This window comes from Bufo gargarizans, chromosome 3 (genome assembly GCF_014858855.1).
Source record: "Bufo gargarizans isolate SCDJY-AF-19 chromosome 3, ASM1485885v1, whole genome shotgun sequence".
Taxonomy (NCBI): Eukaryota; Metazoa; Chordata; class Amphibia; order Anura; family Bufonidae; genus Bufo; species Bufo gargarizans.
The window spans coordinates 442,830,176-442,974,354 of NC_058082.1; the positions used below are offsets into that span (position 1 = coordinate 442,830,176).

General features: G+C 43.1%; 1 protein-coding gene across 1 annotated transcript; it reads right to left on the reverse strand.

Annotated features, from left to right (window-relative positions):
- Window positions 1–30,722: 30,722 nt before the first annotated feature.
- CTTNBP2NL (CTTNBP2 N-terminal like) lies at window positions 30,723–99,441 on the reverse strand. The gene is made up of 5 exons (XM_044283502.1): window positions 99,285–99,441; window positions 72,493–72,600; window positions 45,868–46,101; window positions 42,828–42,935; window positions 30,723–42,285 (listed from the first exon to the last, which is right to left on the reverse strand). Exons 2-5 carry the CDS (start codon window positions 72,589–72,591, stop codon window positions 40,825–40,827), a joined length of 1,902 nt encoding a protein of 633 aa, XP_044139437.1. The 5' UTR covers window positions 72,592–72,600; window positions 99,285–99,441; the 3' UTR covers window positions 30,723–40,824.
- Between the last annotated feature and the right edge of the window lie 44,738 nt (window positions 99,442–144,179).

Consider the following 144,179-nt stretch of genomic DNA (forward strand, 5'->3'; position numbering starts at 1 on the left):
TCCTGCTTTTGCTGAGCACCAGAGGATGTCTATGGAGAAGGGCATAGAGGAAGCAGGTAAGAGCCTAGTGTGGGAACAAGACTGACACAACCATGGAGGTGTCAACAGGACCTGAGCCTTGTTGCTGTGCTGCTGTCTCACCACAAATAACATTCCCCTAGTGGTCTTTGAAAGACATGTCTTTTTCCAGCAGTAACAACTGCTTCAGGTGTTCATAGTGGTAAGCACCTTGCTGCATAATGAACACTGCAAGGCGCGACTCATGTTCCCGTCACATGACAGTACAAGTCAGGGATTGCTTTTTCATTTTTACCTTTATTTTCAGCTCTATTTCCTTTTTTCTCTCCTCCACATACAGACAGGCACACACTTCCAATTTTGTCTCATTTCATCCACTTCTCTCTTCTTTTCCCTTCTTATATTCTCTGCCCCTTTATACAATGCTCTTCTCTATATATTGCTTGCACTACTCATGTAGTTCTACCTTTGCGTCCCTAGAGGACACTAGCACTTCTTTAATTTAAGCTAACTATAGACGTAGCAGTTCACTCTATTCAATGTAGTGACTTCATGGCGCATGACTCAAACACTCCTCACAGAGCTAGTGGTAGCCAAGCTTGGCTTAGGTCTAGTACATTTTGATCCTGTGCCCAGAGCATCAGTGGCATCACTAGTTCTCAAGCTTACCATAATAGAAGAAGATCTGGCCCTGGCAGTATTTTTGGTAGGTTCTGGCCATATGTTGCCTCTGCTATTTTTTGCTGCCACTGACACCACCCTCCTCCTCTGATGTTACCTCCTCCTCAGCGGTCCAGCTACTAGGTCCTGTTCAACACACAATCATCATCATCCTCTCCCTCCCCACTACTTTTATCAGACTGTGATATGTCATTGTGTGCTTATTGTCCCACAGACTCCCTGCTCCAAATTTACTTCGACTGCCACTGTTGCTACCACTGCCCTTACAGCCACCACCACCGTGGCTATGAGTGCCACTACTACCACCAACACAACTGTGCATGGGGTCCCCCGCCTCAACTTCCTCATAGCTATCCAGATGCTGACTACTCTCATACAAGTCAACAAGGAGACTATCTTGAGTATCTTCCATAGTACATGGGGTTTTGTTGCCTCTTCTTAGAAAAAAAAGAGGGTGCCCCACTAGGGGAGGCAGTGAACACAGGATGCAGCTTAAAGGCTTTTCTGAGGTTGCAAGGAGGAGCCAAAGGAGGAATGATGTGACCCCTGGTGCCTTAGAGGTAATATAGAAATCATCCAGCTCTGCCTGAGCCATCTAGTCTACAATCTCATTCTCTTTGTTTTCAATAGTGATATGATGCCGATTGGAAGCATGAGAGAACTGGCCGGATGGTTGGTTCTGCTACTGCTGCTGCTGATGTTCTGACAAGGCATGGGTCTTTTATTTTGCACTGTTGCATTTTTCAGGTACAAGCAAAATTGCAAGAATTTTTTCTATAATTAAAAGACAGAGGCGCAAATAAATGTTCCTCCCCTTCTAGAAGCTCAGTGCACACTGGTACTGACAATATACTTTGGTGATAATGCAAATTTTACAGTAAATGTGTTTGAACTACATGGTCTGATTCAGTAATGCATTCACTAACACAGGAACAATGCAATGCTTGTGGTAAAATGTCTTTGAACTATGCGTTTGGAACTTTGCGATCTAATGGAGTAATGCTTTCACTAACTCAGCTATAACAATGAAATGTTTTCTGTACGATGTCTTTAAACTATGCATTTATCAACATGGGTATAACAATGCATGTTTTCAGTAAAATGTCTTTGAATTATGTGTTCAATAACACGGGTATAAAAATAGCATCATTGCAGTATAGCTTTTGCTGTAACTACCCATTACCTTGCAACAATATGCAACACATTTAATACCACAGGTATAATAATGGTGTTATTGCCATAAAATGCTTTTTCTCTAACAATGTTATCTTGCAGTAATATGCAACATTTTTAATAACACGGGTATAATCATGGCGTTATTGCTGTAAAATGCTTTTGAACTGAACATCATCTTGCAGTTATATGAAACTTGTTTAATAACATGGGTATTAACTACTGAAATGTTTTTTTTAGCAGAAGGCTGCTGGGGTACTGGCAATAAGTCTATTAAGCTGCCTGTCCATATACAGAAAGAAATTGTTTATTTTTCTTGCAGGCGGTTTTGTAATACAGAACTAGCTCCTAGCATGCCTATTAAACACACGCTTGGGTGATCAGTTCCTCACTCCCTCAAAGTTTTCCCTACAGCATTCTCTAATCAAATTCCCTAAAATCTACCCAATTCTATCTCCCTATAGTTCCCTTAGTAAAGCTAGATTATTGCCTATGTCTGCAATTGCTTTTTGTCAGTGCCACAGCACATTTTACCAGACCAGAAGCTGAAGACAGAATGTCGATTCTTCTTTCTCTGTGGAAAGATCTGCCTACCTAGTGTCCACTGATTGGCTGATCAGGCTGTCTTTCAGCCTCTGAGTCAATCAGGGAAAGCCATCCCTCTCAGTGTCATGCGATTCTTCATCCTCTTCCTCCTTCATGTTTTTTTCACCAATATACAAAGTAAAGCGCCGCTGAGAGCTGGTTTTATATGATTCACTCAAAACTAATAGCAAAATCTTCAGATTAGTTTGGCTGACAAGTTATTGTGAAATTGATCACAAATTCAATTTATTTACAATCGATTTGCTCATCTCTAATCTATATCAATCAAAGCCAAATGTGACCCATCCATTTTCGGTTTCAATTGGTGTTGTCAGGTAGCATGGTAATAGCAGCCCATCAATCTTGGATTATGTAAATCTTTAACTCAAGATAGATAGAATGGATACAGAGTAAATGTAAGAAAGCCCCATCTTTCCTTATTCTTGTATTACAGGAGTTGCCTAGTTTCAGGTATTTTGAAGTAATGCCAAAAGATCAATTACTTCCTTCAAAATCAGTAGGCAGTCCATTAATACATACCGCTTCTTTTCTTAGAGAGGAACTTAGTATTAAGAGCCAGGTTTCCCCACCAATAAAAGGTAAATGGGTACATAGAGTATGTATATTACCAGTAACACAGTAGTGGTCTTGACTTCATGTTGGGTTATCACGATAGGTCTGACTTCTCAAAGGCAAATTTAGCCAAACATTTCCACTGCAAATATAGTATTACAAGCCAACCACTGAAACCAATGACTAGAACCACTTGTCACTAGTTGTTCTCGCTGTGGCTCATGCAAGAGAACCCTCCTCTATGGCATTTATACGCTCCTTCCAATCTGTTAGGGGTCACAGAAAATATTATAGCGGTCTTAAACAATCTAATGTTGGTAGTATAACACTGTGGACAGATTTCCAAAATGTACAGGCTCAATATAAATAATGATGATTCTTTTTGCAGTATACAATTCATGTTTCTATAATCAAATAGACTATAACGGCAATTTTTTTTTTATTATCTAGTGCATTTAATAACCAGATTGAGCTCTCTCTGTGGTTAGAAAGAAGTTTGCCTTCTCTCTATGGGTAAAAAGAACAAATGGTCCATGTCTGCCATCAGTCTCTCTTGTTCTAGGCGGTCTCCCTGTGAAGGTTATCAGTGCTGACACAGGGAGGTCCCTCAATGAGAAGAAGAGACAGTCACTCTGTGTGTGTTTTCTCATGCTAAGCCTGTTGTATGAAGACTTTTCACAACAACACTTTGGGTTTACATACTTCACAGGCCAAATGTGTTTACTGCAAAGGGAAGACATTAAATTCCGAGTGTCATCGTCACTCTGTTCAAACAAACATCAGTGCTTGGCACTTACAGGGCCTTTTGACGGGAAAGTTTTTTCTTCATTTTTATGTATTAAGCAAATTCCACGTCTAGAAACCAACTTGTGAGCAATCTTAACCCATTTGATGCCGTAAACACGATTCACTTCTGTACACGTGTCTTGTGAGAATGTACACGCTCCATGTACATCTGGCAGAATTTTGACTATTACTCATTGTGGTTAGTCAACCTAAAAATGTTGTGCTTAATCCAGAATTCCTGAATGTTAAACAAATCTTAGAGTTGTCTAGAACTCTTTCTACATCACTGAAATCACTAGCATTTTCCACAAATGTGTATTTACAACTATATATGATGTGCACTTGGAGAAGGTTGGTTTGTTCTTGGAAGGACATAATTTTTTTTAGGCTTTTAGAATAAATGATAATATATTTTTTTATTAAGTGTCCAAGTTCATTTGCTGAGGGCCTTCACTTGCACTCATTAGCACACACTTAATTAAATCATAATCTCTTTATTTTTCTCCCACAGCTTGACCACCGTAAGAGATCCTCTTATCTGCAACCATCCCAAACGCAACACCCAATCACTCACCCCTCACACACTGCAAGGTGACAAATGTAAGCTCTTGTGGCAATCTTATGTTATTTCTCTTAAATCATTACTTCCCATAGCTAGTTTACTAGTCCCAGACTAAACAATCAGAAGATGATGGTTTGTAATCAATCTAACCCAAAAAGATGGAAGAGACTTGGCTGACATTGACAGATTTGCTGTTAGAGACAATGGTTTAACTCTGGGATAAGCCTGTAACATTCTGTCAATACTTTCCCAATCAGTCTGATAATAAGAATGTAAAACTTTGCTGATTCTCAAGCAGCCTCTTCTGATATCTGGAATCTTGGTTTGCTCTTAAATTACATGATTGTTAAATGTCAAAGAACAGGAGAAGTGGTTCAGTTACCATAAGGGACAAAAGGAGATGAGACAACCAATGTCTGCTATAGACATTAAGACACTTACTGACAACTATGATCGGGAATTATCCATGTTATGGAAAAGATACGACATGCAGTGCAAAAAACTTTATTGATTCTGTAGTTCACATCATTGCAGTGTTTAGTCTCTGTATTTGACCTACACAATGTCTGAACTAGAGCCCCAGGTGCTCTTCATACCCCTATGTTTATTTTCCTTGAATCAAGCTAAGATCCCTGCATCATGTAATATACAATGATGACTACCATTGTGCAGGATACTAAGACAGCATTGATGATGGGGCTTGGAAATTGTTAAGATTTCCATATAAGGAGGACTAAGCCACATTGTTTCCAAATGACATTTTTATCATTTCGTCAGGAAGTTAGTAAAGGGATTATAGTTTCATCTGGAATACACCTGTGCTATAATAGGCATGGCTCCGCAGATATACCACCATGGTATCTAGTTCAAAGCCCCTCTCATCCCTTTGTTCCTGAATAAATTTTATGAGCGTCTTGTGTGTGGCCCGTTCATTTAGCTGCAACATCTTTGAAATATATTCACACCATGACAGAAATGGATTGAAAACCTGTAACAGATTTGCCCTGTTTATCCGTTTGTGACATGAGGGTGAAATATAGAGTTTTCCATGAACTACAGCCTAACATGTCTTCATGTGGATAGAAACAATATAGAAGACAAATATATATCTACTTTACGGGGTGTTTATTCATGTGAATGTTGGTCAAACAAATCCAATGGCTCAATCCTTTTTTTTCCCCCCAACATCTGCCATCAGGAGACCACCATACACATTAGATTGTTGGCTGGACCCTCCAAAATGGTTCAATTGATATTCATCAAATGTGTATAACTACCTTTAGACTTGTATCTGTGCTCTTCCAGCATCCTGCTCACAATGCAGAATAATCGATCATGTATGACAGACGTAATATAGGCAGGACAAGTTTATTCCATGAAAAGTAAATAGGATATTTCAAATGAAGTATCATTGGAATATACAGGTGAAACTCGAAAAATTTGAATATCGTTCATTTATTTTAGTACTGCAACTTAAAAGGTGAAACTAACATATGAGATAGACTCATTACATGCAAAGTGAGATATTTCAAGCCTTTATTTGTTATAATTTGGATGATTATGGCTTCTAGTTTATGAAACCCCAAAGTCACAATTTTGAGGTACCCTTTGCTCAGGGGATATGGATTAATTAGCTGACTAGAGTGTGACACTGAGCCTAGAACATTGAACCTTTTCACAAATTTTTTTATTTTAAGCTGCATTAATGCAATTCCTTTTAATTTGCATTACTGAAATAAATGGACTTTTACACGAAATTCAAATTTTTCGCGTTTCACCTGTACATGCGATAAAAATGTTGTTCTTTTAATGTACATTACATTTTCTTCTCTGGTAGTGCCCCTTGCTGTTTCTCCTATGGCTAAAATTCTGGTCCACCTTCTTCTGCATTCAGTGGTGGACCTACATGTACGGTAGCTTCCCTGCCCCCTTCCCACTGTCAGTGCCAGCGTAGGGCTCTCCTAGTGAACCAGCCCTGAAACCTTTCCTTCATTCATCACTGCTTCTAAATTCAAAGATATATAGCTAAAGTTCTCTCTAGAGAGCAGAGAAAGTTGGAGGGCATTACATCTATAATGCCAATTATTAGTGGAATCACTGGCAGTGTGTGTCTACCATTTTCTGATGGTTAAATGTGGCAAGCTGCTGCCACCTACAGAAAAGTGAAGAGAGGGGTAAGTAAAGAGGCTGAAAAGAGTGAAAATTACAATGAAACTGCAATTATATATTTTAAGGGGTTCTCTTGGAAACAACCCACTTTCCTACCCCCAATAAAATACTCAAAATAAATGTGTATTATGAATAAACTCCTAAATGCCCTTAATTATTTATAATAGCCAAACAATGGAGAGATTAAAATGGCCACTGTCAGATTCCTGAACATGAAATCCGTCCTGATCACGGCCTGCGTGAAAATGCAGAGCACAGAGCAGGAGCTCTATGTATACTCTGTTCTTTGCCTGCATCAGCACTGTGAGGCACGATATGTGCATATCACCGCGATATAATATAGGAATGAAAAGCAGATACACTGCTGTGAGATAGGTCCATCATTAGAAATCACCTCAGCCTGTAAGTACGGTGAGCTCTGTTCTCTGAGGCACACAGATAAGCGCTTATCTCAGTTGTGATCCTGCTTCACAGTGCCGATACAGGCAGAGAACAGAGCAATGCTTAACATGGCTATATACATTAGTCTAAAGTTGATCAAATGGATCATTTTAACCCAAACGAACCTACCTTTGTCAGTTGAAATTTAACAATGAATGATAGATTTTGCCGACCGATGACAGACCATTATCATTTGAAAAGAAGTTGTCCATGATTAATATTTCCATCTGATAGTCTGACAAAGGATCTTTCGTCCAAACAAAGATGGTTTGTGAACGAAAGATCTTTCTTTGAAAAACCTTACCTACAAAAATCTTTTATCCATCTCCTGGTTTCACTGAACATGTATGGGCAGTTTGAACAACTGTAACAGCCAATATGGACTGAAAAGTGTGTGGCCGTGTCTGCGAAATGAACGTTCACCAGATATTGTTGAACTGCTGTTCAACCATCAACCAACTTCTATGTGATGTCAATGGCTACCTTCAGATAGGGCTCCTGCTCTGTATTCTGACACAGGATCAGGGCAGATTCCATGTTCAGGAATCTGAGAGCAGCCATTCTAATTGCTCCACTGATTGCCCTCTAGACAAACCAATTCATTAGAAACATTATAAACAAAAAAAAATGTCCTTTTAAAAACTAGTCCGATCTGTCTAATTCTAGTGTTAGGACAAAATGCAGGGCACCACAGAAATCTGGTTAGATCCTCCTTCTCCAGGCGTAAGGACATTACCTACCTACTACCCACTAGACACCAAAAATTTTATCAACTCCACATACACCATACCTGTCGTCAATTGCAGACAAAGGTAAAATGGATGATTATATAAATAATTATCTTTATTTGGCATCCCCTGGACTTCATCGTCTCGATCATGCATTCATAACACCCTCTGCTGCACAGTGGTGCCATCAACTTTTTCTGCAAGATATTAGAGGATCCAGCATACAAAGTATGTTGTACACGTTGTACACATTTCGCATGAGATCCCTGTGTTCAGATTGGCATGCAAAGTGTCTGATAATTTGCTGTATATTATGTGTGACATTTACTGGGATCACAATATTAATTTTAAAAAAAATCATTTCCCCAGCAATCTACATACATTCCAATGCTTGTCTCAGTCTCAGCAATCAAGTGCCATCTTTCAGTACTACAATGGTTGTCTCCTCCAAATGTCCTCAGTCCAGATCACCTGCTAAGAAAGTATTTTAGGTTATTGCTTCAGGGAAAAACACCCAAAAAAAACTTCTTAATAAGTAAAGACACATTTTCCCAAAAGACATACCACTATGCTCTTAATTTGACAGTAGATGCAAGCAATGAAACCAACTTAAATGTAATACCTATTTCTAGAAGAGCAAGTCAGTGTTTGTTCTTTGATTTAGTTGGTCAACACTGGCCTCTAGTGGTAATTTTAGGGTAATGATATTTAGAACCAACATTTTTAGTAAGTTAAACAACGTAACAATGTAAAAGAAAACTAAAGGAATGCACAATATAAAGGATCCATAAAGAAGACTGAATAATAACTATGAAATATAAATTCCTATGTTCTGTTTTGTGGATCTTATAGCCTCTTCTCTAATGTTAGACATATTTACTATGGATATACTACAGGGGTTGTTACTTGTTTCATTACTAAGACTGCTCCCCTAAACAAAAGGAGGTACAAGCTTCGATATTAAATCAGTTTGTGGACCAGAAACTGAATATCAAAAAATTGGATTATATAGTATGAAGTAAATATCTTTAAGGTTCAAAATGTAAAGTAAGACAATGGAACGTTGCATATATAATTTTCCAAAAATCTGCTTGCCTGAGTTAGTGGTTTCTATATTGGAATTCTACTATATTTTCTTTTGAATATAGTAATCTCGATCGAACACCGTAGTGCACGGGTGCTCGACCGAGCACCCGAGTATAATGGAAGTCAATGGGAGAACCCGAGCATTAAACCAGGTACCCCCTGCTCTGAAGAGGGGAGAGTGTCTAGTTCATAGGAAAATGTCGGAAATTCATGGAAACACCACCAAAATGGTTTTGGAACAGCATGGGGGATGTCTGGATGCATCTTGTACTCGCAGGTTGCTGCTGGGAACGATGTTGTCTGAATAGTACGCCCAGACTGACAATAATACGCACAAAACCGAAGAAAAAAGATTTTAGATTTAAAATTGCTAGGAAACATTCTTCCCTGTATATTTACTTGTATATGAAGTGCAAGTGCTGCCAAAAATTACAAGGAAGAGGCACTCCGATACAACCTGTATATCACATAAAGGAGGGCCTCATTCACATTGTGGTACAATTGTTCATGTAGTGGGATTCCTACACTCATAAAGCCTATGCACTAAGTGAAAGGGGTGCCAAAAATTACAAGGAACCGGCACTCCAATACACCCTTTGTTACACATAAAACATGGGCGAGGGCCTGCTGCCGCTTTGGTCACTCTAGATAACCTGGGAACGCGCACACGTCCCCGTGATCAACTTTCAATGTTATTTTAAGCCCAAACCATGTAGACCATGGGTAACGAGGCAATTATGGTTCGATTTCGGAGAGGGAGCTTGAGAAACAGCTACGGCTACCACATCCAAACAAGGCAGCATGCACGCAAATAACCTATTAGGTATAATTAGGTGAGGGCCTGCAGGTGAGCTGACCCTGTAAAAGATTTTAGGTGCGGGCATACAGGTGAGCTGACCCTATAAAAGATTTTAGGTGCGGGCCTGCAGGTGAGCTGACCCTGTAAAAGATTTAAGGTGCGGGCCTGCTGGCGAGCTGACTCGGTAAAAGATTGTAGATTAAGGCCTGCTGGTGAGCTGACCCTGTAAAAAATTATATGCGAAGGCCTACTGGTGAGCTGACCCTGTAATAAATTATATGCGAAGGCCTGCTGGTGAGCTGACCCTGTAAAAGATTTTAGTTGCGGGCCTGCTGGTGAGCTGACCCATTAAAACATTATATGCAAGGGCCTTCAGGTGAGCTGACCCTGTAAAAGATTTGAGGTGCGGGCCTGCTGGTCAGCTGACCCAGTAAAAGATTTTAGTTGCGGGCCTGCTGGTGAGCTGACCCATTAAAACATTATATGCGAGGGCCTTTAGGTGAGCTGACCCTGTAAATGATTTGAGGTGTGGGCCTGCTGGTGAGCTGACCCTGTAAATGATTTGAGGTGTAGGCCTGCTGGTGAGCTGACCCTGTAAAAGATTTTAGGTGCGGGCCTGCTGGTGAGCTGACCCAGTAAAAGATTGTAGGTGAAGGCCTGCTGGTGAGCTGACCTTCTAAAAAATTATATGTGAGAGTCTGCAGCTGAGCTAACCCTCTAAAAAATTATATGCAAGGGCCTGCAGGTGAGCTGACCCTGTAAAACATTATATGCAAAGAGCATATATGCGAGGGCATTATATGTGACGAATAAGCATGTTAATATGATGGAAGAGGAGGAGGACAAGAAAAGGAAGATTGAACCATATACCCTTTTTTGTGATGGAAGGGGTGCATGGGAATACAGTGTATTCAGTACATTATAAACAACACATTTAAAGTGCCTTTATGTTCAGCCGCTTTCCTCTGGTGGAGTCGAGAAATTATGGTCAATCCAGGCCTTGTTCATTTATACAAGATTTTTACAAGAGTCAACCTGTCAGCATTTTCAGTTGACAGACGGATACGCTTATCTGTTATAATGCCACCAGCGGCACTAAATACCCGCTCAGACAAAACGCTGGTGGCACAGCAGGTCAGCACCTCCAAGGCATAGAGTGCCAGTTCGTGCCACATGTCCAGCTTGGACACCCAGTAGTTGTAAGGCACTGAGGAATCATTGAGGATGCTGACACGGTCTGTTATGTACTCCTTCACCATCTTCCAAAATGTTTCCCTCCTTGTGACAATAGGCCGCACATAAGGGTGAGGGTGCTGGAGGGGCGTCATAAAACTGTCCCAGGCTTTGGAGAGTTTTGTCCTGCCTCTGTTGGAACTGCTGTGTGTTTCCCTTGTCTCCCCTTCTTGGTTGGCCAAGGAACTACCGACTGCCGCCAGCGTTGTCAGATGGAAATTTTTGGAGCAATTTTTCAACAAGGATCTTCTGCTATTGCACCATTTTACTAGTCCTTTCCACCAGAGGAATGAGAAGTGAGCAGTTCTCTTTGTAGCAGGGGTCGAGAAGGGTGAGCAAGCAGTAATTTGTGTTGTCTAAAATGCGTATAACAAGCTAGTAGCGGGAAAGGCAGCTATGTGGGCCAGAGTACCAACAGGCAAGACTTTGCTGTCGTCATCAGGAGGATCACTCTCAATTTCCTCATCTGCCCACCCATGCAGAACAGATGGAATTAAACTTCCATGGGTACTACCCTCTGTAGCAACCATCTCCTGCTCCTCCTCCATCTCCTCCTCTTCTTCTTTGTCCAATAAGCGCTGAGAAGACGAACTGAGGGTGGTCTGGCTATCACCATGTGCAATGTCTTCCCCCATTTCCACCTCTTCCACACGCAGTGTCATCCTTAATTGTGAGCAGCGAGCATTTGAGTAGACACAGAAGCGTTATCGCCGCTCACTATGTGTGTTGATACCTCAAAGTTTTTTAAAACCTCACAGAGGTCAGACTGAAGAGCAGTAGCAGAAGCTGGAAAGGCTACGACCATGTTGCAGCTGGTATTCCACTACTGCCCTCTGCTGCTCACAAAGTCTGGCCAACATGTGGAATGTGGATTTCCAGCGCGTGCTCACGTCGCACAACAGCCGGTAAGCTGGCGATTTCAAGCACTGCTGCAGCGTTGACAGACCGGCTGAAGCTGTTGGTGACTTGCGGAAATGTGCACACACGCGGCACACCTTCACCAGTAGCTCAGGCAAATTGGGGTAGGTTTTCAGAAACCACAAGATTGAACACGTGGGCTAGGCCAAGTTACGTCCATTATCAGACACAACCATGTCTGGTTCTAGGTTGAGTGGCGAGAGTCACAGCTCAGTCTGGTCTCTTAACCCCAGCCACAGCTCTGCAGCATTGTGCTGTTTGTCTTCTAAGCATATCAGCTTCAACACAGCCTGTTGCCACTTCCCCACTGCAGTGCTACACTGCTTCCATCTACCAACTGATGACTGACTGGTGCTCCATGTGGATAATTCGGAGGTGGAAGTGGAGGGGGAGAACTGGGGGTTGGAGCCACTAACGTAGGTGCTGGCGGAAACCCTGATCGATGCAGGGCCCGCAATCCTTGGCATCGGTAGCACCTGTGCCATCCCAGGGTACGACTTGCTCTGGCCTCCACAACGTTCACCCAGTGTGCCGTCAGGGAAATGCTGTAGCGGCCCTGGCCGAATGCACTTGTCCATGTGTCCGTGGTTAAGTGGACCTTCCCAGTAACTGCGTTGGTCAGGGCACGAGTGATGTTACGGGACACATGTTGGTGTAAGGTGGGCATGGCACACCGGGAGAAATAGTGGCAGCTGGGGACTGCATAACGAGAGATGGCCGCCGACATCAGGCTGCGGAAGGCCTCAGTATCCACAAGCCTAAATGGCAACATTTCCAGAGCCAGTAATTTGGAAAATTGCGCATTTAGTGCTATGGCATGTGGGTGGGTGGTATTTGCGCTTGCGTTCAAATGCCTGCGGTAAGGACTGCACTGGGACACAGAAGTGGATGTGGTCGCTGATGGTTCTTGCAAAAGTCCAGGTGCAGGGCGGGATGCATCCGGTCCTGCGCCTTTTGACAGGGGATTGGCCAGCACGTAACACAGGGGAAAAGCAGGCAGTGGTGTGACCCGCAGACACAGATTGTGGACCCAGGCATTTGTCCCACTTATTACGGTGCTTGGATGCCATGTGGCGGATCATGCTGGTGGTGGTGAGGTTGCTAGTGTTCCCCCCCCGGCTCATTTTCGTATGGCACAGGTTGCAAACTACTGTTCTTTAGTCGTCTGCACTTTCCTAAAAAAAGCGCCATATTGCAAAACATCTACCCCTTAGCAAAAGAGATTTCCTCAAAAGGGTTGCTCCTTGGAACAGTTGCGGGCCTGTGTAGTAGTGTGGCCCGCCTTCTCCATTTAGCTGCCCCACTTCCTCTTCTAGCCTTTTGCGGTGCTGCAGATACCTCCCTCTCTGTACTGCTGTCCTCGCTCGGCTTTCCACTTCCCAGGTTGGGTCAGTGACCTTATCATCCACCACCTTCTCTTCCACTTCCTGACTCTGATCATCCTCCTGATTTGTTGAGCTAACCCCAACCTCAGTGATTGACAACTGTATCTCATTCTCTTCATCAACCTCTTGAGACAGTAATTGCGGTTGACTCATTTGCAACTGTGTCTCATCATCATCCACCTCATTAAACACTAATTTCCAATCCCCACTGTCATCTTCTTGTGACTGTGGATGTTCAAGAGGTTGGGAATCAGGGCACAAGATGTCATGTCCCTCTTCAAGCATGCTTGGCGATAGGGCCAAATCAAGTAATGGCGATGAAAAGAGGTCCTTGAAATAGCCAAGTGTGGGATCACTTGTTTGGCCAGACTGTAAATGGTGGGAGGAAGGAGGATTAGGGTGAGGATTGTGGTGACCAGACTCCTAGTTACTGAGACTGGACTTGGTGGAAGACAGGGTGGTGCTTAACCGATTGGAAGTATTATCTGCTGCAATGCAACTGACCACCTGGTCGCACTGGTCTGACTTCAAAAGTGGTGTCCTGCGCCGCCCTGCAAACTGGGACATGAACCTAGGCATCTTGGATGATTGTTTTTCTTGTGCTCTGGCAGCAGGCACGGTTTCTCCGCGTCCAGGGCCACGGACTCTGCGTGCACCATCAGCATCACAGCACTTCCCCTTCCCTTACTGCCCGCCTTCTTCATTTTAAATGTGATATATGCTTGAAAGTATGTCACATGTACAGTAGCTTAGTATTTGGAAGTGTATGTGCAAAACAATTTACAAAGTTTTTTGTGATGAGAAAACGTTATACAGGACAGATACCACAGGTAACATGGCCGGTTCTAGGTGAAATGGGGCCCTGGGGCGAAAAACAATAAGGGGGCTTCCCCCATAACACTTCCTGACTTTAACGTCCCGTATTGACTCTGGAGATTTAATTTGTGGACGTTCATACACACAAAACTGTATATTGTGCGGAACAGTGTATGCTATATGTGTATAGCAAACATATTTCACATGAAAACTTACAATTACTTGGCTTGGTCCTTGGGGATCTCGGACACCAGTTCAACACTTTGGCTGGGGGGCTCGGTGGAGCTGATATGTTTTATCCTAATGAGAAAGATTTCATAATAAGGATTTGGAGAAGGGACAGAGGGATAGCAGAGCAGAGAGAGGCTGGTGCTGCTACTAGGGGGTCATACCATTGGGAGTAATAAAGCCTACCATAATGCCCCCCCCCCAGTAGAAATAATTCTCCTTATAATGTGACAGTGCAAAATATACCCCCTTGTAATGCCCCCAGTTGAGCTAAATGTTCCAATTGCCCCGATAATGTGCCAGTATAAAATACCCCTATATAGTGCCCCCAGTAAATGCTCCCATAGTGCTCCTCTCCCACCTCCCTCCTAGTGCCACCCATAAAGTACCAGTATAAAATGCCCCATATATAGTGCCCCAGTGGATACCCTCAGTGTCGACCATAATTTGTAAGTATAACATACCCCTTCTTAGTGCCCCCGTGAATGATCCCATAGTACCCACTATAATGTGTCCCAGTATAAAATGCCCCTATACAGAGCCCCCATATAAAATACCTGTTCTTTGTGGCCTCAGTAGATGCCCCTATAGTGCCCACCAAATATGTGCCAGTAAAAAGGGCCCATAGTGCCCACCAAAAATGTGCCAGTAAGAAGTGCCCCCATAGTGCCACCCAATAATGTGCCAGTAAACAGTGCCCCCAATAATGTGCCAGTAAAATGTGCCCCCATTGATGCCCCCCTATCATATGCCAGTAATAAGAGCCCCCCCCACCATCATGTGCCAGTAACAAGAGCCCCCCCACCATCATGTGCCAGTAACAAGAGCCCCCCCACCATCATGTGTCAGTAGCCAGAGCCCCCTCATATCATGTGCCAGTAGCCAGAGCCAGAGCCACCCCCCATCATGTGCCAGTAGCCATAGCCCCCCCCCCATCATGTGCCAGTAGCCAGAGCCCCCCCATCATGTGCCAGTAGCCGCCAGTATTGTACACACATAAAAAAAAAAAAAAAAAAAACCACTTATACTTACCTCCATCACACAGCAATGTGATGCAAGCCTCTTCCGGCCTGTGTCCCGCGCTGTACGGCTCAGGCGGCGCGATGATGTCATTGCAGAGCCATCTGTATCACTGTCCTGAGGACGGCGATCCAGATGACTATGGGGATGAGCACTTCCACAATGAAAGCGCTCATCTCTCTGTGTGACTGTCTTGCCACCGCTGCCCCCACAAATATATAGTAAGTTGGGGGCCCGGGGGCAAAATTGCCCCCCTTGCCTATATGGAAGCGCCGGCCCTGACAGGTAATGTCACAGTTCAGAGTGTCTACTAAAAAAGTGAACTGGATGTCACTGATATTTTAGGGATGCGCACACTTTAAACAAGAGATGTGGCGTGGATAATTTAACTGTCCATAGCGGACACCGTCTACGGAAAAAGTGCACTAGATGTCACTGATATTGTTGATCGAGCACCAAAGTCTCGTGCCGAATACATCGGCATGCTCGTGTGCTCTACCGAGCACCCGAGCACAATGGAAGTCAATGGGAGAACCCCAGGCACCCCCTGCTCAGAAGAGAAGAGGGTGTCTGGTTCACAAAAAAAGATTAAAAATTGATGAAAACCCTATCAAAATGGTTTGGAAGCAGCATTGAGAGAATGGCTGGATGTATCTTGGACTCCTATCATCTTTGACATACAATAGACAACCACACAAAGGCTATATGCCAATAGCCAGGTATGTGGAAGCCAACAATCTATCCATGAGACAGATAACAGTCTGCATACCCTACAATAGCAGCCTTGTGCACTATGAGACAAACCAGCTCTCATCTGACTAAGAGCCAGTAAGCCTCAAAGTTGCTTCACATCTGTTGGATGGCTTGGGTGGACTTGCGCGCCTAGATTAATATCATTAGGGTGACAAAAAGTTTTCTGATTGTCCTAACATAATATTTAATAACCTTGCTATACAGTTTTGTCATGTAAAAACTCGCATAAACATGGGCATATGGGAAAGACATGCAAATGAGCAGAATCTGCCTTGTTTTTCAGCTGAAAAACCATTTGCATGGAAAATTCGCGATCTACGCTACTCATGAACAGTGCCATCTATTGGATTCATATTCTTGTCATAAGGCTATGAAACCAATAGATGCCGCTGTTCATGACTCATAGTCTTACGGAAAAGTGTACTGGATGTCACTGATATTTTAGGGATGCACACACTTTAAATAAGAGATGTGGCGCGGATAATAACTGTCCGCAGCGTACACAGTCTACAGAAAAAGTGCACTAGATGTCACTGATATTTTAGGGATGCGCACAATTTACACAGTTGTGGCGCGAATAATTTAACTGTCCACAGCAGCCTATTACACTGTATTTTGTGCAGGATGCGCTAAAAATATATATTGCTGCTGTCACACACAATAGTCCTTAAAAAGACTTTTGGGTCTCTGAAAAGATTTTCGTATAAAAATCTTCCTATTACACTCCCTACACTGTCTATGCCTTCCTATGCACAGCTCTCCCTAACACTGAGCAATTTAGTGCAGGTTGAGCTACAAACATATATTGATGCTGTCACAGACACTAGTCCTTACAAATTCAATTACACTCCCTACACTCTCTGTCCCTTCCTATGCTCAGCTCTCCCTGACTTAGGCTACAGGCACAAAAACGTTGTTTGTTTCCGTGACTGTCCCGTTTTTTTTGCGGATAGGATGCGGACCCATTTATTTCAATGGGTCCGCAAAAAATGCAGACAGCTCACAGTGTGCTGTCCGAATCAGTATGTCCGTTACGTAGCCTTAAAAAAAAATAGAACATGTCCTCTTCTTGTCTGTTTTAGGCATTGTTACAATGAATCCGCCCAAAAAAACAAAACAGATGGCATACGGATAAGGTCCACTGAATTTACCATACAATACCCAATTCCCTCTTTATTCTGTACAGTCACTTGTTTAGACAGTTTTACTGTCAAAACAAGAAAGAAAGGGATCCTCAGCCCCAAAACAATAAAATGATTCTTTATTTAGTCTCTTTAACCCCTTCCTGACATGGTGATTTTCCATTTTTGGAATTTAGTTTTTTTCTCCATGTCTTCCCAGAGCCATAACTTTTTTATTTTTCAGTTCACATAGCTGCTTGTTTTTTTCAGGACAAGTTGTATTTTCTAATGCCACCATTTAATATTGCATATGTAGGAAGCTGAAAAAAAAAATATATAAATTGGTTGGAATTGGAAAAAAATATGTAATTCCGACTCAGTTTTATGGGTTTTATTTTTACGGCGTTCACTATGACCTGTACCCTTCTTTGGGTCAGTACAATTATACAAATACCAAATTTATATAGTTTTTGTTGTGTTTTAATACTAATTTTTTTTTAAAAACAACATAAATAAATAAAAATTGTTTTTATTTGTTTTATCGCCATATTCTGACTCCCCATAAAAAAAATTTAGAATTATGTCTACAGACCTAATTATATGTCTACATTTTTTAAGGGATGCTCTTTAGTTCTTATTGATTCAATTTTGTTGGAAGGAGGAGGTGAAGTTATAAAAGCCATTAACCATATGGGATATTGTTTGTGGACATGGGTATGCCTATGATGTTCATTTTATTTTTATTGTTTATTTTTATTTTAAATTTGGGAAAAGGGGGTGATTTTGATTTTTATATAATTTTTTTTCTTTTTTTACTTTTATAGGCCTCCAACATGCAATCATTATATTGAAATTTGTATAAAGTAATGGAATTTTATTCATCACACTATACAAATATCAGTATATTCCAATACAGTGCTGCCACCTGCAGGCCTGAATTGGAATAAACCTAGAGGCCTAGTACAGGTTTTGGTTTATTATCTCAATGGAATGCCTTCCCCGGTCTCAGCCCGGAAAACATTTTTTTTTTGCCACTCAGATGCCGTGGTGACATTTGGAGGGGGTTAAGTGTCCACATTCAGCATTACTGCCGATCGCAGACACTACCAAATCATTTTTGATTAAACAAATCACCCTTAGTCATGATAGACCAGTGTAGGGGGTCTTGGGAACACAAGGTGTTAAATCTATTAACCTAGATAGCCACCTACCCCAATGGTCTAAACATATGCCCAGGAACAATCTACTGTTAATTAAAACTAGTCTTAACATATGTACTGACATAACTTGTTACAAAAGGTATATTAGGTTGGGGGATTTTAAAATGCACTTATTTTAACCAATGTTTCTATGTACACATAACATGCCATGACTAATGTTAATTTGTATAATCTGAAATGCATTGGCATTTTGCTATTACAGAGTAGTATATTTTAAAGAGATGAAATAAAGAATTGTTAATTTTATTGTTTGGGTGCAGAGGATACGTTTAACTTTTTGTTTGGACATGGTGTAGGAACATACACAGTATTCCTCCTGCAGCACCTTACAGAGGTCATAGTGGGCATGCAGAAGACACAGAGTTTTTGTCCTGGAGGCTCCCTCTATTATGGAGTACAGTATCCATTTGATACCAGGCTAATGCAGTATAGGAATATATTGAGAACTTCAGTTTCACCTGTTATCAGTGTCTACTAATGATAAAGGGCTGTCCAAGTTATAAAAATGTCCCCCAGCAGGAGCTGTCATACAATAATAAAGTATTGCATACTCACCCGCACCCCACTGTTTTCTGCCCTTCTGCTGGGGAAAATTTCTGATATCAGCAGTCATATGCTGTACTGTATACCACTAATGCTGATGATTGATGACTGCAGTAGTGTCCAGGGTGTACGGGCACATCATTATGGCAGGGAGAATCAGAGCGGGGGGGGGGGGGGCAATAATTTATGCTTAATTTTTGCTTAAATAATTGCTTAATTTAATTGCAAAATGTTCTTTTTTTCAATCTTTGGCAATTATTCATTATTTAGATCAGGGCTCTTAAACACTCAAACCCACAGGATGCATGAGGTCCCTGAGGCAGTTATCTGTGGCCCTCAAGTGATGTCGCACAGCTTCTATAGTGTGATGTCAACTAATGAACACTTCCATTGTGGAAGCGCCCATAGTACACTACTTGCACTACTCACCGCTCCCTGGTCTTCTTCACGTAGTGCTGCACCAGGTCCTGACAGTGTACAGCTTCAGGAGTAGATGCTCACCATGACCTGATGCCGTGTGACATCAGGATACAGTGCTGTGCTGAAGGGCCAGACTGGTGGTGGTGCCCAGAAGAGGAGAGGTATTTTTTGGGTCAGGTCTGAGTTCTGCATTTAGGGGACTGAGTGATTGAGCAGCGTTTATATCGGGGGACATCAGTCTGATTTGGGGTATGTATAAATTTGGGTTGGTTTAGAGTCTGATCTGAGGTCTGTAAATTTGGAGTCTGAATAAATTTGTGGGCTGATTTGGGGTTTAAACTGCAGTCTTTATGAATTTGGAGGCCGATCTGGTGCTTGTATGAATGTGTGGGTTGATCTGGGGTCTGTTTGAACTGGGGGACTAATTTATGGTCTGTATGAATTTGAGGGCTAATCTGCAGTACACATTCATTTGGGGGTCTGGTCTGGAGGTCTGTATTAATTTTAGGGCCTGTTTGTAAGTCTGTGTGAATTTTGAGGTCTTAATTAATGTTAGGGTCTGGGAGTCTGTATTATTTCTGGGGGCTGGGCTGGGAGTCTGCATTAATTATGGAGTCTCATCTGTGGCTGGCATTAAGAAGGGGTTGTCCAGCCATGTAAAATTTATTTTTGAAAACTGATTAGAATGCCACAAAATAGTAGTGATACTTCTCTCATCCCACTGTTCTCACCACTAGGGGAGCTATTGGTGTCATTCCCTCGTGTGGCCAGCTGAAGTAAAGCTCAGGGCCAGTGAGTGTTACACACATATGTGATATACATGTGATATATCTTACAATTACACAACTGTAACACATAAAAGTGGGGATCCTGTGTTGGCTGTGAGTACTGCACTTCAACACTGCATATACATCTATATTGTGTTGTATATGAAATGAATACGGCCAGTCAAGTGGAAATGTTTTCTATCTGCAGCCCATATATCCGGACAAGTCTGAGACTCCTAATTTAGATACTACCAGTTTGCACTGCAAAAAAGATTGATATTGGAAAACATTATGTTGAACACACAGATGCTACAGTATGAACCTCACTCCTACCAGAAGATAAGACCGCAGTACTTCACCACTGATCTACTAAGTTGCTGGTGACCTTTCTACTAAAATGTACTGCCACCTGAGACAGATCCTAACTACTCAGTATCTGGTATGGATTTACTGTGAATGCATCTTCAAATCTCTCACTACTAGTTAACTTCCTGGTTTGCCACCACTTCCTTCTGTTCCACATACCCCTTCAGTCATGTTGCATACAATAATTCCCCCCATTGGGTTCTGATGGTAATGGCTAATTTCCCTAAAATACAAACTTATTAATAAAATAAATGGGTAGAACATAGAATTTAGCTAAATGGCGATCTTGGTCATGTCCAAGGGTTACAGTGTAGCTGTGCTAGCATATAAATGAATAGGGATTGCAGTATGTCTTGCACATATACCAAGACCGAAAATTAGTCATAGCTTTTAAACAGATCACAAAATAGTTAACTATTAACATTTACCATATGTCCACTTTATGGAGGAATTATTTTTCAAACATACTTGTCTTTTTAGGGGACATTTGAAGGCTTATAATTTTAGCAGCAATTTTTTAAGAATATTTCCAAAACCCATTTTTTGGGGACGTTGCATCGATGATGTGCTCATCATTTGGCAGGGGACTGAGGAAGAATTTGGGCTTCTTATTCGAGAGCTCAATAAGAATAATAAAAACATCAAACTCACATTTAAGGTGGGTCGGACCAATATGGAATTCCTGGACGTGGTCTTTCGGGTGGATTCACAGGGCCTCCTGGGGACGGATTTGTACAGAAAGGAGACGTCTGTCAACTCTCTTCTTAGTGCACAATCAGCACATCCTAACAACCTCATCAGAAGTATACCAGTGGGCCAATTTCTTCGGGCGAGGAGGGTCTGTTCCACAGATTCAGCCTTTGAATCACAAGCAGAGGATCTACGACATAGATTCCAGCAACGTGGCTATGGTAAGCAATGTATTGATCGTGCATATTTGAGAGGTCTGATCTTCTGTTTAAGAAAAAAAGACGGGACCCTGTTGATGAGATCCACAAACAATGGAGAGAAGTACGGGCGGTCTTAACCAAGTATTGGGGTGTGCTACGTTTGGATCCTCAGTTACAAACTTGAGTTCCCCAATATCCGCGCATCATCTACCGTAGAGCCAAAAACATCAGGGACCATTTAGTTCGGAGCCACTACTTGCAGAAGGCTCCAGGCCTCTTTGGCACAAAAGACGCATCTTGGGGTAGTCGGGAGTGTGGCAAGTGTGTGGGCTGTGCCAATATAGACAGGGCCACACACTTTTGGGATTCGGGCCACAATAGGGAATAAAAGATCACACACCCCATAACATGCACCACAGTAGGTGTCATCTACTGGGCAATTTTCCCCTGTGATCTTATATATGTTGGTCTAACATCCAGAGAGCTTAGGCGGAGAGTTAGGGAGCATATTCTCTCTATAAAGGCTGCCAAAGAAGAACAGGACACAGTGCAGCTTAAGACACTGGCTAGGCACTTTAAGGAGTGGCATAACTGCAACGGATCCCTCTTAAGGTTTAGGGGGATCGACCGAGTCATTGTGTCCCCCAGGGGTGGCGATTGGAAGAAGATCCTAGGTCAAAAAGAAACAAGGTGGATCTACACCTTGAATACCAACGCCCCCCTGGGTCTTAATGAGGGTAACAGTTTCGTCCCTTTCTTGTGAGGCACCTCGGTAGGATTTGTCTTCACGATTATCCCCCCCCCCCCCCCCCCCCTCTTCTAACACATCTCATCCTGGCCCTAGACATAGACATGCTCTGCAGTTTTTCCTCTGACCCGGTGTCCAGCAGTTACCGACTGTTTTTAGCAGTTATTAATTTTTAATTTTATTATTATTATATGTTTCCTTTTTTAACTGCCCATTGTATTATCAGCTGTATGGTTCTCCTACTTATCTCATTTATGCGAGTCTTGTCTTTTTAGAATTGCTAGGATCAGTCGATGTCCATCAGCCATGCTGCTAGTTGCCCGCGTCGTTGGAATTGGATATATTGTCTGCTGCAATCTGCCCATCTAGGGCTTTTATTCTCCCTTCCTTCCTCCTTTGGTCATTTGGTTCCATCCGATCTTGGATACATTTCTACTCTACTGGGATGTTAGCACCGAGGTGGACTTTCATCCGGGAGGATTTGGACTGGGCCGTATGGCTTACAGCCCACCTTGATTTTATTAGAACAACAATTCTGCATATACTAGTGTTGGATAGGTGTTACCTCTGGGCCATTCTTCGTGGACCTGGGCTAATATCATTTGATCACATATTTATGTATTGATATATACAGTACAGACCAAAAGTTTGGACACACCTTCTTATTCAAAGAGTTTTCTTTATTTTCATGACTATGAAAATTGTAGATTCACACTGAAGGCATCAAAACTATGAATTAACACATGTGGAATTATATACATAACAAAAAAGTGTGAAACAACTGAGAATATGTCATATTCTAGGTTCTTCAAAGTAGCCACCTTTTGCTTTAATTACTGCTTTGCACACTCTTGGCATTCTCTTGTTGAGCTTCAAGAGGTAGTCACCTGAAATGGTCTTCCAACAGTCTTGAAGGAGTTCCCAGAGATGCTTAGCACTTGTTGGCCCTTTTGCCTTCACTCTGTGGTCCAGCTCACCCCAAACCATCTCGATTGGGTTCAGGTCCGGTGACTGTGGAGGCCAGGTCCGAAAAATTGGGAAAACTTTGAAAGTGTCCCCAAGTGCAGTCACAAAAACCATCAAGCGCTACAAAGAAACCGGATCACATGAGGACCGCCCCAGGAAAGGAAGACCAAGAGTCACCTCTGCTGCGGATGATAAGTTCATCCGAGTCACCAGCCTCAGAAATCGCAGGTTAACAGCAGCTCAGATTAGAGACCAGGTCAATGCCACACAGAGTTCTAGCAGCAGACACATCTCTAGAACAATTGTTAGGAGGAGACTGTGTGAACCAGGCCTTCATGGTAAAATATCTGCTAGGAAACCACTGCTAAGGACAGGCAACAAGCAGAAGAGACTTGTTTGGGCTAAAGAACACAAGGAATGGACATTAGACAAGTGGAAATCTGTGCTTTGGTCTGATGAGTCCAAATTTGAGATATTTGGTTCCAACCACCGTGTCTTTGTGCGACGCAGAAAAGGTGAACGGATGGACTCTACATGCCTGGTTCCCACCGTGAAGCATGGAGGAGGAGGTGTGATGGTGTGGGGGTGCTTTGCTGGTGACACTGTCGGGGATTTATTCAAAATTGAAGGCATACTGAACCAGCATGGCTACCACAGCATCTTGCAGCGGCATGCTATTCCATCCGGTTTGCGTTAAGTTGGACCATCATTTATTTTTCAACAGGACAATGACCCCAAACACACCTCCAGGCTGTGTAAGGGCTATTTGACCATGAAGGATGACCTGGCCTCCACAGTCACCGGACCTGAACCCAATCGAGATGGTTTGGGGTGAGCTGGACCACAGAGTGAAGGCAAAAGGGCCAACAAGTGCTAAGCATCTCTGGGAACTCCTTCAAGACTGTTGGAAGACCATTTCAGGTGACTACCTCTTGAAGCTCATCAAGAGAATGCCAAGAGTGTGCAAAGCAGTAATCAAAGCAAAAGGTGGCTACTTTGAAGAACCTAGAATATGACATATTCTCAGTTGTTTCACACTTTTTTGTTATGTCTATAATTCCACATGTGTTAATTCATAGTTTGATGCCTTCAGTGTGAATCTACAATTTTCATAGTCATGAAAATAAAGAAAACTCTTTCAATGAGAAGGTGTGTCCAAACTTTTGGTCTGTACTGTATGTATTATTTATTTAATTATTTATATATAACAAAAAATATTCTCTTATTTTCTCACTTGCATGTCACTTTTGCACTCCCCCTTTTTTCCTCACCAGCACTACCTTTCCGTCATGTTCACCAATTTAATCATTATTTTGATCCTATTACCTTGATTTTCTTTTTTAGGGTATATTGCTGCAATATTATACATAGACTTTTGTTTTGCAGCCTTAATTTTATTATCATCATTTAATCACACTCTATTGTGTCTATTGTTGCGGTGCTATTGGATTTTTTGTCCATTGTACCTCACCTCTAGGCACACACTTCATTACTGAGTACACCCAGGGTCCTTTACAGGAAGTATCTTAGATGTATTGTTATATGAATTGTCTCTTATTGGTTTTACCTAACTGATGTATATATACACAGTACTGTTTAAACTGTGTTGTTAACTATGACTAATGTGCATGGATAGCCTTTGCCATGACTTAACATGGCGTTCTTTCCCTCATATGGGCAGACCATGTGACTTGCTGGCTGTTGTGGTGAGGTCCGGGACCATTGTCGCGGCCTACCACACATGCCGCGATTCTTAAGTCACACGATGATCGTCATAATGTGGGCTAATGCAGACTTTTCTATCTTTGTAGCGCATGCGCCATGACTGGGGGCATCAAGCGTACCATGAATGAAGTTCGCTCCTACACCGATACTCTCGTGAGATCCCCGATATGTGCGGCATGACGTCCTGTAGTTACTTCCCTGATTGTAATGATGGGCGCATGCACGGAAGTTCGTCTCGGTGGCGGCATTGTGCGCATGTCTCTATTGGTGTGTGTTCACTGTGGGAGACTTCCAGGTTTGGCGATTATTGAAAACACTTGCATGATCACCTGGGAGGTCTCCTGGTCTGCATGATTTGCAATTGGCTGTCCTTGTGGGAGGTGTTGAGTGGTTGGGAGATTCACAGAGGTATTTATACCGGGTCACTATTAGGAGTAACCATACGCCCCCTGAAGAAGCAAGGCGAAACGCGCGTTGGGCAAGGAGCCATCATTCTATCCTCTCTGGTCAGTATAGGTTTTCCACCGTCTATTGTATTTTGTATTGCAGGCTGCAGGCGGATCAGCGTTGGATCACTGAGTTGTGATCACTGGGCTGACCTCTCTGCAACATTATTGCGATTTTATGTTCTCATTTTGTGATGTGTGGTTGCGTAATAGGGCCGTTGTGCTTTCTGTGTAATTATTTATTGGCATACAACCATTTATAATATCAGTTTATATAACACTTTGTCCTTTTTACCCTATGTACCACCTTACCTATCTGAGATATCAGTTTAGGGATTGTTTGGTGGCTCCAGTGCACTCGTCACTTTATCCTCCTGCATCCTTTAACCATTTGATTAAAACCGCTGTATATGTAATATTTGTCATTGTATATTTCTATTTAATAAATATTTATCAACTATATATGTGTGTGATTTTCTAGGACTTCTATTTACGTACACACATATTCTCCTATGCGCTAGCCTAATATCTTTGGTTGTGTATGGATTTACTGTGAATGCATCTTCAAATCTCTCACTACTAGTTAACTTCCTGGTTTGCCACCACTTCCTTCTGTTCCACATACCCCTTCAGTCATGTTGCATACAATATTTCCCCCATTGGGTTCTGATGGTAATGGCTAATTTCCCTAAAATACAAACTTAATAAAATAAATGGGTAGAACATAGAATTTAGCTAAATGGCGATCTTGGTCATGTCCAAGGGTTACAGTGTAGCTGTGCTAGCATATAAATGAATGGGGATTGCAGTATGTCTTGCACATATACCAAGACCGCAAATTAGTCATAGCTTTTAAACAGATCACAAAATAGTTAACTATTAACATTTACCATATGTCCACTTTATGGAGGAATCATTTTTTCAAACATACTTGTCTTTTTAGGGGACATTTGATATAAGCCTTCAAATGTCCCCTAAAAAGACAAGTATGTTTGAAAAATGTTAATTTGATTTTAGCAGCAATTTTTTAAGAACATTTCCAAAACCCATTTTTTAAAGCACCAAATTCAGTTCTGAAGTAGCAATTGAGGAGCCTACAAAATAGAAATCCACCATAAATAACACCATTTTAAAAAAGACAGAGGAGTCAACTTTATTACCCCGATTCTGCAGTTTTTAGAAATATCCCATATGTGGTCCTAGTATTTTCAAAATTTAGCATTTTCACAAGGGTTACGGTGCATTCACACGAACGTGTGATGGCCGTGCTCTTTTTGCAGACCGCAAACTATGGATCCGCAAAACACAGACACCAGTCGTGGTCACTCCGCTCTGTGAGGTGGATCCATTGACTTTAATGAGTTTGCGATTTGAAACATGCAGGCAGAAATAGGCCAGTCTACAAAATAAGCACGACCATCATACATTCGTTTAAATGTGCTCTTGACAGGAGAAAAAGCACCCCAAATATTGTTATGCAGTTTCTCCCAAGTACTGCACTACCTCATATGTGGTCATAACATGCTGTTTCGGCAAACGTTAGGGCTCAGAAGGAGAAGAGCGCCATTTGTCTTTGAGGCACTGATTTTAATAGAATGGGTTTGGATACCAGGATGCATTTGCTGAGCTGCTGAGGCACCAGTACAGTGGAAACCAACAAGAAATTAGCTCATTTTGGAAACTATACCCCCCTCCCCCCCAATGAAAGTCAGCTGGGCTTGTAGGGAGGACCCCATCCCTACACCCCCAATAGAAAATTGCTTTAGCTGCTAAGTTTTTCATTTTCACAAGGGGTAAAAGAACCTGTTTGTTATGCAGTGGCAGGGCTCAGAAGGCAAGTACCATTTGCATTTTGATGAAATTATTTTTTTAAAGTATTTATTTTTTGCCAACTGAGCTGTAAAATTACTCTTTTTTAAATGTTTTTACAGGAGAACATGTAGTACAATTATGGGGGCACAAATAGCTTTTTGATCACTTTTAATGTAATTTTTTGGGAGATAAGGTGGCCAAAAATTTAAATGCCAATACTTTTTTTTTTATAAGATTATGTACAAATTACATGTAAAAATTATTCTGTGGATTGAGGATTATTGTTTTCTTAGACTTTCCTACTTTTGCATCAAAAAAGCACTCTTAATTTTTTTTTGTCTCCCCCTATTCTAAGAGCCATACCTTTTTAATTTTTCTATTGATATAGTTCTATGAGGGTTTTTTTTAGGGATCGGATGTAGTTATTACTCGTGCCATATTGTAACACCAATAACATTTCTACACTGCTCAAAAAATAAAGGGAACACTAAAATACCACATCCTAGATCTCAAGGAATGAAATATTCCAGTTGCAAATCTTTATTCATTACATAGTGGAATGCGTTGAAAACAAAACATAAAAATGATCAATGTAAATCAAAATAAATATCCCATTGAAGTCTGGAATTGGAATGATTCTCAAAATCAAATGTAGAAAATAAAATTTCAGGCTGATCCAACTTCTGTGGAAATGCCTCAATACAAGGAAATGAGGGTCAGTAGTGTGTGTGGCCTCCACGTGCCTGTATGACCTCGCTAAAATGCCTGGGCATGCTCCTGATGAGGCGTCAGATGTTCTACTCTCAGACCTAGATCACCTCCCAGACCTCCTCCTACATTAAAGCATCAGTCAACTCCTGGATAGTCTGTGGTGCAACGTGGCGTTGGTGGATGAAACAAGACATGACGTCCCTGATGTTCTCGAGTGGATTCAGGTCTGGGGAACAGGCAGGCCAATCCATGGCATCAATGCCTTAATCATCTTCAGGAACTGCTGACACACTTCAGCCACATGAGGAGCAGCATTGTCATGAATCAGAAGAAACCCAGGGCACACTGCACCTGCATATAGTCTCACAAGGGGTCTGAGGATCTCATCTCGGTACCTAATGGCAGTTAGGCTACCTCTGGCTAGCACATGGAGGGCTGTGCAGCCTGCCAAAGAAAGTCCTCCCCACACCATTACTGACCCACTGTCAAACCAGTCATGCTAGAGGATGTTGCAAGCAGAACGTTCTCCACGGCATCTCCATACTCTGTCACATGTGCTCTCATCAGTGAAGAGCACAGGGCACCAATGTCGAATATGCCAATCATGGTGTTCTCTGACAAATGCCAATCGCCCTGCACGGTGTTGGGCTGTAAGTCACCATATTCAAAAAGCCTTAACTTTTTTTTTTTTATGTTGAAAGCGCTCTGTGAATGCTTGTTTTTTGAGGGACGAATTGTAGTTTCAATTGGTGCCTTTTTAGGGTACATATGAATTTTGATAATGTTTTCTTAACATTTTTGGGGAGCGGAGGTGCCAACCAAATAGCAATTTTAATTTTATGGGCTTCATCTTCTGTGGTAAATAAAATGATTGCTGAATTCTGCTTGTTGATACGATTATGACAATTTATATAGCTTTTTCTTTTAATGTTTTTACTACTTGTGCATCATAAAATCAAGTTTTTTAATTAAAAATCATCCTATAGATGGCATAAATAATCCTTCTTTAACTAGTGAAAGCATTGTTGATAACGACACCAAAATCAATGTTTCTGGGCAGCACAGGGCGCTCTGTGTAAAAGAGCGATCTGCTGCCCAGAAGCAACAATACTCTATAGGGCCAAGCGATCGCATACAAAGGAGATAATCGCTGCATGTTAATGCAGCTCTCACCTCCTGTGACAAGCAGACAATTATCTAGAAGGAATGGTTCATGTCCAATAATTGTCAGCCTTAGGAAGCTAAATGATATGAAAGTGCAATTTATCCAGCATTTACCATGAGAAAATAAATCAAACTGTTGTAGCCTTCCGTAATTTTCAAAGTAAAAAGATCCATCACTGAATTTGAAGAAAAGAAATCTTTATTGAGTAATGCTTGACGTATTGCTGAGAACAATTTGCATTTTTCTAATAGTATTATATTTACATGTAGGCCATCACAAAAGGCACTTAAAATAATGAACCCCATATAAACTCACGAAAGCCAGCACAACTAATGCGATTTATATTTACACCATCCACCTAGCCTTCACTTAAGCCAGTTCGACAGATAGCGTCATAACAATTTTATATGGGTTATTTCCAAAAATGGCATATCATTGCCTAATAGATTCTGCACAATGACCCGGCTATCGGAAACTTGGACCCTGGTTCAGGTGCCGAGAAAGAATGTGAATTACATGATACTGGGCTACCAAATGCATTGGTTGCTACCTAGGAGTAACTGCTACTAAGAATTTAGTATGATAGCTCAAAGATAAAAGTCCTCAGAAGTACATAATTTTGCAGAATTAAATTAATGAATGTAAGTTTAGTCTTCAAGACAATATCTGATTTGAATACTGCGATTTCCAACTTTTAACTGTATAGAAAAAAATTAAATATACAAAGAATCACAATCTGGCATTATATACAAACGCAATATTCAAAACCAGTACACTGAATGGATTATGTTCCTATACATTTTAAAATGTGCAATTATTTCACTCAGAAATGATTCCTTGTATGGATAAATCTATATATTGTCATACAATGCTACAGGTATAAAGAAATATTTGTCACCATCTAGATGTCCCCAATAATATTTTAATTAGTTGCATTAACAGTTTTTCATCTTTAAAAGTTGTTACCCTGTTAAGAACATATCAATGTAATAGAATGGTTCTCTTGTTTGGGATATCTATTTAAAGGGCTTTCCCTTAAAGTGATGTCATAAGTCTAAGGCGTCAGTCTCCAGGGACCTCCAACAATCCTGACAAAGCACTGGTTTAGTGCTATGATTGCCACTGTGTATGAAAAATGTAGAAGGGGGCACAATGCTAAACCAGCGCTCCATCTCTTTCTCAGGATCACTGGAGGTCCTAGAGGTTAGACTACCATTGTTCATATTGTCACGTTATAAGTTGTGTAACCACTCCTTCTGGAGGACATGCCTGACTTAACACAGATGTCCAAGGTATTACATGGCTGCAGTGTAATGTCCAAACTTACTACTGATGATCACTTAAAAATACTAAGAGTCTACACAAACTAAGGTTTCATGCACACGACTATGTATTTAGCGGTCCGCAAAAAAATGCGGATGACGTCCGTGTGCATTGTGGAACGTAACAGCTGGCCACTAATAGAACAGTGCTATCCTTGTCCGAAATGCGTACAATAATAGGACATGTTCTATTTTTTTGCGGAACGGAAATATGAACATACGAACTTCAATTTTTGGGGCGGACCTATTGAAATGAAAAAAACTGAACGGACATGGAAAGAAAATACGTTCGTGTGCATGAGCCCTAAAGGAAAGTTTTCTTTAAGTTTACATTAGTTGTCATTAGAGATGAGTGAAATTCGTTTGTGCTTTGTTTGGTGGTAAAAGCAGAATTGCGTTATGGATTCTGTTGCCACGGACCATAACACAATTCTATGACGGAATGCATTATTCATTCTGTCATAATAGAAGAGAGTCCTCTCCTGCATAACAGAAACGGGACGGATCCGTAATGCAGGCCATAGACTTCTATTATGACGGAATGAATAACGGAATGACTCTAAAGGCATTCCGTTATACATTCCGTCATAGAATTGCGTTAGAGTCCGTGCTAACAGAATCCATAACGCAATTTAGCTTTTACCACCAAACGAATCACAAACTAATTTCACAAGATGAAATTCGATCAACCCTATAGTTGTCATGAACAGGCTACTGACATCCGAAAGGGAGAAATATATGTTTTTTTAAAGCACAGTACTGTGTATTGACATCTTTGGAATAAAGTTTGGGAATTGGTACAAAAATACTTACTTCACTCCAACATGCTGAGCAACTGCCTATATGTAGGACTCCTCTATCACTGGACCTGAATATCACAGTAATTTTTCTAGATGTGTAATATAGAATTAGAAGATGCTTTTAGAATAACCGATCTTAACATTTAAATATATATATATATATATTAGAGAGAGGAAGGAAAACCAACAACAAAAATGTAAGCGTGGCTCCCAATTTGATTCAGAAACATTCCTCCACATTGCCAATTGTTTGTCCCTTCTTCCCATCCCTTGAGCAGAGTATTTATTGTAACTTTCCTCCCAAGTTTGCAATACTTGGGAGATCAGACCCACAACACCTATAGGTTATAAAGGTCATGCTGACCATGCCATAGTAGGTTCTGCTCTTTTGCAGTGGAATCCTGAGCTGAGCATAGGGTACATTTCAGGGGTATTTTTTGTGAATTATATATAAAATATATATTAAATGACTTATTTTCTTTAGGATACATTAATGGGGAACTTGTCACCATAAAAATATGAAACAAACAAGTTAAGCAGATTACTATAGTTTTATGGGAAAAGACTCGGTAAAACTTGTCTCTCAATCTACTTATTCTGAGCCCAGAAGTGAAGGTGGTCTTATTAGTGACTGACAGCTCTCTGTATAAATTACAAGTTATATTGAATATTTTCCTATAAAACTATATATCCAGCTGCTCAGCGTCTCCTCTATAACATGACGCCTTCAGCTCAGTCACCATGTTCAATGTAATAGGTTCCCTTTAAATGGGAGAAAAACTGTTCACTGCAAGATCAGCCTGCAACCTATAGTACACACTACTATAATGCATACAATATTGAGGAGTGCCAAGTGGATCTCTAATATGCACTTGGTCCACTGGCATAAGTTTCTTTTTTTCGGTGCATGGGGTGAGTCTGACCGTGGCCAATCTGCATCACGTGTCAGGGGCTATAAAACTAACAATTGTATAAGGGTAGTTTCACATTAGCAGCAGGGGAGTCCGGCAGGCTGTTCCGGCGGGTGAACAGCCTGTCGGATCCGTCCTGCCGCTAGTCCACGTGTGCCCCCGGACTGCCGCTCCATCCCCGTTGACTACTATTAAAGTCAATGGGGATGGAGTGGCAGTCCGGGGGAACACGTGAACTAACGACAGGACGGATCGGACAGGCTGTTCACTCGCCGTAACAGCCTGCCGGACTGTCCTGCTGCTAGTGTGAAACTAGCCGTAGAGAATTAGTTTTAGGCATCATTAGATATGATAAAGTTCTGCAGTTTTTAAACCTTCACTCCTTTTACTACTCTTCGACAGCTTCAAGAAAGATTTTTAAGGTAGTCATGAAACTTTTAGAAATAATACAAGAAATAACTCATCGGCTAATCTATATCCCAGACTGCTGAGCAACTTCCTCCTGGAAACAGAGGAGGGATTTGGACAGGAGACCCAATTACTTTTCCAGCCATCAACTAAAAAACAAATTACAATAAACCCCCCTTTGAACACCAATGATCAGGTAGAGCCTATTTTTACATGGCTTGTGTAGTACTATTTGACCCCTAAAGCTCACAATAAGCACGGCAATAGCTTTCGCCATGGTCCCTAAATACTATTTGTATATTTTCCTGTGCTTTCAAACCATTGCAAAGCTTAGCTGTATTGTCGCAAACACGTTTCTGTTAAGATTAGTGTTCAATATCACCAGCCTCCACCAGTAGAAATCATTGTCCACTCCACCCCCCCTTCTTCTACACAGCATATACATGTTGAGATATGGATGTAGCAGGGTTAACACACATGCTTTAAGAGACATGTTATCTAAATTAAATGCAACTAAATGCGTTAAGCAATTGCTTTTCAATGGCTTTTGAACGCAATGAGTTAAGAAATTTGAGTTAGGAGCGTGTGTGTTACCCCTGCTACATCTGTACATGTTGTTATCACAATGAGGTTATATCAATAAAGTTTAATAGGTTATTTGTAAAAAAAAAAAAAAAAAAAAAAAAAAAACTGTCAGAAGAGTCAGTGGCTGCCAGGGAAGAGTCATGGTTATTCATGAGCCCTTCCTCTCCCCGCCCACCTGGCAATGATTAATGTTTCCAGTGTTCTGGGGACACTGGAAGATCCACCTGTGGGACAATTCAAATCCACTGTCAAAACGAGTTAGAGCTGTACCAGTCTTTCCCAATAAAATAGACATTTGGCTTTTATTATAACATTCATTACACAACACTGACCAGTGTTTGGAAGGGAAAAACAATGACATACAATTCCCTAAAAAGTCCCAACTTTGAATGGTCACTGTTTCATGCATCCTTGCACAACAGTTTAAAGAGCTGCAGAGTAATATAGATGTGAGATTTAGGGCAACAATACAGTTTCATCCTATATAAAAGTACGGCTCCTTAAAGAGTTAACAAAACAAGACGGAATAAACAAGGCATTTCATGTCCATTTACCAAAAAATAAAAAAGGTTTTCTATCAAAGGAATACACGAAGAGTCAGTACATCTCCTAATAAATATACAATAACCTCATACATTTCTTTAGATATATGAAATTTACAGGTAAGAATTTGAGTTTTTCTTAAAGTACTCAGTATAGGCAGCACAAAAAGATTAGAAGAATAAAAATGAGGCCAGAAAAGAACATAAGATTCTCCCAGAAAATATTCAGGTTTTTACCTTTGTAAACATGTGTTACTTCGAAACTCAAACTTCTAAATTTACTCAACCTGAAGAAAAATGATTGAAACATTTTTGCATCTTAAAGTCTCCAGACAAACTGATCCGTGATGTATGTGGGCTAGTGGTCCGAATACAGAACAGGGTCAATTGCCTGGACAGGCTTAAAGGTTTTTTTTTTGTTTGCATCAGCATCCTTTTAAATAATCATATGTAAAGGGAGCTGTCATTTTATAATATATTTATTTTCTCTTTTTCGGTCCCATCTTCCGTTCTGGGCTGTGGTCACATGACAACGTCCATGCAGCTCTTTCTTGTTTTCTGTGATGTTAAGTCCATGGGTGTGTCAGTGATAGGGGAGTGTCTATGTAACTAGCCGGTGGGCAGGGCTAAAAACTAGCTGGGTGTTTGGGGCAGTGCTGCAGCTGTGGCAGAGAAAGGAGAGGTGCATCATGGGTTTGGTTGGGTACAGGAACAGGAAGTGCTACATACAGGATATAACACCAAAGTGATTGGTTTCCATGATTAAAACTGGTCAGAATAGTCCACATTGAAAAAGAAAAAGCATTGGGAAGATGTAGATAAGGTAAGCAACTACAAGAACAGATCTGGAAAACCTTTTAAAAGGGGTATTCTGGTAATTTAAAGATATTAGATTGGCGGGGGACCCTAGTGATAATGCCCTCCAAATAAATGGAGCAGGAGGTTGAGCATGCTTCTTGCTGCTCTATTCATCTTTATGGGACCTGCCAGAAATAAAGTGTTGTAGATGGCTATCTCTGGAAGTCTGTGGATAGGGCATAACATTAAATTACTGGAATACACCTTTACATACAACTTACAAAAAATGTAAATTAAAAATTAGGGTTGAGAATAATAGGGGTAAACAGGCAGTGTATGAAACCCTAGTAGCATGCATACAGATCTAACTGTAAGAAAAGTCATTTCTGGGAGGTCTTGTGGTCACTGCTAATAGCATTTCACATTTTAAGGTGGATCCCAAATACAATGGATGGTCCACAATTTCTTTACCATGGTCTTTTGAAGTTCATCTGTAGCTATTAAGGCAATGAAACATCAAGTTGACAAACTTTTTTTGTTTTAATTAAAACACAGATGCCTTCAGTATTTAACGTATTGTCAGTATTGGTCCTGTATGCAAAAGTTGCAGCAATGAATTCTTAACTGTGACCTGCTGAAAATCAAGATCAAGCAATCCCTTTCTTCCATTGTTTCTGTAAAGGCTTATTGTACTGACCCTGTACAGGGCAGCGTTACAGTGCCATTAAATGTGCCTCCGCATTATGGTCCTATGAGGCCTTGTATCCCCCGCCCTTGGAAGCAACATTGCGCTTCCCAGCGTGGCCGCGGCTTTAAACCGCCACTCCGTGATCTTCAGCACTGCCTCCAATTGAAATGAATGGGAGGCAGAAACCATGCGGCCGCTGGCAAAATTTCAGTACGGGCGTCCACGCCAAAAATTCCACCAGCAACAAACACAATGTGAATGGGCCCTAAAGACATAATAGCTCAGGAAAATAGCATGTGCTGGACATGGAAAAAAATGCAAAAACAAAATAAAAAAAAAAGAGGCACGCAGATGTATAGTATAGGCTACTATATTAATGATCCTCAATATAATAATCCATACTATGGCCTTACACACAAGCTTCAGCAGTCATATGGGGAGACATCACGCTCAATAAGGGGCACAGCCACATGTTCAGGTTTTTTTTATGCAGTTTTAAAAGACAAAATCAGGAGTGGCTCATAAAAGGATATAAAGTGTAAGGGCTGATGCACGCGACCATTGGATGTTTTGCGGTCCGCAAATTGCAGATCCACAAAACTCAGATACCGGCCGTGTGCATTCTGCATCTTGAGGAACTGAACGGCCCCTAATAGAACAGTCCTATTCTTGTCCGTAAAGGAAAGATTCTTACATCTCCTCTTTTTTGAATCCACACTCGGTTTTGGCTTTAAAAACTGCATATAAAATCCTGAGTGTGAGGCCAATCACTGGCTACGGGAATCACGCGAGTTAGTCTAAATTATTTTGGATCCTGTTAAACCAATTTAAAATGTAGCAAATGTTACCTGAAAACGATATCATGACAGTAGCTTTCCAATTCCAGTGCCTAGTGAGCACAGACCACAATCAAAGTCACTTCATGACCGTTTAACATATACTGTACAATAAGATCAGTCATGTTTGCTCTGTGACGTATCGACTAGTAAACTGTGTGCAACGTTTTAAAATGATCCATTTTATGAGGATTAAGCCTGATTTGTGTATGTATAATGCATATTATTATGAATACTTTTGTAATTGCTTGGAATTAAAAGTTTAGTATAGTCACTCCATTATTCAATAAAACGTAGGTGTGTAGCGCCACCTGCTTTTTATTTTCCATATTCCTCCATCCACCTCAGGAAGATCTCGGAGGTGGACACACATGCTCACTTCAATCCTTCAACTACCAGTAGTCCTATCTACTGTGACTGTTACATGGAGCGAGCTGTAGAAGAAAGGACACATCTCCTGAGAAAAGGAAATGCCCCATGAGTTGCCAGCCTGAAGAAGATCTAGCTGAGCAATTGGAACAATGAATAGGGAGATCTCTGGATCCACGTGAGGCACTGGGCTGGTTCTAGCTTTGCTAGAAATATATTGTTGCTGTGTGTTGATCTGTCAGCATTAACAACCCTATTAAACCAGGCATATTACCTGGTAGGGTTGATCATGCTGATTAAAACAATACCTTAGTTACGTTTGTCCCGAGATACAGCATTTTAACTTTTTTTTTTAAAACTTTTTTACTATTACGTAAGTTAGCTGATTGGAGCACCGAGTGCCGCTGTTGTAACGCCCATCCTCGCTTTGCACTTCCCCCCTACCCAGTGATTGACAGGGCTAAAGTACATCTTGTCTTTATCAGCCCCTGAGTAACGAATAAAAAATTTAAATAAAATGGTGCAGCCATATACTGTAACCAGAAGTCACCTGCTCATGTTGATGAAAGAGTGGTCTTACAATTGTAATGTAATAGTCATTGGTGGTCCAGGGGTGTGGAACCAATAAATGCCAAATTCTCAAAATCGTGCATTCCATAGGGTTTAATGCATTGCTAATATCGTGTGGATCGCATGAAAATCCTGGCACTCACTGGTGGCAGCGCAGCATCAGGACAACAGAGAGAGGGTAGGTGAGAGAGCACTTCCCGATCCTTCCAGCAGCTGAGCCTACAGCAGGGCATGATGGGAGTTGTAGTTTTACAACAGCTGGAGGGCCGCAGGTTGAGCATCCCTGCTCTATAATGATGGGATAACCCCTTTAAAGGGAACCTGTCATGCTGTACATGCACTCAGCTCTGTGGGAAGCGCATTATAGAGCTCAGCAGAAATTTAAATGAATGAACTACAAGTTGGGAGCTGTTCACACCTCGTCGAGCGCATACGTTTAAACACAGTAAAAACACTTTGAAATGTATCACTTGACATGCTAAGACGTTAACTCAGCAAACATAATTCAAAAGTGCATACTTTTGACTCAGTTTGTCCCCGTTTATGTTTCTGTAAATTTTTTCAAAGGACAAAATAAGTGTAGTATACCACACTATTCTGTCTTCTACAAAAAATACAGTAGAAACATGTAGTTCTTTTTACACTGTAGTCACTTTTAAAACGGATACGTTAAAAACGTATGCATATCCGTTAAATGTATACGTAAAAAAAAATTGGCATACTTTTTTTCAGGTACGTATAATGTAAATGAGATGTAAACAGCCCCTTACACTGAATCTGCCGGCAGGTTCCATTTAATGGAAGGATGCACAGCAACAGGCCCACGAATGGCAGTTAACAATGCCACTGTGGCACTGTGGGCAAGGACTGTTAATATGGAAAGATATAAAATTGCTCCCATAGTAGCAAATTCTCTACCTGTGAATGCCCCAAAAAACAAAAACAAAGAAAAATGCACTGTTTGTTGTGCATTTCATAATTCTTGATTGGCTTTCATAAAACCTTTGGCTATGACATTTTCCCCACCTAGGATATGTGACTCCACGCTAATGGAATACTACATTTACTCAGCACCTGCATAGTCACTGACAGGTATTCACAAATCATTCGGCAATCATGCCGGTCCTATCTGCTGCTAGATTATTGTGGCTACAACACAAACCAGAAATGTAACATGCATTCTTATAGGCTTCTCAAAATAAGATTACAACACATAGGAGATAAAAGGAAAAATTCTGATTATATCTGGTGCAGGCCTAACCCACAGAGGCAGCACACAACATTCTATTTATAGAGGATGGCTTGAGTGCTGCCTCTGCCTAAATAAAATGTCCTCAACCTGCAATAATTGATCATTTAATATCATCTTAAGGCACTTGGGTGGGGAAACCGATCCTTACTTATCGTGCAATTAGCTCATGGTTCCAGTGCAGTCAGCTGTAGTGCAAGAATAAGAAGATGTGACTACAATAAGTCTTAGGGTGGTGGTCATTATTGTCCATAATTTTTTATGAAATGGTTACTGCCACAGTTTGCCCTGAATTTAATGTGGCGATACCAGATCTGGCAAACAAATACCCAAGATATTGGGTATACTTGTAATTATAATAATACTGAGTAACATGCCTGCCCCGTGTGCAGGTGAATATAAATTCTGAATACAAAAGGTGGACCTGAATACTGGAATGTATCATTTATATATTCAGGCAAAAATAAGAATAAAAGGGTCTCATATATTTAAGATATTTGCAAAAACAAAAAAGGGCAAATATTCTCAAAATATGGCATTTAGGTCTCATTTACATGACCGTATTTTTAGTCCATTTTTTGTGGATCAGAGGTAGACCCATTTATTTCACTGGGACTGAAAAGAATGCATGTCCGTTCTGCCGGCCCGCAAAATATCGATTATGTCTGATCCTTGTCTGTTTTGCGGACAAGTATCAGATATTTCTACAGAAGTAAAAAAAATGGCAGCATACACAAGGCCAGGATCCACGTTTTGAGGACCACTAAACATATATGGTCGTGTGCATGAGGTCTTAGTGGGGAAGTCACTCAAAATGTATGTAATTTTCACATAAACTCTAGAGATAGATTGTGAAGTTTAAAAGGCCTTCTGCTTGCTACCTTTCAGAATATGTCACATTTCCTGAAAATGCTGCTGGTCTGGTCCCACCTCAAAGATTCCACTTTTGACACATTATCTAAGTGTCTGGCATTGTCTTATTCCTTCCACCTATTGAGAACACATGCACATATATTGGAGGCAGGTGGGAGGGGCAACAAGCATTTGGCCAACAATTATCTGAAGAATATGGACAGTTTAAAGGGGTTGTCTACACCTTTGCAAATGCTGGCCTATCCTGAGGATCAGTATATGATCTGCAGGTGTACGAAAACCCACCGATCGGCTGTTCTGAAGTAGCGTTATCCATCGTGGTGTGGACAGAGCAGGTTACTTTTACCAGCTCCATCCACTGCATATATAACAGAGCTGTGGAGTCCCATCATTGGAGGTACTGCAGAGCAGCTGATCTACGGGAGTTTGGGGTGTCAGACTCTGGCCGATCAGATAGTGAAGTACTTTTCCTAGAACAGACCTTGGCTTCTAAAGGAGCGGACAACCCGTTTAAGACGTTAGAAGATCAATTTGGATGGATTTCCCCTTCAAAACCTGTACTGAATTTATCAACATAGTCCACCATTTTTCTTCCACATACTTGGTGACACATTGTGACAAGTATCGTTTCATTACGGCAGCTGGGGGCGCACCAACGAGAGGGCAGATGGGCAAGACAGACTAGTCAAACCTCTGAAATTCTGTACAGCATTTTAAAAATGTTGGAGACACCAGAATGTTCAGCGCCACCATAAGAGCCCATTACATGATCCCCCTCATAGTTTCCACCCAGTATTGTTATGTAATTTTCTATGCAATGAAACTGCCAAAAGTGCCACTAAATGGTAACCTGGCATTCCAACCAGTCTGTCACCTAATCAGACATTCTGTATGTATACCAAGAACAGAGTGGTCACCACTAATATATGGTTATACGAGTGGCACATATACCGTAGATTAAACTATGGGCAATCACCATTTCTTCTGTATTTCAAGTCGGTTCCTTTTTACTAACCACAAAGATTAAAGCTGAAAATAAATTTTTTACTGCATCATGTAGACAATCCATATTCTTGGGTAGCAAAACGCCACTTAATAGCCCCAAATTATCTGTCATTATGTAATACATGTGATAAATAACAATTTCCACTTATCAGAAATGCTGTAATATTGTGCTTGGTTTCATTAAAATACAGATTTTCCCTTTCAGATGTGTGCAAGAAACTTGGCACAGGATTTCAGAACTTTGCGTTCTTGCAATATACTTTGTAAGTCCAATGTAATCGAGCTGAAAGAAAGTGATCTCTGGGGGATGGGGAACTGAAACAGCAAACATATCTTCCATATTAAGATTCATGGAAACCTGTAGTCAACTGTTCTAGTGCTTTTTGGTGTTTGTGCCATCTCACATCAGCTCTCCACTGAGTACATAGGAGAACTTCTGTTAGGCTCGCACACGGTGTTCAAAAGCAAAAGTGTGACGTGGGTCTAAGAGCAATAAGCATCATAGTTCCCTAAAAGAATGTCCCGTTACCCTGAAAACGTCCAACGTATTGACAGAAGTGCTTTAATCCTACAATAGAAAAATGAAACGCCTCCTGGCATACAGAATAAAGCTTGACTGCCAACAGGTCAGTGCTGTATTTCTTATTCGGTAATGTCCAAAATGATTCTTGAAAAGCAAGCACCAGTTTTCCCATCATCGTCCAGGGTGTGAAAAACATGGAATTGTAGTTACGGTAACTTTACACGGTAGTGATTTGTCACCGTCAAGTGTCATCTTCTGATTAACAAAACAGACAAGAGATTGTGAAAAATTCCTTTTGCGCTTTTAACATAATTAAGACAAAAATTTGTACGTGGGCTACAAATTGAAAAATAAAAAACAGACCCTATATATAATATACCATATTTTCTACTAGCAAAATAAATAAGTTTGATCGTCTAGACTGTATAGATTATCCAGGTATGAACTGCCTATCGACAGCATCCTAAAGTCCAAATAACTGCGGAATAAAACTAGCTACCAGACGGTAACATTACTTCAATTTCCTGCCCGTTTGTTATAATGCCATTGTTGGAGCAGTGGCTACTGGATACATCCACTGAAGCTGCCAGTAATGAGGGTTGTGTCGAAGCTTTGGCTGGTGGGAGAGGAGATGCAGGGGACTGGGCTAGACCCGGCTTCTTTGGAGGGATGGGCGGGGGGTTTCCTCTTTCCACTCTTGATATGGTAGGGGATTTTATACCTGGAGATACAGGGCTGAGAGGACTGGAAACTTTCAAGGGATTTGGAGAGTGGCTCCCATCATTCTTTTGGTTGGAGGCATTGGCAAGGGTTCTGTAGTCTGTACCAAAGGGTGAGCTATTGGGAGGCACAGATTTACCAGTGGTCTGGCTGGTAAAACGGGACAACACCTGAGTGACTGTATTGCGAGCAAGCTGCTTGGCAGCAGAGTTATCTGCCAAGGTTGGGGATAAGTCTCTAGAAGGGGGGCTCTGGAGTCCAGAAACATGTTGATCGTGTTCAGCTTGAGACTGAAACTTGTGTCGGGCAGCATGAAACCGCTGGTTGATGCCAGCCTGATAAGGTGACTGGTAACCAGGACTACCAGTTGTCCCAACAAGACGTCTTGAGAGAACTGGAGATGAGCATGGAGAGGATGTTAAGGAGGAGGCTGCAGTACTGCTGGGAGAGGAGGAAGCCCCGCTAGATGGAATAGGCATAATCATGTGTAAAGGAGATTCCACTCTGACAGGCGAACCTCCGTTCTCAGATAAACTGTCATGACTTGCCACTTTCTCTTTCAGGCCCTCCCCCACATTTAACTTTAGGGCATGTTCATTATTCAGTGTAGCTGTGCCACAATGTCCATTTACTTTAGAATAAAGCTGAGGAATTTTAGTAGGTGTTGACAAGGAAATATGAGCTTTTGGTAAAGCATCAATACTGTTCTTCTCTTGGTGTACACTTTCTGTCTGGCACGATACAGATAAAACCTCTGGCTTCTCTGTAGACACAGTTATACTAGATACAATTTCCTTGTTGGACTTTGCAGAGGTCTCTTTGACATCAGACCCAGGTATCATGTCCTGTATAAGTTTCTTCAAGGACTCCAGCTCCTCTTTCAGAGCTCTGGTGCGATTCTCTTCCCGATTGAGCTTGGCCCTTAGCTGTTCTCGTTCAATATCAAACTCTGAAAGCTGTTTCTCCACCTGGGCTTCCATCTGTAGGCTACGTTTCTTCTCAAGGGTTAACTCTTCTTCAAGCTGACTCACCTTGCTTCTGGCTTTCTCCAGCTTTAAGTTGACATCTTCCACCCTCTGTCCTTCCTCTGCCGCTCTGTTATTTGCCTTTGTGCATTCTTTCAAAAGAACTGAGGACATTTTTTTGTGACGAGCTTTCTCCTCTTCTAGCTGAGCTGATACCTCTTTCTGTTTCTTTTCAAGTTTCTTCACTTGGGTTTTTTCAAACTCCAACTGGAATCATCATTTGTAGACAGCGATAAAAAAAAAAAGAGAGAAAACAAATTTTGGTTACATATTTCTTGGTGGCCATTTCTGATGCAACTACAGTATTATGCATTTACTGGACTCTACAAACCTGGCAAAAATAAGTACTTATGTGCAAGTGAATGTTTGCAGCCGAGCAATGGAACAGCAAATAATACAAAAACAAAAGTTCAGAGAAATAATTTACAAAAAACTCAAAAGAAATGTGCCTATATGTATATAGTGATCCCAAAAGGTATTGTATAGTCCAGGAAAGGTACCAGGATGGCTCATTGACTCTACTGCTGTTGCATTACTACAAGATGTTGTGGATACTAAATTAGCAAACCATCTGGCTGTCTACTAAATGTACTGATGAGGCCACCTCAAAAACACATAGTTGCAACACAATATAATCTTGGGGTTTACCAAAGTAATAAATGTTCTAAAAGAAGAACAATGCAGATAATCGTATCATTTCAAACAGTCACTCAAGAGGACTGGTAGAATTTCTAAAAGAGAGTGATCACCTGCTGAGCTAGTCGCTCTCTCTCTTTTTCTAGCATGTATGTCACATCATCCCCATCAGCTGCATCCTGGGCATGTCTCCTCCGTTCTTCTTCCAAGTCTAGAATAACCTGCAGCAGATGACAGACAAGTTGTAACCAAACATGTAGCAGACAGAGAGAGCATAAAGGCCATATCCAACTACACAGCCAATTTATTTTTATTTTTTTATTATCTCAATGCCTAAAATGATTTGTAATAGGTAATAACTAATTTTTGTTCTCCTAAGCATACAATGCATTTCCATGGTAACAGACAACAAACAAACCTTGTGTAGTCAAGTTGTGCAGTTATACTTCCTTACATTTGTCCCCTACTTTATGCCAATATACATTTCTTAGGTTAAAAAGTAGTACAGGACAGATAGCAGGGAGTATGACTGCAGTCAGACTGTACAGGATTTTTTTTGCTGTCTGTTAATATGGAAACACATTGCTCTGTCAAGGAACTGTAGAAAGTGTACCACCTAGTATGATGTCTGGGCCGGTGCTGTGAAACTAAGTACAGCCACACATGGCATGCGGTGGACCTTCCAAAGCAGAACTGTGTGCTTAAAATCTGTGGTGTATACAAAAACAGCAAAGTCAAAGTAAAAAAATTAAATAAAAATACAAATCTGATCTACGCACCTTGGAAAATGTCTGCAACAGAATGCAAACTTAACTTGACCCGTGCTGTGGAATTTAAATCTGTAGCATGTTAAGTTATGCTATGGATTTCTGTAATGCAGAGGGCGAAATCTGAGTCAAATCTATATTGTAATCCCAATGTAACTTATGTGGATATCTGCATGCAGATATTGCCCCAGATTGGTTGCAGTTTTTTTTTAGAAGATATATTGTATGTATGCTACCCTAAAGGAGTTTTATGAGACTTATTTGGTTTTCCTAAACTTTTTATTAATTTTTTTTGTAACTTTTCTGCCTTGAAGAAAAAAACTACAGTAGGTCAGAAAAAATACTTCATGGGCTGCAAATGATTTGTTTTTCTATTTACTCTGAAGAGAAATATGACATTGCTGGTACCAGTAGCACATTATCCGTGGCTTCCAGCAAATGGATTAACAAACAACAGCATCAAAAATTGAACAGAAACACAACTATATTATTTCTCTGTTAGCAATTTGTAGGAAAGCCACTAGAGGGAGCCTTAGAAGTGTAAAAAGGGCGTTTAGCTGCCAAAGTGATAATAAGATAATTTACTTAAGAAGAGATGACACACAAATCCTTTTACAGGTGACAATTAGAGGTTCATTTTAACCCTATGAACCCTCTCTTACACTATAACCAGTGGCACAGTTGGCATTTGGCTTGTATGTTCTCCACAAGGCTAAAGGCCCCCATCCACATTATACTAACAATGGCCAAAGCCACCACTTTGGGCAGGAGCAGCCAACATTCAAATGATAATCACTTGGGTAAGGAGTATCTTAATGCTCAATTCTTTTGTTCTCCCAGGAAATAGGCCACCACCTGAGGTAAGAACAGATACATGTTTGGCCAAACGAGTATCAAAAACTCCACTTTCGGGAGTAGAACAAATACCTTCCAAGAGCTTTGTCAAAGGCCCCTGGCTAACCGGTACTATACTCTGTACAGATGACGAACAAGAACGTAGAAACAGTGTATCAGATGGATGTCTCTGATCTCTGGTCATGCTTCTTTAATGGGTCAGACACTGATTGGGTAGACAGGATACAGGGTAGCTACATATAGCTGGCACTAGAGAGACAGTTTTATTCCTTCTGAAGGAGAGCCAATATGAATATGTTTCCTGAGGAAGTGTGGCCTGTAAGACTCACAACACTAGCTGGATCTCTCCAAGGAGAACCACGTTTACAAGAATTCAATGTTCAAATCTGTGCATAAAATCTTGAATATGTTTTGTATATACTTGGCTTTAGTTATCTTCCCATGCTTTTTCTTATTCACACAGAAGTTAAAATTAAATGTCTGTTGGTTTCCAATGTGAAAGATCAGACGGCACAGAACGAACCTGTTGGGTCACATAAATGTGGAGTGCAAATAAACCACATACAAACTCCAAGAGGGAACCAGAATTTTATAGTTTTGCTTTGAGTGTCAAATGAACCACTTGTCTACCGCCGCACTACTTTATACGACGTGGCGGTAGGCTCTTATCTGTACCTCGATGTATAAAAGTTTTGGGTTACATCGTGATCTGCCGGTGGCCTGTGCCGCCAAAGATCGCTGCGACCGCGCTGTCTTTAGACAGCTGCGGTCTTAGGGAGGTGTGCCGTGGCCAGCAGGAAAAGACAGCGCGGTCTCAGGGAGGTGTGCGGGAGCGGTCAGGCAGTAATAATAGACGCTTGTAGCATTGTAAAATCTAAAAGCTGGCAGGTGTCCCGTGAAAAAATATCAAATACATCTAGGCTGGCCCAGAAATTATTTGCAATTAGATAGACACATTGCTACAACTGAAAAACCGGCCTGGTCAGGAAGGGGGATAAACACTCTGGTAAAGAAGCGGTTAAATAACATATAGGTCACAGTAAGTACAAGCAAAGGAAAGCGTGTACTCTGATTTTTATGCATTGATTTTGACCGTCAAGTCCTGAAGTTGTGTTTTCCTAAACTGTACTGATTAGTTTTGCTCTTTCGTTTGTAGGAGATGAAACGATTCTGACATTTGAGGATTGCCTTTTCGAATAACGCTCTTTTGTGCAGAGGTCATGTCTATCACACGCCTCAGGAATAAACAAAGCCGAGTAGGTGACATCACAGAGTGCTTGACATTCCATCTGGCTGGCAAGGCTCAGATACATGAGGCTATGTTTTGTAAGGCTTTATAAGAGATCTCATTGTGGACCTTAAACTTCATGTGTAGTATATAGGCTTAGACAATCATGAATTAGACAGAAATGGCTTTCGAAGATCTTGGTAGGAAACTTTTCTTGCTGAATTTGCACAGCTGAAAGCCCTGAGGAACTTCCAGGACACCCAAGGAGAAAAGATATAATACCATCATATATCAAACCTTCACCTTTCTGTGTCTGCTTTCAGCCGCAGCCAACTGGGCCAGCATCCGCTCCTGCATGGTCTTGCATTGCTTCATCACTTCACTCAAGATGTATAGGGGATTGGAACACACAGCGGGTGGCTTTTGTCCATGATTATCTTCCTTCAGGATCTCATAATCCCTCTGTAGGGCAAGCAAGGGGTCACTGATGTTGTATTTGCCATAGCGTTCCTCAATAAATCTGTCTTTATGTTGCGCCTGGAAAAAAATAAATTTATTATTATATATATATATATATATATATATATATATATATAATAAAGAACAAAAAAATATAAATAAATTGCAAAATGAATTATGTCAAGATATAAAAACATTTTATACATAAGCTGTACAGCTGCAGTGCCATATAAAACTGCAGGCACTCTATGTGCTGGTGCATGGTTCCAAAAGATTGCTTAGGTGAGAATACCATGGCATGCAACAAGACACCATGGTTTTCTATATGGAACCTATAATAAAAAAATAAATAAAAATACTATATTAAAGGGGCTGTGCCACCATTAAATGTTATTTTAATATAATTCAGCATGAAAAACCAGTTTTGTAATTTATTTTGTGTTACAAAATGTTCCAGATGTGAACTATTGTCTTCACTTCATTATAATGGCACATCCTGGTATTTATTCTGTATAGTAACGTGCATGTCCACCTACTGAGGTGGTCGCACATACACTGTTCTGTTCTTCAACTGCTAACAGCCATATCTATTAAGAGAAGCTGTGACAGTAGTAGGAAGAGAGCTGCAGCAGCAGAAAGGCCACACCCTCCGAGCTGTTACAGGGAGAGAGAGACCTGCAGCAGAAAGAACAAGCCCTTTAAAGCCCTGGTTCTAGCTATGTTACACAGAAATGGTCATGTACTACATGACATCAGACTTCGATTTAGAATTATAGTTGAATTAGCTTTAGATGTAAACAGAGAAGAATGAGTCATATAAGCTAAAGTTAATAAAGTGGCTAGAGCAAAAGTATTTACTAAGTTATGCTCCCTTTCACACAGATTTAAAATGTTCAAAATTGGCGCCTTCCTTCCAACAAACAATAAAACACTACTATCCTTTATTTAGGCTAAAATGGAGACTGTACGGTATAGTCAGACTAATATACCAGACTGGGTGGGACTGTGGCGACAATCTACCATTAATGTATGATTTTCCTCATAAACTCGTGTTACTAGACTGCAACTTAAAACCAAACAGACGCGTAAAACTTGTTGTCACAACTACGAAATGAAACTTCAGGGTGATGCATAACACATTTAATTTGTGTGGGATCATTCCCATTAAGTAATAAAGCCATGAGTACTCTGTATGTCTGAGGCTGAGTAATTACGCAGATGTGCTTTATAAAGGCATCTCTCAGAGTGCACTTCTGATGGCCTGGGATACAGAGATTGCCATATGTTCTCACCCAGGAAAGAGGACCATGTCACCAGCTTTATGAAAGGACTCCCTCGGGATAGGTCATCAATATCAGATTAGCACCTCCTCCAATCTGCTGTTTTCAAGCGACTGGGACGGAGTGGTCGTAATGTCACTGCACCTATGTCGATGGCTTGCAGAAAGCAACGCTCTCACAAAGCCTTAAAACAGCTCATCCTGGGGGTAGGTCATCAATATCAGAAAAACAGAAGGCCCCATTAATGGAGTTGTCCAGGATCTGAAGAAATGAAATACATTCTTTGTTTTACTCCCCTGTTAAAGGGGTTTTCCTATGAACAATACTTATAATTATCTAATTGGTGGGGCATTACCGCTGGAACACCATCATTAGAACACGGGCCTTGTGTTCCTCTGGTTAAAGGGGCTCTGCAGTTTGTTTAACCCCTTAAGGACTGGGCCATTTTTCACCTTAATGACCGATTTTTGCAAATCTGACCAGTGTCACTTTATGTGGTGATAACTTTAAATGCTTTTACTTATCCAGGCCATTCTGAGACCGTTTTCTCGTCACATATTTTACTTCATGACAGGGGTAAAATTGAGTCCAAAAATTTAATTTTTATTTATAAAAAAAAGAAAATCACCAAATTTACCCAAAATTTGGAAAAATTCGCAACTTTCCAAATTTCTATTTCTCTGCTTTTAAAACAGATAGTGATACCTCCTAAAATTGTTAATACTTTACATTCCCCATAGGTCTAATTCATTGGGAATGTAAATCAATTGGATTGTTTGGATCATTTTGTGAGTGCCATTTTATTTTTTGGGGACGTTAGAAGGCTTATATGTCTTTTCTGAAAATTTCCAAAACCCACTTTTTAAGGACCAGTTCAGTATAATTTTTTGCGGGATGAGATGACGGTTTGATTGGTACAATTTTGGGGTGCGCATGACTTTTTGATCGCTTGCTATTACACTTTTTGTGATGTAAGGTGACAAAAAAAATGGCTTTTTGGGGGTTAGGTCATGTGGTATTTTTATAGAGCAGGTTTTTACGGACGCGGCAATATCTAATATGTATACATGTAAAAATCATGTTTTAGTGTTTTGGTTTTAGAGCCATAGTTTTTTTTTTTTTTTTTACACAGTTTTACATTTTTATGGTGTCTATCGGACGGGGTGGATCACGTGATCTATTTATAGAGCCGGTCGTTACAGACGCGGCGATACCTAATATGTGCGGTTTCTCTTTTTTTTTTTTAATCAGGAGAAAGGGGTCCTTTTTTTTGTTTTGTTTTTCAATTGAAACAATTTTTTATTCAAAACACAAAACTTTTTTTTTTTACTTTATTTCTCTACCACTCTGGGACTTCAACTTTTGGGGGTCTGATCCCCTCTGCAAAGCATTACAATACATCTGTATTGTAATCCATTGCCTGTTCGTGTACTACAGTGAGTAGTACACAAACAGGTTGCCTAGGAGACCCAGCCTGGAGCTGGATCTCCTTATCACCCGTAGAAGGCAGGCCCCGATGCTGAGCAGGGCATTGGGCAGCCTCTGCACGGCATCAGGCTGCCTTGTCACGCACGGAGTCACCGTCACAGCAGCGCGGGGACTCGATGCACTGCTTCACCCACCGCAAACCACTTCTATGTCACGGTCAGCGCGACCGCGGCATAGAAGGGGTTAATCTGCCGGGACCGCTCTGCCGGCAATGCATCCCCCGCCGTACATGCACGACGTTCTGCGTTAAGGGGTTAAACTGATGATCTATCCTCTGGGTAGATCATCAGCATCTGATCGGCGGGGTCCGACACCTGGGATCCCTACCGATCAGCTGTTTGAGAAGGCAGCGGCGCTCCAGTAGCGCTGCGGCCTTCTCACTGTTTACCGCAGCCCAGTGACGTCACTACTAGTATCAACTGGCCTGGGCGCAGCTAAGCTCTATTAAATTGGATGAGGCGAGTTAATTTTTATTTTATTTTTTTAACCCCTCAATCCACATTTTAATAAGCATTCTGTATTAAGACTGCTATTATTGTCCCTTATAACCATGTTATAAGGGAAAATAATAAAATGAATAGAACACGTACCCAAACCCGAACTTCAGTGAAGAAGTCCGGGTTTGGGACTAGGTACCACATTCAGTTTTTTCTCACGCGCGTGTAAAACGCATTGCACTCGCGCGGAAAAAAAATGAACATCGGAACTCAATCACAGTAAAAACTGACTGCAATTGCATGCTTACTCGCATGGGTTTCCCCTAATGCACACGCAACGCATCTGGAGCAAATCCGGGACGCTCGTGTGAAAGAGGCCCATTAGATTTTTGGTCATCTCTCTTAACAAGTACCATTTCCTCCAATTACTTAGGTGGGCAGGGAAGCCAGCTTTAGGAAGAGTCCTGGTTGTTCCAAACTTCTTCCACTTAAGAGATATGGCGGCCACTGTGCTCTTGTAAACTTTCACCCCCCCCCCCCATATCTGTGCCTCTATACAATCCTGTATCTGATTTCTACAAGCAGTTCTTCATCTTTATGGCTTGCTTTTTTGCTACTATATGCATTGTCACCTGTGAGACCATATGTAGAAAGCGGTGTGTGTCTTACCAAATCATGTCCAAATCAACTGAAGTTATCACAGGTGTACTCCAATCAAGCTGTAGATACATCTCAAAAGATGACCGAGAGAAATGGGAGGCCCTCAGAGCAAAATTTCAAGTGTCATAGCAAAGGCACTAAACAATTATGTCCATAAAACATTTTAGTTTTTCCTTTTTAATACATTTGCATGGGACATTCAGTGCAGAATGATGGGAGAAAACGTGATTTTCTAAATTTATTTTATCACAAGGCTACAAAATAGCAAAAGTGAAAAAGTGAAAGGGTTTGATCTTTGAAGACTTTCTGAATGCATTGTATATGGATAAGACATAAGTAAGAGTCTCATGCTCAGGAATCCCTCTATTAACAATGAGTGTCTTCTCCCACAGGATCCGGCTTTTCTCTTAGAAGGAAAGGCCCATGGATGCACGGGAAATGAAGACTTTCCAGCGGCTTCCCATCACTGAGTGTCCTGTTCCATATAAAGAGGTTGTCCCTAGATTATATGAAGTGCTTTAATCTTACTGTGCTACCTTTCATTCAAAAAGCCCAAAAACCTAACTGGATCTTGTGAATGAATAAAATTCTGTACTTATCAAGCAAGCATAGGTCTAGTAATACTAGTCCTGAGGTGGTAAACAAAGTCATTAAAAGAGTTTACAACACTTGAAGGACCCATAGCACTATAAAAGAACACAGCTCAGACTTCCTTTGTTGCACACAGATCAGTCCCTGAAGAATGGCATGTCACCACACCCTTATCTGGTGTACTATACAATCACTTATTTATTGCTGCTAGTAACCGCCCTGATCAAATGCTGAGTGAAGACCTTTGGAACCTATTGTACTGTCATAGTGGGTGTGCCGTAAAACGTATGCTGCAGTTGCCCAATAAACCTAGCTTTCCTACACGCCATCCTCCCATCACTCACTGATTTTCCTGCTCATGTACAGAATGCCAAGGTTGTAGTAATCGGAGGAGCAATGCAGTTCCACCATTCATATAGTTGGAGTGCCAAGAGTGAAGGATAAGCCATACATTTTGTAGTCCAAGAAATCCCCTCTAAAGACATGACAACATATTATACAAGTATTACTAATAAGGGTTTGGGTTCTGCTAGTCACAGACAGAAGACTTTGGTGGCTGTGTATATGGCTTTAATCAAGTACTTGTGGAGGCTTCTACTGAACATCACGCCACATTCCATATGATCATATTTACCCTGTGGGCAAATATTGTGTTTTCCTCCACCGATACCACTGTTTTTCTATCATGGGAACTGGCAAGCGCTTTGAGGTCACAGGACCACAGATGAGTTCCAGATGGAGTTTGTTGTTTTAATAAATAACCTAATGTCTCTCGACTTCCACATACAGACTTTTAATAAGATGTTCCAGTAGCTACAATACGCTCACCCATCCCATAGTCACCATAAAAGCATTTTTATATTATAACAGCCAAAACACACCAAGGGCTTTCTAAGGTTTTCTTTTCTCGATGACATCTAATATCTTGACCTCATGGTTTCCCAGGCAAGTAGCTTTAGAACTCCTGGTAGCCCGTGTCACATGGCCTGCTATAGGTAGGGCTCGCAGCCTCCTCCCATTGTATTAGTGATCTTACTTTGGAGGTATGCGGGAGTTTGGCTGCGAGTCAGACCTTGGCACCTATCGGACAGTGTTCACACACTATAGGTAGGTTAGCGGTAGGTTCCGCACTACACAGATACCCTGGACAGGAGGAATATATTGGCTTAAATCTCATTTTTTTTAACATCAGTGTGAGGGTTTAGCCTTTTATTGTCAGTTGCATACTATTGCAGTGATCTATTTACTCTTATATTTTCATCCACACATTATTCCATCTTGTGTAGGATGTTTTTGTGCCTGCATCCTCCATTGTATTCATTTTTGCTGGTGATTGCCGTTAGCAATGGATCACATGTGGAGGATCTGCTACCCCGGTTATAAATACCCTACAGTATTTGGGGTTTGAGCACTTCCTCCCAGTTAGGCCACTCTATTCTGTGATTTAGCTTTAGAACTCATCTAAATTGGCATTTTTGTTTTGCCTATGTGGAAGCTTTTGCAAAACTGACAGTAACTTGCACAGATGCCCTATTGTACAGACCATACTAACAGGTTCCAGGTTGAAGGGGGTAAACTGGTGTTAGTATGCACTGACCAAACAAATGTACTATTTCGTTAATTGCATATTGAACTGCGCAGCTGAGCAAATGGGGTCACATACCCCAATGGAGTCACATGACTGATGCCAAATTTATCCATATTCAATTAGCCTATGGAAGTGCTACACAGCACACTTTGGATACCATTCAACTCTGCAGAGACAGAAGTCCAATTCACCGGATGAAAAACAGCGTGCGAGCAGTACTTTAAACCAGTGACCCCTTCACTTTACGCTTGTGGAAAACCAATTTCCATAAGACTACATTAAATATTAATTTCTAGAACACTACATTTACAACCTTCCATTTCCATCATATCCTTGCAGATAGACAGCTAACGCACATCTTTGATCTCTTCCCAAAAAGTCCAACCCACCAAAAAACCCTCATGACTACATTATTGTGCTACAAAATCACAGAAACATTTAACATTCTCCCATTCAGACTACCTTTACGCACAAGGCCCTCCTTGTCGGCACATATCTGGGAATACCTCCTTATTGTACAAGCATGGAAAAAAAAAAAAACTGGGATAAACATTTACAGAGAACAACTGTAAGAAAATGCATTTTAGCACATATTGCCACCATGAGGCATGAATAAGTAAAAAGAGGAACAAATTAAAAATAAAAAAAATTCTCATGGATACAGGGTCCCAACCTGCTGTCTACTACCTAAAGTGGTGCACAGGCTAGACACTGACCCACGTGTGGAGGTGATGCCTCCGAGCAAAAGCTTTTAGTCAAAGATAATGGAAGTTGTTTGGGAGCTTTCTGACCTCTGCTTCTCAAATTCCCCTGAGGAAGTAGTCCTTACTCTCGTGTCAAACATATGTTCAGGGGGACCAAGAAAATCATGCTACTCAACGGAATGGAATTGTAAGGTTACTTGAAAATATTATATATACTATATACATCCACAAAAAGAGATCACTATAGAACCTAAAACAAAAGGTAGAAAGTGGGTTGCCAACTGGGGACGTGGGTGAATTGGTGCTGACTGTAAGAGATATACACACATTGTCTGCTCCTAAAATTCAAAATTTTTATAATTTTTGTAATGTATTTTGTAAATCCACCTTTGGCTTTCAACACTGCCTGAATCCTTCTGGGCATGCTCTTGATCAGATTCAATCTGTTCCGAGGTCTACAGGTTCCCAATGTTGGTGTATACTGGTCAACTCACTTGGATACGAATACAGCTTTTTCTTCAACTCTACCCACTTGTGCTCAATTGGGTTGTAGGTCTGGGGACTGTGGGGGCCAAACCAGCACCTCTACTTCATTGTCAGTGAACCATTTCTTCGCCAATCTAGATTTATGCTTCAGGTCGTTGCCCTGCTAGAAAACTATGTCATCCTAGTACTCGAGTATACAAAGTAACTCGTCTTGTAGGATACTCACATATAGCTCAGCATTGAGAGCACCATTAATCCTGGTCAAGTATCCATGCCTTTGGCTGTGAAACAACCCCATATCATCAGGCTTCCACCACCGAACTTAACAGTTCCTTCAATTTCTCGATCCGTTAGCCCCCTTTTCCCTGGTTTCTTTCAGACCCATTTCCACCCATCAGAGCCCAGTCTATTGACTTTCGTCTCATTGCCTGAAATCACCCCGAATGCTTGCAGTGTTCGGGTGTCCACCTGGCCGTGCGGTGGCAAATGGATCCGTCCAGACTTACAATGTAAGTCAATAGGGACGGATATGTTTGAATTTGACACTATATGGCTCAATTTTCAAACGGATCCGTCCCCCATTGACTTTCAATGTAAAGTCTGGACGGATCTGTCTGAAGCTACTTTCACATTTAGAATTTTTTCTACAATATAATGCAGACGGATCCGTTCTGAACGGATCCCATCGTCTGCATTATATGAGTGGATCCGTCTGGGCAGACCCCAGACGGATCCGCTCTGAACGCAAGTGTGAAAGTAGCCTAAAAAGTTTTAAGTCCAATTTATTTATGAGATAGCCAAGATGATTGTCTATAAAATAATGCTAGTCTCACGTTCGAAGCTGTAGTAGATGGTGAGTTACCCTTTTGCTCACCAGTGTATTCAACAGCTTTCCTCTGAAGTGTCAAGGTAAGTTGGATCTCAGACTTTTTGTACAGTGTTTAAAAAGGGTTTGTCTGGGACTATATACTGATGGCTTCCTCTTATATAATTCGCAACAGTCCCATGGTCAGATCACTGAAAAGATGGCAGCGCTCTAACCATCATAGTTTTTACTAGGCACACCTCTCTACATTATCATAGTGCCTGGTATTGATTTGATTGGACCTCCTCCAGCCTGATATTGATGTCCTATTCTAATAATGGATCATCAATAATATCGTTTTAAAAATCCCCTTAAATCAAATAAAAAATATAATTAAACTGTGTGGTAAGTCTGGCTGATGTGGTTTTGATGGTTTATCCCAGTATCTCTTTCCCAGTAAGAGTGGTTACGTTGCTTTTGTTCCATAAATAAGAGCAGGGAAGGAAATAAACAAAGGTCCTGGAAGTAGGAGCAGCACATACTTCTGTATTATCAAAGAATGACAGGAAACGACTGGAGAGATAAGAAGCGGGAAAGTACTTTCCAAAGAACTGGGAAATTTACCAGGCTGGGCTCTCTCTGCGAGACTCCAAAAACATTTATCAGCCACCATATCTGTATAAAGGCAACAAACATTTCAATAAAAACAAATTGAACCATAAAGGCAACAAACATGGGCCTTCTTTGCACTGAGAAAAAAGTTGGTCATGATACAAAATGCTTAAAGGGGTTTTCCTAACATCAACATATATGGTACATGCACAGATGTCTGATAGATGTGGCTCACACCTCTTTGACTCGAACCCATATACAGTACATTGGGTCTCCAGACAGAGAATGACTTGAGACGTCAACAGACGAGTCAAGCACGTCTGTCCAACTCTCCATTCATTCCTGACCAGATGTGGCAGCCTCTAGCCGTCTCACTGGGCAGGTTGAGGGAGTCCTGACCTTCTCATAGATGCATCTATCAGACACTTAAGGAAGATCCTGTAGATGAAGTCTGTGACCGGAATACCACTTGGAATTTAACATTCAGCTAGTTTTGAAGGTGATGTGCAAGTTAGTAACTATGAGTAATGTTTGTCTGGACATAGTTGTCTAGACATAGTTATGATTCCAGCTTAAAGGGGTTATTCAACATCTCCAACAGGCCCCCCCCCCCCCCCACATGTGCCGAATCCCTCCCAGGTAATATACTTACCCCGCTCAGCTTCTGGTCCCCGCACCGCCGCTGCTGCTTCTTCTTGTACACGGATGAAAACATGCTAGGGAGACTCATCTCCGTCTGCCATTGGCTGCTCCCCCCTGACACCGGATGTTTTCATCAGTGTACAGGGAGAAGCAGCAGCGGCGGTGCGGGGACCAGGAGCGGGGTAAGTAGATTACCTGTGAGGGGCCTGGCACATGGGAGGGGCTGTTGGAGAAAGTGGATAACCCCTTTAAGGCTTTATGCACTTATGCACAGGACCGTTGTTTGGGTCCACGTCCGATACGCATTGTTTGCGGATAGCACACGGACCCACTCATTTGTAAAGGTCAGTAAAAAACGCAGAAAGCACACGGATGTCACGCATTATTATAGGACATGTCTTATTCTTGTCTGTTTTGCAGACAAGAATAGGCAGTTTTATTAGGAAAATATGGAACGGATGCCATTATCTGTATGTAGTGGATCCACTGTTTGCTGACTGCAAAATACATACAGTCATGTGGATGTAGCTTAAAGGGTTTGCCCCACAAGTAAATATTATATTTATGGACATGGGGGGGCGGGGGGCGCGAGGAGGATGTACATGTCAGAGTAAACACCATTCAGGTGCCCATGCACACTAGCAGAGAGAGTCAGCTGAACCAGGCCGCAGTTTATTCACCTCTTCCCTCTGAAAAAACATGCTCAGGGCCAGAAAAAAAAATAGCATTCATCTGCCATCGGAGAGTCCGTGACAGAGGAGAAAACACACTGAGAAATCTGTGGGGGACTGAACACAAAATTATGGTTGTAGCTGTAATAAAGTTGTGCTAAAGTGAATTTGTCACCAGAAAATTCACGGTTAAAGCAGGCATAATGCCTTGTAGGGCTAGCTCAGATGAAATAATGATGCGATACGTTGCTTCATTCTGGAGAAAAAGTACTTTTAATACATATGCTAATAAGCAGTTAAAGGGGTTGTCTGGGATTGGGGACATGGGTGTACATGTACAATGGTCCCCTAAATATTACATTCATGCCTGTCCTTCCCTTACCAGACATTTCTGATGGCCCTTTTTCACTTCACAAATTTTCAGCCGGAAGTGCAGTTTCTATCACCGTCAGTGACGTACCGGGTCCCTTTCTGCATAGAGAAGCCTCTCCTTCCGCTTCACAAGGAGCCCAGTGACGTCACAGTCAGCCTCTAATTATTCCAAGCGCATGGAGGGGCAGTAACTATGCGGCAACAGACCGCGCTAAGCCATGCCCCTCACCGTGCTAAGCCACGCCCCTCACCACGCTAAGTCACGCCCCTCACCGAGCAGGGCGCATTCTTAGCAAGGAAGGAGGCGTTTAGGGGCGTGACTAAGGCGGAGGAACAGTTGCGGCAGGAGGCGGCATATGAATTAGGGGTGGTGACTGCACAGAGGAGCAGGCACACACTCGAAACAACGTGATGCTGCGCTGGGACCCAGAAAGCATTGAGGCCGGAAGTTACCGCACACATAAACAGAAAGGTAAACAATCAGTGGGGGACTGTAGGAGCCCTGCTGAAGTGTAAAAATACCTAAAACATCTGGGGGGACCTTCAAACCGCTATTAATAGTGATTTAACTGGTTTTTAAAAAAAATCGTGATCCCGGACAACCCCTTTAATTGCACCGAGGGTGGACCCAAGCCGCTCTATGCACCCTTGCTCCTCCTGTGTCCTCTGCCAGCTTCTTCTTGATTGGCAGTTCTTGAACAGTCATCACACTTGGCCCTGGAGACAGGAGATAGATGGGCTGTCAGAAAAAGCAGGAGGAGGAGCACAGAATGGCTTGGCACCACACTTAACTCGTTTTCATGTGGATTAAATGGACTTGTTATTCAGAATGAAGCAAATGATCACAATCTGAAAGGTATCCTGCTTTAACAGTGAATTTCCTGGTGACAGATTCCCTTTAAAGAGAACCTGCCACCATGAAAATGATGAAGTTATAGAGCAGGAGGATCAGATCCATATATGGTTTTAGTGGAAAAGATTCAGTAAACCTTGTAATTTCTACATAGTTATGGACCACTTCCTTGACTTCAAAGCCCAAAATGAGCAGGAATATAAATGTATAACTTACAAGTTTTACAGAATCTTTTCCCACAAAACTACAGCTCGATCTGCTCAGCTCCACCTGCTCTATAACATGCTGCCTTCAGCTCAGACACCATGGTCAGAATTACAGGTTCCCTGTAAAGGTCTTTAAAGAAATGAATTGTCATGACATGTGAGCAGCAGGTCTAATGGCCCATGGCAAAGAGTTCCACAGGAAGGGTGCAGCATGGCAGAGTTCCTGGAGATGAGAGGGCATAAGATAAATTATTACCTTACAGAAGTGCCTGGTGGGTTTGGAAGACAGAGACTATGGTGAAAATGTAGGAAGGCGCCAGGACTGTGGACAACTTTGTAGATGAATAAGGGTGGAATGACACTGCCCAATCTTTGGGCTGTGGAAGCGCCGATGGATGATTACACCGCCTCACGCAAACTTTGAATGAGAGGGGAACAATTTCAGCTGCAGTCGTTCCTACCTCGTTCTATTCTATAGAGAAGAAAGTTGAAAGATATCAGCCAAAAAACAATCCTTGACTCATTCATCGATTATACAGGCCAATTACTGGGAATGAGCATTTGTATCCGATAAGTGGCCCAAAATTGTACAGTCTAATAGAGCCTTAACAGTTTGGGTTTTAAATAAAAACCAATAAGCCACATATGAAGAATGCCCCATAAGATTTTGCTAGGAAAACAGAAAGTTACTGAATGAGATCTTGTGTTTCACCGTATGCAGAACTCTGAAAAAAATGCTGTTGACATTTTTGCTGGTTGGAACACAGTTTTTATAAGACCACCTTATGCTTGTATTTAGTCTACGAGAATTGTCGGCGTGTGGCTAAGAGGTTACTGTGAGACTAAGACGCTGGCATCGGACGCCAACACCCTGACAGTGTGTGTGGCACACAGCTTGGCACAGAGACAAGTTCTCGTGTGGCTCGCTCTTATATTCCAGGTAAATTCCGCTGAAAAAGCCTTACAACTGTATCAAAGCAGAATAAAATAACGTCCGTCACCGATGATTTATATGTCCCCTATAGTATAAATGGTATTTTTTCCAGGAAAGCGGGCTCTGTGGTATAACACCCTTGGGAGCAAACCGTTATCTGCCACCGCTCTAAGCACGGAGAAAATGAGCCCAACTTTACAGTAGCTGAAGTGGGCTAAAAGCCAGTGCTGTATGAAAGGCGTTCTGTGCCTGGAAATGTCATTGCAGCCTGTATAAGAGAGGCCTTTATGATACGAGGCACAGTAAACAGGAAGGGGAGCTGGGAGAAGGGGCCTGGGAGAGTTCAGCCAGATAGACCTGACATGGGGGAGTTATACCATCAGCGCTTGATAACACTCTTCAACTAAACCTTACATACATGTTATCATGCTGCAGATTTATAGGTGGCTATATAACCAGAAATATTCTAAGTATTCATAATATGTGTATTTATTGCACACAGGCGGTTATGCGGTAAATTCAAAGTGCAGGAGACCTATACGTCTCACATCTCCGGGAAATTAAAAAGACTATTACAAAAGAGGACAGACGTTTTTTTCTTAGGGTGCATTCACTGAATTTTGTATCAGTGTCCGCTACACATTTTTTGTGTCAGCAAAAATATCCATGTTCTGTCCGCATGCGTGCGGTCTACCTGCAAATTGCAGAAAGTGTCCTATCCTTGTTCGTTTTGCCAATAGGCATTTTTTCAAAGGGGCCCACTAAAAGTGCAAGATGCACCCAGACTGCATTCGTCTTTTGTGGATACACGATTTGCAGACTGCACAGTCATGCCTTGAGAATGCACCCGTAGAAAGTTAAATTCGAGGAAAACAATATGTAGCCCACATCAAAATGTTGTGTAAGGGTCCATTCACACATCCGTTGTTTCTTTCCTGATCTGTTCCGTTTTTTGCAGAACAGATCTGGACCAGATCTGTACCCATTCATTTTCAATGAGTCCTGAAAAAAATCGGACAGCACAATGTCAGATTTTTTTTCAGGACCCATTGAAAATGAATGGGTACAGATCTGGTCCAGATCTGTTCTGCAAAAAACGGAACAGATCAAAGCCAACAACAGTGGTGGGTATACCCCCACAAAAAATGTCAATGTCTCAAAAACTTGGCCTTCGTAATCAATTACAGCTTGACAACGATGTCTCATGCTGTTCACATTGTCTGCTGAGGCATGGCATCCCACTCTTCTTGAAGGGTGGCTCTCAGGTCATTACGGTTCTGGGGTACAGATTTACAAGCCTCTACATGGTGACTCAGCTGATTCCATAGGAATTAGGTCTGGAGAGAGTGCAGGCCACTCCATATGAGAAACCCCAGTCTCCAGCAGTCATTCCATAATGATGCAACCTCGATGAGCTGGTGCATTGTTGTCCATGAAGATGAAATTAGGCCTGTGTATTTCATGCAGAGGCGCAACGACTGGATTAATGAGGCTATTCAAGTAGTATGGCTTGTCACTGTACCATTCACAAAGTGTAGGGCAGTTCTGTATTGACTAGACACACCTGCCCACACTGAAACACCACCACCACCACCACCACCACCACCACCACCAAAGGCAAACAGTGGCTGATGGGTAGTGCTCTCCTTGACGTCTCCAACATCGTTGACGGCCATCATTTCTGCTCAGAGGGAATCAACTTTCATCAGTAAACAGCACTGAGGTCCACTGGTCCCTTGTCCAGCGTAGATGCTCTGGGGCCATGCAAGATGATGACGCCTGTGGTCAGGTACCCTTGCAGGTCGTCTAGCACGCAGACCACACTGATGTAAACAGTTTTGAATGGTCTGACGTTAAACTTGGGTGCCTCTCACCTCCCTTAAATGTGCCTGGAGTTGTGTGGCATTAATCATCTAGTTTTGTAGGGCATTGTTCACAATCAAGCGGTCATTAGTGTGGGATGTGGCCAATTGATGTCCACTTCTATACCTTTCTATTACTCTTCCAGTCTCTCTGTATCTCTGTTGCAACCTGCTGATGGCACTCTGTGATACTCTAAGCTCAGTGGCCACTTCCATCTGAGATCATCCTGCTTGAAGCCTCGCAATGGTGAGGTACTGTTGATCAATTGTTAGTTGTTGTCTTGGTCTCACAATGTCAAAAAATGAAAAGCATGATGAGGAGGACTGTATAAATACCAATTCTAATTGAATCAGGAAATGTATTGGGCAATTCATGGATCAAACACCTGTTGCAAATTTTCCTGTTAAGCTCCTTGATAGAGAACAGCAAGTTGTGCAAAAAGTACTGAAACATTGAACAGTTGGACATGTGCATTCAAATGTTTAGAGAAGGTCACAATAAGTTCACCTGTAAAGGTCAGAGTGCACTTTAGCTTCATCCTGAAATTTCACCAATAAGCCAAATATCCCTAAATTTTTGTGAGTAGTGTATTGTACTGTAAATCGTTGCAAATTTTGCATGTGAAAACCATGACAATTGCCATGTCAATGGAGGCTTGGCAGATCGTATAAACAAAAGGAAAAGAAAGGCTTATAATTAGGCATAAAAATTACAAATGCTCCACTAAATTAGACTATTAAACCACACCCAGAAATTTAACACCGACTTAACCTCTTTAAAGGGATTCTGCAGTTTGTTTAAACTGATTATCTGTCCTCTGGATAGATCAGCATCTGATCGGCGGGGGGTCTGAAACCTGGGACCCCCGCCGATCAGCTGTTTGAAAAGGCAGCTGCACTGCAGGAGCTCCGTGGCCTTCTCAATTTTTACTGCAGGCCCAGTGATGTCATGACTAGTATCAATTGGCCTGGGATGCGGCTAAGCTCTGTTCAATAGAGCTTAGCCGCGCCCAGGCCAGTTGATATTAGTCGTTACGTCACTGGGCCTGCGGTAAACAGTGAGAAGGCTCCTGGAGCGCCACAGCCTTTTAAAACAGCTGATCGGCGGAGGTCCCGGGTGTCGGAAACGCGCCGATCAGACGCTGATGATCTAGCCAGAGGATAGATCATCAATTTAAACAAACTGCAGAACCCCTTTAAGTATTATTAAAACATCCAATGGTGACCCTAAATAAAGCTTGAAAAAAAACTAAGGACTTAAACATATACGCTGAAAACGTAATCTGTTTACATTTTCTGACTGCATATTTTTATTCTAATTTCTATATGATTATGGGGGTAGCCTTTGTGTCAGCTGTGCACATAAGAAGATAAAAAGGCACATGTATTGTGGGCATGCTCTGTGACATGTTTAGATATCAGCAGGAAGAGAGGGAGCAGAGCTCCCCATTACCTATTGTGAATTGTGTGATTTGACTCCAGCTTAATAATAAAGGAGTTACCTTTTATAGCGCCCACTAATGATAATGAGGTGACTGGCCCAAGGGTACAAAGAGCACTATATACTATAATACACCAAAAGAGAAGCACTGCATCATGCACCACCAATGACGCCCATGTCCTCGCCAAGTACTGTACTTTGTGCAATAAATAAACTATGTATGAACATGACCTAATAATACCCTTAACGGTGCCAGTAATATAAATGTATGCTGCCAAACAGATATCGCTGTTATATCACTTTCCCCAAATACCACCATTAATCCAAACTGCCTTTATCAAAAGTGATTAGCCTACTAGTGAAGCCTTAGGCCTCTTTCACACTTGCGTTGTCCGGATCCGGCGTGTACTCCACTTGCCGGAATTACACGCCGGATGCGGAAAAACGCAAGTGTACTGAAAGCATTTGAAGACGGATCCGTCTTCAAAATGCTTTCAGTGTTACTATGGCACCCAGGATGCTATTAAAGTCCTGGTTCCCATAGTAGGAGCGGGGAGCGGGGGAGCAGCATACTTACCATCCGTGCAGGCTCCCGGGGCGCTCCAGAATGACGTCAGAGCGCCCCATGCGCATGGATCATGTGATCCATGCGATCACGTCATCCATGCGCTTGGGGCGCCCTGACGTCACTCTGGAGCGCCCCGGGAGCCGCACGGATGGCAAGTATGCTGCTCCCCACTCCCCACTGCACTTTACCATGGCTGCCAGGACTTTAGCGTCCCGGCAGCCATGGTAACCATTGAGAAAAGCTAAACGTCGCATCCGGCAATGCGCGGAAACGACGTTTAGCTTAAGGCCGGATCCGGATCAATGCCTTTCAATGGGCATTAATTCCGGATCCGGGCTTGCGGCAAGTGTTCCGGATTTTTGGCCGGAGCAAAAAGCGCAGCATGCTGCGCTATTTGCTGCGGCCAAAAAACGTTCCGTTCCGGAACGGAAGACATCCTGATGCATCCTGAAGGACGGACTGTCCATTCAGAATGCATTAGGAAAATCCTGATCAGTATTCTTCCGGCATAGAGCCCCGACGACGGAACTCTATGCCGGAAGAAAAGAACGCAGATGTGAAAGAGCCCTTAGTTTAGATTTGCACTTGCTTTTTTTTTTACATCCTCCATTGCAGCCTTATAATGTAGGAAGCCTCTTTGGTAAGAACCAGCGGTCTGTTTAATGTCACGTGATCTGCTGATGTCAAGACATCTCACTGCCCTAAGGCTTGATGGGACAGCAGTCACATGACAGTCACATGACGAACCAGGAAGTAGGATTCAAGCATGGGGGATAAGTGAAAACTGCTAATAAGGTAAAATTAAAAAAATGTAAAAGTAAATGAATAAAAAATCCAAAATAGTACAAAACCTTTAAGACACTGCCTGCAGGGGCTCTTTGAGGAGAGGTTTGGGGAACATAGATCTGTCATCAGATTAATGGTTACCACACACAGCAGTGTTACCTGTTTGTGGGTATCCAACACAGAGCAGGTTACTACTGTAACGCCCTCATGGCAATGCATGACATTATATAAATGGGAAAAGATCTTTATCAATTACCTAATACATCCTGTAAGGAATCTTAAGATCACCATCAAGCCTTCAAGCGCTTCAGGTATAATTAAAGAAAAATTTGAAAGAACTTCAGGAATGGAACAAAGCTAGCAATTAAACAGATTAAAAAGTACTCATGCAAACATAGTTACCCAACCCTATCTCATGACAAAGACTGTATACATCTTGCTTGCGGAGCCCAGTCTCCAGAATACCAGAAGTATACATCTGTTATGGAATCACTAGTTAGTACATACCGAATGAGCACTGAATTATCACTAACCCTCTGAGATTTCATGCAGAGAAATGTGAACTAGAAGTTCAGAGCATAAATGACTACAGAGCACAGAAACGAAAGACAAAGACATCTCGGTTTTGCTGAACTGGTCTTTGTGGCTTTTTCCTGGCCGTCTGTCACTTCTGCTGCTGGCCACAGCTCCAGATGCTGATGAAATCATTGCCTAGCACACTAAACACTTCCTATTCTGAGGCTGATTCACCCTCCATTCAGGCCTGCAGCACGGCATTTAGCGAAGAACAAACACAAATACAGCGTAATACAAGAGATCAATTAACTACAACAAGTTCTTTCCTCTTCTTGAAGGCCCATAAACACAAATCAATCATCCATTTTTGCATTATTAGATGCACTGGAAATCGTAACTTGTACTGAATAAACGTATAAAAAAAATAAAAAATCTATTTAGTGCCGACATTACACATTAGTAATTTCTTGCTGTCTAACTGATGCTTCAGCAACAAGGTTCCTTGGTTGTTGTTCATTTGTAAAGATTTTACTGCTCATGGCCTGCCAAGACTTGTATGAACTCGTGCAGTCTTGAAAAGTTTCTGCCAATAGATTCTGGTACCGTGCTTTTGAATTCCACAGTTTATTGAAGTCTATTCCAGTAACGTAAAGTCCATATTCCAGTGAGGGACACATTAAAGGAGTATTCCGGTTGTATCCAGTTATCCCCTATCCACAGGATAGGGGATAACTATTAGATCAGTGAAGGTCCTACCGATGGGACGCCCATCGATCACGAGAATGAGGACCCCAAACCCTGTGGAGTCCTCTTAAATGAATGGAGCAGGTGGTCGGAAATGCGCACAGCCACTCCATTCATTTCTATGAACGTTCCAGAGATACCCAAGCGCTGTACCCGGCCATTTCTGGAACGCTCATAGAAGTGAATAAAGCAGCCTCGCTCATTTCCGACCTCGGGCTCCATTCATTTCAGGGAGCTCCACAGGGTTTTGGGTCCCTGCTCTCGTGATCAGTGGGGGTACCAGCAGTAGGACCTCCATTAATCTAATGGTTGTCCCCTAACTAGAATACCCCTTTTAAGGCATTTTCCAGGACTTTGCGACATCAATATCAGATTGTGGAGGACCAACTCTCAGCCTACCTACTATACACATGACTGAAGAGGCCAGAGCCCTCTGGTGAGCACCACAAGCCCTGTTACTGTTTAACGGCAACAGCTCAGTAAATATTGCAACGCCAGTGCCTGGTACTGCAGCTCAGCCCCATGCACCTGAATGAAAGTGAGCCGTTGAAAGCTGCAATAGTAGGCCTTGCCTGGGTGCTGTGGCCCCTTCAATCAGCTGACTGGAGGGTGGGTGCCAGATATGTTTTAGCAATTCCAAATCTGTAGAGTATCCAATATGTACAGCGAGGCGGGAGAATGAAAAAACTTCAAGGTGAAGATTAGCACCAAGTCAGAACAAATAGCGGGCCCATTCTTTGTTCAGGGACCTATCTCTGACAAGTAACTTTCCCAAGGTGTTCTCAGTCAAAACTGTACTGTCCATATATATACTTGCCAAGCACAGCTCAGGTTAATCAGAGGTTTCAGGAACAAAGTCAGTCAACTCCCATAACCCATGTGAATAAAGTGTAGTAAGAAATAAGCTCCGGAAATTTATTAGGCTTTGACTTCATCAAACCACCATGAGAACCAAATGAGGACGATTTCCCAGGAGTGGACAGCTTGCCATAATAATCCCAGGCGTGCAGCATCAACTCATGCAGGAAATAAAAAAACATTCAAGAAGAACAGTCACAGAAATGGAAACCTTTCTAGTATCGGCACAAGTCAATAATGCCATAATAATAAAAACAATCGGGTCTGGAAACATTTACATTTGTAGACTAAGGTGGAACTATCTGTGCAAAATACTGCAAGTTCTAATAACTACATATAGGGTTGCACCAGGTATCAAAGTATCTATACCCAATTAATACTTTTAGACCCAGATCAATTCTATACCAGATTTGACAAATTTCCGATACTAGGCTGCACTACTGCGCAGCCTAGTATCAGTTAGAGAACATGGCACACGCCGCTCTCAGCTCCCACCATGTTCTTCTCAGCAGCACAATGGAAGAGGGAGTCCCTCCCCACAATGTGCCGCTACCACCAATGAGAAGAGAGGGGAGGAGTAGGGGAGGGGCTGTGGCCACTGCATCACCAATGAAGATAATTAACCAGTTAATAGAGATGTAGGATGCGGGTGCTGGCAGTATCACATACCTGGAACCAGCCCTCTATGACAGGTGCCGCACCTGAGGAGTTAATTGACTGTGATCGCAGCACTTTGTCATAGTGCTGGCACCCGCATCCTACATTTGTATTAACAGGTTAATTATCTTCATTGATGAAATTGCGAGGCTCCAATCGGTTACCATGGCAGCCAGGACGCTACTGAAGCCTTGGCTGCCATGGTAAGCTCCCTGCTGCTGTGTGCACAAAGCACAGCTCGGCAGGAACAGTGTAAAGTCCTATTCACCCTAATAGAGCTTAATCATTTTAATCATTTTTATTATTTATTTTTACATTATTTGAGTTTATAAATTCACTGAGGGGTGGGCAGTGGGCTGGGCTCCAGTGCCAATGGTGAGCATCCCCTATATTTTTATAATTGAATAGGACAAATTATTCTAGGGTTCTAGCCCCTAAGGGGGAAAATAGTTATTAAATAAAAAGTAAAAATAAAAAAAAGCTTAAAAAACAAAAAAACACACCAAAATATTACATTTAAATCCCCCCTTTCCCAATTTTACATATAAAATATATAAAAACACTAAAAAATATATATTGCCGCGTCCGAAAAAGTACAAACTATTAAAATATAAAAAAATATCTTACAAAGAAAAAATATGGGGGATTCAGCCCGCACAACCCTATGCAGGTGCAGATTGCTATGGCGAAATACAGATACAAACACAAAAACACAAATGCAATGGCACTCTGCAACCAGCACTCTGCCCTGCCTTTATGCTGGATGTTGAATAAGGCATTGGTGTACATTTTGGCCAAAGCGTAATAAGCCACTCACCACGTCACGGTCGCCTTCATGAGTGGTCCCTAACACTAGTTCCTACCTGTTATGGGCCATGACAGCCACACAAAGTCCAGGGAGCGCAGGTACAGCATGCACGCCAAGCACACTCTGCTTTTAACCCCGTCCGGTGCCATTACAGCTTTCATCGGATCCAGGGATGCAAGTACCAACATGCATGCTGAGCCCACTATATACTTCTCCTGGAGCCAAATGGCTACTGGTAGGTGCTATATAAGCAGACTCAGTTTTATACTGACTTTAAAACCAGCCACCAGGGCATACTAACTGGTCAGGTGTGCATGGCTGCATGGAGATCGCCATGCCTCCAATATATACTACAAAGAAAAAATATGGGGATTCAGCCCGCACAACCCTAACCCTAAAAATATCTCCTATGCGGTAAACGCCGTAAGGGTACTTTCACACTAGCGTTTTCTTTTCCGGCGCTGAGTTCCGTCCTAGGGGCTCAAATCCGGAAAAGAACTGACCAGTTTTATCCTAATGCATTCTGAATGGAGAGTAATCTGTTAAGGATGCATCAGGATGTCTTCAGTTCAGTCTTTTTGACTGATCAGGCTTTTCAGAAAACCGTAGCAGGTTGTATTTTTACCTCCGGACAAAAATCCTGAACACTTTGACTGAACGCCGGATCCGGTCTTTTTCCCATTGACTTGCATTAACGCCGGATCCGGCGGCGTGTGTTCAGTCAAACCGGATCCGGCTTTTGCATGTTAAACCCGAAAAATTTGAAAAAAAAAAAAGTTAAAGTCCAGAAATGGTGGATCAGTTTTTTCCAATGCATTTTTTTATTGTGATCAAAATCCTGATCAGGATTCAAAGGTAATCCGTTTTCACACGTTTTTCTGGATCCGGCGGGCAGTTCTGGTGTCGGAATTGAACGCCAGATTTAAACAACGCTAGTGTGAAAGTAGCCTAACAGTGCCATTTTTAGTCACCTTGTCTTTTTTTGTGTGGTATCAAATGGTATTGAGTTTTGCAATACTTTTTCATAGTATCGAAATTGAATCAAACCCGAACTACATATATAGAATACCAAAGAAACATGGTGATGGCATTCAATAGAGAAGATACACGTCATAGACTTATTTTATCTACGCATTTGTAAGCCGAAGCTGAATTTTAAAAGGGTTTTCCAAGACTTAGACATTGATGACCTATCCTCAGGACATGACATTAATAGTCGGACAATCCCACTGATCAGCTGTTTTACTGTCAGAAACAATACAGTGGATGGAGCCAGATGCAGAAAGCTTCATCCACTGTACAGTGCCAAGTAGTCCCATTCAAGTGAGCTGCTCTACGCTGGTGGCAGCCTGGCTAAAACAGCTGATTAGTGGGGGTGCCGGGAGTCGGACCCCAAGCGATCTGATATTGATGATCTATCCAGAGAATAGGTCATCAACTCCTAAAACCCTGTAAAAGGTTTAGGCTGTAACAATAATCAAGGACACAAAAGCAAATCTTTGGACATAGCGTGGGGGAGATTTATAATGGGAGAATTGTTAGAATTCGTTTTGCAGGATTTTGCGTTGCCGTAATTTGCACTCAAATTTTAAAAATGTTGCACACTGCTGGATTTAGTGCATCTTTAAAGTGGTTGTCTGGGCTACAAATATTGATTACCTGTCATCACGGTAGGTCATCAATACCAGATCAGAGGGGGTCCAACACTTGGCGTCAGCTGTTTTGGGTAGCCGCAATGCTGGAAACCATACAGTGTATGGAGCAGAAGCAAAAGGCTCTGGCGCTGACATACTACAGCTCAGCTGGGATTCATGTGAATGGAAACTCAGGTGCATTATCCTGACATGGCCACAACACAGTCTGTCTGTTCGTGAGGGGAATGGGTTTCACACCCCCCACTGAGCTGATATTAATGACCTACTCTGAGGATAGGTGATCAGTATCCAAGTCCTGGAAAACCCCTTTAACACAAACATTATTCTGTCCAAGGCTAGTTTCACACTAGCGGCAGCCTTCTCCGGCAGCCTGTTCTGGTGGGTGAATAGCCTGCCGGATCCGTGCTGTCGCTAGTGCACATGTGCTGCCAGAGGTCTGCTCCAGCCCCATTGACTATAATGGGGGCGGGCCGGAGATCCGGTGGCAGCACGGCAAACATGCCGAGAGGTGGCCGGAATAAAACTACGACCTCCGGCGGCACGCGTTTACTAGCGGCAGCCGCCGGAACAGCCTGCCACTAGTGTGAAAGTAGCCTTACACAGATGGGTGGTCACCAGCAATCTGATGAAAGTGTTCCCCTGTATGCCAGTTGCCACTTCACACATTCATATGACTGGTGGACCATATAATAAATAGACTGTCAGACAATCTTTGCTGGTCCAGGAGATATGGGTCTCGAATGGGAGGACACCTTTTATGAGGTCCATGTGCTCTTTAGAAATATTTCTAAAAAAGTTCCTAAGCCAAGTGCCTCCTACTCCAATAGTTTAAAGCACTCCTATGATCACACACAGTGAGAGTGCCTCCGATACAGTTGTACTTCACTTTATTTTCAAGAAGGCGGCAGTGATGTAGAGATAGGAAGGATTTTCATAGACTAAATAGGATTTTAAATTACAATGTCTAAACAACGGTAAAGTGCTGGATCCAGAAACCAGCATCTGCATAAATAGCTCCGGATACGCCGACTTAAGGGCCACTGCGGCTGATCACAGCACAGGACGAAAACAAATTCTGTTTCTAACAAGTGGATTTAAATATTTACTGCTCCGAGCCCTTATTAAGGCATTTAAATCAGCTCAGTGGTTTAATCTTGGCACACAAGCCTTTCAGAGTCCTGCTAAAGAGCTCAGAGCTTGGCTGCGCTTCTGCTAATGGCCCATATTGGGAAGTCAAATCCTGGAATAGCGTGCGCAGAGCATGTGGGTAGGGTAGGCTCGCTGGGATGTGCGCAAAGATAAATAAATGGGGGATACCATTCCTTATCTTAAAGTCGCAGGTGTGTTAAATAGTCTCTCTATACCGCAATGCGATGGCGCTTCACTGGGTCTCCACACATACCGCTGCAGGCGAGGATATAACCGTGCTGGAAATTGTTCAAAATGTATGAAAAGACCACAGGAATTCTACTAATCGCTGGAGGAAGTGCACTGTATCCGAGAGCTACGTGACAGAATTAACCCTTGGGAGGACAAGCGAGAGCAAACGCTCGACAGCCTGTATGACATAGTGAGGTTTAAAAGAAAGGTGAGATGACAGATTGAGGCCAGCTCAGTCGTGTGTCACAGATAAGGAGCGGCAATAATTCTGAGCAAACTGAAGTAAGGAATGCAATGATATGATTCATCCACTTATGTCACTCTGTGAGAGATATATAAGCTTGTGGGGAAAAACGCCTCTTCAAAATAATAAAAAACAAGTCGTTGTGAGACGGCCTTTCAGCAAAGTTCACAAAAATCATATTTCGCATTTCCTTAAAGGGGTTCTGCAGTCTGTTTAAACTATCCTCTGGATAGATCATCAGCATTTTACCGGCGGGGGTCCGACACCCGGGACCACCGCCAAACAGCTGCTTGAGAAGGCAGCGGCGCCGCGGCCTTCTCACTGTTTACCGCTGGCCCAGTGACGTCACGACTAGTATCAACTGGCCTGGGCTGGGCTAAGCTCCATTCAAGTGATGCTGGAGCGCCGCTGCCTTCTCAAACAGCTGATCGGCGGGGGTCCCTGGTGTCAGACCCCCGCCGGTCAGATGCTGATGATCTATCCAGAGGATAGATCATCAGTTTAAACAAACTGCAGAACCCCTTTAAGTAGAGCAGTTTCTGCAAACAAGCATGCACACAACAGTACTGCATAAAAGATGTATAAGACACTAAGGAAAAGGATTGTGGAAAATCTACCTACAACCTTACTGGTCATCTCAGAAACTGGCATAAAAAAGAAAAAGACTAATACCAATGGCAGTGGACGGAGTGGGGATCAGTTATAGATCCTTAGAAATAACCTTATGTATATGGATCAGGAAGTGTCTCCAATTATTTAGTGGCCCTATATCAGAAGATGACAGTCCTTCTGATGCTCATTTCTGTTTATGAACTTCTAGAAAGCTATATAGCAGGGATCAGCAACCTTAGGCACTCCAGCTTCTCTGAAACTACAACTCCCAGCATGCAAACATGCTCTGCTGTTCTTCTAACTCACATAAAAGCGAATGAAGCATTCTGGGATCTAGTTTCTGATGGAGTGCCAGAGGTTGCTGATCCCTGCCATATAGTATAGTAATTGACATTTTGCTAGGTTATACTATCACTTACTGATTTAGGGTTCGACTGTTGGGTTCCCAACAAATCCTTGATAAAGCAGTTCATAAAGTGATTTTATGAAGTGTATCTAAGTTTTCAAAAAATGTTTTGCATAATGGCTGTGCTTTTCTGTATAACATCTCTAAAGGAACATGTTGGTTGTTGTTCTAGACTTCCCTAATGTCTTTTTCAGCCTAATTATTCCCCTCTTCAGCTGCACAGCTAGATGCACTTCTCTCAGAAGCAGGGGGCTTCTTTCCCCTGTGGGATCTGCCAGCACTGTACTGTTGTGACGTCCTTTCCCTTACTTCCTACTATGTTTGTTTTCAGCTCCGCTCACAAAACAGATAAGGGACAACTCACACTTACAGAAAGGCAGGACGCTCCTGTGAATATAGAAGCAGTGTAGAAGCAGTTTCTTTTATCAGGCTGAGGATCTCAGCTAGCTCTGACATGCCCCCATTTCCTCTCTGCCGTCTTTTGTTTCTCTGTTACTAAAGACGGATCTTGCCTAAGAAGCAATGGACTGCAAATTTCGTGGAAGACCACTAGTGGCCATGATTTTACAGCTTTTTTTTTTTTAGGTAGATGCAGGCAGTGCAATGGAGTGATTTGCTATTTACATCATTCTACATTAAATGAAATAAACTTGAGTAAAAGCACAGTGACTCTAAGGCTCTTTAACATGGGCAGAGAACTGCCCAAGCAAACAGCCTAACACTTACACAGCTATTCATGTACATTATGTTGGTGACAAATCCCCTGTTTAAATGGGATAATGTTCTGCAGAGAGAAGAGAACTCTGATACCCATATAAAAGATCCAATCAGTCAACTGGGCGGTTGCTCTGTGTAAAAGGCCTTTAAAGGGGTTCTCCAGCTTTTACTATGTGAAGGCCTGTCTCCAGGACAGACAGTCACTAGCTGATTGGTGGGGTTCTACACCCTGGACCCCTTACAATCAAGCTGTTTTGATGTAGCTCACTAGAAGTCAACACCAAATCTGCACAGCACCATCAGTGGTGTATTGGAGGAAGCTTCCATTAAAGTCAATGGAATTAGTCCTACAGTGATGAGCCCTGTCCACTACAAAGTAGACAAAGCTGTGTTGTTCCGGCACTAACTTCTGGCTATGAAGCTGCACCTAAACAGCTGACTGGTAGGGGTGCAGGATGACGGACCCCTGTCAATGACCTACCCTGAGGATAGATCATCACTTAATAAAAGTTGGACAACTCCTTTAACACTCAACAACCAGCTGTGCGTGGGGATACAAAAGAGAGGCTTTGACTTGAATGGAATGGTGCTGCCGTTCCCTCCACATTGGGTTGCCAGGAAAGTAATATGCAGGAGATATGGGAATATGTCTTTCCTGGGACCGTGATCATTATCATACACAGAGAGAAACATAGGCGATTCTGAGGTGGTATAAAAAAAATGGAGAGAAGAAAAAAAGCTAAGTAATTAAACTTCTGACAGATTTAAAGGTTGATAGCTACCGCCTCAGATAAGGAAGATCCAATAACTGCTGCTTTTATCTTTCAATTTTATGTTTCCACGGGTAAAGTTATACAAGATCAATGAGCCGAAATGCAGAACTTACCTTTATTGCCTCAATCACAAGCTCCCTGGCCTCCAACTCCCCTTCTAAGATGCTCAGTAGCGTCAGCAATTCTGGTTTGCTGAGTTTTTCTAGATTCATTGTGACCCCCTAAAGGAAGAAAGCACAACTTACATGGTGGGAATATAAAACACCAATGGTAAATATAACAAAACATAATAAGGTACAACTAGAATAGATTTTAAAAACGCAGTCTTATATGTTTGCCAGGAGTCTGAATTTCTACAAAAGACAGTGGTATAGATCTGGGCCTAGCTGCAAGGACAGGACCAAGGATGGAATCCAACAGTTTATTTGTGGAAATCTAGAGGACACTTGTGTCCCCCTGATTTTTCTGGACATTGAATTAGAAGGAAATGTATTATATCTTATATATAGGTATTGCCTACTTTTTTTTATTTTTATTTATCAGCATATGGAATTACGCACACAACCAAGTTTGCATGGTCTTACACCAAGCCTCCATACAGTGCCATATCTCAGAGGTAGTCTCTCATAGAGGGGAGCATATCTCCATAATAGCATCCAATGAAACATAGCACAACAGAGAACCTGACAGAAAAAAAAAAAACTCTGTATGAAGAAGTCATAATATACTGTAGTTGTGTGCATGAGGCCTGACACAGAAACTATCGAGCATTCAGTCAATGAACACAATGGGGCGAGATGCACTAAGATTAGCGTTACAAAATGTATCTCTATGTGATGAAAATGAGCTAGTGGAGATTTGAACCATCATTTTTGCCAGTTTATAGCATAATTAAGTCATAAATCTGTCATGCCACAGGAGGCCACACGCCTTCCTCTACACCATGCTCACTTTTCAGTGAAGAGTAGGGATGAGCAAACTTCTGCTTTCAAGTTCGGCGTACAAGGTTCGGGTTATCTAAGAATTCCATTATGGATTCTGCTACCACAGACCATAAGTTATGGCTGTGGTAGCGGAATCCATAACTGAATTCTTAGATAACTCGAACCTTGTACCCATAACTTGAAAACAGAAGTTCGCTCATCCCTAGTGAAGAGTCTCATATAATCTAAACATGGTGTGCGCCATAACTTGCAACCTTTTTTTACACCACAACAGTGGTGTAAAAATGTTGATAAATGTCCCTCAAGGAATCAGATCTGCATCATGGGTGGCTCTGGCAATGAATGCACAACATATTTTGAGCACATAATGAATAGTTGAAAGTAAACTACCTCTACTGAAACTCCACATGCCTCACATTTCATTTCGAGACACCCAGGGATATTTTCTGTCAGGTATAGAATGAACACCTCCCTCAGTACATATGGCATTGGATGGAGCAATTTCTAGAAACACAGGATCCCACAGAGACCATGTGGCAGAATAATGCAGAATTAAGGAGCCAATTAGATGAAAAAATCCCACCCAAAACCTATAAAAGTGACAACTAGAAGGGAAGCCATAATGGTTGTCATCTTTCAAAGATGTCCTCAGGAGCGGATGGAAAAACCACTGCTTTGTTACAGAATCAACATGTTAATAAAAATTACACTTCCGTTTTGGAGAGGCTATCTGACATACAGGTATGGGCTGACTTATATAAATACATGTGGCATCATGGTAGCATGCACGAGACCTAGCTCCCATACCACGCCCCGACAATTCCCTTCTCTCATACCCAGGTGAGGAAACTCAGACAGTGATTCACTCCTCACTAATAGAAACGCAGACATAACTCAGAGACATGCTCAACGTACTTTTTTTGTCAAAGGATTTCGTAGTGGAGAACAAATGTCACAGTGAGAAGCATATTGGGAGGCGGTGGACATTTTGTGGGACATTTGTGTTTTCATCAAGTGTATTCTCACAAAAAACATTATCATTTCTGCTAGGAGCCTGTCTGAGGGAGTGGTATATTATATGTATTTATATCTTATGTCTATGGTTTGCAATTTTCACTTCTGCACCTCAGCAGTACTTCATGTTACATGGAGAAGGAATTTATGAAAACACATGAGTAGGGGAAAAAAAAAGTGGAGGAGTTGCCTGCTGACTACTTTCACTCTGCCGCTGGATTCCGAAGGGAAAGTGCTCCATTTTATATATGGCCTTCTATGCCTCCCTATCAAGAAGCTATCTATGAGATGTGGTGGAAATTTGCCCCAAATCTGCAGTTAGAAAATAAAGTGGTAGTGAAATTTTTTCATGTATTTTAGAAAAGTCCTCTTTACACAAAGGACCTTATTATGGTCCTTTTTCACAGACTGACGATCAGGTCAATTATTGGGGATAAACGTCCGTAGAAACACTCATTCCTGATAACTGGCATGTCTAACAGTGCCGGTGATCACCTGAGGAACGGGCAAATGCTCATTCATCTGATGATCGTGTCTGTCAAAATCATTGTTTTTGTGCAGCAGATCGTGTTGTGTAAACTGGGATCTGCTGCTCATTAACAATGATCTCCTTTGGGTACAAGGGATCCCACTAGCCAGTGTCGAACTGGGATGCCTAGGGCCCACCAGTAAAATTCATTCTGGGGGCAGACTGTAAAGCGACATGCAATTATTACCAGCTTACATAGAGGCAGACACCAACAAGACGCTACAAGATGATTGATTATGGAGGTCTCTGCGACAACTTCAAAAGGTGGGTCCCAAGGAAGAGAGGATACTGGCTACTGCTAGCCTGCCTCTATTCCTATTTATCCATATCATTCAATTCCATCTTAGTGTCCCTCCTCTCCTTCATATATATTCACCCCCTTTTATATTATTTATCATATTACACCCCCAACATATACTTTCCCAGTCTTATAACACCTTACAACTAACATCCCATACCTCCCCTTTATCTGCAGCCACTACCTTGCCCCCAACGTATACCATGTTATTCTTGACGCAAAGTAAGGGCAAACATTTTGCCCTTACAGTGACACAAATCGCTGAGCGTATGCGCGTGCCTCCCGGTCAGGTGATGTCAGCCCCTCTGTACGTCACCTCCAGTTAGGCACTACAATCTAACTCCCTATGTAAACACGGCATCCAGACAAGTCCGCTCCTCACATGGGCCAGGTAATACCTCTCTCTCTCCCTCTCTCCCCCCCCTCTACACACACACACACACACATATAGCTATTAAAGCATCGCTTGAAAAAGAACCCTTTGGTGTGCCATAGATCTTCCTTTCTATAAACGGATTACCTCTATTCCTAGAGGCCATCTTAACCATCTATAATATTCAACTGGAAAGTCTACCCAGTGTTTTATACGGATATAGGTTATTTGAGATTCTGTGCTGGTGGACTGGGGGCCCACTTTTCTCAGGGGTCCACCCAGGGATTGCCCTGTTTCTCTGTGGGCCAGTCAGAGCCTGCCACTAGCCATTGCTTGTCCCCATACAGCATAGGCGATTGCTGCATGTAAAGGTAGGCCTCAACTCCAAAGACGATCAGGCAATTATTTGGAATGTTTGGTATGTTCCCAATAATTGACTGAAACATTAGTCCATGTAAAACGTATTTTAGACCTTATGCAAACGGCCGTTGTGCGACCGTTCCGTTGCGGCGGCCGGGACGGATCGATGCCCATTCAACTTAAATCTGTCTGTGATCCGTGCGTACCACAAAACAATAGAACAACAATTTTTTTGCGGTGCGGAGGCATGGACAGAAACACCGTGGAAGCACTTCGTAGTGCTTCCGTGCCTCCGTTCCGCACCACATCTTCGGGTTTGTGGACCCATTCAAGTGACGGGTGCCCCGTGTATTGCGGAACCGCCGTATGCATGAGACCTTAGACTGAACAATTTTAAGGCTCCTTCCTGATAACTGACCCATATAATCATGCTGCCAACAAGCCTGATTTGCATCATTCATTAGGATGGAAGGTACACAATTATAGGGCAGCACATCAACTTGTGTAATCAGGGATGTGCGGCCCATAATCAACAGAACTGAATACGGAAGGAACAACTGAGGTAGCCATCAATCGAATCCTATTCACTTTGCTTCAGCCAGTGTAAACTACGGACAGATGTTATTCGGTATGGACTTTAAAGTTACTGAAAAAGTGTACACACACAAGCCCAGGTTCACTACTGTAAATGGTGTAAACTTATGTATTACACCGCTAGATTTAGCAGATGATTGTCGGAAGGGAAGCGTTCCTCCTCAGCATCGCCTGCTCATCAAGGTGACCACTGCAATTACAGGCAACAATCTCCTCCACAGTATGGGGAGTAGTGATCGCTAATGCCATCGCTCGTCCACATACAGAATCATTGTTAGGCTACTTTCACACTCGCGGTTTAAGCGGATCAGTCATGGATCTGCAAAAACGGATCAGTTACAATAATACAACCGCATGCATCCGCCATGAACGGATCCGTTCGTATTATCTGTAACATAGCCAAGATAGATCCGTCATGAACTCCATTGAAAGTCAATGGGAGACGGATCAGTTTTCTGTGTGTCAGATAGGGGTGGGCAATATAGGCGATATGCACGATATGAATTTGTGCAACGATACAAATTTTGTCTATATCGCATATATTGCTGGACCGCGATATGACCACGGAGCGGTAGTGAATTGAAGAAGCTTCTCACTCAAAGCTCCGTGGCCTCCCGACTCCGCACCGGGCTGTACTGGCCAGGGCCTGGCGTGCACACAGTGCCAGCCCGCTGGCTGACGTTGTGTGTGACGTCAGGTCAAGCCCTATGCATGCTGGGAAGAAGACGCAGGAAAGGTAAGTATAATAACAGCGATTCTTCTGGAGGATCGGGGGTAACTCTATTTGCAAAGGATGGCCATGGGGCTGATCTAATGACACTGGCTCTAGGGGACATAACATATCTTAATATATATTGCATATGCTTCAAATTATATCGCAATATAGATTTTAGGCCATATCGCCCACCCCTTTTGTCAGAGGAAACGGATCGGTCCCCATTGACTTACATTGTGTGCCAGGTCGGATCCGTTTGGCTCAGCTTCATCAAGCGGACAGCAATGTACTGCAAGCAGCGTTTTGGTGTCCGCATCCAGAGCGGAATGGAGACTGATCGGAGACAAACTGATGCATAATAAACATCCTAGCGCGTTTTATGAAGCTATCGCTCGTGATGCCATCGCTTGTCCCCATGCTGTATAGCTGCATGCCGGCGGCAGGTCGTTAATAGACACCGCGATCTGCAACCTGCAAACAATAATTTTTTTAGCATGTCAAAAGATTTGGATTGTCCAATAATCGAGGGTTTCTCGCTCATCGGGCAATGGGCGGCAGTATTATCCTGCCAGATGATAGCTAACGAGCATTCATGTGAACACGTGTTAGCGATTATTTGCCGAAAACTCGGGCAGTGTAATACAGGCTTTAGGCTAGTATTACACTAGCAGATTTTGCAGGCAATTGTAGGGAAGGAAAGGTTCCATCCCGCCAATCGCCTGCTCGTTAGTGGAGGAGACCACTGCAATACATGCAGTGATTTGCCCCACAGTATGGGGAGGAGAGATCGCTAATGCCATCGCTCGTCCCCATGCAGACTAGTTGTTTGCCGGCAGCAAGTCGTGATTAGATAGCATGATCTGCTGCCAGCAAGCGATGATTTTTAAGCCTTCCTATGAGCGCTCATTACCCATGACCTGGTCAACGTAATAGTAGCTTTACTCTAGAGTGGGAAGGGGGGGGGGGGGGGGATCCTCAAACAAAGTAACATCTGTAGACAGAAGTTTGTATTTTTTTTTTTAAAGCTAGAACTTTTTGGCGCCGATTTTGGAGCGTTTCTGCCTCAAAGTCAACCCCAAATCTGCTCCAAAAATGCCTCAGAACAGCCTCCTATTAATTTCAATGGGAAGCAGCGCTTGCTTATTTTTTACAGGTGTAAAAAAGGAGCAGCATATCCTATCTTGGGACAGAAGCAGCACTGATTTTCCCATTCAAATTAACTGGAAGCAAAAAAAATAAATAACTCACAACTTGAGATGTGCACATATGCGCATTTTTTTGCGAGTAAATGTGCCAAAAGATACTTTTACCACAATCACTATAGAATTTAATAAAGTGGAAAACCTGCCTGAAAAATGCTTTCCGAAAACGCGTCCAAAAATAGGAGCAATTTTGAGGCATAAAAATCTGCTTAGATCCAGTGCTGATTTTTATTTTTTTTACACGTGCATTATGAAAATCAGCCATGTGAACTGACCCTAAAACCATGTGTGACATTTGATAAAAATTTGAGGCAAGTTATGGCAACGCAGACCGTGACAGGCCCATGTTCATAAAAAAATAAATAAGATTGCATGTCTAAACCTATGTTGTATTGTCCTGAGGATAGGGCACTAAAGCCCTCGAAACGTGTTGACTACATGTTAATAAAAAAAGCCGTCTTCATACCAAAAAATTGCTGCGACAGCGCCGAACGAGCGATCCACTTTTTTCTTCTGTGCTCCAGGCCCATGTTCTAACCATATCCACAGAAATGAGTTTCTCAAATTAGAGAGAGCAATTATCAGGTATGTAGACCTCGGGAGTCCATAGAAAAACTTTATAACCCAATGCACAATGACAACAGCACATGCATGTTGGCCCCAAAATGTCAAAGTACTAAAAAGCTTGACAGATTTTTTTATAGTCCTAAACCACAATAAAAAGGTAAATATCAGCTTCCCGAGAGAATGTAAACTTGGGAACTACCCTAAAACACTTTCAAAACAATAACTAGCTGGAAAAGGAATTGTAGTCGTGGCATATCATCCCATGCTAGATAAAAAAACACAACAATCTAATAGTACTGCCAAGTGATGTTTGTACAACCCAAGGAATAAGGTTAGAAAAATAAAATAGTATATATGGAATTTGTTCATAAGCCTCCTAAATTCCTGAGCGTGCCATCTTCAAAATGTCGTAAAGAGTCACTGAGTTTTCAAAAAACTATTCATGTTAGAGACATAACAAAAGTTATGCTTTGTGGGGGTCTGAGTGCTGAGACCCCCACTGATCCCTAGAACGAGATGAGAGAAGAGCTCTCATAGCTCTCTTCTCTCTGCAGAGGATGGAATCGAGACGGGACCATAGACTTCTACTGAGCCTGTCACCTGCAGTGAGAAGAGAGAGTGATAAACAAGAGCTTCTCTCTTCTCGCTCTAGCGATCGGTGGGGGTCTCAGCACTCAGACTCCCACTGATCAAAAGTTTTTTGAAAACTCAAGTGACCCATAAAAAGATCCATCAGAAAAAGCTAAGTATAGAAGAATGACTTTCAGAAGAGATTCATCTGGAATGATCAAAACCATTTACTAATCTCACTGTACATCAACTCAGGCTCTTAGTAAATGGGCTCTCTACATATCAACTTTTATGTATACTATTCCGTTATGCCACAGACATAGTAGAAGTAAGCGTTCAACGTCAGTGACAAAGGGGGACACACGTTACATATTCTAGGGTTTGAAAAGCCCAGATTTACATCAGGTTGAGAGGCCTACCATACTCCTGCCATTTATATTTGTTTATCAAAATTTGCTGTATACTGTAACAATCCCATATGGATGCCTTTTTGCTATAAAAAAAAAAAAAAAAAGCCTGATACCTTGTTAACGCAAAACAACGATACAAGTGGTTGGCTGAAATAAAGAAGACATGGCTGTCTGTTTCCCAAAACAGCACCGCTCTCATCCACAGGCAGAATACAGTATTGCAGTTCAGTCTCCCTCACTTGGAGCTGAGCTGTAATATCACACACTTTGGTCCCCCCTTTTTTCTGCTGAGCTGTAATATCACACCTAGACCATGGACAAAGGCGTTTACTTTCAGGACAAAAGTAGGCAAACAAAAAAATAACTTTGCATAGACAAATATAGTTGTTTTCTTTCTTTAAAGAGGACCTGTCATATTTTTTTTTCAAACCTAATACTTCTTGCTGTTGTCTCTCCTAAGGAAATTCCAGATTACCCCCCGCCCCAATAGGTCCCTCTGTTCAAGCGCATTGCCCTACTCTGTATTCTGGCACCTAATATGCCATTGACTAGCAAAAGGTACCAGGAGGAGGAGATCTCTGCTCTCCTCAGTGGACTGCTTCTTCTCCCTGGCTGTGATGCTGTTCAATAGGTGCATACTTCACGGCCAGGGAGTAGATGTCCTGTTATCGTGAGATTTACCAAATCTCTTGAGAACAGACTACAGAACCAAGTAATTCCCGGTCCCGCGTAGTTCCCGGTCTCTTCTTTAATGATGAACTACCGGCTAAAGGTCCCGCGTAGTTCCCGATCTCTTCTTTAATGATGAACTACCGGCTAAAGGACCTTTGGTGACGTCAGATCACATGCTCCAATCACATGGTCCATCACCACGGTGATGGTCCATGTGATTAGAGCATGTGATCTGAAGTCACCACAGGTCCTTTAGCCGGTAGTTCATCATTAAAGAAGTAAAGAGACTGGGAACTACGCGATCAAGAGGAGAAGGTGAGTTAATTTTTTAATTTTTTTAACCCTCAATTGATCACCTACTAAGCATTCTGTATTTAGAATGCTATTATTTCCCCTTGTTTCAAGGGTTTCAAAATAATAACATCTACACAACACCGAACCCAAACCTGAACTTCTGTGAAGTTCGGGTCTGGGTACCACAGTCGGTTTTTTATCACGCGCGTGCAAAACACATTGCAATAAAAACTGAACATCAGAACGCAATCGCAGTCAAAACTGACTGCAATTGCGTACCTAATCGCACGGGTTTGCCGCAATACACCGGGACGCATCCGGACACGCCTGTGTGAACCCAGCCTTGGGTCTCATGCACACGGCCGTTGTTTTGGTCTGCATCTGAGCCGCAGTTTTGGCGGCTCGGATGCGGACCCATTCACTTCAATAGGGCCACAAAAGATGCGGACAGCACTCCGCGTGCTGTCCGCATCCATTACTCCGTTCCATGGTCCGACAAAAAAAAAGTCCTATTCTTGTCCGTGCTTTGCGGACAAGAATAGGCAGTTATATTAAAGGCTGTCCGTGCTGTTCTGCAAATTGAGGAACGCACGCGGACGCCATCCGTGTTTTGCGGATCCGCGATTTGCGGACCGCAAAACACACAACGGTCGTGTGCATGAGGCCTTACTCTGTTGATCAACCGTGACAGACTGGTTGGTCAACTAGTCACTAGAAGCAATCAAAAACTGTTATGGAAGGTACATAGGAAATTTCTATAAAACTTGTCATTGTACAATAAATTAGATTTGCTGAAACAGGAATATGCCTTTAAGCACAGCAGATGACATGCTTTGTACAAGTTCATATATATTTTTTCCTCTAAAATGAAGTATTCTGGTTAGAAGTTGTACCATATCTACAGGATAGGTGATAACTGTTAGATCGGTGGCTGTCCAACTATCAAGACCCTCACAAAAACGAGAAAATAGGGGTCCCAGCTGATCATACAAGCTGCTGCTCCATTCATTCTCTACAGTACTTCGAGAGATTTTTGTTCAACCCGGTTCTTGGAATTGGTGGGGGTCCCAGTGGTTACACTCACCAATCTAACAGTTATACCCAATCCTATGGATACCCCTTTAAATTCAGTCACTGACCCTCATATCCGTCATCTCGTCCCCAGAAACTTTGGACAACAGCAAAAACTGTCTACAACGTTGAACCGGTCATGTGTTTTCTTCAATAAACTTTACTGAGATAGTTTATATGTTTTTATTTAGAAACTACGGCTTCAAAAATAGGCTGGAATCGCACACGCAATTTTTAGTGCAGTTTTCATACAGTTTTGTTTTAGCCAAAGCCAAATGTGGATTCAAAAGGAAAGGGAAAAATAAAGTACGGACTTACACTTCCCCTTCCTGCTGGGGCTACTTTGCATGAGGCTACTTGGCTGTGGTTCCTCAGTCAACAAGTGATTTGATATCAAATCTGCACGTAAAAAAAAAATTCTCCCTGGAAATTAAGCCGTGTGAATGTACTCTAAAGATAAAAATAGGTTTCTGGGGTCCTGGGTTCGAATCCGACCAAGGGCAACATCTGCATGGAGTTTGTATGTTGTCCTTGTGTTTGCGCGGGTTTCTTACGGGTACTCTGGTTTCCTCCAAAGACATACTGATAGGGAACTTAGATTGTGAGCCCCACTGGGGACAGTGTGATGCTAAGGTCTGTAAAGCGCTGAAGATTATAGCATCGCTATATAAGTGAGTATAATAAATCTAGAAAACTTACGGGAATACAAAGAGGCACAATGCTCACGTTTATACATGCAGATCTCAGGCATCACTCAGCGAGCTCGGATCTGCACTTCCTCTTAATTTCATCTACTAGGACTACTTTCTTTTTGGCTCGCTGCAGGCACACAAAACACCAATGTCTTCTGTAAATGGAGTCTAAAGCCCGAGGCTACAGAATTAATGCGGCTACATTCCTGACCCTGTCGGTTAATGTTTAATCAGTTACAACTGCTGTCTCAAAGGCACAAAAAGGTAAATACCCGCTGTACCCAAGTGTAATACAAACAGCCATATACGTACAGTAGGACGAGATATATCATACAAGAGATAGGATATGCAGAGTTACATCCTTATAACAACTACTCCCTGGGGTATAGTAGTCATACGGGTAACCAAATTAAACACATGCTGAATAGACTTCTTGCCCATTCACACAATCTAGCACCTGAGACCTAGGACATTTATCCTGCCTTTCTTCCCCGGATTTTCTGCGTATTCCCAGGGAGGCAATGGATACTTATCATCTATTCGGCACGGCTATACACAATGGAGGAACACTGTCGGAGGACGTCTGCAAAAGTGGAATGTAATTTAAACCATAACTAGAGTCTTCCTTGAAAATTCATTTTCTGGTTAGACGTACTGAACAAAATAATCCTGCGAGTACGACAACCGCAAACACGGACTAACTGCTTCCTTTGTCTTTCAATACATATTACAAATGAATGGCTATGAGAAGACGCAGGCACAATTTATTACAGGCATCCAGCAGGGAGACACGAAGACTCCGAAAAAAAAAAAAAGGAGATGTAGAATATTAAAAAGAAACAACTTACGGGGGCTCTGTGCACATGACAGTCATGGCTTCTGTTCTTAAAGGGAGCCCTGACAGCTTTAATGGATATATTTTCTAATGGCAGATTTCAACAGGGTCCGTCAGGACGACAATGCAACTTGTATTGCTCTTTCTGTCAAAGCAATGGGAATGTGATGGAACGAGTACATCACCGGTGTGAAGAGTCTGGAGGGGCCCATACACCTTCAATGTTTCACCCAAATCCCTCATACACATACGCACACACACATACTCTGTTCATACACTTCAGTATGCGTTTTAGTAAGAGAGGAGAAAAACGCTGCCAGGCGCATCTGGTGGCGACTTATCTCTCAGCAGAACAAAAGGATCAGGTGTTGGCATCCGCTCCCCGACTTCATCCGCTCCCCATACATTACATGCTACATGCACACACACTTCAGTGTTTCATGACCGTTTTTCTATCAACCATTTGTGCATCCATTTTCTATCCGTCTGTCGCGGTCGTTTTGCATCCATTTTTAATGGTCATTAAAAATAGATGAATTTCATTGGCTTTTTCTCTTTACATCCCAACCCCTGCATGCCCTCAATATATATTATGCTCTCTACAGTGCCCCGTGGACATCAAATGACCCCCATAGTGACTCCTCCAGTATGAATAATTGCCCCCTCAGTAATATAGATAGAGAGAGATAGAGATTATATATATATATATATATATATATATATATATATATATATATATATATAGATAGAGAGAGATACAACCACCCCAGCCTCATCCACTACACTCACTCCTCACTGCGCTCCCAGCATGATCATGTGACATCATCACAGTGGGAGTGCAGGTCCTGCTGCATCCAGTGGGGAGAGAGAGTTTGACGAGTGAGTGTCCCCACACGTTTTACGTTAACTCCAAAAAATACCCTTGTAGCCGTTTTAAATGGCCGTTAGACGGTGCACTCCTGTCTATAAGGCTGCTAAAATGGGCCCATTGATTTCAGTGGGGTCAGTCTGGTCATGTGAATAGCCCCACTGACTTCAATTTGTTGTAAAAATGGCCATGTCATGGTCGTTACTTAAACAACCATCACACGGCCATTTTTCATGTTCCTGTGAATGAAGCCTTAGGAACTCCGGCAGGCTGTTCGTGCGGGTGAACAGCCCGTCTGATTCGTGCTGCCGCTAGTGCACGCGTGCCCCCGCACTACCACTCCGGCCCCTTTGACTACAATGGGGGCGGGCCGGAGTTCCGGCGGCAGCACGGCAAACATGCCAAGAGGCGGCCGGAATAAAACTACGACATGTAGAGCACATGCAGAGGACTCTTCCATTTAAAGGTCACAGTCCTTAAAAGGTCCATTCACCAGACCGTAGTTTTGAGTCCACATCCATTTCGCAATTTTGCGGAACGGGTGCGGACCCATTCATTTCAATGTAAAAATATAGAGCATGTGCTATTCTTGTCTAAAATTGCGGACAAGAATGGGCATTTTTTATCATAGGGCTGGCCGTGTGCGTTTCGCAAAATGTGGAACGCAAACAGCCGGTATTTGCGGACCGCCAAACACTTACGGTCGTGTGAGTGTAGCCTTAAGGTCACAATCTAAAGTGTGGGCTCTGCTGAAAAATATTTTTCCCCGATTTGCCTCTATTAAAACCTAGGTGCGTCTTACGGGCAGGCCCGTGTACTTTTTTTTTTTTTTTTTACTAATTTGATCCTTTAAAGTCTATGCATATGCCACTGAATCTGAATACCTTTTTTCATCATCAAACACGTTTCTACAAAATAAGCATGGATTATTTATTTTTTAATCAGACTCAGATTGCTGGAAGCTAGACCTGTTAATAGACCCCATAACAGGATCCATGTACCGTAATTGTGGTATAATATAGGCAGGATGTACAGGTAGAGGTGTAAGAATAAATTCATCTCAGCAAATATCAAGTTTTTACAAATGTTTACATCTCAATAGCAATGATTTCCATGGAGGCAGTAATTATTGAACACTTCTGTGTGTCGCACCCTCCGTCTCTACAGTGACTACCTCCCTGATCTTGGCTCCAGTTCAATCTCAGAGTTTCACTACAGCAGGGACGGGTTTTGCATCACTCTACCAGCCATCCACACCTCCACCCACAGTACTATGATTCAAGAAGGACCTGGAGTAGAAAACACCTGGCACGCCAGACATAGTGAAACCTCCATGAAGAGTTGTGCAAAAATCAGTTTTTTTTGACAAACCCCCCTGACTTGGACCCGTTAAGAAAAGATTACTTACCTGCTTCCCTGGCACTTGGAAACCTGGAAGCAAGTGTTCAATATCCCTATAGCATCAGAGGAGACATGATGCACTGCTCATTTTCCATTGGGATGTCCGTGTAATACACGGACATGCTGGGTCCTCCACAGCGAGAGACACTCTTTTTAGCACTCTCGTGTTTGGGTAGTAGATTGTGGTTCCACATGGTCTATTAACTTCTCGTTAGATAATGTCCAATTAAATATTGATGTGGCTACCTTAACCCAATATCCACATTAACCTGGCTGCAAGTTTATCCACCGCCAAAATACACATTAGTTCACCATGCCAGTTTTGTCATCAGTGTAGCCAATGACGTCACCTTCCACGATGCAGCAAATCAAGAATGTGAAGGAAATATTTAATAACTCCCTTTAGAGATGGGCACTGCTCTTCATCTAGTAGATCCTGAACCAACCTAACAGGAAAAAAAGGAATTTCACCAAAGAGAAAGCGATGTTGCGTAAGGGGACCTGGGAGGTCATTCAGCTGTAATGCTACGTGAATAATGGGATTTACATGCTCCACCTACACAAGCTTCTCTCCGTGGGAGGCTCATGACCCAGTGGTACCTCTTCAATTCCATAATGCCTGACTACAGCTACAAATTGCACATTTTAAAACCGCTTATTTTAATCCCAGCATGGCTCGTGAATGTTGTTTACATGCAATCATTTGCAGAGAAGCATAGCTCTGTATACGCATTTAGGCTAGGGTTACACAACAGCTGACAATCAGGGTAAAACTGCTGAGGAAATGCAACTTCCTGGTCCAAACTTTTATGATAGACACAAGGTGGCTTGAAACTTTTTTCCTCTAGGGACTAAAGGCACCCATACACATTTAAAAGGGGTTGTCTGGATTCAAAGCTGAAACTGGACCCAACCTGATCTGTACTCCTTTGACACAGGAGGAAGACGTCACCGACTCTAATGAGTGGTTTTTAGTCCTGCCCTAGCCTGTAAAAACAGGCTTTTTCAGCGCTAAAGACCACCCATTAGTACCTCCGCCTAGATTTACCCATGGAGAGCCCGGTATGTCACCAGATCTCAAGAAAATTCCCCTGCCCTGCACGATTCACGGCAAGGGGGTGCATCGGAGCGTGAAAAGCTCAGATGCTCCACTCATTCATGGTGAATGAGTTCAGATCGGGTTGTGTCCGGGTTCTGCTCTGAACCTGGACAATCCCTTTAATGGTTGTCAGCCAAACGATTATTGGGCCAACTGCTATCTCTCCTGACTCTCTCATACACAAACATTCGGCTCAGCAAAACGTGTGTGTGTGTAATCAATAGGGAGACGGGAGAAAGCCATTGCCAGACACCTCTGGACATGGCTTATCTCCCGGGAGAACAAAAGGATCGGGTGAAAACATTTTTTCGCCCCATTCCTTCTGTCCCCTGGTAACATCAGTCGGGGGTTGAGTTTGGAGTTCCTCATAGCCATGGTTTGGCTGACAATACACCAATGTATATAAAAGGTACCTTAAAGCTAGGGCTACACAGTAACATGCAGACTGTGAGGTTGCACCGGGACACCGCATCTCATGATTGTCAATGAGGTGGCGCTGCAAACTGTGAAGGCAACACAATTGTCGAAAATGATCCAACAGTATTGTAAAAAGGTCAACATTTTTCAGACATCGCCTATCCTGCAAAATCTTTATGGTGGGACACCCCTTCTAAAGAACACAGTGGCTCAATAGTTAGGACTGTGGACTTGCACTACTGGAATCCTGGGTTCAAATCTGACAAAGGCCAACATCTATAGAGACTTTGAATGTATTGTGTGGGTTTCACCTGGGTACTCCATAGGCTCCAAAATCAAACTGAATTGTTAATTGGCCATAACATGTGAGGAACATCATATTACACGTGTATTTGACAACACCGCTTTCAAACAAAAAAAATTCTGAATAAAGATTAAATTTATGTAATGCATATTACGAGGGGCTTATTTCTGGGGGTTCGGTACTTTATATCTAGTTTTACTGATACATACTGAAACATTTGCCCTTTCAATAAAATTACCTTTTTAAAACAAGCTGCAAACAAAGATTGGCCCCCGGAAATAACTCCGTCCCACACTAGGTAAACAGTTCAACTAGAATACTTCCTTTCAACCCTGAAAGGAAAAGTGCACAGGACATAATGGCAGATAATCATATGGTGCTTTACCTCTCCACTGAGCAGAAACTGAAGTTCTTTATGTACTGAGCACCTGGCGGGCTTCCCCCATGTAAATCACTGTGTATTCAGGAACTGAGAACATCCTGGAAATCTGAAGGCTACAACCTGATAATAAGGCTCCGGGAGAGGGAATAGACCACAGAAATTCTCTACACATGATAGAAAGAGGTCATAACTGCTATGAAATCAGACTAAATCGCATGCTATCATTACATTTGTCTCACTAAGAGAAGGGGTTAAAAGAGCTGGACAGAGGACCCCACCGTCAGCCAGTGAATGTACAGGATATCCATTAAATATACACCAAAATAGCTGATGTCAAGAGATCACTCTATAAAACTCTCCATACCAGGGTTTGTGTGGGCTGTATGCGGTACCTTGCATCCAGCTGGAAAGGACAAGTAGGAGGAATATTTTGAGTTGTAATCTGCTGTCAGAAAAAACCCCCCCACAAGATTTCTCAGCAATACTACACTCAAATGTACTTTTTTCCAGGATGTCAGGCATAGAATACCAATACTCCCCTCCTACTGAAGCGTTAACTCTTGATGGGTATCTTCTAGAGGCCTTTGTTTAAAGGGGTTATTCGAGATGTGCCACAATCGGCATACACTATGTACAAATCTATACAGTCATAAAGTGTCAATCTCTACTAATTTAGTATTATGGTCAAAGTAGCTGAGATTGAAACAACCAGCATATGCGGTGGCCAGGTGGCTGGGGTTTCAGAAACAGCTGGGTGGGCAGTACTACCCCGTTTCCATAACTCTCATAGAAATGAATGGGAATACCTTTTTAAAGGGGTTATCCAATGATTAATGTAAAAAATTAAAATCAGCCATCATAAAGGACATGAGGTCATCTTTCTAACAAAGCTAGAACCAGCCCTGTACCTCACATGGATCCAGAGATCTCCACATTCATTGCTCTGATTTATATCAAGCTGACAGCTCAAGGAGGCGTGTCTCAGCTCTCCCTATCACAGCTCAGGGGAGTGTCTTTTCTGCTACAGTTAAGGGGGCGTGTCTCAGCTCTCCCTATCACAAGGTAAGGAGGCGTGTCTCAGCTCTCCCTATCACAGCTCAGGGGAGTGTCTTTTCTGCTACAGTTAAGGGGGCCTGTCTCAGCTCTCCCTATCACAGCTCAGGAGGCAGTTGAAAGATGAAACATGTGTGGGCTTCTCAGTGAGCAGGACAAGGAAATAAGAAAACAAACTGCAGGTGGCGCTATACAGATACAGATTATTGAATAACTCAGTGGCTATGCTAAATCTTCAATTACATGTAATTACAATAGTTTTCAGATCCAGGTGCTAGTTTGAAAACTGTCGAATATTTTTTCATGGGACAACCCCTTTAAGCTACTGGAGAGCAGGCCTTACAGTGCTAAGACATTATTCTGTAGTACTGAGGAAATACTAAACTGCTACCAGTACTCAATGCTACCTGATACTTCACATTGACATGTAAGGGATTGCAGTACTGCCCAGACAAGTTATATTTTTAATTATGCTGATAAACCCAAAGTGAATGTCTTGGCATGCATGATTTTCATGACCTATCCTCTTAGGATTTTGTGTTATGTGAAATCGAACGCTGCCGATGATACCTAAGAATTCAGAAGACCTGTTGAGGAGAGGCTCTGAAGACCACGTAAGTTACAGAGAGCGTCATGCCTCCTGTAGACAGTACTTATCACCTTGGCAGGAGAAGTGTTTAGCGACTCTACACTTGCCATGGACGTGTCTTTAGTCCAACTCACACCCAGTAAACCTTAATAGAAATATTCTCAATAGGAAAGGACAGTGCTAAATAATTTCAAGGGATTTTATGTGAATAAGGCGATGAGAAGGGGTCAGAAGGGGCACTCCGACGGTCTGCAGCCACACAGCAAACGGCACTGCGTGTTCGGATACCTTTCTACCATAGGCAGCATTATGCTCAGTATGACTTATCACACGTATCACACGCTTAAATTGACATTTCTAAAAAACTTGGCAGCAATGTAACCCGCTCTCCAGTGATGAGATGCCCCATTCATTCTCCATACACATAATGGAAATTTCAGCCCTAGGACTCTGGGTCAGTGAGGAATGTAAGGAAAATAAACAGGCAGAGCTGCATTCATGACTAAATATAGTCCTGCTTCATACGGATTCAATCAAATGTCCAGAACTGCCTGGAAATCAGCTGCAGAAGGTGTCCTATAAGGACAATGGTTACATTAGCACTAGCAATCATTTATGTGCAAGTACCAACCTTATGCTGGCTGTACAACCCAACATCCTGATTTCAAGGGTATACCATCTAATGTCTATGGAGACCGCCCTAATTCTAAGCATTCAGCTGTTTGGGTCAGCTTTTGAAACACTGGAGGTGCAGATCTTAAATGAATACCCTAGGGAACAAAAAAAAAATATTAGGATACTTTTAAAGGGGTTGTCCACTTTTTCCTATTGATGACCTATCCTCGGCAGGGGTCCGACATCTCCCCGATCAACTGTTTGAAAAGAATGCAGCGCTTGTACGAGCACTGCCTTCTCTGCTCTGTTTACCTTCTTGCCGCAGCAATTGCAGTGGTGAGCAGTGTAAGTACAAGTATGGAGGCCCCATTCACGTCTATGAGACTGGTTCATCTTTTCAAGTGAATAGGACAGAGCCGGCCTATAGAAGTGAATGGGGATGCCCTAGTTGTAGTCACACTGTTCACCACTGCAATTGCTCCGGAGAGCAGATAAACAATACAGAGAAGGCAATGCTCCTACAAGCGCTGCATTCTCTTCAAGCAGCTGATCGGCGGGGGTGTCGGGAGTTGGACCCACACCGATCTGATATTGATGACCTGTCATGGGAATAGGTAATCAATAATAAAAAGCGGACAACAAGGGCTCATTCACACAACCGTATCTGTTTTTGAGGTTCGCAAATTACAGATGCGACAAACATGGACACAAGCCGTGTGCGTTCTGAATTTTGCGGATCGTATCATCTTGTGTAGAAATGTCTATTTTTGTCCGAGAATAGGACATGTTCTATCTTTTTTGCAGGGCCACGGACAGCAGCATGGATGTGGACATCACACGGTGTACTGACCGCATCTTTTACAACCCCCATGAAATGAACAGGTCTGCATCCGGGTGCATTTACACCGGTAATTGACCTGCCGTGTAGATTTAGAAGTTCACAGAAAGCCAATTGTTTGTGCAGTTTTTGTGTGCAGATTTCTTTCTTTGCAAAAACTGAAAGTACCACACGTGGTTATTGGTGTGGAGTTGATGTGGAATCTATGTTTTGAAATCTGCACTTGTGTGCAGGCAGATTACCTGGAACGAGCGCTTGTACATTCACGATAATCGGCCCTGCCATTACACAGGCAATTAGCAGAAAAGGACCACTTGTGTCTGATAATTGCCCGATCATTTACATGCAGCAATCACCTCCTCTGCGTGGGGGACAAGGGATCACTACTGCGATCACTTGTCCCTATACCAATTCATTGTTTCTGGGCAGCAGATCCCTGTGAACACAGAACGATCGGCAGCCCAGAAAATACGTTGTTGGTGTTCACATCGAGGGTGCTTTCATGTCACAGATACTTTTACGACAGTTTCTCATTCATCTACTAATCGGTGGCACCTTTACACAGGGCAATAAACAGAAATAAGCGTTCCTAGGAATACTCCTACCTGATAACTGCCCTAATCGTCGGATTGTGAACAGGGACTTTTAAAGTTCAACTTTAACAGCTGTCAGTCCAGTCCTGCCGAAAACAGCAAGTTTGAAAGTCAGCCTATCTGTGGTACCGAGAATGAGAACAGCTATCTAAGGTCAAGTCCACATCACTGATCAGAAGAACAGAAACATAATCCTTTATTTCGAGCATCGGTTACGATCAGTTTGTGTCGGTTCAGTCAGAGATCAGTTATTTTTTAAAGCAGAAAGTCCTACATGCCGTACTTTTTCTCCCATCAAAAATAACTAACACAAACTGATGCATATCACAAGTGATGCTCAAAGGCTAGGTTTACATTAGCGTTTAGATCTCTCTACATTCCGGCACTGCTGGAAGCTAAATCGTCGTCGTCCTTTAACTATAATTGCGAATGATGGAGATCCAGCCACAATCGGACGAAAACCATTGCATGCAAGCCTAACAGATCCATTTTTTTCTGATCCATCAGAAGAACATAAAACTAAACGGAGATGTGAACTCAGCCATATCCCCACCTAATATTGAGAGGGAACAAGGATCTACTCAGATAAAATTCATTTTGAAAAAGTGGTATCCTCTCGCCCCCCCAAATAATAAAGGGGAATCCTCCCCCACTGCCGTATTTATGAAGTCATGTGGATTGCATCCTTGTATAAAAACATCAGTCTATGGATGAAAACATACACTTTAGGCCGCAAACCAGTACATATCTTGTGCTGCTTTCAGGCGAGTAGTGTATATAACTGCATACAGTCTAAGTAATTCTGGTGTGCAACATTTTAACTCATTCCCTTCAAGGAAAATAGAACATAAAACATATGGCGAATGAGATCGATCGGGTTCCTGTATTCTTTTAAGAACCAGTTGGATCACTCCAGGAGCCAACCTACATTGTTTAGTTGCTTCAAAAATAAGAACATCCAAAGACATCAACAGCCTAGCTCGGGGCATTTTCCCAGCTTTCTGATTTATACCTTTGTTACATCTCAGACCAGAGAGTGTACCCTCTGAGCCACAATCTGACTTGCACTGAGGAGAATAATCTAAGGGACACTCTGGTTTTCACCCTTTAACCTAGGGAGATGTGGACTTTGCTGCAGGGTTTCCCTCAGCAGTGTTCCCCCAAGTACTCGGAGACTGGCAACTGTAGAGCAGTGTAAATAGAAATAGGCTGGAGATAGGCAACCGGAAGTCAATCCAAGTAGAGGTAACATCCCAGAAAACAGTCCAGACAAGAATCTGGGAGGTTAAGCAGGAAAGTGGTCAAAAATAAGCCAAAGTCTGGTATCAGAGATGAAGACCAAAACAACATAACAACTGGACCTGAAAAGGAACTACCTGTGACATCCAACAAGCTGAGGTTGCTTTCAATAGCCACCTGGTCTGCTGTCACCTTCTAGCGCCAAATAGTAAAGCCACAGCAGAAGTCTGGGACAGGAAGGGACTGCACACATTTATTGCCTAGAAGTGGAATCACCCGTAGAGGCACGAATCATGGCACAGTAAGCAACAACTACTGTATACTCATGGCTGTCCGTCTCATATCCTTTGTTATGGTCACTGTTTATATGGCACCAACATATTTTTCAGAGTGGACCTGTTAAGACAAGCCATACAGATAAGATCGTTCCCCGTTTACCCCAATCTCTCCCTTCAGGGCACAGTTATGGGGCCGTTTACACACAGTTGACAGCTGTCTAATTTGACACACTTTGCCAATATTACTCTAATCAAAAAGCTGGTTTTACTACTGTAACCAAAGACAAGGCACAGAGCGGAGAAAGGACATTAAAACCTCAGGGAAAATAAGTCAGAACAGAACTGACTATCATTTAGGGTAATCCTGTAATTAGGATAAATGTGTTTTGTTTTTTTTGTCCCTTAGGCCAGCAATCAATATGTCCTCTATGTCTAAATGCATGATGAAGAAAATACTGAAGAACCTCCAAAGAAAAGATGTGTACCTCTTCCACGTTTTAGAAGACCCCGTCTTGGTTTTTCGCTTTGATATTCTAATGTAAAATAGCGAGAGCCTGAAAGTGGTCTTACAGTATATTACACGACACCCATTTGTATCAGCCGATCACCAGGGTTCCATCAGCCAGACACAGAAAAACATGTTATAGAGCAGCAGAAGCGAGCAGATTGATATATCTCACTATACACACAATGCTATCAATCACTGATAACACAACCACAAAAAATGTGGATCAGATTCGGACCTATTCATTTCAATGGGGCTACAAAATATGTACAGGGCCGGTATCCGTGTTTTGCAGATCGGCTGTTTGGGGGCCGCACAACACATATGGTCGTGTGCAGGAGGCCAAAATGATGCAGCCATTCTGCAGTTATTAATGATAGTGAAGCCAACAATGAGGAAACACAATGGGTATTAACCAGAGGCGGCACCTTGCATATAGGTTTTATGATCGCACATAATACATGGAGGACACCTACACAAATAAGGCTACTTTCACACTTGCGGCAGTGTGATCCGGCGGGCAATTCCGTTGTCGGAACTGCCCGCGGGATCCGCCGCTGACTGAAAGCATTTGTGAGACGGATCAGTCTCACAAATGCTTTGCAAGGACGGATCCGTCTCTCCGCTTGTCAGGCAAGTCTCCAGTTTTTTTCGCCGGAGATAAAACCGTAGCATGCTACGGTTTTATCTTTTGCCTGATCAGTCAAAACGACTGAACTGAAGACATCCTGAACGGATTGCTCTCCATTCAGAATGCATTGGGATATGCCTGATCAGTTCTTTTCAGGTATAGAGCCCCTGTGATGGAACTCTATGCCGGAAAAGAAAACCGCTAGTGTGAAAGTACCCTAAGGTGACTGAGCACACCGTAGGGATGTCTTATAACCACTGTCCAGACCCAGCGAACTGATGTATAGGAGAGGTCTATGGACATGAGTGAAGTACTCGCCTCAAGCTGGCAGGCGGCCAGATGGCACATGAGGCGTTATATACTGGAAATACTGCTCTGGTGAGAAGAGTGGAACGCGCTGTTTTCTAGCCGTCACTCACAGGTATCACCGTCTGGTTCGCCATCCACCGCTCTATAAATAGAGGATGACTCACAATATACTGTTCCCGTTGGTATGAAGCAGAAAATCACCTCCAATGTGTCTGGTTTGACAGCAGGATCCCGACTTTAAATACGTCTTCTAATCTGCATAACAGGTGGGAGTAGTGAACCTACCTACAGCGGTAGAAGAGTTTAGTGCAGCACATCAAAGTGCGGAGGAAGCATTCTCTAAGACCTCTATCGCACCGGCAAAGCGTGAGGACAAGGGCACTATATGAACAATGCCAGCTGCTAGGTCTACATCTATGGACTTTGTGAGGGCCCTGATTTTTAGTACATAGCACAGGTATCAAGATTTTGGATCTGCTTAAGGCCTCATGCACACAACCGTTGTGTGTTTTGCAGTCCGCAAATCACGAATCCGCAAAACACAGATGGCGTCCGTGTGCGTTCCGTAATTTGCGGAATGGCACGGACAGCCTTTAATATAACTGCCTATTCCTGTCCGCAAAGCGCGGACAAGAATAGAACAGGTTATATTTAGTTTTTTTGCAGACCACGAAACGGAGCAATGGATGCAGATAGCACATGGAGTCCGGGCCGCCAAAACTGCGGCTCGGATGCGGACCAAAAGTACGGCCGTGTGTATGAGGCCTAATTATGAGTTAGACTGGGGCTAGGGTTACATGTTCAGTTTTTGTTGCAGTAAAATAAAGCAAAGAACAAAAAAAAATAAAGAAGTATAGTAAAAATGGCTGCATTTTTTTTTTTTACAATGATTGCAGTTGGTTTTTAGAAGAGAAACAATTAAAGGGGTTTTCTAGGGGTAGAATATGGATGACCTATCCTCAAAATAGGTCATCAGTATCTAATCAGTGGCGGCTGACTCCTGGCACCCCCACCCATCAGCAGGTAGAAGAGGCCGCTCACCAAGCACCGCATTGTGTAGCAGTTGTGCTTGATACTTCAGCCCAGGCCTATTCACTTGAATGGGACTAAGCGGCATAAAGGCCATGTGACTGATGAAGGTGATGTCACTGGCCTAAGAAGAGGCTGCAGCGCTCACCAGACTGCTGCAGCCTCTTCAAACAGCTGGCGTCAGAACCCCACAAATCAGATACGGACGATATTGATACTGATTCCTGAAGATAACGCATCATTATTGAACTCCCGGGAAACCAGCAAAGGGGTCGTTGCCCCTACCCCTAGAGGTTCAGCTTTCTCTGCAACTGCAAAACTCTATCATTTTAACAAATTTATTGGAAGAAATGTATCAAAACCGGTGTAAAGTAGAACTGGCTTAGTTGCCCATAGCAACCAATCAGATTCCACCTTTCATTTTCCACAGCTCCTTTGTAAAATAAAAGATGGAATCTGACTGGTTCATACAGCCAACTAAGCCAGTTCTACTTTACACCAGTTTTGGTAAGGCTCCTGCATACAGTAGGCTCATATTTATAAAAAATAAATAAATTGGCGAGTCCGTTTAAAAAAATAAAATAAAAAAAAACGCGCTTAGGGTACTTTTACACTTGCGGCAGAGGATTCCGGGAGGCAGTACCGTTGCCAGAACCAAATCCGGATGCAAACTGATGGCATTTGTCAGATGGATCCGGATGCGGATCCGTCTGACAAATGCATTGAAATACCGGTGTCATCCGGAAAAACGGATACGGTATTAATTTTTTTCGCATTTTTAAAGGTCTGAGCATTCACAGACCGGAAAGCCGGATCCGGCACTAATACACTTCAATGTAAATTAATGCCGGATCTGGAATTCCGTCAAGTAATCAGTATTTTTGGCCGGAGTGAAAACTGCAGAATGCTGCGGTATTTTCTCCGTCCAAAAAACGTAAGAGGGACTGAACTGATGCATCCTGAACAGATTGCTCTCCATTCAGAATGCTTTAGGATAAAACTGATCATTTTTCTTCCGGTATTGAGCCCCGAGGACGGAACTCAGCGCCGGAAAAGAAAAAAAGCTAGTGTGAAAGTACCCCTTAGAGGTGGGCGGACTCCTGGAAGCACATCACAGCTACAGGTCCATAATCCTAGTAGCTAAAACAAAAACCAGCAAACACATAGTCGTGAGGGAAGAAAAAAGACTCAACCCCCATGGTCCCGGAGTAAATGTGAGCAAAAAAACTCGGAGACAGAAGAAGTGGAAAATGTTATTCTGGAGTATTAATAGTGCGGCTTTCTTCTAATTTACTGCCTGTCTGGAAAACGTCATGTAGCGCGTCACCGGCCATTGCTGGACACAAGGTATAATACAGTGCAGCAGGGGGCCCATGTTTACTAAGGGCTTTTCTCTCAAGATGGCGGGCCGAACATTGACTACTGTGTGGAGTAAGTGAACCGGGCACTGACTAGGTGTACCCTAGGTCTAGGACACAACATGGTGCTGGCCAAATCTCCCGTCCTGAGAAGAGTCCGGTGACACCGAAAGCATTCTGTCAGGTGAGAAGAAAAAAAACGTAGGGCTGCTCTGGTACACGGTGTAACCCTTCAGCTGCAGACACGTTCTCCTGTGATAGATGTACTGCATGAAGCAATCTCACTAAAAACGCAGCCTCTAAGAACAAGCAAAACACATACACAACTACACAGGCGCCCGCAGACGCCACACAGGTGCGCAAACGGCACGCACACATACTTACACAACTGCATAAGAGGTATAAAGATACAGCATTTGTCATGTGTACAAAATGGTACACACCTATATATATTCTCCGCTCTAATAGAGCATGCCCTGGCATACACATATATAGCCTGCTTAGGAAGTGTCCATCGGTAATACCATATATCCTGGCACACAGATATATATACCCTGCGCAGGAGGCATCCAGCTCCAGTATCAGCAGTGTAGTGTACACCCTGGCACACACCATGTACCAGTCCCTGCATCCAGCTCCAGTATCAGCAGTGTAGTGTATACCCTGGCACACACCACATACTATGTACCAGTCCCTGCATCCAGCTCCAGTATCAGCAGTGTAGTGTATACCCTGGCACACACCACATACTATGTACCAGTCCCTGCATCCAGCTCCAGTATCAGCAGTGTAGTGTATACCCTGGCACACACCACATACTATGCACCAGTCCCTGCATCCAGTATCAGCAGTGTAGTGTACACCCTGGCACACACCACATACTATGTACCAGTCCCTGAATCCAGCTCCAGTATCAGCAGTGTAGTGTACACCCTGGCACACACCACATACTATGCACCAGTCCCTGCATCCAGCTCCAGTATCAGCAGTGTAGTGTATACCCTGGCACACACCACATACTATGCACCAGTCCCTGCATCCAGTATCAGCAGTGTAGTGTACACCCTGGCACACACCACATACTATGTACCAGTCCCTGCATCCAGCTCCAGTATCAGCAGTGTAGTGTATACCCTGGCACACACCACATACTATGTACCAGTCCCTGCATCCAGCTCCAGTATCAGCAGTGTAGTGTATACCCTGGCACACACCACATACTATGCACCAGTCCCTGCATCCAGTATCAGCAGTGTAGTGTACACCCTGGCACACACCACATACTATGTACCAGTCCCTGCATCCAGCTCCAGTATCAGCAGTAGTGTACACCCTGGCACACACCACATACTATGTACCAGTCCCTGCATCCAGTATCAGCAGTGTAGTGTACACCCTGGCACACACCACATACTATGTACCAGTCCCTGAATCCAGCTCCAGTATCAGCAGTGTAGTGTACACCCTGGCACACACCACATACTATGCACCAGTCCCTGAATCCAGCTCCAGTATCAGCAGTGTAGTGTACACCCTGGCACACACCACATACTATGTACCAGTCCCTGCATCCAGCTCCAGTATCAGCAGTGTAGTGTACACCCTGGCACACACCACATACTATGTACCAGTCCCTGCATCCAGCTCCAGTATCAGCAGTGTAGTGTACACCCTGGCACACACCACATACTATGTAGTATGTACCAGTCCCTGCATCCAGCTCCAGTATCAGCAGTGTAGTGTACACCCTGGCACACACCACATACTATGTACCAGTCCCTGCATCCAGCTCCAGTATCAGCAGTAGTGTACACCCTGGCACACACCACATACTATGTACCAGTCCCTGCATCCAGTATCAGCGGTGTAGTGTACACCCTGGCACACACCACATACTATGTACCAGTCCCTGCATCCAGCTCCAGTATCAGCAGTAGTGTACACCCTGGCACACACCACATACTATGTACCAGTCCCTGCATCCACTATCAGCAGTGTAGTGTACACCCTGGCACACACCACATACTATGTACCAGTCCCTGCATCCAGCTCCAGTATCAGCAGTAGTGTACACCCTGGCACACACCACATACTATGTACCAGTCCCTGCATCCACTATCAGCAGTGTAGTGTACACCCTGCACAGGAGGCCGCTGATACCCATCAGCACAGCATCACAGACACCCCCCGGGTCAGCAGCCCGTAAATCATCACCCCTGGAGCCCCCAGAAGAGAGGTCGTCCAGAGCGGTACTCACACTTCTCCTCCTTTGTTGCAGAGCAGGACGCACCGAGACAGGCTCCAGTCAGGTTTCCTCCCAGCCCCGCACAATCAGTACAAGGCTGTGCTCCGGCCGTGCTCCATGTAAACAGCTCCCGGATTGGCCGCTGTCAGCCGGCTGAAGTGATTGGGCCTCTGACACAGGACTGGGAGAGGCCACATCCATCCCTCGGAGCCGTCCTCTGTCATCCCAAACTGCAGGCAGCTGACGCGGGGAAACAATAGTGCAACTTCCCCATCCCCTCCCTCCCCCCATTACTGTGACTACATCTGTACACTCCGGCCATGACAGAGCTAGGGAGGGGGCTACAGGGGATATATAATAGAGAGGGAGGGGGCTACATGGGATATATTATAGAGAGGGATATATGGTAAATTATAGAGATGGAGGGGGCTACAGGGGCTATATTATAGAGAGGGATATATGGTAAACTATAGAGATGGAGGGGGCTACAGGGGATATATAATAGAGAGGGAGGGGGATACAGGGTTATATGATATATTATAGAGAGGGATATATGGTAAACTATAGAGATGGAGGGGGCTACAGGGGATATATAATAGAGAGGGAGGGGGATACAGGGTTATATGATATATTATAGAGAGGGATATATGGTAAACTATAGAGATGGAGGGGGCTACAGGGGATATATAATAGAGAGGCAGGGGGCTACATGGGATATATGGTAAACTATAGAGATGGAGGGGGATACAGGGATCTTTCATCATAACATAGAGAGGGAGGGGGATATGTGATATACTGTAGACAGAGAGGGGGATACAGGGATATATTATAGAGATGAATAAGGATATATGATATATTATGGAGAGGGAGGGGAATACAGGAATATACTATAGAGAGGGAGGGAGATACAGGGATATATTATAAACAGGGAGGAGGATACATACAGGGATATATGATATACTGTAGAGAAGGAGGCGTAACAGGGATGTATGATCATATTAAAGAGAGGGAGGGGGATACAGGGACATATGATATACCTTAGAGAAGGAGGGGATATATAACAGAGAAAGGATATATAATATACTATAGAGAAGGAGGGAGGTATATAACAGAAGCGATAGTTATACTATAGAGAAGGAGGGTTGTATAAAACAGAGGAGATATATATATATATGATATACTATAGAGAAGGAGTTGGTATATAACAGAGAAGGGATATATGATATAGAGAAAGAGGGAGGTATATAACATGGAAGGGATATATGATACAGAGAAAGATGGATGTATAACAGAAGAGATATATAATGTATAGCAGGAGGGGAGTATATTACAGAATGGATAGATATACTATAGAGAAGGAGAGGTGTATATAACAGAGTAGATATATACACCTATCTCCTTCTCTATAGTATTTAATGTATAACAGAGAAGGGATATATGATATAATGGAGGGGAGTATATAACAGAAATAAGGGATAGATATACTATAGAGGAGAGGTGTATATAACAGAGGAGATATATATGATATACTATAGAGAAGGAGTTGGTATATAACATGGAAGGGATATATGATATAGAGAAAGAGGGAGGTATATAACATGGAAGGGATATATGATACAGAGAAAGATGGATGTATAACAGAAGAGATATATGATATACTATAGAGAAGGAGTTGGTATATAACATGGAAGGGATATATGATATAGAGAAGGATGGATATATAACAGAAGATATATATGATATAGAGAAACAGGGAGGTATATAACAGATAAGGGATAGAAATACTATAGAGAAGGTGTTGGTAGATAACAGAGGAGATTGGGGTGCGAAAGTTTGGGCAACCTTGTTAATCGTAATGATTTTCCTGTATAAATCGTTGGTTGTTACGATAAAAAATGTCAGTTAAATATATCATATAGGAGACACACACAGTGATATTTGAGAAGTGAAATGAAGTTTATTGGATTTACAGAAAGTGTGCTATAATTGTTTAAACAAAATTAGGCAGGTGCATAAATTTGGGCACCACAAAAAAGAAATGAAATCAATATTTAGTAGATCCTTCTTTTGCATAAATTACAGCCTCTAAACGCTTCCTGTAGGTTCCAATGAGAGTCTGGATTCTTGTTGAAGGTATTTTGGACCATTCCTCTTTACAAAACATCTTTAGTTCATTCAGGTTTGATGGCTTCCGAGCATGGACAGCTCTCTTTAAGTCACACCACAGATTTTCTATTATATTCAGGTCTGGGGACTGAGATGGCCATTCCAGAACGTTGTACTTGTTCCTCTGCATAAATGCCTTAGTGGATTTTGAGAAGTGTTTAGGGTCGTTGTCTTGCTGAAATATCCAGCCCCGGCGCAGCTTCAGCTTTGTCACTGATTCCTGGACATTGGTCTCCAGAATCTGCTGATACTGAGTGGAATCCATGCGTCCCTCAACTTTGACAAGATTCCCAGTCCCTGCACTGGCCACACAGCCCCACAGCATGATGGAACCACCACCATATTTTACTGTAGGTAGCAGGTGTTTTTCTTGGAATGCTGTGTTCTTTTTCCTCCATGCATAACCCCGCTTGTTATGGCCAAATAACTCAATTTTAGTTTCATCAGTCCACAGCACCTTATTCCAAAATGAAGCTGGCTTGTCCAAATGTGCTTTAGCCCACCTCAAGCGGCACTATTTGTCCTGTGGGTGGAAAAAAGGCTTCCTCTGCATCACTCTCGCATGCAGCATCTCCTTGTGTAAAGTGCGCCGAATGGTTGAACGATGCAGTGACTCCATCTGCAGCAAGATGATGTTGTAGGTCTTTGGTGCTGGTCTGTGGGTTGACTCTGACTGTTCTCACCATTCGTCGCTTCTGTCTATCCGAGATTTTTCTTGGTCTGCCACTTCGAGCCTTAACTTGAACTGAGCCTGTGGTCTTCCATTTCCTCAATATGTTCCTAACTGTGGAAACAGACAGCTGAAATCTCTGAGACAGCTTTCTGTATCCTTCCCCTAAACCATGATGGTGAACAATCTTTGTCTTCAGGTCATTTGAGAGTTGTTTTGAGACCCCCATGTTGCTACTCTTCAGAGAAAATTAAAAGAGGAGGGAAACTTACAATTGACCCCCTTAAATATTCCTTCTCATATTTGGATTCACCTGTGTATGTAGGTCAGGGGTCACTGAGCTTACCAAGCCAATTTGAGTTCCAATAATTAGTTCTAAAGGTTTTGGAATCAATAAAATGACAACAGTGCCCACATTTATGCACCTGCCTAATTTTGTTTAAACAATTATAGCACACTTTCTGTAAATCCAATAAACTTCATTTCACTTCTGAAATATCACTGTGTGTGTCTCCTATATGATATATTTAACTCACATTTTTTATCGTAACAACCAACGATTTATACAGGAAAATCATGACGATTAACAAGTTTGCCCAAACTTTCGCATCCCACTGTATATATGATATACTATAGAGGGGGGAGGTATATGACATAGAAGTGAGATATTTATATATATAGAGAGAGAAGGAGGGTGTATATAACCTAGAAGAGATGTATGATATAGAAAAGGAGGGAGGTATATAAAATAGAAGGGATATATGATATACCATAGAGAAGGAGGGGGATGTATAACATATAAGTGATGTATGATATACTATAGAGAGGGAGGAGATATACTGGTACAGTATATATTCTCATACTATAAAGATTGAGTGGGCTACAGTGGATATATCCTCATACTATAGAGAGATAGAGAGGGTTACATATAATAAATAATCATACCAGAGGAGGGGGTATATAACATAAAAGGGATATCAGATATACTATAGAGACGGAGGGAATAAGAATATATATGATCCTACTATAATAGAGAGGGAGTGCCTACAGGGGAAATATGATCATACTATAGAGAGGGAAGGGGATACATGATATATATGATGTACTATAGCGGTGGTGTGAATACAGGGATAAATAATCATTCTATGTACAGAGAGGGGCTATGGGTGATACATGGATTATACTATAGTAAGGGAGGGGCTACAGGGGATATATGATCATACTATAGATAGGGAAGTGGATACAGAAGCTATATGATATTCTATGGAGAGGGAGGGGATACCGGGGTACATGATCATACTATAGAGAGGGAGGGGCTACAGAGGATATATGATATACCAGAGGGAGGGATATATGATCATACTATAGAGAGGGAGTGTCTACGGGGTATATATGATCATACAATAGAGAGGGAGTGTCTACGGGGTATATATGATCATACAATAGAGAGGGAGTGTCTACTGGGTATTTATGATCATACTATAGAAAGGGAAGGGGATATAGAAGATATATGATATACTATACAGAGAGAGGGGATACAGGGATACATGATCATACTATAGAGAGGGAGGGACTACAGAGGAGATATGATATAACAGCGAAATGGAGCGATATATTATCATACTATAGAGAGGGAGGGGCCTACAGGGTTATATAATCATACTATAAAGAGGGAAGGGGCTACAGGGGATATATAATCATACTATAGAAAGGGAGAGGGCGACAGGTCATATTTTAGAGGGGCTACAGGGGATATATGATATACTAAAAAGCGGAAGGGGGTTACAGGGGATATATTATAGAGAAGCAGGGGGCTACATGGGATATATAATATACTATGCTGGGGGGGCTACAGGGATATATGATATACTATAGAGAAGGAGGGAGTTGCAGGGATATATGATGATACTATAGAGTGGGGGGATACAGGGGATATATGATATGTTATGGAGAAGGCTACAGGGATATAGGATCATACTGTAGAGAGGGATGGGGCTACAGGGGATATATGTGCACACTATAGAGAGGCAGGGGACTACAGGGATATATGATCAAACTATAGACAGGGAGGGGGCTACCAGAAAATATGATCATACAATAGAGAGGGAGAGGGCCACAGGGATATATGATATACAGTAGAGAGGGAGTAGGCTACAGGGATATATGATATAATATAGAGAGGAGGGGTCTACCGGGGATATATGATCACACTATAGAGAGAGGGGGGGGCTATATTATCATACTTAAAGAGAAGTGTGAAGGTGTTCTTGGTGGCGATTTTAATCGAAGACTTTGTGCACAGTATGGGGAAAGTGTTTTGTCGCGCAGAAGTGTGTACGGTTCAAGGACGGTCATAGAAGTGTCAGCCTTGAAGAAGAAGGTGTACGCCTGTCCGCGACTGATGACAACATTGAGCGTGCACTTGAACTGATTCTGTTGGATAGGCAAGTGACAGTGGATTATCTGGCAAATCATTTGCAAATCAGCCATGGCTCTGCCTATGCAATAATCCATGGCGGTGTATTTCTGGCTCTCAGCTCAGCCTAAAACATTTTATACTGAGGGAATACGAAAGCTTATTGACAAATGGAAAATGTGTATTGAAGAGCAGGGAGATTGTGTTGAAAAATTATGTATTTGTCTTTTCCAAAATTAAAATATATTCTATAGTAGGGTTGTCACGATACCAAAATTCTGATCGATTTTGATACCATAAAAAAGTATTGCGATACTCAATACCATTCGAACCACGCGAAAAAAATAAAACACCAAAAAAGCAGTGTGCATTCCACATTTTATGGAAAGTCCGGCCCATAATAGAACAGTCCTATCCTATTTTTTGGGGGGACAAGGTGACTAAAAATAGCAAATTGCATGTTTTTTAGGAGATTTTTTTAAATATTATAATAGTTCGGACTTTTTCGGATGTGGCAATACGTAATATTTTTTTATTGTTTATATATTTTATATGTTAAATTGGGAAAGGGGGTGATTTCAACTTTTAATATATTTTTTTTTACTTTTTATTTAATAACTATTAGCCCCCCCTTAGGGGACTAGAACCCTTGTCCTGTTCACCCTAATAGAGATAGACTAAGGTTGAACAGGATTTTACACTGTCCCTGCTGTGCTTTGTGCACACGGCACCTTGGAGCGTAACATGGCAACCTTGGAAGGCTTCAGTAGCGTTCTGGCTGCCATGGTAACCGATTGGAGCACCAGCAGTCAAATCACGATCGGAAGCTGCCACTGCCACCAGTGAAGAAACTGAGTCGGAGGGGACCCTTTGGCCACTGCCACTAATGAATATAATACCGTGGGGGGGCGTACTGCGCCACCAATGAGTATAATTAACACCTTAATACCAATGTGGGTGACCTTAATGACAGGGATCCCGCCGAACCGGGGTTAATTGACGTAGTTCGCGGGATCACGTGTCCTGTCATTGAGGCAGGGTGCAGGCTGTGTAATACGGCCAATACCTGCCGCCCACATTTGTATTAACGGGTTATCTATATTCATTGGTGGAGCAGTGGCCACAGCCCCTCCCCTCGTCCTCAGTGCTATTTTCATTGGTGGCGCAGAAGCCACAGGCCCTCCCCTCCTCCATAATGCTATTTTTATTGGTGGCGCAGTGGTCACAGCCCCTCCCCTCCTTCTCAGTGCTATTTTCAATGGTGGTGCAATGTCCACAGCCCCTCCCCTCCTCCTCAGTGCTATTTTCATTGGTGGTGCAATGGCCACAGCCCCTCCCCTCCTCCTCAATGCTATTGTCACTGGTGGCCATCAGCAGCCGCATCACAGTGGGGAGGGAGGGACTGCCTCCTTCTGCACTGTGCCAGCTGATGAGAACATGGTGTGCGCTGAGGCCGGCGCGCACCATGTTCTCTAACTGATACTGCGCAGTATGAAGGGACTACAAGGTGTATGATCCATTGTATTTACACATATACACACCAAACAGCCACATTGGTTTGTGGAGTTTGTATGTTCTCCTCATATGTCAATACATTTCCTCTGGGTTGTATGGTTTCCTCCCAAATTCAGGAAACATAGTGATGAGTTAATTGGCTTCCTATGAAATTGGCCATATGTGTATGCTTGTGACAGAGAAATTAGATTGTGAGTCCCACTGGGAACAGAGACTGGTGTGAATGATGACCATCTCTGTACAGTGTTGTAGCGTATGAAGGAACTATATAAGCAATGGGAAATAAGGGGTTGTCCAGGATTTTGATATTGTTGTTCTATCCTCAGGACAGGCCATCAGTAGTAGATCAGCATGGGTCAGGCATACTGCACCCCGATGATCAGCTGTTACATTTTAGCAACCAGTTCTGTCCACTACACAATGGACAGAGACGACCTACTTTCAAAACTACAATAAAACAGCTGTTGGATAGGCCATCAATTTCAAATCCTAAAAAGACTAAATAGTAGAAAAACACTTAAGGTGGATTTACAGGTACCAATAATTGGCCAGATTATCGGAAACGACTCATTCCCGATAATCTGGCCATTTAAATGTGCTGCCAATCACCCGATGAACGAGCAAAATGTGTAGATACTCTAATCATCATTTCAGAAACCATGATTCTGTATGAGGATGAGGGATCACAATAGCAATCCCTCATCCTTATACTATACAGGAGATCACTGCACGTAGCTGACATTGGTGGCCTATCCAGCAATAGGCCACCAATGTGTGAGATGGGCCAACCCGGTGCAGACACTCTTTGTAGCATTTGGATGAAACTTGTGGAAAACTTTATAAGTTCTTCAGAATTGAGTGCCTCAGTGAATCTAGAGCCTCTCCTGCAATCCTTGACCTTTACTTCTTCACCCAGCGATTGAATACCTAAATGTCGAGGGTTCATTCGATATTATTAAATACCCATTGTGCAAATACGTTATCAGTCATCACTTCCATTTTCCATAGTGCATTATGGAAACTTCTGGGCAAGGTATTGTGGAAAAGCAAGATTTACAAGCTGGTAAATCACACCTATCATGTCCACCTATCAGGTCAAGTAGGTCCATCCTAGACCGTAGATTGCATTCGTGGCCATGGGGTGATTTTAGTTGGAATTAGAAGTGGACTGCTTTTGTTTTCCATAGGGTTTGCTTGTGTTGCTTTTAGCGATACCACTATGAGTCATAAGCCTTTTCTCCCTACATATCATAGTTACTAGAGAGGGACACGATTTGTGTAGGGTTAATGTACAGATTCAAACTAAAGAATGAGAAGTACAGCTGCACGGTTATCAATGATCAGCAGAAATCCTCCTGGAAACAATATTCCAGATGTGAAACTCTGGTCACATAGATTATGCTACATGTCCATAGTCCCGGAATCTGGGAAATGAGTTGAACTGAGGTCTTAGTACATTTCTAACCATTGTATCATGCATTTTTGTAGATTCCTAACGAGATATTGCATGGTCTATAGCAGGGATGGCCAACCTGAGGCTCTCCAGCTGTTGCAAAACTACAATTCCCATCATGCCCGGACAGTCTACAGCTATCAGCCTACAAGCAGGGCATGGTGGGAGTTGTAGTTTTACAACAGCTGGAGAGCCGCAGGTTGGCCATGCCTGGTCTGTAGTCATTACATTTCAGCCACCAAATCCAGTGTGAATCCTATTATTCAGAACATTTCTGAATCTGGCAGAAAAAAACTTCATATTGACACTACTCCTGATAACAAAAGCTCCACAAAAGGTATGTTTGTACTGCCCATTGTGGAAGCGCTCATCTCCATAGTCATCTGTATCGCCGTCCTCAGGACAGCGATACAGATGGCTGTGCTGCGGCGGGGCAGGGAAGGTAGAGGCGTGCCCCTTCCCTGTTCCTCTGATAGGCTGCCGGCACAAGGCCAGCGGCCTATCAGAGGCCAGTGCAGGCGGCGCGATGACCTCATCACGCCGCCTGAGCGGCACGGCGCGGGACACAGGCCACAAGAGGCCTGCATCGCATCGCTGCCATCGAGATAAGTATAAGTGTTGTTTTTTTTTTTTAGATATGTACAATACTTTTACTGGCACATGGGGGGGGGGGCTCTTGCTAATGGCACATGATGGGGGGGGGGCTTATTACTTGCACATGATGGGGGGGCTCTTATTACCGGCACATGATTGGGGGGGGCTCTTATTACTGGAACATGATTGGGGGGGGCTCTTGTTACTGGCACATGATGGAGGGGATCTTATTACTGGCACATGATGGGGGCTCTTATTACTGGCACATGATGGGGGGACTCTTATTACTGGCACATGATGGGGGGCTCTTATTACTGGCACATGATTGGGGGGCTCTTGCTAGTGGGACATGATGGGGGGGCTCTTATTACTGGCACATGATGGGGGGGCTCTTATTACTGGCAAATGATTTGGGGGGCTCTTGTTACTGGGACATGATGGGGGTTCTTATTACTGGCACATGATTGGGGGGCTCTTATTACTGGCACATGATTGAGGGGCTCTTGTTACTGGCACATGATGGGGGGTGCTCTTGTTACTGGCACATGATTGGGGGCATCTATGGGGGCACATTTTACTGGCACATTATTGGGGGCACATTTTACTGGCACTTTATTGGGGGCACTTATTACTCGCATATTATTGGGGGCACTTATTACTGGCACAATATTGGGGGCACTTATTACTGGCACATTATTGGGGGCACTTATTACTGGCACATTATTCGTGGGCACTATAAAGGCATCTACCGAGGCCACAAAGAAGAGGTATTTTATATGGGGGCTCTGTACAGTAGCATTTTATACTGGGACACATTATGGTAGGTACTATGGGGAAGGGGGGAGAGGAGTACTATGGGGGTCATCTACGGGGGGCACTAAGAAGGGGAATTTTATACTTGGAAATTATGGGGGACACTGAGGGCATCTACTGGGGCACTACAATGCAGTAGAATAAACACAGGCGGCACTCCTCGTATCCAGAGCTCCCGGTGCACGCGTCAGGGTAAGGCAGCCCGTAGTAATGTAAGAAAAAGACCGGCACTCGAGTCGTTTGTAGAAGGTGATGCTTTATTCAAGCATATTCACGCATCAGAGGAACAGAGCAGAAGACAAGCTGGAATGGGGGAGAGGAGCACTATTGGGGCATTTACTGGGGGTACTATATAGGGGTATTTTATACTGGCACATTACAGGGGCACTATGGGGACATTAGCTCAACTGGAGGCATTACAAGGGGGTATTTTTTTCACTCTCACATTATAAGGAGAATTATTTCTACTGGGGGGCATTATGGTGGGCTTTATTACTCCCACATGGTATGACCCCCTAGTAGCAGCACCAGCCTCTCCCTGCTCTGCTATCCTTCTGCCCCTTCTCCAAATCCTTATTATGAAATCTTTCTCATTAGGATAAAACACAACATCAGCTCCACCGAGCCCCCCCCGGCCAACGTGTTGAAGTGGTGTCCGAGATCCCCAAGGACCAAGCCAAGTAATTGTAAGTTTTCATGTAAAATATGTTTATGTTATACACATATAGAATACACTGTGCCACACAATATACAGTATACCACTACACTGTGTAGTCTGTTCTATAAGCACCATTGTTTTGTGGCGGTGAACAGAAAATAATCTCGAAGTGCCCCTCCCGAGACCAGGCTCTGGATCCGCCACTGCCACAGGGTGCCTGCTCTTTCACTCAGGAGACACCCAGGACTAATGCCTGTGGTAGCCAATAATGCCATTTGCGGAAATGTAACCTCTTAGGTGCCTTGGACATATGTGTGAGTGGTAAAAAACACAGAAGCCAGTGCTCCTGCGTCGGTAACAGATTCCCCTGGCTGAGATCAGGGAAGCTGTTACCTTGTAGTATACTGAATTGTGTTTGGTAATTGATAAAAATCCATCAATAAATGCAAATGGCAGTCTAATAATTGCTTGTTAATAGTCACCTAAGTAATTCCACCCAATTTAGAATTTTTTCCCAGCTTCCCACAATATTGTATGCAATATTAAATGGTGCAATTAGAAAGTACCGGACATCTTGTCCTGCAAAAAACAAGTTGCCATACGGTTATGTGAATGAAAAAATAAAAATGTATGGCTCTGGCAAGGGAGGAAGTAAAAAAAAAATTAAAATGTAAAAATGAAAACTCTCAGGGTCTTCAAAGGGTTAAAAGCTTGTTTGAGATTTTTACTAGAATGCTCCATCTGAGGCCATTTTCACACTAGCCTTACAGCAATACGGCTTTCTGGCAGGATGTTCCTAGATCTCTCTCTGGATCTGGTACAGTCGCATGTTACCATGTGCCCGATGGCCCCATTGACTATAATCTAGTGGAGATCCAGCTACTACCCGGCAAATATGTATGAATCACTGCACCTCACTATAGTCAATGGCTATTCCTGATCCAGTGAGCTCTGGCAGGCTGTTCTCTGCCGGAACAGCCTGCCGGGGAGCATAGCCGCAGATGTGGACGAGGCCTTACACACAGTGCTCAATAATGGTCTGTAGAAGTCCCTGACCAAAACATTGGGGACACGCTAATTTTTTTAATCAACATTAGCAGCTGCACAATCACATAGCTACATAGTTACACAGGTTTAAAAAAGACACCGGTCCATCATGTTCAACCTCTCTGGATGAATTATTCATTCATTGTTAGGTTAGGCTGCTTTCACACTAGCGTTCGGCTGTCCGCTCGTGAGCTCCGTTTGAAGGGGCTCACGAGCGGACCCGAATGCCTCCGTCCAGCCCTGATGCAGTCTGAATGGAGCGGATCCGCTCAGACTGCATCAGTCTGGCGGTGTTCAGCCTCCGCTCCGCTCGCCTCCGCACGGACAGGCGGACAGTTGAACGCTGCTTGCAGCGTTCGGGTGTCCGCCTGGCCGTGCGGAGGCGTGCGGATCCGTCCAGACTTACAATGTAAGTCAATAGGGACGGATCCGTTTGAAGATGCCACAATATGTCTCAATCTTCAAGCGGATCCGTCCCCCATTGACTTTACATTGAAAGTCTGGACGGATCCGTCCGAGGCTATTTTCACACTTAGCTTTTTTTTGCCATTTTAATGCAGACGGATCCGTTCTGAACGGAGCCTCCGTCTGCATTAATATGATCGGATCCGTTCAGAACGGATCCGATCGAACGCTAGTGTGAAAGTAGCCTTAGTTATATAACCCTCAATGCCATTTGTTTTTTTGATAAGCAACTAACCAGTTTTAAATGCTAATTTAGTATCTGCTATTACTACTTCTTGGGGTAGAGCATTCCATAGTTTGACTAATCTAACTGTAAAGAACCCTTTCATTTATCGATGTTTAAATTGCCTATGAATGAATGCCCGCTGGTTTAAAGCCCTTGGAATAAATAAATCATGTACAAGTTCTTTGTGCAAACCACACATGTATTCATACATGTAAACGAGATCGCCTCTACAGTGCTTTTTTTCCGAACCTGAACAAGCCCAATTTTTAAGCCTCTAAAGAGAGACCTTCCATCCCATCTAGTTGTATGTCTCCGAACCCTTTCTAGCCCTCTTATATCCTTTATAGCAGGGGTGGCCAACCCGCAGCTCTCGAGCCGTATGCACCACTACTAAATGTAATTAAGCAGCGTGTGCCTCCTATACTTGAATTAATGTGTTAATTACATTCATTGGTGGCGCAGTGGGCCCCCCCCCCCGCATTATAAATTCTAACCATTGGTGGCGCAGTTCCCCACCCAAGTATTAGTATCATTGGTGGCAGTGGCCACAGGGTCCCCTCCCGCCTCTTCATTGGTGGCAGTTCCGATAGGAGCCCTAGCAGTGTAATCCTGGGGCTCCGGTCTGTTACCATGGCAGCCAGGACGCTACTGAAGTCCTGGCTGCCATGGTACGCAGAGGGCAGCAGGGAGAGTGTAAAGTCCTATTCACCCTAATAGACTCTATTACGGTGAAAAGGACAAGGGTTAAAGCCCCTAAGGGGGCTAAGAGTAAATAAAAATAAATAAAAAGTAAAAAAAAAAAAAAATACTAAAAGTTTAAATCGCTAAATTAAAATATAAAAAAATATTTCCTATGCGGTGAACCCGTACTAGAAAAAAAAAATCACAACCGCGAGATGTATAGCTTGTGGCTCCTGGTAGTCATACGTTTTTTTTTCTGACTCTTTGTGTCCGTAAGGTTGGCCACCCCTGCTTTATAGTATATGGAGCTAAAAAAAATCCCATATTCAAGATGTGGCCTTACAAGGGATTTATAAAGAGATCATATTATAGTGGGATCACTGGTTTTTAGCTCTCTTTTTATACACGCTAAAATTGTTGCTTGACATTGTGCACTGCTGCTTACCTTACTTGTAGCCAGAACAGAAGTCCTTTTCTTTTTCTGTTGTCTCCAGTTTTGTTCTATTTCAGGTACTGTATATGTGATTACTGTGGCCTAGGGGCATTACTTTACATTTATCAACATCAAAATTCACCTGCCTTTTTCACATTCATGCTGCCACCTTTTATCTTGTATCTTTTGCTAGATAAGATGCAACTAGAATTTAGGGGAGGAAAATAAGAAAATCCTCATCAGACCTCAGATCAGACTCCCAAATCAGACTCCCTTTCTTCATCCAACCTCAGACTAGAGATGAGCAAAGTATTCAAAAATTAGATTTGGCTACTTCGCCGAATTTGACAAAAAAATGTGCTTGGCCTTGCGGTTCGCCCGGCGGTAATTTTGCGGCGAACATTGTGCGTTCGCGAATCGCCGAACATGCGAACATATGGCTATATCCGCCGGCGCCATATTCTTTTGCATTGCGCCAAACTTTTACCCATGACACATCCATCAGGTGGGAAAGGACAGCCAATTGAGACGTTTCAGCACATGGACACACCCCCACCCTATCACAGAACCTGATCTGGCTGCCATTTTACATTCTGTCTTTTACCAGTGTAGGGAGAGGTTGCTTTGTGGAGCAGGGACAGGCTGTTAGGGACACCAAACGCTAGCTAATAGGGCCACAAAAGTCTTTTTAAGGACTGGTATAGGTGTGCTATCGATAGGTGTGATATATTGAGGGGTGTGATATACTTAGAATATACTTTCAAACATAGAAAGTATATTATAGTGCATTTGTATTGTGAAGCAGTTGTGTGCGGTTCTGCCGCGATACCTCACCTATACAGAGGGAAAAATGCTATTGGAACAACTTATTGCAAAGGGTGTGATATACCTGTTGCAACAAAAAACTAATTGAAGGGTGTGATATACCTATAATATACTTTCTAACATAGAAAGTATATTGTTTATTTGTATTCTGCAGCAGTTGTGTGCGGTTCTGCTGCGATACCGTAGCTATATAGAGGGACAAGAGCTATTGGAACAATTAATTGCAACGGTTGTGATATACCTGTTGCCCACCAAAAAACTGATTGAGGGGTGTGATATACTTTCTTCCACAAAATAGTGATTGAGGGCTGCAATATACCTGTTGTCCCAAATAATAAGGGTGGTGTGATATAACGGTTGTGGCAAAAATAATTGAAGGGTGTAATATACCTGCTTCCACAAAATACTAATTAAGGGGTTCAATATACCTGCTTCCACCAAATATTGATTGAGGGCTGCAATATACCTGCTTCCACAAAATACTGATTAAGGGGATTGATATACCTACTTCCACCAAATATTGATTGAGGTCTGAGAGATACCTGCTTCCACAAAATACTGATTAAGGGGATTGATATACCTACTACCACTAAATATTGATTGAGGCCTGTGATATACCTGCTTTCACAAATACTGCTTTTCTCTAGGGACTTAGGCACTGGGTGCTTTTGAAAATTACAGGCAGAGGAAGAGGTAGGCCATTCCGCAGGGGTGGTAGGGGTTGGGCAGGTGCACTAGGCCGGAGCCTAAGTGGTAAGTTGGAGAAGGCACGTGTGATCACGGTACTTCAAAGGATGCACCAGAGTTGGTTGAGTGGCTCATTCAGCCTTCTGCTTCTGCACACTCCTCATTCTCTGTATCTGCACCCTCCTCACTCTCTGCTATGTGCACCCTCAAAGACACCACCACCACCACCATAGCCCATCCACTCGAGTCAGAGGAATTATTTTCCCATCCATTCCCAGACCTTACTGATGCGCAGCCATTCTTGACATCGGATAAGGAAGGGGAGGTAGCAACGGCAACCACCCAGTGGTCTGTCGACAGTACCCAGATCAGCCCGAGGAGGGAGGTCCCTGCTGTTGCTGACTATTCCAAGATCTCAAATGACAGTGGTGGTGAAGGTGATAATGATGACGCGTCGATGGACGTCATGTGGGTGCCCACAAGAGAGTAAGAGGAGGGGAGTTCAGAGCGAGAGACGAAGCAGCCGAGAGGGAGGAGAAGGAGAAGAAGCAGGCAGAGAACGCAGGGTACAGGAGGCAAAAATCAGACTGCAAATATATCTGGAGCGAGCAATTCACCATGCACGGGCACTTCTAGCGCTCCCAGGACGCCGGCACATGGCTCTGCAGTGTGGGCTTTTTTTAACGTATCAGCTGCTGACAATAGTGTTGCCATCTGCAGCCTGTGCTGTCAACACATAAGTCGCGGTAAGCCCAACACTCACCTAGGGACGACCGCCTTAAGAAGGCACCTGGCCTCCCATCACCGAGCCCAGTGGGAGCAACTATGTGTCACCACCAGACATCTGAGAAGCTCTGACAGACGTCCTTCAAAACCTCCTCCTTGAGGTTCCTTTTGTTTTGCTTTCCTTTTCTCATCTCGTTAGCCTCTCTCAGCTGTCATGTAGTTGCACTGATTGCATCCCTTTAAATCCCTTCCCATACTGCATCACTTTGCGGTTTATACAACTTCCTAGAGTGTATGCATGCTGGATGCTACTACTGAGTCTTCTACAGATAAGTTTTGTTCATTCATTTGTGTTTTCCTGTTTGCTGGATCCCAGGTGACCCTGACTCCCTCCGTATCAGGTGTAGGGAGCCGGTGGTCGTGTCCCCTCACTATTATAGGGTGTTCAGGTGTTATACAGTCGATACAAACCAAAAAAGACAGGGTGGCATTAGCAGGAGGTGCTCAAACCCACATGCAGTCGTGCATATATATAGGGGAGCAAATCCTGCACTTGTGGCCCGTTGCTAATGGCGATCCCCAGCAAAATGCATACGGTGGAGGATGCCCGCAGCGAACCACAAGTACCACAATAGACATCTCACACAAGGTAACAAGTGCGGATGTAATAATCAATATAACAATATAACAAAACAACAACAAATACAGGTGCACTCTGCGGTCTTACTAAACCCTCAAACTGATTTTAAAATTGAGAGATTAGTCAACATGTCCTACGGTGTAGAACATGTCTAAGCCCGGGCACCACGTCAAGGTTTCTCAAGTAGCCCGGGACCTAACGCTCTCCTACCTGCGCCGTATGGGCGATACCAGGAGCATGAGGCCGACTCACAAACAGCTCACCAGTTACCTCCAGCATGTAACCATGCTTGCAATGGGAGGAGGAAGGAGTCTGTGAGTCCCACTCAAGACTGACTGATATGGCCCAGGCCTCACAGGTGCACCTAAATGTGGCCTGTAGATGGAAAACAGGCACATTTGAATTGGAGTTTATACACCTCCAGAAATCTATATATACAAACCAAAAAAGACAGGGTGGCATTAGCAGGAGGTGCTCAAACCCACATGCAGTCGTGCATATATATAGGGGAGCAAATCCTGCACTTGTGGCCCGTTGCTAATGGCGATCCCCAGCAAAATGCATACGGTGGAGGATGCCCGCGGCGAACCACAAGTACCACGATAGACATCTCACACAAGGTAACAAGTGCGGATGTAATAATCAATATAACAATATAACAAAACAACAACAAATACAGGTGCACTCTGCGGTCTTACTAAACCCTCAAACTGATTTTAAAATTGAGAGATTAGTCAACATGTCCTACGGTGTAGAACATGTCTAAGCCCGGGCACCACGTCAAGGTTTCTCAAGTAGCCCGGGACCTAACGCTCTCCTACCTGCGCCGTATTTAGGTGCACCTGTGAGGCCTGGGCCATATCAGTCAGTCTTGAGTGGGACTCACAGACTCCTCCCTCCTCCCATTGCAAGCATGGTTACATGCTGGAGGTAACTGGTGAGCTGTTTGTGAGTCGGCCTCATGCTCCTGTAATTTGCCCACTGGCTCCTGGTATCGCCCATACGGCGCAGGTAGGAGAGCGTTAGGTCCCGGGCTACTTGAGAAACCTTGACGTGGTGCCCGGGCTTAGACATGTTCTACACCGTAGGACATGTTGACTAATCTCTCAATTTTAAAATCAGTTTGAGGGTTTAGTAAGACCGCAGAGTGCACCTGTATTTGTTGTTGTTTTGTTATATTGTTATACAGTCGAGGTACGAAGATATGCGATCATCTACTATTGAGATTTTTGCATAGGCTGAGCAGTTAGGGAGAGAGCCAGGTCTGTTGCAGGGCTCTCCCTTTTGTTCCTTAGTTTTGGATCCAGTCAGTTGGATCTTCATTTTGTGTCTTCTAGTTTTCTATACACCTTCCGTGACATTATAAACCGCCAAAACCGTCTCAAGCATGGATCCGGTTTCACTTTTGACTGAACACATGCAGGGTGTTTCATTGGAGGCAGCAGATCTCCGTAAGACTGTTTCCCAGTTTCAGGTGACCGGTTCAGCTTGCGTTCATGGAGTTTGTTCTGAGCCTAAGATCTCGCTCCCGGATACGTTCTCCAGGGGTAGTGAGAATTTTGTTCGTTTTAGAGAGGCTTGTAAACTCCTTTTTTCGCCTACTTCCCCATTCCTCTGGTGATGAGGAGCAGAGGGTGGGGATCATCATCTCGCTGCTCAGGGATAACGCTCAGTCCTGGGCCTTTTCGCTGCCGGTGGGGGCACGGCCCCTCTGTTCAGTGGATGAATTTTTTGTAGCCCATGGTCAGATATATGATGATCCGGATCGTATTTGCTCTGGCTGAGTCTAGACTACGTCTTTTATGCCAGGGTAAACAGTCTGCAGAGATATACTGTTCAGAATTTCGGAGATGAGCAGCTGATACTGGTTGGAATGATGCTGCACTCCGAAGTCAATTTTGCCATGGTCTTTCAGAGGGATTGAAAGATGCATTTGCCTTTCATGAGAGACCTACCTCCTTGGACTCTGCCATGTCTCGGGCCGTTCGTATTGACAGGCGTCTTAGAGAGAGAGGAGAGATCACTCCTTCATGTCATACTCAGTCCGAGGACAGTGCGGCGGTCTCATTCAGTGCACAGGGGTCTCAGTCGCTCTCAATCCCTTCTGAGCAGGGGCCCATGCAGCTGGGGTTGATTGACTCTGACAATAGAAGATTCAGCTCTCATAGGAAGGTTTGTTTCTGTTGTGGAGGTATAAATCATTTGGCAAATGTTTGTCCCTCTAGGAGATTCAGGCAGTTTTTTGAGAGTAATAAAAAAACAAAAATAAAAAAAATTTCTAAAGACGTTCCATCTGTTACTATTGGCAAGGTTGAAGGTTTTCCGTTTGCTTGTAGTTCCCGTTTTGTCCTACCTGCCAGGGTGGCGCTAGAGAGCAAAAACATTTTTTGTGAGATTTTTGTAGATAGTCGAGCAGCTGTCAATCTCATTGATAATCAATTTGCTATAACTCATGGTTTCCAGGTATGCACTTTGGGAAAGGATATACCTGTTTTTGCTATTGATTCCATTCCACTTTCTCAGAAATCGTTAAAGGGCATAGTTAACAATATCAGTTTGATTGTGAGTGATACTCATGTTGAGGATGTGTCATGTTTCGTCCTAAGCGGGTTGCCTACTCCCCTAGTGTTGGGGCTACCCTGGCTCACTAAACATAACCCCACCATTGATTGGCAAGCGAGGCAAATAAATGGTTGGAGTGACTTTTGCAGAGAGAATTGCCTTACAACATCTGTTTCAGAGGTTTCTACTAAGACTGTACCATCTTTTCTCTCAGAATTTTCGAATGTGTTTTCCGAGAGTGGTGTTCATGACTTGCCCCCTCACAGGGAGTATGATTGCCCTATTAATCTCACCCCAGGCGCCAAGCTGCCTAAATCTCGTTTATACAATCTCTCCCAACCTGAAAGGGTCGCTATGCGTGCTTATATCTCTGAGAGTCTGAGAAAGGGACACATACGACCCTCGAAGTCACCTGTTGCCGCTGTTTTTTTCTTTGTTAAGAAAAAAGATGGTTCTTTAAGACCATGTCTGGATTTCAGGGAGCTGAACAGTATCACAATTCGTGACCCTTATCCGCTTCCTCTGATCCCGGACCTGTTTAACCAGATTGTTGGGGCTAAAGTTTTTTCCTAAAGTTGGATCTAAAAGGGGCATACAACCTGGTCAGAGAAGGAGACGAATGGAAGACGGCCTTCAATACCCCTGAGGGCCATTTTGAGAATTTGGTTATGCCTTTTGGTTTGATGAATGCTCCAGCCGTCTTTCAGCATTTTGTGAACAGCATTTTTTATCATTTAATGGGGAAATTTGTATTAGTGTATCTAGATGACATTTTGATTTTTTTCTCCTGATTTCAAAACTCATAAGGAACACTTACGTCAGGTCTTGCTCATCCTACGGGAGAATAAATTGTACACTAAACTGTAAAAATGTGTGTTTGCGGTTCCAGAAATGCAATTTCTGGGGTTTCATCTCTCCGCTTCTGGTTTTCGCATGGACCCCGAGAAGGTCCGCGCTGTGCTTGAGTCGGAGCTTCCTGAGAAACAGAAGGCGCTGATGCGTTTTTTGTTTTTTTTTCCAATTATTACAGGAAGTTTATTTTGAATTATTCCTCTGTTGTTAAACCACTCACTGATATGACTAGAAAGGGGGTAGATTTTTTCTCCTGGTCGGTAGAGGCGCGTAAGGCCTTTTCTAGTATCAAGGAGAGTTTTGCTTCCGCTCCCATCTTGGTACAACCTGATATTTCTCTACCCTTCATAGTTGAGGTTGATGCTTCTGAGGTGGGTGTGGGTGCAGTCTTGTCTCAGGGTCCCTCTCCTGCCAAATGGCAACCGTGTGCCTTTTTCTCGAAGAAACTCTCCTCCGCAGAGAGAAATTACGATGTGGGAGCATCAAGTTAGCTTTTGAGGAATGGCGCCATTGGCTAGAGGGAGCCAGACACCCTATTACCGTGTTTACTGACCATAAGAATCTTACCTACTTGGAGTCAGCCAAGTGTCTGAACCCGAGACAGGCCAGATGGTCTTTGTTCTTTTCAAGGTTTAATTTTGTTGTCACGTTCCGCCCTGGGGTTAAGAATGTGAAAGCGGATGCCCTGTCACGTTGTTTTCCGGGAGGTGGGAATTTTGAAGACCCGGGTCCCATTTTGGCTGAAGGTGTGGTGGTCTCTTTATCCTGAATTGGAGGCAGAGGTTCAGGTAGCCCAGTCAGAGGCTCCTGATCTTTGTCCTCCTGGGAGGTTGTTTGTGCCTCTCGCTTTAAGACACAAGATTTTTAAGGAGCACCACGATACTGTCCTTGCTGGGCACCCGGGGGCAAGAGCCACAGTGGGTCTCATCGCTCGGAGATTCTGGTGGCTGGCGCTTCGTAAGTCGGTTGAGGGTTTTGTGGCAGCCTGCGAGACCTGCGCTCGTGCCAAAGTCCCTCATTCACGGCCATCAGGTCCTCTCCTTCCGTTACCTATTCCTTCCCGTCCTTGGACACATATGTTCATGGACTTCATTACGGACCTGCCTCGTTCCTCGGGGAAGACTGTGATTCTGGTGGTGGTGGTGGACCGTTTTAGCAAAATGGTGCATTTCATTCCTTTTCCTGGCTTGCCCAATGCTAAGACGCTGGCGCAGGCATTTATTGATCACATTGTCAAATTGCATGGTATTCCTTCAGACATAGTCTCTGATAGGGGCACACAGTTTGTTTCCAGATTCTGGAAGGCTTTCTGTTCTCGCTTGGGGGTTCGGTTGTCATTCTCTTCTGCTTTCCACCCGCAGTCGAATGGTCAGACAGAGCGCGTCAATCAGAATCTGGAGACATATCTGCGCTGTTTTGTGGCGGAGAATCAGGAGGATTGGTGTTTTTTTTTTTGTCCCTTGCTGAGTTTGCTTTAAATAACCGTCGTCAGGAGTCCTCTGATAAGTCACCATTTTTTGGTGCATATGGGTTTCATCCGCAGTTTGGGACATTCTCTGGAGAGGGGTCTTCTGGTTTATCTGATGAGGACAGATTCTCCTCGTCTTTGTCATATATTTGGCAAAAGATTCAGGATAATCTAAAGAGCATGAGTGAGAGATATAAGTGTGTTCCGGATAAGAGACGTGTGCCTGGTCCGGACCTGAATGTTGGTGATCTGGTGTGGTTGTCTACTAGGAATATCAAATTGAAGGTTCCCTCCTGGAAGTTGGGTCCTAAGTTTATTGGGCCTTACAAAATCTTGTCTGTCATCAATCCTGTTGCCTACCGTCTTGATCTTCATCAGACTTGGAAGATCCATAATGTTTTTCATAAGTCCTTATTAAAACCTTATGTCCAACCCATTGTACCCTCGTCTTTGCCTCCTCCTCCGATTGTGGTTGATGGTAATCTTGAATTTCAGGTCTCTAGGATTGTGGATTCTCTTGTTGTCCGCGGTTCTCTCCAGTAACTCTTTCATTGGGAGGGTTATGGTCCTGAGGAGAGGATGTGGGTCCCAGTGACGGACATTAAGGCCACTCGTCTCATCAGGGCTTTTCATAGGTCCCATCCTGAGAAGGTGGGCTCTGAGTGTCCGGAGTCCACTCGTAGAAGGAGGGGTACTGTCACCACCAGACATCTGAGAAGCTCTGACAGATGTCCTTCAGAACCTCCTCCTTGAGGTTCCTTTTGTTTTGCTTTCCTTTTCTCATCTTGTTAGCCTCTCTCAGCTAGTTGCACTGATTGCATCCCTTTAAATCCCTTCCCATACTGCATCACTTTGCGGTTTATACAACTTCCTGGAGTGTATGCATGCTGGATGCTACTACTGAGTCTTCTACAGATAAGTTTTGTTCATTCATTTGTGTTTTCCTGTTTGCTGGATCCCAAGTGACCCTGACTCCCTCCGTATCAGGTGTAGGGAGCCGGAGGTCGTGTCCCCTCACTATTATAGGGTGTTCAGGTGTTATACAGTCGAGGTACGAGGATATGCGATCATCTACCATTGAGATTTTTGCATAGGCTGAGCAGTTAGGGAGAGAGCCAGGTCTGTTGCAGGGCTTTCCCTTTTGTTCCTTAGGTTTGAATCCAGTCAGTCGGATCTTCATTTTGTGTCTTCTAGTTTTCTATACACCTTCCGTGACACTATGTCAGAACCCACAAAGCCACACTCCTGGCGCTCTACGTCCTGCCTCTTCTTCTTCTTCTCCTCTCTCCCCCCATTTGTCCTCCACTCCACCATCCACCATGCCGTCGTTGCATTCATCTAGCAGAAGGCAGGCCTCCGTGGCCCAAATGTTCGAGCGTAAAAAGTTGATGATGCTGGATAAGCCTCTTGCCCAGATGACCGCTGGCTTGTTGGAACTGCTAGCCCTCCAACTACTGCCATATAAACTGGTGGACTCAGAGGCCTTTAGGAAATTTGTGGCCTTTGGCAGACCGCAATGGAAGGTCCCCGGAAGGAAATATTTCTCCTAGAAGGGCATCCCAGAGCTATATGGCAACGTTCAGCAGCAAGTGAATATATCTCTGGTACACAGTGTCGGTGCCAGGATACATTTGACCTCAGACACGTGGTCTAGCAAACATGGGCATGGAAGGTACATAGATTTTACTGTCCACTGGGTGAACCTTCTGACAGCCGTCAAGCATGTAACCCATGGCTCCCGTGTGGATTTGGTGTTACAGCCACGGATTGCATGTAGGCCTGCCTCTTCTTCTCCTCCTACTCCATCCTCTGTCTCCTCCTCGGCTGACTCCTCCTATTGCACTGCTACCGCCTCTTCCGCTGCACCCCCCAAGCTCCCCAGAACCTATTCGACGTGCCAGGTGAGACGTTGCGACAACTATGCCAATCTGCTTAACGCGCTGAAACAGGGCAAAATTACACACGTGCCATGCATGGCACATATCCTGAACTTAGTCATGCAGCGATTCATTGCCAAATACTCCGGGGTCCAGGACGTCTTGCGGCAGGCCTGGAAAATCTCTGGCCATTTTAGAAGATCTTACACGGCCATGGCTCGCCTTGCTGACGTTCAGCGGCAACACCACCTGCCCGTCAGACGTCTGATTTGTGACAACCCGATTCGCTGGAACGCCACCTTGTATATACTTGATAGGCTGCTCCAGTAGCAACATGCCGTTATCGACTACCTGTACGAACTCTGCAGCAGGACAGGTTCTGGGAAGCTTGTTTTTTTTTCACCGCGCCAGTGGCTGCTTATGTGCGACGCATGCAGACTTCTGCGGCCATTTGATGTGATCACCAAACTGGTAGTCGCAGCCATGGTTCCATCAGTGACATCGTACTTTACGCCTTCTTTCTGGAGCGTGCATTGGGTTGTGTCATTGATCAAGCCGTCGAGTAGCAGAAGCTGGAAGATGAAGTCGCAATGTTGAATGAATTCCCAGGGGGGCTACTCCATCTGAGACAAGTCAGAAGGAGTCTGAAAAGGAGTCAGAGTAGGATGGTGGCTGGGGGGAGGAGGAGCAAGAAGAGCAGGCTTTGAGGGGGACTTTAAACTTTTTGGGGGTCCCTGGTGTTGTCCATGGCTGGGGGAGGAGACCGAGGATGACATTCTCCTGGGCGATGACGCACTGTTAAGGGGGATCTGTGGATGACACTGTTATGGTGGTCTGTGGATGACACTGTTATGGGCGTCTGTGGATGGCACTGTTATGGGGGCATCTGTGGATTCCATGACACTGCTATGGGGGTGATCTGTGGTTGACAGATAAATAGCATCTTATGCTACGTGTCATCCACAGATCACAGTGTCCCTGTGTAAAATTTGTAAATGACCCCCAATACAGGGGGTGGGGGCTGGCATCTACACTAGTTTTGTAATGGCAGCGGGGCCCAGTGCAGTCATTGTATTCTATTGCACCAGGCCCCGCTCACTGTACTAATCGTATCTAACTGCAGGCAATGTTTAACTATAGAATATCTTCAATCCAGCAGCCTGTACTTACGTCCATAGCAGGTAGCAGGCACGAGACTGGGCGGGTGGGCAGGCACTGGCAGCGCAACTCACTACGTCACATGCCCGCGCTGCCTGCTTCATTCATAAAGTGAGCAGGCGCGTGGCGTAATGAGTTGCGCTGCCAGTGCCCGCCCGCCCAGCCTCCTGCCTGCTATGGACGTAAGTACAGGTTGCTAGATTGAAGATATTCTATAGTTAAACATTGCCTGAAGTTAGATATAATTAGTACAGTGAGCGAAGCCCCGGTGCAATAGAATACAATGACTGCACTGGGCCCCGCTGCCATTACAAAACTAGAAGCCAGCCCCCAGCCCCTCCTCCCTCCTCGCTGATACACCTCCGACCGCGCTGTGCAGCATGCGGTCGGCGGTGTATCAGTGTAATCGGCAGCAATCGCCCCATAAGACGCACTGTCATTTCCTCCCCACTTTTGGGGGGGGAGTGTATCTTATAGGGCGAAAAATAGGGTACCACCAGCCACATAATCAATCACAAGTTATTTTCTGTCAGATGAATGCCTAATTTTTGGGACCTGTACTGGCCTGCAGTAAAATTTTTAACCAGTGATTGCCAAATGTAACTCTATCCACATAATCACAAGTTATTTTTGGGGCCTGTACTTCTGTGGCCTAAAATAAAACATTTCTAGGCTCCAGTAGGGCACATTTTTGAGAGTTTGCCTTTAAGACATAAAAATGGCCCCTGATTAAAATACATATTTTTTGTGGGGATTTTTGCCATTGATCCCCCGCTGGTATGTCACTGTCCATGTTGTGGGACTATTTGTGCACTTCTAGTAAGTATTTGATGGCTGTAAATATGACCTGAAGGTTTTTCAGGTTCGCCTGCCATTAAAGTCAATGGGGCCCGCCGCGAATGCTCGGTTTGCGAACATTTGATCTCAAACGCACGTTTGCGAAACGTCCTGGCCGATGTATGTCCATCACTGCAATGACAGGGAGTGGTGATTGTTCTGCTCCCCGTCATTGTGCCCCTCAGATGCCGTGTTCATAGCTGATCATGGCATCTCACAGCTATAACACTGTGTAAAATAAAATAAAAAAATCATACTTACTTCATCCATTTACTCACGACGGTCTGGACGCCATCTTGATTGAAAATCTAGCGCAAATTTTTTGCGCGGGCCTTGATGACATCATCACTTCGGCCGGTGTGGTGATGTCGTACATAACCGCACACAGGATTTTGTGCGAGATCCTTAATCAAGATGGCGACGGCCGGTCCGTCGTGAGCAAATGGATGAGGTAAGTATGATTTTTTGTTCGTTTTTTTACACCTTTTCAGGGAAAATCGATTTGCTAACACAAAGCACAAACCACTTTTTGGACTTCGATTCGCTCAAGAGTAGTCCTGACACTGTACACTGCACAGCAGGTACCCTGCAGAAGTGGTGAGTACAGCCAGCACCAGGAGCGCTATATTCACTGCTTCCTTGTCCTTCTGTGTACCAATGAGTGCTGCCATAATAGAAGTGTTCATTAGTATTTGCTTCATAAGACGCACTGCGACCCCCCCCCCAACAAAAAAAGTGCGTCTTATGGAGCTGATATCACCATTTGCTCCTTTATCTCATTCTCACAACTGAAAACGACCGCCAGAAGTACAATCGGGAAATCCTTGGTGTAGTGTGCGTTGATGTGTGCGCAATTCCTCCAAAAAAACATCACAGAGACGTTCTCAAGTAGGATCCAATAATCTGCCTGCTTCCAACAGCTAGGCAAGGTTTATTTATACCAGAAGATGGAAGGCAGTCTTACAATCATAACCAATGGAGAGACATGTTCTGGTATGAAGTGATTGGCTGAAAGGCAGTCTTACAATCATGACCAATGGAGAGACAGGTTCTGGTATGAAGTGATTGACCGGAAGGCGGTCTTACAATCATGACCAATGGAGAGACAGGTTATGGTATGAAGTGATTGGCTGGCGAAGATGTGAAAGATCGCGCAAACTTGCGTTCACACACTTATTCGCGCCCTTTCCGTTGCCGCGCTTATCCTCGTGGATGAATAAACCTTTGTTCGACGGTCCCCATCCCTCCCGCCTCAGCCAGCGCCATGACACTGGTATCCTGCAGTAATACCAGGCCGGGGATAAATCAGCCACAGGTCGGGATGAGCAGACCATCGTGCGAAAGCCTCTGCGCAGATGGATGCAAACGCGAATGCGAACGAATCTGCGCATCTCCATAGGATAGATGGCGACCATACTGCGAACAATTATTTTTCCACACCAGAGCGAATAATATTGTAGCTCTTTCTGTAATATTTGAATATTAAGCTGGGTTTTAAGTATCCTACACAGTATTGTGTTATTGGTAAAAACTCACACTTGGTTTGTCTACAAGATCATTAGAAAAGATTAAAGAGAATTGGGTCCTAACAAGATTCATGTGGTATCCCTCTGTTAACTTTAGCCCATTTTAAGCATGTACCATTTATGGCTCTTTACCCATCCATTACCCATGTGCATATATTATTCCCTGCATTTGTAGGACACATGACCAATTATCACATTGGCGGTTTGTGTCTCTCACTGTCCTGCTACTAATATTATTAACATTATTTGTTGAACTACTACTACTCCCATTTTTGTCACCACCACTCCCTGCTTATCTTTGCTCTGTGTGCAATCGGAAGGCTGCTACTAATTATAAATCAGCTTCTGCTATAAATGCTGCTCTACTCTTGCCTGAGTTTAAGTTCCTAGTTTACTAGTTTAACCAGTGAAGGTGTGCTATTCTGTCTGCCTGTGTACCGAACTTCTGCCTGTTTATCGACTTTGTTACTCCACTACTTTCCCTGACCTTAGCCTGTCTATCATACTGACCCCGTGTTGCCTGCCCTGACCCCAATTAGTTTTACAGATTTGTACACACTCTGTCTGCCCTAACCTCTGCCTGATTATTGACTATGAATATTACCTGACCCCTTGATGTCTTCCTGTGCCTGGCTGCCATTTTACATAATATGCTTAACTGTTCATATCTTCTGTTGAACCCTGGCAAAAGATCATCTTTCCACCTACTGTTTGTCTATAATTACAAGGATTAAATCTGAAAATAAATCTCATCTGGATTCTTCACATGTCTTGCAGTGAAGCTGAATGCTGTTAACAGATGATCAGGTGAAGTTCATCAATACAGACAACCATAGCCATATTGTCACATGAACTTTAAACTTCCATCTAGGTATTGATTCAAAACATTCCCTTGAGACCTCCTTCACACATCATTTTTTGTGACTGGTAAAAAAAAAAAAAGTCAGTTTTTTTTGTGTGCTTCAGCATTTTTTTTTTATTATATGCTTAGAACGGGTGCTTTTTCGGTGTTTTTCACTTTCTACAGGAGATTTTCTTCTGAAGAAGCTGAATGAGATGCATGTAGGCGTGCAGGGACCAACATGCTAGTAAAAAACTCTGCACTTAAAGAGGACCTTTCATTACAATAAAAAATCGAAACTAAGTATGCTGACATGTAGAGCGACACCCAGGGATCTCCCTGCACTTACTATTATCCCTGGGTGCTGCTCGGTTCTCCCGGTATAGGCACCGGTATCTTCAGATTTGCGGCTCAACTGAGAGGAGCCTGCTCTTGTTCTCCTCTCAGGCTATGAGCTGAGCACTGCGATTGGCCAGCACTCCAGCCTGGGAGAAGGAGACACCCAGGAGAACAAAAGCAGGCTCCTCCCAGTTAAGCTGAAAATGTGAAGATACCGGAGCCTATACCGGGAGAACGGAGCGGCGCCCAGGGATAATAGTAAGTGCGGGGAAATCCCTGGGCGCCGCTCTCCATGTCAGCATACTTAGTTTAGATTTTTTATTGTAATGAAAGGTCCTCTTTAAGTTTATCATTGCTTTGAGTTCTGGCCCATTTTTTTGTGACCATTATGGCCTGCCAGCTACAGAGGCCTATGAGGCCTAGCCCCAGGCAACTGTCAGTGTCACTATGAATTGTAATGCATTGTAAAAGGGATCAGACCCCCAAATGCTGAAGTCCCCTAGTGGAACAAAAATAAAAAGTAAGTAAAAGTTAAAAACATGTTTTATAAAAAATAAAAAATAAAGTTTTTAGTGTAAGAAAAAAAACCTTCCCCCTTATCAATCTTTTACTATTAAAAAAATAAAAAAATAAAATAGACATATTAGGTATCTCTGCATCCCTAACGAATGACTATATAAAAATATCACAATCTACCGCATCAGATGAATGTGTAAAAAAATAAAAATAAAACCGGTGCCCGAACAGCCACTGCCTTCCAAGAAACATAATATCAAGTGATTGTATTTATACCCACAAAAAAACTTCTACAAGACCATCACCAGAAAATGTTTAAAAATGCTTTGCCTAAAAGTGCTACAATGTAAAAAAAACTGCATAAAATAGGAATCTGTGTAACTGTATTGACCAGCACCATAACAATAACATGTCATTTTCCCCTCACGATGTCCGCTTCAGTAACAAAACCCAAAAAGCAATGGCAGAATGGCTTATCTTTTATCTTAATTTTTTTTCCCAAAAAATAAAATTAAAAGTGATGAAAAAGTTGTATTTAAGACAAAATAGAACCAATAATAATGGTAACTCATCCGGCAAAAAAAAAAAAAAAAAAAAGTGATGAAAAAGTCGTATGTATCTCTAAACAGAACCTGTGATGCCATATTCCCCATTTAATTAAACCAATTTATTATATATATTATATATAAATCACAACATATTTGAATCGTTAAAATAAAATCTTTATTAAATATTTGTTGGTTATTAAAAGGCCGCGATGCTTATCATGTTATTAATGGTAATTAAATTGATAATAATTAAATAACCAATTAATTAAATTTAAGTTTATCACATGAGAAATAAACCAACAATAAAACCATTTTAAAACTTAGCATTTTGACCTGCCTGATAAAGAAATGACAGGCCCTGATCAAAAGATTATTTAACACTGGCTTTATTTTTGTCTATTTTGTCATTTAAAGAATTATATTTTGGAAATTATAAGTTATGTATTAGATTAAATGAATTTTGTTCTTTTTTGGGGACTAGACCGAGTGGGGATATGCGAAAATTAACAAATGGTCCAGCTATTCTACCGGCAAGTATTTTAGAATTTATTTTTTCCTTAACAATATCAATATTTTGTTTTACAGATAATGAATTATCAACTATAACGCAGCCTGGGCCTAAAAATTCAGGTATGAAAAAAAATGTTTTGAAAAACCATCAATTAAAAGTGTGGCGATCTGTTTGTTTGGATAAAGATTTAGCCACTGAATTAGTCTTAATGTATTCAGTGGTGTCACTTTGCTTATTTGCTTGTTGATCTTTATTTGAATGTGGGAAATGAATACCTTGTTTTTTAAAACATTTGGCTGCTGGATGTTATCCGGAACAGAATGAACACTCATGTCTATATTTGCAATTTGTCTGCCATCTACAATAGTCTTCATTGAAGGCAAAACAAATCCCTTCTTTGATGTTGTTGAGACTGTTGGATTGTTGGCGAAAAAGATAATTCTCTGAGGAAGCATCAGATTCAGCCAAAGCCCAACGACCTTATTTCCCCAATTGAGATTTGGATATAGTAAATTTTTTTGTCTAAATGACTCGTCATATAAAACACCAACTGAATCCTCCAAAATCTTTATATGCTTCCAATATTGTATCTACGTGATAAAACAAGCCCGTGCACAGATTGGGATGTTTTTCTCCCAATAATATGTGCAAAATGCTTACAGCCAATTCAGACATGACTTCTGCTGAGGTCTCTTTTTATCTTCAATGGATTTTTTATCATTTTCTGTATACATTTTTTAATTCTCTCTAGATGAAGGTAAAAGAGAGAAAATTTCTACATATTCTTTTTTTCGGATTTTTTCCTTTACGCTCTGGGTTAAATTAAAACCTAGTGGAGACATTTGTCATGTTAAAGCTTCTTTTACAGAAGTTTCTTTGATTCCTGTGCCAAGTTCCAGCGCAGGAAGTGTGTTACATTCCAGATTTAGAGTAATTGGATTACACGTAGTGGTTGGTAATACTCTTGGAGGAATAAACTCAGATTGAAAATTAGAAGAAGGAGTAATTTGTGTTAAATTAGAAGATTTAGACCAAACATTCTATGATGAATCTGAATTTTCCAGACATAAATTGTAAAAATTCTTTAAACAGCTGAATCTTATATGAACTATCCTTGTTCACTTGAGACGGTTTTAAGACAGATGGATGTTTGGTCTTCTTTGTTGGTGGTATAGAAGCATATTGAGAAGGAGAAAAAAATCTCTTATGCTTTATTTGACGCTTCTTTGGCGGAGATACGTCTTCAGAGTCACTGCGCATGTGTGTGCCAGTGACGGAGCTAAGATCGATGCACTCAGTGCTCGCGCTGGGACCTGCATCGGAGACTGTATCAGAAGAATGAAGATGGATTTCTTTTGTGTCCAGACCAGATTGAAGACATCTGTGTAGCCAGTCTTCGCCTCCGTGAGTTTCCGCCTTGAATATTAGCTGTTTGAGAAGTTCTTCCATGCTGAAAGTCAAGCATGTCTGTATTGAAAAATTATACTTACGTGAATGCGCTAATGTCGTTGTGTCTGCTCTTTTATAGGCCCAGAAAAGCCATTTGAGGATTCACCAATCAAGCTTCATCTTGATGTCTTCTGCCAAACTGCAGTTACCTTGGAACAGTCCATTCAAACCTTCAGTTCAGGTAAGTAAATAATAATGTAAATTAATATCTACAATACCATGAGAGGTGTCATGACATTATGGCTCCCCTCATTGTATTTGCAATGTGGTTTGCTCCATAATAATGACAACTCATCCTGCAAAAAAAATAAGAGACCTATGGTTGTCAGAAAATAGCTGTACTGGTCCCCAGAAGCTGTTCAACAGGAACATGGCGCCTGTAAACCAATCCATGAAAATCTGCACTGCAAAAGCCAAACGGCAACATTTCCTTTCTGAACCTGCAGCGTATCCAAACAACAGTTTCCATCCACATTTATACATTTCAGTGCCTGGTAGAACCCGCCTAACAATTTAAGGGGCATGGTGTGTCTCAGATGCCACCATCTGGGCACAGCATATTAGATACTGAGATGCCATGTCTGTGGAAAAGCTGCAATTTTCACTTTGCACGGTCCTCAGAATGGCTTGGATAGGTGAACACATTCTAACGTTATTATCTCATAAAGTGACACTTGTCAGATTTGCAAAAATAGGCTGTGTCTTGAAGGGATTAAATAGGCCCCTAGTCCGTACATCATCATTGGGCAACCCAACTCCATGCTTGTGGTGAAGACCAGGAAATAGAGCCTCTGGTTGCCTAGAAACCAGATATGGTTGTAACTGGCCCTGGAGCCTGTGATGGTAAATCTGGCTAATTTTAAGAGGACCTTTCACCGTCCCAGACATGTCTTTAGTAACTACTTATATTCCCCATATAACAACAATTCTGGGGCATCTATTCTCATGACTCTATGTTGTACCGCTGTTCTACTATTCTTGCTGGAAGTTTATGGATACAGACACAGATGGGTGTTACCACTTGGGGGGGTGTCCCTGCACATTCTGACACTATCCAGCCAATGCTGCAAGTGTCAGACTATGCAGGGACACCCCCCAGCTGGTAACTTCCATCTGTACCTTTATCCTAAAATTTCTAGCAGGAATAAGAGAAGAATGGCACAGCATAGAGTCCTGACAATAAATGCAAGTCGTTACTAAAGACATGTCAGGAGAGGCGACAGGTCCTCTTTAAGATGTGACAGGAATGCTGTTTCCTAATTATACTCTGAGCACTGCATTATAATGCTATTAGAGCATCATAAAATGATCAACATATGAAGGCTATGCCTGAGAGAGTACTGGCTTTTAATACTATATTAGCCTAATAAATATATTACTGGCCTTTTTTTTTATTAAATGGGTTATCCAAGACTATTAAATGCCCCCTATATGCCCAGGCTCCTCACATCGAATATACTTACCTGGCTCCCCGCTCCCTGTGCCGCTCCTGGTCCCCGCACTGCCACTGCTGCTTCTCCCCGTGCGCGGATGAAAGGCATTTGTGAGAATGAATCAGCCATGGATGGGTGAGGATTTTCGCACACTTCTAGCTGATGCCACTGAATAGATCTGCCATTGCTGACAGGGGGACTGGCTATTTATCACCGACCCAATGATGCCACTGCCGCTGTCTGCCTGTTCATCATGTTTCATACTGTACTGCCATAGCTGCAGCTACTATTGCTACTGCTATTACTGGCCCAACAGAGCTACCCATCTCCGGCCTTGTCTATTATGTTTCATACTGTACTGCAGATGGGAACTCTACCCACGGTATAACAAACCTGAAATTGCACCTCAAAAAAGATAGTTTTTTTATGTTTTTTTTTTAAAGCCATTGCCCAGGACGGTCAGGCAGAGAATATCTGGTGGAGGATATCTCTATATCTCCAGTATATATATATATATATATATATTTTTAAATACCATAAACCTGTTGCTTCTAATCATCAGGTGAGAATTTTTGGACAGTTTGAAAGAGGACCTATCACCACAAAAAGCACAGCAATCTGCAGGAGAAGCTAAGCCAGGGGCGGACTGGTAAAAAAAAAAAACACCTAAAAGTGGCCCCATTTTTAAGTAGTTTCAAAACTGATAGAAGTCTGGACCAACACAAGTAGGCAGGGCCAGCAATATCATATTGTAGCACATTATACCACCCCAATCGAGCCTAATACCACAGTGCAGCACAAAATACTGCCCCAAAAACTGCCATTGGCCGACTGTGTGGAGGGCTCAGGTGGTCTACTGGGCATCGGCCCACTGGGAAGTTTACTTGTAGGGTCTATGGCCAGTCCACCTCTGAGCTGAGCAGATTGATATATATTTGTCGGAATCCATTCAGTAAAACTTATAATTTATACATTTATGTCTGTGCTTTGTCTACATGTGCTCACATACCATATATCTGCCAAGACCTACCCTGATACCTATGATCAGTACATGGAAGACAGAATGGACCTGAATCGACCATTCTCTGCAACTATTTAGGGCATAGGTAGGCCTGCACAAATGAGATCCATGGCCAGAGGCTGGGCCGTTCACCCATGTTCTACAGATTAACAAGCCCATCAGATATTGGTGGTGTGTTTTTACACTACATTACTTATTTATCGTAGTAAAGTAGTACTTCCCTAGTAACTAGATAATAATAGGAACCACCTCATAGTACTGCAAACTAGGTGAATAATAAATGACATAGCTACTTCTCTTTTAGAGCTTACTATGGAAAGTGTGTAAAAAGTGCTGCATTTAAAGCACCACCGACCTTGTATATATTTACGTTACTAATTTGCATTGTGCAAGGTGGATGTACCGTGAACAACTACATAGGATATCTAATATTTGTTAAATCATTTGAATGAAAGCTCCAAAGATCAGTATATGGACTGATAACTGCGCTATTATAATCTCTTTCATATCTTTCGCGCTCGCATGTATTAGATCTATATAAAGAAGTACATACATTGTATTTACTTAGCAATTGTTCAGATACACAAGTTTCAGTGTAACAGAATAGACGAGCAACTGCAAGGTGCAAGTCCATAGTTTAGATTTAAGTCTCATTCACTTCATCTGTGTCCGTGCTTAAATCCGTAAACAGGTGGTCAGCGATGTGTCAGTGAAGCTGCCTGCGAAGGATCCTTGTGTCCGTTTTTTGCTGTCCGTGTGTCATCCGTGTTTCACTGACACGCTGACAAATAATTTTCAAAGCATCTCTTCCTAATGATCCGTGAAACACGGATGAAATACTGATGGCATCTGTGTTGCATCTGTGGTTTTCATGGACCCATAGACTATAATGGGCATGATAGATCTGTGAAAATGCGGACCCATGGACCGTGGTAAAAACTGATATGTGAATACACACATTAAAATGAATGGGTACGTGTGCTGCAGAAATCTCTAAAGACGGTGGCAAGTTTCAGTATTGCTGTAGCATGCTTAGTGCCGTGGAGCTACATAGAGGATATCTGCATGCTGCTTAAGGCTACATGCACACGACCGTGCAGTTTTTTGCGGTCCGCAAACCGCAGATCCGCAAAAAACAGAAGCCGCCCGTGTGCGTTCCGCAATTTGTGGAACAGAACGGGCGGCCCATTGTAGACATGCCTATTCTTGTCCGCAAAATGGACAAGAAAAGGACATGCTATATTTTTTTTGCGGGGCCTCAGAACGGAGCAACAGATGTGGACAGCACACGGAGTGCTGTCCACATCTTTTGCGGCCCCATTGAAGTGAATGGGTCTGCACCCGAGCATCAAAAACTGCGGCTCGGACGCGGACCCGAAAAACGGTTGTGTGCATGAGGCCTAAGTCTTAACCACAGGTTGGGAAATACTGATCCACACAAGTTTAACGTGCGATCGTTAGAACACTTCTCCCATTGACTGCCGTAATTTAACACTGCAGCTTATGGGAAATCGCTATGTTCCTATGGAGTCCTGTGACAGGAATAAAGTTGTGGCAGGCCTGAGATCCTTCATAGGCCACAAGGCTGCCATAGTAAGTGTAGAACTCCCTTGATTGACACATTTCGGAGCCGTTTGGGGCCCGGGAGCACAGCGCTCCTTGGAAAAGGCCTCTCAGAAGCTGTGGCCGCAATTGACCATGGGTGATTAAATGTCTATGATCAGCGTTATTGCCAATCACAGGCATTGCCTCTTGGTGCACCCTGAGTAAAACAACAGGCACCCAGCAGCTAAAGCTCTTGTTCCACTTCTGAGAGAGCTCAATCTCTAAAGACTCTACAGGAATGGTGCACGTCAGGAAGAGGTTAAAGAGAACCTGTCACCACAAAATGCTGTGCAATCTGCAGGCAGCATGTTATAGAGCAGGAGGAGCTGAGCAAATTGATATATAGTTTTGTGGGAAAAGATTCAGTAAAAATTTTAATTTCTACATTTATATGTCTAATCTTCCTGAACTTAAAACTACCCCTGTGTACATCAATTAGTGACTGGGGCATCTATATGCAGCACAACAGGCGCCTCCGGTGTACTACTGTTGAGGCGCCGTGAGCGCATTTCATCTGGACATTGCTTCCTTGTTGCGCAGTGTGCGCACCACATGAGAGCTCGGCCTGGGATTTACTGATAAGTATTTAAGAGAGATTTAACCTCTGACTGTTCTCTACTTATCTTTCCCTTACAGGCGTGTTCTATTTAAGTGTTTACTGTATTGTCTCTTTAGTCCCCTGATGAATAGGCTTACAGCTTAACCACCTCCGGACCGCCTAACGCAGATTTGCGTTCCGGAGGTAGCAGCGCTGCGCAGAGTCACGCATATACACGTCATCTCGCGAGACGCGAGATGACGCGTTTTGCCGGCCCGTGCATGCGCATCGCGGGCCGGCAAAAGTTACAGGGGGGTCACGTCAGCAACCTGCCGGCCAATGATCGGCGATGGGAGGTTGCTGATTTTTAAAAAATCCAATCAGAAGCTATATAACACATCATATTAGTAAATATGATGTGTTAAATGGCTTCCCTGCTCCTCTGCTGGTCCTTTTCGTCGGTTGGTCTCAGCAGAGGAGCAGGCTTCACAGTGAGTAGCACCAAACACTACACTTAGCCCCAGATCACCCCCCTGCACCCCAATTAACCCCTTGATCACCCCTTCTTGCCCCTGTCAATCACTAGTGAAAGTGAAAAAAGTGATCAGTGCAAACTGTCACTTTTTTTTTTCACTGGTATTGACTGTTAGGTTTTAGGGATAGTTTAGGCCCCTTGGTTAGGTAGTTTAGGGATCAGTTAGCGCCCAGCCCACCGCACCGCAGTCACTTATTCGCTGATTAGCGTATCGCTAATCAGCTTTTGTACTTTTATAGTATCTGTAAGTGATCAGAACTGATCAGAGTCAGATCTATAATAGTATTAGTGTCATCTTAGCTCACCCTCCACCCAAAATGCAGTGTTTGCCCGATCAGGCCTGATCGGTCGCCCACACGTGCGTTCGCCCACGCCCGCCCCGCCCCGCCGCAGTGACAAAAATTTTTTTTTTTTTGATCACTGCACAATCACTTTACACGCGCTGCGCGATAAAAAAAATCACTTTTGATATTTTTTTATCAACCGCAGCGACCTCCGGTACTTCGCTAGCCTCCCATTTGTAAGACAGGCTTGCTTTTTTTCTTGGGTAGTCTCAGGGAATACCCCTAAATTGAGTTGCCCAAATGTCAAACAGGGGGTATTCTTCTGAAGAGGCCTACAGGCTTCTGACCCAGTCGGATGAGGAATGGGAACCCTCATCTGATTAATCTAGCGGGTCAGAATATGAACCTGTAGAAAGCAGTGGCACTCTGACCCAAAGTTCGGACGAGGAGGTTGAGGTCCCTGATAGCACCAGGCGTACCCGGCCCCGTGTCGCTAAACCACAGGTTGTGCAGGATCCGCTTCAAGGGCAGCAGAGTGGGGCTGGCGCTGTCGGATTACGTGGTGAGGCATACACCAGCAGCGCAGCCCTCCCTGGACCTAGTACCAGCACTGCCGTAGAACATGGTGAAGTGGCGAGCACCAGAAGGGCAGTTGAAACAGACGGGCCCGTAGAGCCCCTAGAATCCCAGAGGTGCTGGCAAACCCTGATTGGCAGTCCCCAACTTCAGCCGCACCTGTAGTTCCCCCTTTCACCGCCCAGTCTGGAGTTCGGGTTGAGACAGCTCAGATCGGTTCAGCCCTGGGATTTTTAGAGCTGTTCTTGACTGCGGAGCTCTTGGACTTAGTTGTGGCAGAAACCAATCGGTATGTCACTCAATTTATATCCGCCAACCCGGGAAGCTATTATGCCCAACCTTTCCGGTGGAAACCAGTCCAAGTTTCCGAAATTAAAATTTTTCTGGGCCTTCTCCTCAACATGGGTCTAACCAAAAAGCATGAATTGCGATCATATTGGTCCACGAACCCAATTCATCACATGCCCATGTTCTCTGCTGCTATGTCCAGGGCACGATTTGAGGCCATCCTGTGTTTCCTGCACTTTAGTGACAATAGCACCTCTCGTCCCAGAGGCCACCCAGCTTTTGACCGGCTCCACAAAATTCGGCCCCTCATAGACCACTTCAACCAGAAATTTGCAGATTTGTATACCCCTGAGCAAAACATCTGCGTAGACAAGTCCCTTATACATTTTACCGGGCGCCTTGGCTTCAAACAATACATCCCAAGCAAGCGCGCCCGGTATGGGGTCAAATTGTATAAGCTCTGTGAAAGGGCCACAGGCTATACCCACAAATTTCAGATCTATGAGGGAAAAGATCAGACCCTGGAGCCGGTCGGTTGCCCTGACTACCTGGGGAGCAGTGGGAAGACAGTCTGGGACTTGGTGTCACCCTTATTCGGCAAGGGGTACCATCTTTAGGTGGACAATTTCTACACAAGTGTGGCCCTCTTCAGGCGTTTGTTTCTAGAACAGATTGGCTGCTGTGGCACCGCGCGAACTAGTCGCGCGGGCTTCCCCCAACGGCTCGTTACCACCCGTCTTGCAAGGGGGGAGAGGGCTGCCTTGTGTAACGAAGAACTGCTCGCGGTGAAATGGAGAGACAAGCGTGATGTTTACATGCTCTCCTCCATTCACGCAGACACGACAATACAAATTGAGCGAGCAATCCGTGTCATTGAAAAGCCCCTCTGTGTCCACGACTATAATGCGCTCATGGGAGGGGTGGACTTCAATGACCAGATGTTGTCTCCGTATTTAGTTTCCCGACGCACCAGACGCTGGTATAAGAAGGTGTCTGTATATTTGATTCAATTGGCTCTGTATAATAGTTTTGTTCTCTACAGTAAGGCTGGGAGAACAGGATTCTTCCTCAAATTTCAGGAAGAGATCATCGAGAACCTCCTGTATCCAGGAGGTTCCGTGGCCCCATCCACCAGTGTAGTTAGCCGTCTACACTAGCGACATTTCCCCAATGTCGTTCCTGGTACCTCAACCCAACCGTCACCCCGAAAAAGATGTAGTGTCTGTAGCAGGAGTTGAATAAGGCGTGACACCCGCTATTTCTGTCCTGACTGCCCTGACCACCCTGCCCTATGCTTTGGAGAGTGTTTCCGTAAGTACCACACACAGGTACACCTAGCATAGGGATCACATCTCACCAGGACAGGCACACAGGGATATTAGGGCCCATTTACACACAGAGCTGCTGCAAACCTCTCCTTTCACCTGGGATAAAGTGCATAATGTACTTCGCCACATCTTTGGGCGATTTGCGCTTTGCACATTGTCCCATGGGGAAGGAGAGGTTTGTCCTATAAAAGGTAAAAAAAAAAAAAAAACATCAGTAAGCAAAAAAGTTAAAGTTCAGTTTCAAAAGTTAAAAAAAGTTTATATGTTCTGTTCTAAAGTTATTATAAAGTTAATAAATTTATTGCGTTGCGGCCTGGTTTTTTCTTTTTTGTTTAGTTTTTTTTACCTTCCAGGTGGACCAACCGATCGACTAGCTGCAGCACTGATGTGCATTCTGACAGAAGCATTGCGCTGCTGTCAGATTACACACAAATCGGTGTATGCGGCACTGCAAGACGAGATTTCTCCTCTGCAGTAAAAGATACGTTTGCCGAGGCATATGAGCTGAGGAGGTGGTGGTGTTCATATGCTTTGGCAAACACTTTGTATATATAAAAAATATAAAAAATCCCGGCAATGATTTATTCATCCACATCGATTGATGTGAATGGAGAAATCTGGTTTGCCAGGGCATACGAGCTAAGTGGGTATGGATGTTGGGCGGAGCTCCTATGTCCTGGCAGACGCCTTTCCCCTCCTTTTTTTTTTGGGCAGAGATTTTTTCATCCACATTGATCGATGCAAATGAAGAAATCTGTGCCGTTCATTTTTTTCTTTCAGCCCAGAGGCTGAACGGAAAAAAAAATCTCATTACCTGTATGCTCAATATAAGGAGAATAGCAGAAACTCCTAATGCTGGCCATACATGTAATGATTGCGGAGACCCTCAAATGCCAGGGCAGTACAAACACCCCACAAATGACCCCATTTTGGAAAGAAGACACCCCAAGGTATTCGCTGAGAGGCATATTGAGTCCATGAAAGTTTAAAATTTTTGTCCCAAGTTAGCAGAAATTGAGACTTTGTGAGAAAAAAAAAAAAAAAAACAATCAATTTCCGCTAACTTATGCCCAATTTTTTTTTTCTATGAACTCGCCAGGCCCCTCATTGAATACCTTGGGGTGTCTTCTTTCCAAAATGGGGTCACATGTGGGGAATTTATACTGCCCTGGCTTTTTAGGGGCCCTAAAGCGTGAGAAGAAGTCTGGGATCCAAATGTCTAAAAATGCCCTCCTAAAAGGAATTTGGGCACCTTTGCGCATCTAGGCTGCAAAAAAGTGTCACACATGTGGTATCGCGGTACTCAGGAGAAGTTGGGGAAAGTGTTTTGGGGTGTCATTTTACATATACCCATGCTGGGTGAGATAAATATATTGGTCAAATGCCAACTTTGTATAAAAAAATGGGAAAAGTTGTCATTTGCCAAGATATTTCTCTCACCCAGCATGGGTATATGTAAAATGACACCCCTAAACACATTCCCCAACTTCTCCTGAGTACGGCGATACCAGATGTGTGATACTTTTTTGCAGCCTAGGTGGGCAAAGGGGCACACATTCCAAAGTGCACCTTTCGGATTTCACCGGTCATTTTTTACAGATTTTGATTGCAAACTTCTTCTCACATATCTGGGCCCCTAGAATGCCAGGGCAGTATAACTACCCCACAAGTGACCCCATTTTGGAAAGACACCCCAAGGTATTCCGTGAGGGGCATGGCGAGTTCCTAGAATTTTTTATTTTTTGTCACAAGTTAGCGGAAAATGATGATATTTTATTTTTTAATTTTTTTCCTTACAAAGTCTCATATTCCACTAACTTGCGACAAAAAAAAAATTCTAGGAACTTGCCATGCCCCCCACGGAATACCTTGGGGTGTCTTCTTTCCAAAATGGGGTCACTTGTGGTGTAGTTATACTGCCCTGGCATTTTAGGGGCCCATATGTGTGAGAAGTAGTTTGCAATCAAAATCTGCAAAAAATGACCGGTGAAATCCGAAAGGTGCACTTTGGAATGTGTGCCCCTTTGCCCACCTAGGCTGCAAAAAAGTGTCACACATCTGGTATCGCCGTACTCAGGAGAAGTTGGGGAATGTGTTTTGGGGTGTCATTTTACATATACCCATGCTGGGTGAGATAAATATATTGGTCAAATGCCAACTTTGTATAAAAAAAATGGGAAAAGTTGCCTTTTGCCAAGATATTTCTCTCACCCAGCATGGGTATATGTAAAATGACACCCCAAAACACATTCCCCAACTTCTCCTGAGTACGGCGATACCAGATGTGTGACACTTTTTTGCAGCCTAGGTGGGCAAAGGGGCACACATTCCAAAGTGCACCTTTCGGATTTCACCGGTCATTTTTTACAGATTTTGATTGCAAACTACTTCTCACACATATGGGCCCCTAAAATACCAGGGCAGTATAACTACGCCACAAGTGACCCCATTTTGGAAAGAAGACACCCCAAGGTATTTCGTGAGGGGCATAGCGAGTTCCTAGAATCTTTATTTTTTTTGTCGCAAAATAGTGGAATATGAGACTTTGTAAGAAAAAAAAAAAAAATCATCATTTTCCGCTGCACCTTTCGGATTTCACCGGTCATTTTTTACAGATTTTGATTGCAAACTTCTTCTCACACATCTGGGCCCCTAGAATGCCAGGGCAGTATAACTACCCCACAAGTGACCCCATTTTGGAAAGAAGACACCCCAAGGTATTTTGTGATGGGCATAGTGAGTTCATGGAAGTTTTTATTTTTTGTCACAAGTTAGTGGAATATGAGACTTTGTAAGAAAAAAATAAAATAAAAAATAAATCATCATTTTCCGCTAACTTGTGACAAAAAATAAAAAGTTCTATGAACTCACTATGCCCATCAGTGAATACCTTAGGGTGTCTACTTTCCGAAATGGGGTCATTTGTGGGGTGTTTTATACTGTCTGGGCATTGTAGAACCTCAGGAAACATGACAGGTGCTCAGAAAGTCAGAGCTGCTTCAAAAAGCGGAAATTCACATTTTTGCCATTTGCCAGTAACTCTTGTGGAACACCTAAAGGGTTAATGACATTTGTAAAATCAGTTTTGAATACTTTGAGTACTGGGTTACCAGGATAACTTTAAATATTTAGGATTAGATGCTTCTAGATTTATAGAATTTAATCTTGTTCCATTGTTTCGAAGTATAAAGATAGGATAAAGATCTGGAACAAACTACTTTTAAACAAAGCAGATAGGATAGGACTAGTGTTGATTGAGCACCAAAGTGCTCAGGTGCTCTGGTCGAACACATCGGTATGCTTGTGTGCTCTACCGAGCACAATGGAAGTCAATGGGAGAACCCCAGGCACCCCTTGCTCAGAAGAGAAGAGGGTGTTTGGTTTACAAAAAAAGGTTAGAAATTGATGGAAATCCCATCAAAATGGTTTGGAAAAGCATTAAAAGGATGGCTGTATGCGTCTTGGACTCCTATTATCTAGGGAGAGTAAGTAAAAATAGAGGGTAAGATCTGTGTCCCCCAATGCACTGAACGAGAAACGGATTTTACTGTAAGTACAAAAATCAAATTTTCTCGTAAATGGCATTGGGGGACATAGCACCATGGGACATCCTAAAGCAGTCCTCGAGGGTGGGATTGAAATCTCATGCAAAAAGAAGGGTGCACAGGTGCAGAAGAACCATGTGACCCAACAGGACCAGGAAAAACCCTAGCATAAAATGGTTCCAAATTAAAAAGAAAAATATGGGAGACCGTTAGGATCCCAAGGACAAGTGCCTGGGAAACAAGGCCTGCAAGAAGGAACAAAGGAAAACACCTAGCTCCACCAAAGGTGGGAAAAATAAAACGCTAGAGGATAAGGAGCAGGGCCAGAAGTCCTGCACGAGAATCAAGAGTTGACCAAAAGTGCATTACAGAGCCCGAAGAAGGATCTAGAAGAACCAGGGCTCCCCCTGAAGAAACAGGAGGGCAGCAACGTCTGTTGGTAATGACCTAGTGTTCTGCATATAGAAGGATGTCAGATGGGACGACCTAGCATTCTAGATTGTCTCAGACCAAAGCACTGGAAAATGGAAACACCCTATGAGAAGGTGGAAACCCCTTCCTACGAGAGAAAACAGCCAAAGAAGGAAAAGTTCCCCAGACGAAGGAAAACTCTGTCCTAAGAGTGACCAATACGACATAAAATTGCAAACCATAGCAATAAACAACAAGGTACTAGGAAACTCAAGATGGCAACAAGCCTATGAGGACAGAGGAGGGAAAAGGACCAAACCTGGCCCAAAGAAGCAACTGCCATACAAAGCCTGTGCGGTCCTGTCCCTTAGCACAACTAATTAGAGAACATAAGGGAGTACCAAGAACACCCGGACCATGGAAGAACTACGGGACCATGTCTGATGCCAAGCAAGTAGCGAAAAATTCCACCCATGGGCAGGTGTGTGTGGCGCTCACTAGTCCTGTCATAGTCATATCAAAGTGGGACTAATGGTACCAGGTACATACTGTAACTGGGATGGCTGACAGATGCAAAACCCAGAGATGGTACAAGTACACCACTGGAGAGGGGTGGAAATAGGTTTTCAGGAGCATGCTGGAACCAGGAAGGATGGGTAAGTACCGCAGTTGGGGATGGTACCTTAAAGAAGGAGCAGCCCGACGCCAGCCCACTGTAAGCCCAGAAAGAGTCGTGCAAGGGCCGATAGATCACAGTTTGCCAGACTGGGCACAGGGCTGGAGTTGGTAGAAAAAAAACTCACCTGATGAGGGAGTAAAATAGCTATGAGGTACACACTAGTCCTACGATGGTGGAATGGAGACAGGAGCTGCAGATGGAGCACCTACAATAGCGCCGTCACCCTGGCTGAAAATGGCAAACTAGCAACCAGAAGGGACTGCCAAATACATCTGGAAGTGGTATGAAAGCCTCCCTCAGAGGGGGAAAGCGTACGTACCTGGGGCACCACATAAGCGCCGTCGTACTAATGGCAAGGCGAGGGCACCAATACTCACTGGAGAATCTGAAAACTGGCATACCTCAGTGGAAGGGAGGTGCCCTTACAACCAGAGGAGTTCCACAAAGGATTCACTAAAGGGGGGAATCCATCTGACCACCCAGATACTGCTGTATGATGGAGAACAGCCTGGTGCTCCACTCCGAGAAGGATCGGTGCAGATGAGTCCCCAGATGAGACGAAAGGAACCTGAGGACACTCCCTCAGAGCTAGTCCTGTTCTCTTTGACCACCCAGAAAGATTCCGTATGTTGGAGGACATCCAGCGATGACCCAAAACTGTAGTAGCGGCTGGTGCTCACAATACTTCGTACTCCTGTAGGAGAAACATCCAGTGGTGATCCCTGTACTCTGCCAGGACTGTGCCATGTAACTCTGTAAAAAGAAAGCAGAGAGGCAGTAATAACAACGCAAGTTCTCCATAATGAAATGGGGTAACGCGACTGCGCATCATGCAGTAGTACTTTATAGGGTTGACAAGGAACAACCCTAGCATGCCAGCCAACAACCTGCCCACAGCGGAGGGGGAGTAGTCTGGTGCATAACAGGACAGGGAAGTCTTGTTAAATATTGTGTCAGGCAATGAAGAGAAAATCATTCCTAGTACAGAGGCAATGAGAAGACATGGTGCACTCAGAGGGCCTAGTTCAGGAGGATCTGACCAGGCCAGCCATATACTGGATCTAACAATAGAAACTCTACTCCGCCCAGGAAGGGGGGAAAACAAATGGATACCAGGTATATGCATGCTAGAAGCAGTACAGGAGCAGTAGGGGCCACAGATTGTACCATAGGGCATAGCTCTTGCAGATACTACAAATACTCCACCTATAATAGGAGTAATGAGCCTGCATGGTGCTCATTATAATGAGAGTGGAAAATAGCTACAGCATCAGGAAATGCTACAGTATTTGGAGACAGTACAGGTACTCTACCAATTAGGGAGAAATACGACTGTGTAGTGCAGACCTAAAAACCAGACAGGTGAAATGGGTACAGCATCTAGAGATGGTACAGGAAATCCACTTAAGAGGGAAGCGATGCCTGCATGGTGCACACTAGAACCAGAGAGGTGCAATGGCTACCGCATTAGAAGATGGCCTCTATACTTTGCCTGGTAAGGGAGAAATAGGGCTACATGGTGCAACAGAGAACCAGACAGGTGTAATGGCTACAGCAAATCTGGAGATGGTACAGGTACTCTACCTCTAAAGGTAGCAATGCAGCTGCTTGGTGCACACTAGAACTAGGCATAGGTATGGCTACAGCCTCTGGAGATGGAGCACCATAGAACCAGACAGGTATAATGACTACAGCATCTGGAGATGGTACAGGTACTGTACCTCTAAAGGGAGCAATGTGGCTGCTTGGTGCACACTAGAACCAGGCATAGGTAATGGCTACAGCCTCTGGAGATGGAGCACAATAGAACCAGACAGATGTAATGACTACAGCATCTGAAGATGGTACAGGTACTCAACCTATAAAGGGGGCAATGTGGCTGCTTGTTGCACACTAGAACCAGACAGGTGCAATAGCTACGTCAATTAAAGACGGCCTATATACCTCACCTGGAGGGGAAGAATACGGCTGCATAGTGTACTGTAATTGCTACAGGCACTAACTCTGGTGAACCAGGGCTCCCTCTGTATATATGGTTGCGTGTTGCACACTAGCACCAGAATGGATGTTTTAGCTACAGGCGGGAACACTCTTTGACTAGGAGGGTGTGTAGAATATAGCCCCTGGTACAGTGAAATAGCTGCAGTGCTGGGTACAGCATTTTG

Bases quoted from the DNA above. Each gene is read 5' to 3' on its own strand.
- CTTNBP2NL (XM_044283502.1), bottom strand. From the start codon at position 72,591: ATGAATCTAGAAAAACTCAGCAAACCAGAATTGCTGACGCTACTGAGC. The intron at 46,102-72,492 runs GTAAGTTCTGCA...ATTTTTTTCCAG, and splicing joins TTGTGATTGAGGCAATAAAG to GCGCAACATAAAGACAGATT. The intron at 42,936-45,867 runs GTGAAGGTTTGA...CATCTGCTGCAG, and splicing joins CTGAAAGCAGACACAGAAAG to GTTATTCTAGACTTGGAAGA.